The 132,706-nt window shown below is 42.1% G+C and overlaps 5 protein-coding genes and 3 long non-coding RNA genes across 21 annotated transcripts; 5 read left to right on the top strand and 3 right to left on the bottom strand.

Moving 5' to 3' along the window:
* Positions 1–10,664: 10,664 nt before the first annotated feature.
* LOC116781226 lies at positions 10,665–13,240 on the top strand. Its single transcript, XR_004354821.1, has 3 exons — positions 10,665–10,695; positions 11,037–11,151; positions 13,042–13,240. It is a non-coding gene; the product is annotated as an uncharacterized LOC116781226 (long non-coding RNA).
* Positions 13,241–26,871: 13,631 nt separating this feature from the next.
* LNPEP (leucyl and cystinyl aminopeptidase) lies at positions 26,872–82,393 on the top strand. Of its 2 annotated transcripts, XM_032674725.1 has the most exons (19): positions 26,872–26,991; positions 49,480–49,586; positions 51,986–52,826; positions 54,886–55,024; positions 57,644–57,775; positions 60,351–60,471; positions 61,126–61,280; positions 61,605–61,718; positions 63,756–63,887; positions 66,484–66,615; positions 68,903–69,063; positions 72,172–72,260; positions 74,535–74,715; positions 75,439–75,595; positions 77,017–77,201; positions 77,868–78,029; positions 78,856–78,996; positions 79,984–80,065; positions 81,068–82,393. In XM_032674725.1, the coding sequence occupies exons 3-19, from the start codon at positions 52,009–52,011 to the stop codon at positions 81,197–81,199; spliced, it is 3,033 nt and encodes a 1,010-aa protein (XP_032530616.1). In that variant the 5' UTR covers positions 26,872–26,991; positions 49,480–49,586; positions 51,986–52,008; the 3' UTR covers positions 81,200–82,393. The 2 variants fall into 2 exon arrangements, with proteins under 2 accessions (XP_032530616.1, XP_032530615.1); XM_032674724.1 differs by lacking the exon at positions 49,480–49,586 and having other exon boundaries at positions 26,886–26,991.
* A 1,949-nt stretch (positions 82,394–84,342) lies between these two features.
* LOC116780173 lies at positions 84,343–86,252 on the bottom strand. Its single transcript, XR_004354366.1, has 2 exons — positions 85,605–86,252; positions 84,343–85,180 (listed from the first exon to the last, which is right to left on the bottom strand). It is a non-coding gene; the product is annotated as an uncharacterized LOC116780173 (long non-coding RNA).
* A 1,709-nt stretch (positions 86,253–87,961) lies between these two features.
* LOC116780168 (acrosin-like) lies at positions 87,962–90,889 on the top strand. 2 transcript variants are annotated; one of them, XM_032674728.1, is made up of 6 exons: positions 88,052–88,260; positions 88,581–88,787; positions 89,126–89,385; positions 89,669–89,814; positions 90,270–90,583; positions 90,659–90,728. In XM_032674728.1, the coding sequence occupies exons 1-5, from the start codon at positions 88,190–88,192 to the stop codon at positions 90,543–90,545; spliced, it is 960 nt and encodes a 319-aa protein (XP_032530619.1). In that variant the 5' UTR covers positions 88,052–88,189; the 3' UTR covers positions 90,546–90,583; positions 90,659–90,728. The 2 variants fall into 2 exon arrangements, with proteins under 2 accessions (XP_032530618.1, XP_032530619.1); XM_032674727.1 differs by having other exon boundaries at positions 87,962–88,260; positions 90,270–90,889.
* A 140-nt stretch (positions 90,890–91,029) lies between these two features.
* Positions 91,030–118,451, bottom strand: LOC116780170. 12 transcript variants are annotated; one of them, XM_032674731.1, is made up of 8 exons: positions 118,303–118,451; positions 115,790–115,910; positions 114,956–115,264; positions 114,060–114,148; positions 111,399–111,479; positions 110,609–110,689; positions 109,054–109,157; positions 91,030–91,216 (listed from the first exon to the last, which is right to left on the bottom strand). In XM_032674731.1, the coding sequence occupies exons 1-8, from the start codon at positions 118,420–118,422 to the stop codon at positions 91,168–91,170; spliced, it is 954 nt and encodes a 317-aa protein (XP_032530622.1). In that variant the 5' UTR covers positions 118,423–118,451; the 3' UTR covers positions 91,030–91,167. The 12 variants fall into 12 exon arrangements, 10 of the variants coding, with proteins under 10 accessions (XP_032530622.1, XP_032530623.1, XP_032530621.1 ...); XM_032674732.1 differs by lacking the exon at positions 91,030–91,216 and adding an exon at positions 97,761–98,148; XM_032674730.1 differs by lacking the exon at positions 91,030–91,216 and adding an exon at positions 105,572–105,682.
* Positions 94,896–97,682, top strand: LOC116780169 (acrosin-like). Its single transcript, XM_032674729.1, has 5 exons — positions 94,896–95,192; positions 95,513–95,719; positions 96,059–96,318; positions 96,603–96,748; positions 97,204–97,682. The coding sequence occupies exons 1-5, from the start codon at positions 95,122–95,124 to the stop codon at positions 97,477–97,479; spliced, it is 960 nt and encodes a 319-aa protein (XP_032530620.1). The 5' UTR covers positions 94,896–95,121; the 3' UTR covers positions 97,480–97,682.
* On the top strand, positions 102,556–105,514 carry LOC116780167 (acrosin-like). Its single transcript, XM_032674726.1, has 5 exons — positions 102,556–102,725; positions 103,043–103,249; positions 103,586–103,845; positions 104,130–104,278; positions 104,741–105,514. Exons 1-5 carry the CDS (start codon positions 102,655–102,657, stop codon positions 105,014–105,016), a joined length of 963 nt encoding a protein of 320 aa, XP_032530617.1. The 5' UTR covers positions 102,556–102,654; the 3' UTR covers positions 105,017–105,514.
* Positions 118,452–120,596: 2,145 nt separating the features above from the next.
* Positions 120,597–122,715, bottom strand: LOC116780172. Its single transcript, XR_004354365.1, has 2 exons — positions 122,682–122,715; positions 120,597–121,606 (listed from the first exon to the last, which is right to left on the bottom strand). It is a non-coding gene; the product is annotated as an uncharacterized LOC116780172 (long non-coding RNA).
* Between the last annotated feature and the right edge of the window lie 9,991 nt (positions 122,716–132,706).

Genomic DNA, 132,706 nt, shown 5'->3' with positions numbered 1-132,706 from the left:
GACTTCCACGAATCAAAATTCAGACCCATCAATACAAGCAATAAAATTGGTTGTTCTTTTCCTTTTGAGATCATCTTTTTCATTCCTTCAATGCAAACCATTCCAACCTGTGATAGTGTTTTCCAGATCTATACTTTCACACAGAGCACCATTTCTCTGTTGCTTTATCAAGCCCATGAATGCAGAGACACGAGTGAGCGGGGGACCTCTTTTCATACAGGTCAAAAGTCTGCACAAGAATATCCCAGTTTCATTGGGAGCCATGGACATGTTTGTATCATGTTGTGCTGGTTTTGACTGGGGTGCAGTTAATTTCTTTATAGTAGCTGTTATGGGGCTATGATTTGGATTTATGCTGGAAACAGCACTGTTAATACAGGGATTATTAAGCAGTGCTTACACAGAGCCAAGGCCTCATCTTTTTCTCACAGTACCCCATCAATGAGTAGACTGGAGGTGCACAAGAACTTGGGAAAGGACACAGCCAGGACAGCTGACCCCAACTGACCAAAGGGATATTCCATACTGTAGCTGTCATGCTCAGCACATAAAATGGGGGGAAGAAGAAGGAAGTGGGGCACATTTGGGGGATGGCATTTGTCTTCTCGAGTCACCATTACTCACGATGGAGCCCTGCTTTCCAGGAGATGGCTGCACACCTGTCTGCCCGCGTGAAGTGGTGAATAAATTTCTTGCTTTGCTTTGCTTTGTTTGTGTGCACATCTTTTGCTTCACACTTTAAACTGTCTTTATCTCAAACCATGAGTTTTCTCACTTTTACCCTTGCAATTCTCCCCTCCATATCACTAGGGGGGGAGTGAGGAGTGGCTGCCTGGTGCTTAGTTGCCGGCTGGGGTTAAATCACAATACATAAACAGCAAGAGGTCCTAATATGCTTTTTGTACTGAAGGGTGGCCTGGAACTATAATTGAGATGTAACCCTTTTTTGAAGATGGGAAAAGCAATGTTATGCCGTGTTTGGAAAGTGGTGTGAAGATGTTGTGTTTTGCACTGTTACTTTTAATAATCTCATCTTTTTATATTCAGAGTAGTAAAGAGGAGAGTAGAGGAGTCCTTTATTAGCTTATCGTTGCAGGTCACCTGTGTGTTGCCCTGCTTAATTTTGGCAAATGCCTATGTAGTTTGCTGTTGGCATTGTTGAAGCCCAATGTGAGAGACATACCTGTAGTGTATTTTACACACCCACCCCCAGTCATGAATTATGCGGACAAAATGGAGTCAGTTATCTTAATGAGGTAATTATCCTTATGAAATAAAGATAGACTGGATTTTCACATAAAGTTTTTATCTGGTTTTATGGACCCTTTTAACCTTGCTCTTGGCTGTGCATTCTCTATAAGAAGCCTCATTCTCTCTTTTGAGTGCAAAGGAATTCCTTGAGTTTGGTCGCCATCATACAGCTTGCTCTAGGTAAGTGTGTCTGTATATTTAAGTGTGTTTCTGAGAACAGACCTCCTCCACTATGAACACATGGTTCAATTATAATTCCTTCCTGCAGCATTGTCATCAACCTGTGTGGAAAGGAAGATAGCATGCTCTCTTTACTGCCTTGAGCAAGCGGAAACATTTATATTTTTACATCCTTAGTGCTATTCTGCCATCTCTGCTCAGTATATTCATCCTGTCCAACTATGGGGTTTATTCAGAGCAACTTCTCAGCCTGAGCACGGAAAGGGTCCAGTTTCTTGACTGGCTAATACCAGGGACTCTCAGGGGGCTGCGAGACTCCCAGCAGTTGCTGTTTCAGAAATGGCGTGTTAGAGGCCCTTTGTACAAGAGCGAGCTTTTGCCCTGAAGCAAGATGAATTTATTTAAAACTTGAAGGATCTCGTTACCCAGAAGTCTAGCAGCTCCCTAATTCTTGTTCTGCCAGTCTTTCCACCAAGAATTTGACTCCAGCATGGGAGGGGCAGGAAGGTCCCAGAAGAACCCCAAACTCAGCCTAATTCTGTCCCTTGTAGCTTAGTGAGGAATCATGTTTGCTCTGCTGCACTGACAAGCAGTATGGGGTGACAGGTGAGAAAAAGGATGCCAATGCAGGACAGCTTCTCTAGTATTTCAGAATTTCTCTTAATATACCTACCATCAAATCTCAGCAGTATGGGAGGATAGCAATTATGGGCAAACCTGGGTAATACCTATGAATGAAAACAGAATAATCTGCAAAACAGACATGGCAGAGAAATAAATAATTCTATTGTCTGTCTAATCTCAGAGGTTGTTCCAATCTAAGTCTACAAGGACCACAACACTTCTGAATGTGCATAGGCTGCTTTCCAACCCCAGTCTGCTCATGCAGGGTGCATCTGCACCTGCAGCACTCCAGAGTAAAAACTCTGAGGCATTTCCACATGGGTGGAAACAGGCTTCATCTTTTCAGAGCGCTGACTGCATTTATGAGTTCTGGTTGGTTGTTTGGTTTCTGGCATATTTTTTTACTAAACTTAAGGATGGAGGGGCAGTAGTGAAAGTGAACTTTTTCTGTGAAATAAAAAATCCTAAGATTTTATGATCTGAATAGAACACCTGATTCTGCTTGGCTCTGCCTCTATCAAAGTAGAAATAATTTACAATTTGTTCCAACATAGGAAATGAGTAATAAAGATACTCTTATCATGCATATTATACATGCATATTATTGCGCACAAGTAATTCATTTGTGATAAGTAAGCACACTCCTAATCATATTAATTTAATTAAATAATGAAGTTAAGTAGCATCTACTCTGGAATTTATAAGACATTTGTTTCCTCTTATGCTTGTAGTTTCCATGTGTAATAAGTGTTGCAGTACATGCAGTGCATTTCAAGTTAAGATAAAGAGGAATAAGTAGCAAGTGACATAGAAAGCAAAGAACCTTCTGCATTAATAAACACTGAAGCAGTGCTGCCGTATCTAACTTTACAGTTGTCCTACGGGAAAACAAGTCCAAAATTTGGAAAATCACAAACAGCTAGCTCCCAGCTTTACTGAAAAGATTGAAAAAAAATTCTCCACTTCTTTTAACCCTTGCTCACATCAGGCTCAGGATACCTAATTACTTTTTCAATTTGATAATGAAGAAGAAATAGTACTTTACAGGAGTTAACTTGTGCACTCCTCAAGGAAAATACTATCAGAATAATTCATCTTCATAATTTATTAATGATCAATTTTCACTGGTCAGAGATTAGAAATCAGGATTTTCTCAAAATGAGCTTCTTGGCAGAGAATAAGAACAGAAACACAGAATGTTTTGCATGTTAAGAAACAATTAGCCTGCCTCAGTATATTGCAGGGAATTGAGGAGTACCTCAAAAACAGAGACTTCAGGAAATTAACACATCAACCCATACGCATTCTTCTGAAAAGCTGAAGCAGACACTGCAGCACAGTGAGTTCAGTCTCAGCAATTAAGCAAGTGATCACATATAGGTACTGTTTAAATACACTAGTAGCAACTACTGAGACAAGAGATGTGAGAAATTTCATCATCTTTTCAAATTGGTCTGTAGAGGATGAGGCCTTGCTCCATGCATGAAGCAAGAAAGGAAAATAATATTGAACATGGGCTTCCAACAAGCAATCCATCCAGCTGGTGCAGTAATTGAACCTGGTTTGTATGGAAACATGAAGCATAATTCCGTAATTAAAAACTGAATTATAAAAACTACAAGTAACTTATTGAATTAAGTTTCTGCATGCAACCTTGACTCTAGCATTTCCAAATCTACATTGCAAACACAGTACTCTATTATGTTGTTGGTTATGTTTTAACATTTCCCTCCTTCAAGCAGAAGAATAAATCAATGACTTTCAGAAGTCATGTTATACCTCATTTTCCTGAGGTTTCAGTTACCACAGAAAGAGGAACGGTTCTGCAGTCTGATTTTTTAGATTGGCCATATGTTTACATTACTTTTGGAAGATGGGCCTGCAGATTTTCCTTTTGTTTTCCTGCTCGTCGTGGATCTAAGGAAGAAGAATGCTGTTTCAGATAATCCAGATCAAGTATTGCTTCATGCCTCTGAGAGTCAGCAGCAGTCATTTACAATGTGTTTGTCTGTCCTATTGCATTTCTGTGAAGTAAACAGCTCCTACAACCCTTCTCTGTTCACAGGTTCCTTGATTCACAGCTTTCCTGTCACATTCTGAATATGCAGCAGGAACATAAACCATGTTTGTAGCTCCTGATCACATGGTGTTGACAAAAAGGACCTTGCATCTCAACACCTGCAGTCAAATTTTGTAGGTCATTTTTCTGCTTTAGCTTGTACAGAAGATGAGAATGGTCAGTAACCAAACAGTACTGAGGTGTTTCACAATAACCAAGCTCCTACAAGAAAAACATACACACAGTAGTTGCTGAGGCCTGAAATTCTGCAGGGCAACCAAGGCAGCTCTGATTCTTTAATAAATTACTCCTATGCCTTGAGTCAGTGTTCTCCTCTCAGGCCTTTCATTCCACTGGACTCAATACTAGGTTAATTGCTCCCATTTATCTAGTGTCTGCTGGTTTATGGGTGTCCAAACGTGGCTGTGTTACATAACGAGAGATTTTGCAATTGCCTTGCTGGTAATCTGGATGCATTTTAACATACTTGGAAACAATAAAAGGAGCTTTAAACAGAATCAGGTTGTTCAAATGCAGTCAAAGGCAGACTTGTCAGTTAAGATAATGTAACTCAAATAATATATCTCACCCAAATGCCAGAGGTCCTTTCTGCACACAGCTACTACAGCCTTTGCACTTGTATTGGGTCTGGCTGAGACGGAGTCTCTTTTCCCCACAGCAGGCCTCACAGAGCCATGCTCTGCATTCATAGCTTGAAAGGTGTTGACAACACACCAGTGTTATCCACTGATAGCACCAGTGCTATCTCTACAACATTCCACCTGCAAAGGCCAGCAGGCTGGGGGTGAGCAAAATCTTGGGAGGGGACGTGGCTGGGACAGCTGACCCAAACTCAGCAAAGGGTCAGACATTCCATACTATGTGATGTCTGTCCAGATACAAAAGCTAAGGGAAAGGAGGAGGAAGGGGAGGCATTAATCATTTATGGTGTTTGCCTTTTGGAGCATCTGCTGCGCCTACTGAAGCCCAGCTTCCCAGAAAGTGGCTGGGCATCACTTGCTGATGGGAAATAGAGAACAAAACCTTTTGGGTCTTTTTCCCCTTTGTTTGCACGCATGCCTTTGCTTCATTAAACTGCTTTTATCTCAACCTGTGAGGGTGTGTTTCCCATCTTATTTTCTGCCCCATCCTGATGAGGAGGACAGGGGCACAGAGGCTTGGGGGACACCTGGGGTCCAAAAAAGATCAACCCACCATATCACTGTCCCCTTGAAGCTCTCAGAATTCACCAGGTTTTTAAAGAATATTCACAGATTGAATCCTGAAGAGACTAGTGGCTGCTGATTATCCACTGACAACTTCATAACAGTCTATAGTGTTTACTGCACATGCATCCATCTTTGGCAAAGAAAACCTTCTTTGGTTTTTTGGGGAGTTTTTTTGGATGGTTGGTTGGTTGGGCTGGTTTCTTTTGTTTTTGGAGAAAAAAGTTGGTGATCCTCAGTATTTCCCTGTAAACTATTCACAGCAAATTCAAATGGATGATGTCTAGGTGTGTCAGCTGTGTCTGTGATCACTTTTAATAAGGAATGGTGAAAGGTAGTGACTGTTTGAGGATGTTGTATACTTTTTTCTCTGAATAAATATAAATGATACTTTGAAGGAATTCAGATCAGACTTTCTTCTTCAACAGCACAACATGAAAGACTGAGTCATTTGAATAGTTTAGGTTGGAAGGGACCTTTAAAGGCCATCTAGTCCAACTCACACCTGCAATGAGCAGGGACATCTTCAACTAGCTCAAATTTCTCAGAGCTCCATCCAACCTGATCACTTCTGAAATGGACCAAAAGAAAAAACCAGTATTTGCAAAAATTTTCCTGAGAATTGTGGGTTTTTAAATATCCTGATCCCTTATAAAATATTATGTAGTGAAACAGCAAGCAATGTGCACATGTCAGCAAACCTGCTCCAGCATGGGTTCCTCTCTCCACAGGTTCACAGAACCTGTCTGGAGCCAGCTTCACTGCAGACTTCCCACGGGGTCACAGCCTCCTTCAGAAATATCCATCTGCTCTGGTGTGGAGTCCTCCACAGACTGCAGGTGGGGATATCTGCTCCGCCATGGACCTCCATGGGCTGCAGGACAATAGCCTGTCTCACCACAGTCTTCACTACAGGTTGCAGGGGAATCTCTGCTCTTCCACCCAGTCCACAAAGGAAGTGAAAGATTTCTAAGTCACAGTGAAGAAAAGCCTCATCTGAGGCACTCACCAGGAAAGGAGGATATTTCTTAATTCTTGTCTATTCTGATCTCCCCAAGGAGTCAAATGCTGCAGAAATCTCAAAACACAAGTTGTCTTGGCTGTCATTTTTCATTGCTGGTTGGCAGGATTTGCATTCATGTTAAGCAAGCAAAGTCTCTTCCTTTTCTCTCAGTAACAGACAGTTCCTGAGAAAAGCCTGTGATTCAGGTTTGCTGTTGTGGAGTAGGTAAAGATGTAATGTGAATAGGAGCAGAGGATTGTGGTAATTCATGTTAGCTGACAGCCTGGCTCTAACTTACACTTTGTCTACCTGGGAAGATCCAATTTCAGGCAGTTTTTAGGCTGATCTTTTGCAGAATACACCTTTACAGAGTCCATCCTACTCGACCAGCAGATTTCAAGAACAGATATTCAAGTGCACATGTTGAAGTGCTTAGTCCAGGGTTTGCCGCTTGATACTGTCTCTAAAGAAAACTATAAATATATCCGTAAAGTATCATTCCAAACCCATCAGTGAAGCTCAGGTTCCTCCTTTTGCCCTAACCAAAAAGAATGTCTTGGTTGCATATCATTCACCCACTCAAACTGGAGTTGGTCATTAATCAGAGGAACTGCAGCAGGCCAAGATGTAGCAAGCGAGGGGAAAAAAGAACGAGTGAAGAGAGTGGTAGATCTGCTGTACTCTAACACCAGTGTGAACCAGCATGGTTAAAGGGAAGGCATGGTCTGCATTCACACTGCAACTTCCTTCTTGTCAACAGCACTTCTACTCACAGGTCGCTGGAAACTCGAGTATCTGGGCTTGTGAAGCTGCTTGGTGTCTGCCACAAAGGAGATTTTGAGAGGATTTTAGACAGGGGCTGGATTCTGTAACAGTACAGAATCCAGTTTTGTGGAATAGCTCTTGCCACTAAAATGAACAGGAAGGAATAAGATACATTTATCTTTCAGGACTGCAACTTGCAAAACCCTTTAACATGTTAACCCATTTGTTTATTACTCCTTCACTGATGAAATTACATTCCCTCATGAACTGCCACTTTGTCTTTTACACTGACACAATAAAACATGATTATTTGGGATACCAGAACCTAACATCCTTTGAGTTCCCGGCCCTGAGTCCAGATGGTTATTATCCAAAAGTTACTCAGGTCCGACCATGAACTTGCTTGACTGAAAGCATGGAATAGTAATTATGTCTTTAATTGACATTCATTTTCCAGTAATTATAATGGAGCCTGAATATTTGTTTCAATTGAATAAAAAACGCAAAGAAAATTCTGTCTCATTGTCATCTGATATATTCATCTGCTGCTTTCCCAAATTGGTATGTGGTGTCATGAAGGGAGGAATGATCCTTACATAGTTACAAAACTGACACAGCATATGTGTTGCTGCAATCAAAATACTCTAACTGCTGCCATTCTAAAAATAGAAGAATGGTGGGGAGAAGAGATTTTTTTTTTAATAGGAAGCATGAAATTTCCTTCTTATATTATTGTGAATCATAGTGAAAAGCCAAAACATTCCTTAAATATCAGAGGTAAAAGGTAGATTACTTATTTTGCAGTACAAGGTCCTACACCTGGGTCCCAGCAATCCCAGGCACACCTACAGGCTGGACAGAGAAGTGACTGAGAGCAGCCCTGTGAGAAGGACTTGGGGGGTGATGGCTGATGAAAAACTCAACATGACCCAGAGATGTGCACTGGCAGCCCAGAAAGTCAGTGGAATCCTGGGCTGCAACAAAAGGAGCGTGGCCAGCTGGTCGAGGGAGAGGATTCTACCCCTCCACTCAGCTCTTGTGAGACCCCACCTGGAGTACTGCAAACAGTTCTGGGTGTCCCCAACATGGAATTGTTGAAAGAAGGCAAGAGGAGGGCCACAAAGTTGATAAGAGGACTGGAGCACCTCCCCTACAAATACAGGTTTAGAAAGTTGAGGCTGTTCAGCCTGGAAAAGAGAAGGTTGCGTGGAGACTCATTGCAACCTTCCAGTATCTGGAGGGGCCTACAGGGAAGCCAGAGAGGGACCCTTTGTCAGGAACTGTAGTGATAGGACAAGGAGTAATGGGCACAAATTGAAAGAGAGGAAATTTAGGTTACATATTGAGGAAAAATTCTGTGCCGTGAGGGTGGTGAGATACTGGAACAGGTTACCCAAGAAGGTTGTGGATGCCCCAACCCTGGCAGTGTTCAAGGCCAGGTTGGATAAGGCCTTGAGGAGCCTGGTCTAGTGGGAGGTGTCCCTGCCCATAGCTGAGGGATGTTGAGACTAGAGGATCTTTAAGGTCCCTTCCAATACTTAACATTTTATAAATAGTAAATTAAGTAAGTAAATATACTCAGTGTAAAATTGTTGGTATAAAAAGTATTATTTTCAAAGGGTAATAATATTAATTGAAATAAAATTATAGAGAAAAGAAATAGACTTAACCCATACTTCCCTGCAGAAAATTTTTCTTCATAGAACTGGAAGTGATTGAGTAACATGCTTGCTTTTTTTAGCTGAGAACTGGAGTTTAGAATGAAACATGAGATATTATTATCAAATGCTTTTTAGCACTTAGCCTCTTTCCACTCATAAGGTTTTCCTCTTCTTCTTTTTGGTGTGCTGGAAAAATTTTCCACATTGTTTGGAGTACTTTACTGGAAAGAGACTGTATATACAGACATCTCACATGGCTCTCTAGGGCTGAACTGTGACCTGCTACCTCAGCCCTTGTACCTGTAAACTGCAGCTGCATCTCAGAATTTTTTCTACGATTTGTGGATTTTTCCTTCAAGGTAAAGTACACAGATTTAAATAATATTATTACTCTGCTGATTAAGACATTATGAATTATGTAATGAGTGCCTGGCAAAGCGATCACAAAAGGCAAAACAACTAGAAGATTATTTTCTTCTTCTCTCTCATATGTCAGTAAGAAATTAAAAAGAGAACAATTAATATCTTCTGCTCAGCTAGGCAAGGAAATGACTGGCCTTCTGTTAGAAGGTAAACAGAACTTTGGCAGAGTGGTTACAGCATGTAGAACTGACATTTTGGTAATTATTTAATAACATCATGTCCTCGGGGTTTGTCTTATTTTGTCCCATCTGCTGTTTGTCAGCTGTAATGTCAAACAAGGCCAATTCGATTGCAACATGTCTCTCTGATCTACAGTTCTTGTGCTTGCCGTGTAACATAGGAATGCAAATGCCTTCACTGACCTTTCTTATTCCCTGGTTCTGCCATCTGGTACATTTAAATAGTGCAGTACAGCAGTTCTGCTCCTTGGTGAGTGATGAAAACTCCTCAGGTGTTTCCCTCTTTTCACCACTCTGTTTACAGACCAGAATACTCTTCCTTGCCTCTGTGATCTAATGTACCAAGAAGCTTTAGCCAACCACAGTTGGCTGACAATTAGCTTGCTCAGGAAGGACAGATTGTCAAAAAGGCAGACTGATAAATAGCTGGTGAAATCATCTCTGTCTTGTATATTGGGTAGGTTTTCAGCTGCTTGGAAAAATGCAGTATGCATGTGGATTTGGCTGATAACTTGAACTGAAATAATTAGCTTCTAAAATGAAAACCACACTGTCTTTTGTATTATTTGAGTGTAAATTCATAGAGGAATTAAAATTGAGTAAAAACATGATCTTGCTATATATATGTGATATATTTACATTGCAGATTTAAAATTCTGAATATTTTCTTAAATTTTTATAAACCCCATATTATTCTCACGGAAAAATTCTACAAAATCATAGAAAGTCATCTTATTCCAAGCTATATTCTGAATGCAAACATCAACTTTTATAATACTTTATCTCTAAGTCAATATGAGAGAAAAATATCAAGTACATTAAAGTTCATTAAACAAAATCAAACAGTAAATATCATGTAAGACAAGGACTGATCTTGTGATTGTGACACACACATTTGACCCCTAACCATACCTTTTTTCAGACTGACTAAGGAGCAACAGGCCTCATGCCTGTGATGAATCTGCATGCTGTTAAGCTCCTGGCTCACATACAGAGGAGTGGGAAGTGCTTCAGAAATATATGTTCAGAGGTGGTTTCAAAACCCAAAAATACAAGGTAATTAAAGTGCAGGATAAGGTAGTGCAGCTAAAATGAAGACATCTATCTTGTCTGTACTATTGAGTAGCAGCCAGCTACTTCACTCTATAAATATTACCACCAGGATGGGCTGAATTTGAGCTCTCCCTGGACTGTAGCTGGGCTGCATGCCAGGTGCCTCTCCCTTTCAGCAGGGATGCCTCAAGAGGTTTGAAATTCCCTACCTGAGAGTAGAAGATCCTTCATTACCTAAGGTGGAGAGATCCCTACTTGCAACAGATCCTTGGTAAGTGATTGAAACGGTGCTGATAATATGTTAATGTTATTATTATAAGAATTTGAAATAATGCTAATAGTAATTAAATGTTACTAATCCACAAAACTATTCAATGTTATTATAAACATTGTATAGATAATTCCATTAGGCATGAATGACCGGCCAAGTCTAGCATTATGATTGGACCTAGCCATCCCTAGAATCCATAAGGAGTTTAGAGCAAGGTGGCCCCACTCTGAACCTCGTCACTTACTGAGGAGGTCTCCCTTACTCTCTGGTCTCTGTGTGAATCATTCTAACTCAATTTGCTTGTATTTTACTAAAAGCTTTTTGGTTTTGCTTCCTGATAGATGTTCCACTGTGGTACTGTATGCTTCCTGTTCCTTCAGCTCAACAGAGATAAAAATGCTGGAGACGACTAGTACCAACAAGCAGCCTGTGCCTTGAACTGCTCAGTAAATAGTGGTATATGTTCTCGCCTCATTTAGGCAATGTGCAGCTCTTACAGTATGCCATGAACCTTCAAAGGAAAAATATTAACACTTGCAAATGTAGGTTTTTAAAATTATGTCAAATCTCTAAAATCCTGTCAACATAATGATGACCTGGTTATCACAGATGTTATTCATCTCTCCCACTAAACTCTGAGGAAGCTGTGGGTGCTTCTCCTCAGAAGACCTCTGACAAGCAACTTAGTGTTATCCAAGGTACATCAGCCTTCTAAGATAGCCAGATATCTACTGAGGTAGCTAATAACCAGATTTAATACTGAGAAGTGCTTCTCAATGTGATTCTAGCTTTTCTTGTTTTGTCTTAAGTCAGGTTTCAATAAATAATATTTTTTTTCTTTTGGGCTTATTTTAATATCAGTTATTCATAATGTAGATAGCTGTCAGGAGGGAAGAACTACCTTTATCACAGAGGCAGGGAGAAATACAGTAGAAAATATGAGTGATTATTTGCTGCAACTACAGAAGAAACTTAAGTATTCAGTCCATACATGCTCGTAGGAAGTAAACTATGAACTAGATAAAAGGCAACTTAGTTTACATGGTGTCATGAGATTAAAATAACATAGAGTGATTCTTCTAATAGTAAGAAATAAATTGGAATTACAAAAATTTTGTGTAACAAGTCACTCAGTGGCTCTCTGGGTAAAGACATGCTTTTAATTGGAATAATGTTGTGAAGGAAATTAAGAACCAACTCAATTCTGAGGAACACTGTGAGGATACAGTCCAGTATTCTAATTATTGCTGAAAAGTGTTTATCTTCATCTTCACAGATTTGAATTAGCTTTTTCTCTGTTAGAAGTAATTTTTCTGGGAATACATTTTACTTTTTCTGGGGTGAGAAGATGTTTAGACAAACCAACAAGCAAACTAAAAGCACAGAATACTGCAATTATTAATTGCATTATAAATCATTAAATTTTTGTCTTTTGGTATTGGGCCATGACTGGATGATTAAGGGAAAGAAGATGATGTAAGGTTTGGATATTTACCTAATAAATCGTAACAGCTTAGCCCAATGTCTGTGTTAGTTTGGTTTTTACCTATATAGAATGATATGAGCCAGTGTCCTCCAAATGTATCACTGTAGGCAATACCATAGTATGTGCAGCCCTTCTTAATTTATACAGAAGGAGATTTAATCTTCTGATAATTGTGTTTGTGTTCTGGCTTTACTTTGGAAAACCTATGTAGTTCACAAAACAGCATGTTATCAATAATCACTGTCTCATGCAAGCTTTTTGGTAGCTGAAAAGGTGTATTTCTATTTGTTCCTTTGTTTCTTATATTTATTAAGCACTAGCAATTTAGAGACCACATACTGGGCCAAAGGATTTAATACCAAATGTAGTTCTTACACTACTTAATTCTTATTAATATAAAAGGGAATTTATTATTGAGAAAACTGTCTTAAAAAGAGTTATTTTTACAAATATTTAAAAGTCCAACAAAATCCAGCGGGTGCTTTATTCTACTATAGGATAACTTCCTCTGTTCCTTGATACAAAATTATCTCAAGAAAAATGCAGCCAAACAACATAAGCAGAACTTATCATCAAATAGAGCCATGATAGGCTGGAGCACTGATTTACGGAAAAACAAACTCACTACTCCTGTGACCTTATGAATTTTCACAAGTCACTGGTTAGGAAGATGCAAGCCTCTCCTCATGCATAGCCTTAGAGGTCGGGATAAGGAAAGCTCACAACTCACAAGTATGGTTACATATTTTGAACTCATTGTTTACCTTGCATAGTATATTTGATAGAAACTGTTCTTCTGGCGGAGGTGCTTGACTAAAGCTGACTCAGATCAGGTACTGATTGACATTTGGTTTTTCTAGACAAAGGTTACCTGTAAGCCTCTGGAGAAGCACGGATTGTGGCTGTAAACCAATGGGATTTTGTCGCACACCATCACCAGGAGCCTCAGACACCTGGAGAAGAATCTCAACAGCCTCAGACTGGCTGCTGAATCAAAGGTGAAAAGAGATTGTTTGATGTCTGATATATATTATCTAAATCACAGAATCACAGAATATGCTGAGCTGGAAGGCACCCACAAGGATAATCGAGTCCAACTCTTCACCCTGCACAGGACCATCCCCAAGAGTCACACCACGTGCCTGAGAGCATTGTCCAAACACTTCTTGAACTCTGTCAGGTTTGGTGCTGGGACCACTGCCCAGGAGAGCCTGTTTCAGTGCCCAGCCACCATCTGGATGAAGAATCTTTTTCTAATATCCAACCTAAACCTCCCCTGACACAACTTCAGTACATTCCCTCAGGTCCTGTCAATGAGAAAGGATGTAATTAAGTGTTTCTGTTCTCTGCTGGTGGTCATTATTTGGGTATGGTGTTCATTCAGAAAGAAAATCTCAGGGCAAATAGTCAAACCTGGTGCAGCTGGCAAGAGCAAATGTACACATGCAAACTGGAAAGAAATTTGGGAATTAGTCTCTGGTTCAATACTGGCAAGTATGTTTGGAAAGAGTGTCTGCCACAAAAAAACCCAAAGGGCTGCAAACATGTGAAGGTCTTGTCATGATATAAGGCTGTAAATATGGATCTGGAGATATACTTTGTTTACAGCTGAACAGGAGAAAACTTAGCAGATATTTTTTCCTATTTCCTTCTATTCCACTGTTCGAATTATTTTTGTATTTTATAGTTTTGGTAACAGAAAAAAAGGAACGTGATATTGCTAGAAGTTTTTGGGTGCAGGCTGAATTGACTCAGTTGGAAGGATGAAGGACATAGAAAACAGTTATAAGAGGTGCTTCCATAGAGAAGTTACTTACTACAGAGAAATAATCCAGTAGAAAACACATGATTATGGGTCAGAGGTTCTTAATTATACTTCTGGCTCTGTCAATTACCTGCTATATGACTTTGAGTCAAATGATTTCTTCATTTTTCTCTATCTAAACACTTCACCTCCTTCTGTTGAGATTTTACACGCAGTATTTAAGCTTTCTCTTGAAAGCCTTCTTTGCAATCGTGATCTAAAGTGGACTCTCCTCTCAGTACTAGTCCAAAAAATTATCTAGAATTAAAAATGTCTGAAACGTGGGAGAGGAGTGTACTGATTTTAACTCTTTTTCCTACATGGCAAATTCTTAATTAATTTTTTCCCCTAGCTGAAAGCACAGTGTGTTTCCTCACCTTGTTACTTTAGAATTTTCAAAACAGTTAAGGCACTAAATGATGAAGTAAATTCTGTACCATATCACACCCTGTTTTCCCCCACTCCCATATCCCCCAGATCAGTGAGCAATATGTAAAAGCACAAAAAGACAACAGGCTCATATAAGAATCTATAGCATAGCATTCTAGAGGGGTTTTATTGGTATGTTGCCTTAAAGGCATTTAGTCAACAAAATATCCTATACAAACCATTCAAGTAATTCAGCAGTTGCAATGCTTTGACTCCTACTTCTAAGATTGCTAGAAATTAATAAATTGAGTCTTTTGACAGAAAGAAACTAATTTATTCCTGTGAAAGCACACTCTTATGAAATATCCAACTGTCTCATACAATGGAAGGCTAAAACTGTGCAGCTAAGTTTGCAAAGTGTCTAAGGATTTTACAAGGCCTGGATGACCAACTCGAAACATCCTTTTGCCCAAGTCCTGAACACCACAACCCACTCTGGGGCTTTTGGGAGCTTAGACGTTGTATCTGATCACACTGTTATCTCTAGCTGGTTTTTACATCATGGTTCATCTTCCATATACATTTTGGCTAAATGCATTACTTCACTAAGGTCTTGTTTTAGCCACATCCAACACAGCAATAGTGTTCTTTAGATGTTTTGCAAGTTCATCTGCTTTTAGCTTACCTATAATTTCCAGCATTGTGTGGAGAGAAGTGAGAATCAGCTACCATTCAGTGGCTGCCTGTGATCACAATCACTCTTCTCTGTTGAAGTGCTCTGCCACTAGAAAGTAAAGGTAGGTAGCTACAGTAGAAGCTTACAGTTAGTTAGTATAGCCAGTACTCATTTGTATGCCCTGGAGAAAGCAAATTGATAACAAAGTGAGGAGCTGCTCCCTGGAAATACCTGATATCTTGTACTTCCTGTAAGGTTCAGGGTCCCCAGAAAGAGAAACACTACTGTATACTACAATATTTTCCTTTATGTTTAATGAGATGAAAATTTTACAACCAATCAAACCTCTTAATAGCCCTAATAGTCCTCTGTGAAAAGACTAGAAAATATATTACTCACTGCCTGTACAAATTGGCCTGTTGGGAGCTGCTCTTTTTGCTTGGCCATTGCTAATTTGGTCTGCCAATTCTGAACAAATACCATTGCCAAACAGTATTCATTCAGCATCATATAGCTTGCTATTGGCAATGGCCAGTCACTGCTGCTAGGTAATATTCATCCATTTTCTGTACTTGCTTTGTTCCAACATTCCGTGTTTTCCTCATGTTATGTAATTTTGCAGGAAATAGCTGCAAAGTGATATATTTGAAGATGATTAACTGAATTTTTAAAAGAAAATACTTTCACCGACAGTAGTACACCTGGCTACTCTGAAGTCTTAGAGAGAAGAGATCAAGCCAGAGATTAAATTACAATGATGTAATGAGCTACTGCTCATTATCCAAATAATTGGATTAATGATAAATGATTGTGTGCAGACATATAGTCTGACAAATAAAATTTATTACATAAATCTCCTTTGAAGGTAGGTTGTTACACTACAGTAACACTTCTGATTGAATTGCTTTACTACTGGTGTCATTTTCCCATCCACCTTCTGCCCAGTAAACTAATCAGGAATTTTTACTAAATGTGTAATGGCAGGACTGAAAGGAGAGAACTTGGAATGACAGCTTATCTGAGAACAACATTGGGGTTTATGTAAGGATGAATTTAGGAATTTACAAGCTACTTTCCGTCTGCTGGGAAAAAAACCAAACAACAAAAAACCCCAAACAAAAAACCAACCAAACAAAATCCCCAAACAAACAAACAAAAAAAACCCCACACACAAATAACCCCAAAACAAACAAACAGAAAACCCACCAACAAGACAAAGTTTTTTATTGTTCAGTTGCTAGCAGTCAGGACACTTATCTAGGGCTTGGTTACTCAGATTACAGTTCTAACTTTACCTGACCTAGAGGTGACAAACGCTCAGGCCTGCAGAATCACACCATCTGTCTCTCTAGTGACCTTAGCAACTCATCCTTTAGGGGAGAGATTTTGACCTTAAAACCATATTAGCCATAACATGTACTGTGTATAAGACTGTGAGATTAATAACTAGGACACAAAGACCTAAAATCAAGTCTTTGCTATCTTCAAGTTCACGCAAACATTTCAGGACTTATAATTGACCTTTACTATAGCTCAGTAACATCCTGGCAGATCAGATGATTGTTCAGATCTAGGATGACCTGCTTTTTCTGTGTCTTTTACAGGCACGTGCTAAGCCAGAGAACATGGCTGATGCAAGCTCTAAAATTCTCTGTCTCCAGCCATCCTGCTCTCCAATTTCTGTCCATAGTGACTGGACAGAAAGAAGAACAGAATAGGCAGCCTAATGTGGACACCACAAGCAATCAGTACTTCTTAGCACAGGCAGGGATTGTCTTCTTAAGGCTGAGTCAAACATCAAATGCAGACATACCCTAAGACACCTGCATTTTAGATGACTATTATAACTGCCAAGTAATTAATTGGATCGATCTCTCTTTAAATTCAACTAAGAATTCCTTATCTGACGTGAAAAATCTTTGCCAACTAAGATTTTATTGGCAACAACACATTTCTGAGGGAAAAATGCAGTTTGGCAAGTAATATTTTTCCGAAACTGTATAGTTTATTCTAAAAACTCTCAACTGGTTCTAGCAAGTGCCTGAGTTTTCCTCTAAGTTTTTGTTATTTATCACTCTCAGTATTTTCAAGCATAAATGTACAAGACATATGTCAGCGTACCTCCAATTTTCTGATAGCTGAAGCCTATACTTGTTCTGTAGCTTAAATACATTGTTCATATGACAAAATATACCAAATAACTGGATCTCAAAAGTAGTTAGGCAAGTAAGAATATTTCAACATTATCAGGCACATAACAGGTTAAGTTTGTTCTGAGCGTACTCTATTTCTGGCCTGTGAATCATCAGTTGGCATTTGAAGGGGGGATTTAAAAAAAACCTGAGGTGACATCATCTCATCTTCCTCCAGTAACCATGTGTTTGGGGTTTTTTTTATTTAATTTTTTAATCCAACTTTTTGCTAGTATCTTACCACAACTAAATGAATGGAAAAGCTCTTTTCCTTAGCTTGGCAACTGTTTTTCCATAAGATGGTGTTTTCTGGTGCTTGTAGGAACAGCAACTGAAGGAAAATTAAAGAAAGCTAAGTGTATTCAAATCTCAAACAAATACACATTTTAAAACACACATTTAAACCAACAAACGTTACACATAAAGAGTATGTATGTGAAACCATCTCATCATGCATAGAGAGTTTAGTCCTTCCTTCGTGCCTCAGAATTTTTCATCTTTCAACTTGATTTCTTTTTCACTTGGATATGCAAGCAGAGTTTGTAAGCCTCTTTCAGAGGAGAATCTGGATGTAAGAAAGCTCCTTTGCAGAAGACTGCAGCGCCTCCTGAGGAATTTAGCTCCAGGTTTAGGGCGGCTCAGGTGCCACATTAGTGCCATAGAGCTGACTGTCTTGGGGAGGCAGTATGCTCCCGCTGCTTCTCAGCCCCAGCCTCGCTTGTTTACGAACAGGTCAGATTTCTCTGCATGTGGGTGTGTCCAGAAGCCTTGGCCAAAGAAAGAGCCTGCGTGAGGCAATCCTATTATTAGACACCAGCATCCTTCAGGTACACACACACACACAATTTTTTATTAAATATGGAAGCAACACCTTGTCAGCTGCCTGTAGAGATGTTTCTTTTTTAGTAGCCTTCTCATATTAACGTGACTGGCTTTGTTTGTTGTTCATCTTCTCATTTGGCAGTGGTAAAGCATTGTCAACGCTTGAAACACTGATGTGTATCAGTACTAAGTGATCTGAGGCAGTTGTTGAATGTGCAGTTGACTACCCCTGACATTGTTACGTGGTGATTATATTGCATATTCCTGGTATTACATCCCCTCACAGCACACTGATGTTTCGAAGTGCACGCTCTGCATTCCAGCCAGACATCTTATCAAGCACCATTCTGTTCCAACACTGTGTGCATCTCATGGTATTCATTAAAGGTTTTGTAAGATTCCCTCCAGACATGAATAGTACTTTGAAAGTTTCATTTACAGCATAGTCTTATAAGCCTTTTTATAGCTCTGCACAGTTCTTTTCCTCCAGGACAGTAATGTTTGTCAATGCTCAGCCAAGGTAGCATTGGTGCTAAAGTTCTCAGAACAGTGAGCACAAACAGGCTGCACACACAACCTAAGTCGTGAATTTCTCAGAAACAGGACCTCAAGACTGAAATGTTATTCACAACCATCTACTTTATTTTCAGTAGATATGCACTTCCTAAGACTGTTGAAGTAACTATAACATTCCTTGCAGCATGCTATCTGGTCACTATTGTTGCTGATGCAGGGCTGAAGATGACTTGGGGTTAGTGTCAAAAGTTCAAAGTTATATGCTTCAGGTAAGCTGTTTTTCATATCCCATTCCATATCACATTCTTAGGAGCTTGGTCCAAGGTTTCTGAACAATCCTTTAAGTTTTCTGCATAGGTTTCCTGCACTAATGTGGTTAATGAGGTGGGTGGAGGGAGTAGGATAGAAAGAATGGCATTTTGATAGGGACTGGTAAGTGCAGACATGCTGAGGGTATTTTGGGAAGCAAGCTAGGATGTTGCAGAAACAGGCAATTGCGTAAACACATTTGCAGTTAGTTGTTCTGGAGAATGATATTTTTTTCTTTCTTTCTTCCTTGCCTTGCCTTGCCTTCCTTTCCTTTCTTTCCTTCTTTCTTCCTTTTGTCCTTCCTTTCTTCCTTTCGTCCTTTCTTTCCTTTCTTTCTCTCTTTTCCTTTTTCCTTCTGTCTTCTCATTCACTCTTTCTTTCTTTCTTTCTCAAAACTGAATTGCAAATGTACTCTTGCAGTGGAGTATCCTAATTAACCAAATCATGACATTAAAACTACTGTGAAATTCAGAGCTTTGTTTCTCTGTATAACTGGCAACTGTCATAGGTGCTGGAGAGAATTTATTGCTCTGTAATTGCAATGATTCTACACTTGGATAAAAACCACCAGTGTGAGAACTGAGCTTATTCTTCTAACTAGTGGGCAGGTACTGTGCATCTTTTCTGTGGTTTCTTTTCCAGGGAAGACAACAATTTTTCATTTTCCCATACCAGTCTATGAGGAAACTGGTCTTCAGTCTAGAAACTATGGAGTTAAATTCTTAGCTTACAATTCATTGTAAAACTACTGAAGTCCAATAAAGCTATGTCAGTCTACCTATTCCTATCAGCAGTGTGGCCCATTAACACTGTAGTGTATACAGAGTCTTGGGAATTGGGGACTACTTAAAAAGTTTCAAAAATTGATGTTTTTAAAATATTGCTTAAAGGAAAAAAAATACACAGGACTGGTTAACTCTGAGCCCTAGGTTATCTGATTCTTATATAAGTTATGCTCTATTTCTTCCTCTTTGAGCCCTGTGACTATCTTGTTTTCGCTCTATGACTCAGTCTTGAAGGAACTACTACAGTGAAAGGTGCCAAGACAATAAAGGAAGCAAAAGCAATTTCATAGGATCATAAGATCTTCATATAAATCCCCCCAGGAAAGCTGAACTACAAAATGACTCGTTTTCTAGTTTAAGGGCTTGTCAATACTTGAAAGCTATTCCAGATAAAATGTCATTATTCAGTACTATGCCTTATGTCCACAAACCTTTTTTTGTGCATTACTGGTGCTTTAATAATTGGTAATTATCCTCTGATGCCTTTGGAGCCAGAGGTGTGGGGATGATGAATTTCTAACCCATACCACATCTTGCTATCTGACAGCAGTACCTGCCTGGTAAACAATGTTGCATTTTAGCTATTTGGATTATCTGTCATTTCACATCTGTGTCACCTACTGGTTCAAAGTTAGCCTAACCAAGTGGCAACTCAATTTTAAACCAACGTTTTTGTAAGCCATCTAGAATTATCCTTCCCAACTGCCATCAGCTGCAAAGTTCACATAGATGTGCATATGTGATCGTGTATCTTAACCATGAATATTCACTGCACTGTTTTGTGACTCAGACTGCACTGACTTTCTCAAGAGAAACCTTGTAAATATACTGCTGCTCTAATAACAAGAATCACATGAAATCAGTGTTTTTTAATGTGGTTGTGGAACAAATGTATGAACAAAGACATTTCAAAGGACAGTATACAGACTATAAATTTAATACCAGCAACAATTCTATAACTAGTTTCTCACAGTATTGCATAACTAGTATCAAGTAGCAGCACACAAGCCTCATTAAGTTCAATCTACTGCTTAGAATGGATAACAGGAATAAAAAGGGACTAAAAGCATTGAGATTTAAGCATTAGCATTTGTATTTAGCATTAAAGTATTAGCATTTAAGCATTATTCCTTAGAACAGTGAATATTAGAAGGATTATATTAATCTCTGAAATTCTTTTCACTTGTTATTTAAAAATACAGTAATTATAGTGTTCAATTAGAAACAATGATACGTCTCTTCAACACAGTGTTATCAGGTTATTTGTTACCTGACTTTCTCAAAGATTTGTTTTCAAAGAAACACTGCCAACATGTGGATAGACTTGCAGTGAAATAAATACACCACCACAAAATTCACCATGGGTAAGTGGAAAGAACTCTAGTTTCTGCATATATACCTAAATTAGAGCTCAAAAACATTGGCAAGACTTCATGCTTTCTTGTTGCCTTGAGATGGAAGTTAGATTATCATGGTTTTAAGTATATCGCTGCTACGCACACCTTGTTTAGCACAAGGCATGTTCTCTGTCCTGTTACTCATGTTATCTGACTGAAGGCTACATTTTCATATCAAGTAAAAGCTCTACAGCCTTCTAAATTTAAGATCATGAAAGAGTGTCACTAAGGAACACTTTTGCGACAGAAGCATCATTCACACTGGTTTTTTCACTATTTTCGTCTCTAATCCTCTTTAGATGGGTGCAAGGGGTTTTGTTGCCATGAAAGCCTTGCACAACTAGAATCAAATCAGGGATGTCAACACTGAACACTTCTGAGAAGTATAAGTAATAATATGGATGTGTTCTGTATCAGCACCTTGACCATTCCACTATGCCTTATTCCTGTGCTTGATATGGCTTATGGAAGACCAAGAACACATCAACCAAATTAGTACCCCTATGGCAGGCACATGCACAGAACACAGCATATCAGCATCAAAGTTTCTTTGGATGATTCACCAGTCTCATGTTTCTCATATTCAATACTTCTATGATTCACATCTCTTAACTTTGTAATACTAGCACAGAAGTTATTAAATACATTAATAAAAATACATTGAATAAACAGTACTAGTTTTCACTATGTCTGATGAGTGGCCGATAATTTCAGTTCATAGTTCTTTAGCAGTTTTCCAGTTTGCAAAAGCAGAAAATAATACTATTCAGCTGCCTAATTGGGTGCTTCAGAGGTGAGCTGTGAGCATGGATGACTTCTTAAGTTCCACAGTGTTATTATGACTATAAAAAAAGGGCTACTTATGCATCATTTTTATAACTTATTTATTAAACACAGTAGTTGAAGTTCTTGAAATCCACGGTAGTTGTTGTTGCTTTACTGCTGTTGATGTCATTTAGGGTTGACTTCTGTGCTGATTTTGACTGGGGTAGAGTTAATTTTCTTCACAGTGTCTAGTATGGGGCTGTGTTTTGGATTTGTGCTGAACATAGGGTTGAAAATACAGAGATGTTTTTGTTACTGCTGAGCAGGGCTTACACAGCATCAAGGCCTTTTCTGCTTTCGTACTGCCACACTGGTGAGGAAGTTGGGGGTGCCTGGGAGATTCAGAGGAGCCACAGCTGGGACAGGTGACCCCAACTGACCAAAGGGATATTGCAGAACATATGACATCATGCTCAGTATATAAAGTGGGGGGAAGAAGGAGGAAAGTGGGAGGGGAAGTTTGGAGTGATGGTGTTTGTCTTCCCAAGTAACTGTTACACGTGATGGGGCCCTGCTCTCCTGGAGCTGGCTGAACACCTGCCTGCCCATGGGAGCAGTGAATTCATTCCTTGTTTTGCTTTGCATATCTGTGTGTGGCTTTTGCTTTCCCTATTAAACTGTCTTTATCTCAACTCACAAGTTTTCTGGCTTTTGCCCTTCCAATTCTCTCCCCAGTCCTGCAGGTGGGGGAGTGAGTGAGGAGCCACGTGGGGCTTGGCTGCTGGCTGGGGTTAAACCATGACACTTTAATAAGAAAAAAGTCCTGTCAACAGTGAGTGCTTTTGAAATGCTCAGTGTGTATTTATTTTGATCAGATGTCCTACTTTATAAAACTTCTGCCTTAGTGAATCAATTTGCTGCCATTTTTTCACAATATTCAAGAATAGTTATTTTCAATGCCATGAAGCTTCAATTAGTGGTGGATAAGAGGAAACTGAGAATGGAATCACTGGAAAAAGAAAGACAAATCTAGAGTTGGGATACAAACATACTAGAAATACTCCAAGGGAAAGAGAAAAATACACTGATTTAATCTTAGGACCTGAAAATTTTTACAGTAGCTTATTTACTTTTATGAATTAAACAAAATCATCAAAGCAAGAAAAGCATTTGTGGGCAAAGTGACTAGACTGTAATAAAATGTTCTAACCCTGGTATGACTCTCCCTTCTTAAAATAGCCTGGGTTTTTTTATCTGTAATGTAGCAGGGTAATCCATCCAAAGGTTCATGTGCCACAGATGTTTATTTCTACATGACTACTGAGAATGGGACTGCAGTTGGCATCATGTCAAATCCTTGTTCTAGGCCACAGAGAATAAAAAGTTTGCGGGATTCTATGAAAATACACAGTGCTCTTGAGGTTCCTGAAATAGACATGGAGAGAGGAAAGGAACAGTGTAAACTTAATTAAACTCTGTGAAAAATGGAAGGTAGATCTAGGAAGAATTGCAGAAAGGTATGTTGTAAGACGACATAAAGCACGAAGCAATGATGTTTCTGTGGAGCAGCTGCTTCTCCTACCAAGCATCTGCAAGGAGTTAAGATATGCAAAGACAACCACGTCTCATTTATCTTCACTGTTCACAAAATCATTTACTTCAATTGTTTAACTGGATACACCTGTAGAAATAGACACATAGTTAGATAAGGATATTTATTTTGTAAACACTGTGCTAAGGACTGCTTGGGATAATACTCTGAACAGACAGTAGTTATCAACAGCTGTAGTTCCTGCTGGCAAGGGATGAGAGTGTCAGATTTATGCAGAGTAGTGTGCACAGCAATAAAACAATTTTGGCTTTAAATACAAAACCTTAAATTAAGGAAGAAATTAACATACTAGAATTAACCACTTGAGTCAATGAGTAAAAAGAACTTCCCCGTTCCTTATCTCTCTGCTCAAGCTTTAAGGCACAAGCATTAGTTGGGACAATCTTTTCATCTTGGTTTAAGGTTGTCAGCCAAATGAGTCACCAGTCCCACACCTGATTCTGAGCTACCTCTAACATGTCCTAGCAAGACTGATGAAATAACTCCCTTGCCTTCAAATCCCTGGAGGCCCGGCAACTTCTCAACTACAAAGCTCTACATCTTACTGTTTGTAGTTGCTTCTTATGTGCAGATCAGGTTGAAAACAATTGACGACTTTCCACTGCGTCGAAGGCACCCAAGGGCTACTGACATTTGTACTGCTCGTGAAACCTTTGTTCGTTTCACCAGCAAAATAAACCAGAACAAAGAAGGTCTGTGTCATGTTTCCGGCTGTTTAGAAGCTGAAATATCTAAAGCATTCTTAGGGATAGCATGTCTTCAAAGATGAGAGGGAGGTGGGGTTGCTAGCAAACATGTTTTACCCCACGGAAAAGACCCAATTAAGATATTGCTGAAGCTACCAAACTAAGTTGCAATATAGGTCATTACAGATGCTTTAGGGACATACTTAGGGTTTTGAGCAATCAAAGAAATGTTTTATTCTACGTCTCAAAAAAAAAAAAAAGAAGACATTGCAATAGTTGACTTAAAATTTGGACAAAGGTACCAATTTGAAATTCTTCACTTTTATAAATCTCTCATATTATAAAATATAACTAAAACCGATATTTTAGAGGAAAAGGATCTGTAACTTTTAGACACTTTTTTAAAAATCATATTGTAGAAATTCTAGCTTTTTTTCCCAACATGAGCAAAGATGAAGCTTCAGAGCCGTTCAAACTTTTTTCTAAATGATGGTATACAAAACTACAGTGAAACCCTTATTCTTCTGCTATTGGACAGATGAAAATAGGTGCTACTGTGAAATAAGTTCTTTACCTATATGAATAATTCCCATTGCATTACCTTAAAACCTGATGTTAATATGAAAATGTGGATATGGAAATTGCTGCACACGTAACGGAGCACGATCTTATTTTAGCTTTTCTGCTTCAGAGATGTACCATACTAATTAAGGATTTTCAATTAGCAAAATTGAAGAACGGTGAAAAGAAGTGATGAGGATCTCAAAAACCACCATTCAGACTTCCCTGCAGCCTCTGCATAACACCTTGTAGGATCCCAGAACTGCAGAGTTAGACAAATAGTTATTAATGTTTCTTTAATTTATTTAAATACAGGCCAGATGGAGGCAGTGGTTAGAAAAGAAAGCTCTTGGAACATGTCATCCTATTAAAAGAAATGCTTTGCTGATTTAATAATTTGATATATGTTTTTCTTTTGCGGATGGGCTCTTGTGACATGTTAAGGGGTGTCTAAGAATACATAAATGGTTATTAAAACTCACATAGCTCTGTGCTCAGCATTAGGGCCAGTGTTAAACTCCAAGGACTTAGTGTTAAAAATGACTTAGTTTGTGCTACAGGGTTGTCCTTATAACTAAGTCTCTGAAACACACTCAGGTATGAAAAAGTGCACTTCTAGGTTTATGAAACAGTGAGAACAGGTACAGGGCTGCAATAGGGCCTGGGCTCTTGTGGACCTCTGGCCTTCGTCTCCTCTCTCACCCAAAGAACGATTAATCTTAAGATACTTATTGTTGCTTAAATAAATATGGGGCCATTAGCTTTTGTGTTCTTTGGGATCAATCAATTCCCGTTTTCTCCTTCCCCAAAAATCAGCGGTTAAAAATCTCTCGTATTAAAGAAGGAAAAAAAGCCGTTCAGTACATCATGTGACAGCAGAAGCATAACGGCTGGGGAGGAGGTAAGTCAGTAATGAGGCTATTTATCAAACAAATGTAATTTAAATATGTTCCTTTTCCATGCTAAGTATAGGTGGCCTGCCCACTTTGGTCAAAATTGGTAGAACGTTGTTCCAAAGCAATGGTATGTGACGCATCATGCCATGACTCCTTTGTCACCTCTCCCTACAATCAGTTCTCGATGTCAACTGGATTGCAGTGGCTTTATGTTCACAGTGTTCACTTTGATCTTACGGCTCTTTGTTGGTGTTTGCCCATATTCACAAGCTTTTGTCACTCCTCCTGACTCCTCTGGGAAGGTAGGGAGTGGCAGCAAGTGTTATTGTCACCTGTCAATACTTTATTATAGATATTAATACCTATTACAGTAAGTACAGTAGTACAAGGTGCTACATAGATATTAAATATTACTTAGTTTAAGATGACACAATACAACGTGCTTTACAGCAAACATGTGCACAACGTCCACAGAAGTAACAAGTGCCCTGGAAGCCAGGACATGGGCAGCTCTCTCTTGCCTCGAGCTGGAGAGATGCAGAGCCTTCAAAAGTTCGTAACTGCCATGACACCACTTCCTATGTGTACCAAGGGGAAAACCCATAAACACAATATTTATAGCATTTGTTAGTTCTTGAATGTGTTCTTGAAGATGTTTCTATTCCTCTACTTTTTCCACAGCAGCCTCTTCTGATGATGTTTCAGTACTTTCATTTCTCACAGTGACATGCACCACATACGGTTTTCTTTCACAGAAAAACCAAGTCCGGTCTTGTATATTTTGATCTCTTGCATTTGGTTCCTGGAAACACTCTATCCAACCTTTCTCTTTAGCCTCGTTTGATAGTATTTCACACGGTTCGTTGTGCCTTTTGGCTCTTGCGTCTGGCACAGAAGAACGGCACCCAACAATACGAGGATTTTTTATTATTATTATTATTTTATTTTTACAAAAATTAAATTGCGAGATGCAGGCAAAGCTGCCACGGCCTGCCGGGTGCCGCAGCGGCCGGGTCACCCCGGCTCTGCGAGGCAGCCCCGGCCATCCCGCGCTGGGCTCTCGCTCCCTCGCTGCCCGCAGCGCCCGCCACGGCATCGCCGGCGAGAAGCGAGCCCATGCGAGGAGGAGGAGGCGGCGCAGCGGGGCCCAGCCGGGGGCGAGGAGGAAGCGAGCGCTGAGGCCCCGGCGGGAGGTGGTCGGCAGCAGCTCCCTCTCCCGATAGAGCCGCCGAGCAGGGCGCGGGCCGCCGGCGGGGCGGTGCTGGCGGTGGGCAGGGACTGCGCCCGCCCTGGGAGCATGCGGCGGCTGGAGGAGGAGGAGGAGGAGGAGTGAAAAGCCGTGGCAGCGCCTCCGCGTCGTTGCCCGCCTCGCCAGGGCTGAGAGCGGACTCGGGGAGGAAGATGGAGCCCTTTCCCAGCGGTGAGTACCCGGGCGGCCGGCGGAGCCCCGAGCGGGGCCTCCCGGCTGGAGGCGCGTCCGGCGGGAGCCACTTGCCCGGAGCAGCGGGAGAGGCTTCTTAGTCGTGCTGCCCCCGCCGTCCGCGGCTTGAGAATTGCCTCAGGGCAGGTTTAGTTTTGGTTAATTAGGCATAGGTGCCTTTAGCGAGAGAGGTGAGAGGAGGCGCTCTCTCTCGGCGCTGTTGCGCTTCTCGGAGCCCGGCCGTGGTCTGACCGACACCAAGGAGCCGGGGCGACTTCTACGCCAAGGTGTGCGCTCGCTGTGTGTTGCACCGGTGAAAGAGCCATATAGGCGTCTGGAGTGCCAAAGCCGTCATGACTGATGGGAAGGAGGAGCCAGACTCGCTGTTCATGGCGTTTTCCTGATCGGGGCACTCTCGTCAGAGCGTTTCCTCCCACCGAGCGAAAGGAGAAATAAAATACAGAAGTGTCTGGGGTGTGCGAAATAATGTTTGAGGGTGCTCACGAAAGCCAGAAGGCTTTCAGAACTGCCCGTGCACTGACAGGAGTGCTTGAAATACCGACGTGGTTGCATATGCTCCGAGGTGAGCATACGGGAGCGTTTGTTGACATCGTGATACAGCAGTGTGCGTGCATCCTGCTTGAGACTAAAGTGGAGCCGTGTGAAGTCCGTGTTGCTACTACCTCGTCTAACAGCAACTCGTTCTACCCGTCCAGGACAGAGGAGGAAATGAAGCTCTCAGATCAAACTGAAACTAGAGTATGTTTGGTTAGATGCAAGACCATGGCCAAATATGGAATTAGTACTAGACACTGGGTAAAACAACAGCCTTCCTGTTGAAAACACAACACTTTTGTTACAGGTGGGATTTGGTCTGTTAAATAACTTGCACATTGAATAATCATCGCTAAAACACCGGGTAGAGTTTGCTGCATTATATTTTAACTCCTCAGAGGCCTGACAAGTCAGAGTATAAAAAGCCCCATGCAGTAAAAAGTAAATTTTCTGTGTCATGGCAAGTGAGTTGGAACTAGATGATCACTAAGATCCCTTCCTATCCAAACCATTTTATGATTTTATAAATTTATTATCACTACCTTGTGTTTCCCTTTTCTCAAATACACTAAAAATTCTCTGTAATTTGATGTTGCTGTTAAAAATCTAAAGATTATGAGCTTTGGGCATATTTTGGTGGCTTAACTAGCAAGACAGACCTTTTCCCTCCTTTTTTTCCCCCTCCTTTTGTTAAAATTACAGTTCGTAGAAGCAGTTGATGTTTTGGTTCTGTAGTTAATCCTGACCTTAGTAAGACGTCTTTCAACTTCAGCTTATTTCAATCACAGGGTAGTAATCTGCATTCCTGTATGTGTTTTAAAAAGACCTTGTATTTAATAGTAATGCAGTTTGGGGGAGAATTTTTTTTCTAAGTCATCTTGCTAAGTATGTTCTCTTTAGAAGAGACAGGCATCATGTTGCTTTAGAAGTCTATTTGGCATAATACTCTTACTGCATTATGCAAGAAAACATTAAAAAAATTCAGCTCCATGTGACTGGAAGAAATGGCCTTGTGGGCATAAGCATATAGCTTAAAGATACTGAGAAGCAGTGTTCATGGACAGAGCTTCCTAATTGTGTTCCCTAAGGTAAAAAGCCTGGAGGTGATGGTGAGACTGTTTGGAAGAAAATTTGGAGTTGAAGCTGGTCAATAAATTTCTTCGGAAAGCTGGCTCTGCTGGAATGGACACTACAGAGAATGTGCAAATATTAGAGCAGAGATGTTGTTCCTTGTGTTTGATGACCTTGAGATGTGTTTGGTGCTCAATAGCAGCTGCTAAAGTCTGAAGTGAAGAGGTCGCTTACATTGTTGGCTTTTTGAATTTTCGTTTTCATGGCTGGTAATCTAGAAGCTCTTGTGGACATCAAGTCTTTCAAATAAACTAAAAGGGTGTTTGTTTTGTCTTATACAGTAGTAATGAGTTCTGTTTGTGAGTCTGTATTTTGATTTCTCGTGAAAAGTACCGTGTAAATTCAGAGGAAAAGATGTCTATCTTACAGTATCTTACAATATTATGTCTGTAGGTCTCCTTAGTTCTGTAGGGCTTTTGCCCTTGTAAAACAGAGGGAACAGACTGGATCTTAAGATTTTCCAGAAGTGTTTCAGTTCAGTTCAGAACTATGATGCCCATTTGTAAAACTGGCAATAAGACAATTTCTTGTTTTACTTTATGGATGTAGAGCTGTATCAGAGTGGATATGTATCTTTAAATAGTCTTTTTAAGGCAACAGATGCTCTAAAGTGGGTATGGAAGATCACTGGTTTTCTACTTCAGTATTTGGTAGGGTTTTTTTTCTTTTCCTTAAATAAAAGAAAAACCATACCCATAATGCATTTTGAAAGTCAAAGAAACCCTTGTCCTTTCCTTGAAATGCTAGTGGGTGTGCTGAACCTTATATTGTTTTAGTAGTTTTTGCAGTGGAAGTCTTCAGATAACCTAATTAAAAATACTTAAGGTTTCTTTTTTGATTTCACCCCTGTACTGGTATTTTGGTCCTCTTTGGAGAGATCTCTGCTATGCCTTCCCTACTGCCTTGGAATTTAGTTGAAGATAACATGTGAGGTCTGTAGCTCTGGAATAACAGTCAATTGAAGATTTATTTTTAGGGCCTGGAATAGCTGAGTTAATCGTAGAATATCTTGAGTTGAAAGGGGCCTATAAGGATCATAGAGTCCAACTCCCTACTCCTCACAGGACTACCTAGAACTAAACCATATGACTAAGAATGTCATCTAGACTTCCTTTGATCTCTGGCAGCTTTGGTGCTGTAACCAATTCCCTGTTCTAGTGACCAACCACCCTCTCAATGAAGAACCCTCTCCTAATGTCCAGTTTGAACTTCCCCTGAAATGTTATGAATGCTATAAATTAGTAAATATTTTAGAAATGCTACTAGTAAGACTTTTTTTTTTTTTGAGAGGAATTCCTCTGTTTTACATGACCATCCTTAATTTGAGATCTTTTCTGAAAAATGAATAATCAAAGTTTAATTAGAAGTGCATGTAAGTCTTCCTTATTGTTGCACACTGTTTTTTCCCCTAAGTTGTATGATCTCAATTTCCTCTGAATTGGAAACTGCAAATTAATGACCAGTATTACTTTTGACTAGTCATTTGTTACTTCAACAGTTTCACTGTAATAAAAAGAAACAAGCAAAAAAACCAAAGCAAACAGAAAAATTAAATAAAGGGAGTATGTCATGTCTTTTGGGATGTCTCTATTTTGGACATTATTACAAATTATTTTGCAAGTCTTTTGCCTTTTTTTAGGTTGCATGTGTTTCTGAAAGATCATTTCCTTTTTAATGCATTAAACATGGAACCTATCCATTTGAGATGAAAGTAGAAGGTAGAAGTGAGCTATTACACGTTTCTCACTTAAGATAGGTGGTATGCATGAGCATACAACTGCAGAAGGGATAACTTATGATGATTTGCTGAAATACAAATAACATTCACATTCACTGACATCCCTGATTTATTTTTATCCTTTTTACACACAGCAAATGGAATCTTTGATATTGATTACATGACTAAACTAATGAACAAAATTAAAAAAAGTCTTTCCACATGGAAAGAAGTAGGAGTTTTTGTTTGGTTGTTTTTTTGTTTTGGTTTGGTTTTGGGTTTTTTTGAAAGTAGAAATAAATCAAGTTAGCCAGTTCCTGTCAATTCCAAAATGTTTTCTTTCTTTGTGTTAGTTTCGTTCAGTATGTGAATGTATTGGAGAGTGCAGCAGCATGTTCTGTGTGCATAGCCTAAGTCTGTTGGGTACAACAGGCAATACTATATACTCTTGTGTCGTGGAAAAGAAGGATTGCTGGGTTTTATTCAGTCCTAAACAACAGACTGAGTAATCTTTTTTTCGTAAGATGGTAGATAAAAAAATCTAAGAGGTCTACTCTCAATGTCTTTTTTTCCCCACCCATATTTTGCATATCCCATGAAATATTACTGACAGAAAAAAATGCTGATTTCATCTGTTCCTAAAGTTGAGTTTTATATTGTTCAAGTGCATGTTGCTGGACAGAATTTTCCACAAAGCCGTGTTATAGTGTCTGCACTTGTGTTCCTGTGCCAGCTAAGCTAAACAGAAACCTGTTTTCTCAATGTGTTGGGTATGTATTTGCTTTTACTGCATTTCTGTGAATTCCCTGTCTAACAATGGATGCTCAGAAGGGAATTCAGTAAATTAAAACTGTGTCTGAAGATCAGAGTATAGGTTCACCATGGATTGTTTGTTAGTATTTTTTTCCTAAGGAATTAATATTCTACTTGCATATTTGATGGACATTGATACAGTAATTACATAAGAATAAGAAATTGAATTTATCTTTGTTAATACATCCTCTGATTGCAGTAGTGATGAATTCAGAGAATTCAAGTTTTTCTTTTCCTCCTTTATTCAGTGATTTGAGTGAAAAGAATTCAGTGAATTTCCAGATCTGCAGAACAGTATTTTTTTTCATTAAAAACAAAAGTAAAGAATTCGTAGAAGAGCAAAAACATTAAAATGTCTTTATGAGTGAAAGCAATATTATTCCTTTTTCTGTGGTGCTTATACTTCTGTCCAACAATAACTTAAAATAACATCAAATTAACTTTTAAAATACACCAGGATTTTGTGTGATCTGGGTTTTAGTTGCCTGTAAATGTTTTAAGGAGTATATATGGACCTTCTAATAGTTATGTTTTGACTATTCATGATACTGCTTTAAATAGTGGAAGTATACTAACCTAAAATTCTACTAATCCCAAAAAGATTGTGTGCCTTCTTGTCAGAAAGAAAGGAGGAGGACAGATAGATACTCTTGAAGGAAATTTGGAGGAAGGAGGAGAGGGAACGGACAGATAGATACTCTTGAAGGAAATTTGGAGGAAGGAGGAGAGGGAACATCTGTGGAAGTCTCATCCAGTTGATCAAAGAGACAGGAATTTCAGGGTAATACAGTGTTTTGGGTTCTGCCCAGTTTGCATCCCTAGGGCACAGCCGATGCTTTATTACATCATAAGTGTTGTCTTGCAATAGATATTCAGAGAAGACCTCAGAGGCCAGTTCTTCTGATGGATTGTTCATGATGTGTAGTAGTTTACTGCACCAGTGGTCCTCTTTACTACGTCTGGTGAAGAGTGAAAAAGTGGAATCCTGATTCTGCTGAAATATCTGACGCTTTCGGTCATTTGTTTGTTCGTGTAGAAATAAGGTGGATTTTCATTTGGAGATTATTTCCTCCCCCCCTTCAGAGCTCCCACGGAGATGTTTGGAGTTGTCTGTTTCATTGCACTTTATTAAGCATAGCTGAGTGCAGAGAACTTTTGTTCAGTTGTAGACACTCTGACGTTGAAGGAATAGATTCTGTAAACACTGGAGTTCACGTGTAACAATTCTTCATGCTGTTGGCTTTTATGGATAACCAGTTGTGCTCAAAACTAAGAATGTGCCTGATTCACCTACTGCTTTAGGGCCTAATACTGCTTTTATTTAAGGCTTTCTTTTTGTATAAAAGCTGATAATTTTTTCTGCAGTAACAATGAATTGTTAACACATCAATCGAACCACTTGTAACTCTGTTTCATGCATGAAAGCTAAGCTTCTGGAAACAGCAGATTGTATCAATGGGAGTCCAAAATCTTCTGTATACTTTAGAGGCCTCCTTACTTCTGAGCTGTAAACCATTATAAGAGAACAAGGAAATGAGGCTGTGAATACAGCATGTATAAACTGTTAGTTTTGTTGTCAAAATTTGTGCCTTTTATCATTGATGGAGATATTAATGAGGCCTTGGTATCTCTTTTGGCACAAGTGAATATTCATAAGCGTGAATCATAGAATGGTTTTTGTTGCAAGGGACCATCTAAAAAGTGTCTGATATCTGAGCTGACCGCTCCCCCATGGTGGTGGTTGTAATTAAGATAATTTCCAAGCTAATATATAATACCTGGTTAGAGCTTTGAAGTAATTTAGATCTCAGTATTTCTGGAGCTACCATGCAGACATGCTGCCACTTCTATCTCTATCAATATCCTTTGTCTCATTATATTGTGAGACTGACAAAAGTTTAGGTAGATGTCTTGTTGCTCTCTTAAGAGGGTATAAAATTTACAGCGTTGCAAGTCACAGGCAATAACCTTTAGACATTGTTGCTTCTGTGAGATGAAACACCAGTTATGGAGCAAGACTGTTTAGGACAAGAAGGTATGATTCTATGAATTTATTGCTTAAAAAGAAAAAAAAAGACCAAGCAAGCATCAAGTTGTATGCAGTCTGTCAGGTTTCATATCTGACAATCTGTTAGATGTTTCACAAAGCTCTCAAAAAAATTTTCATTAGAACGACTGATGACACCAGCAGAGAAACGTTTTGTATTTTCAGCTGTGATCAACCTGGTATTTATCAGCTATGAAACTGATGGATGGATGTTTTGAAGAGGATAGTCAGCAGTTCTGAATATGGGAGTTGAGTAGTTCAAGAAATTCAAGAGACAACTTCCTGCGTGTCTCCATGGCTCAAGGCCTTTTCATTAGACCCCTGTGGTTAAACATTTTATATGATTTTAATTGCAAAACATACCCTTGGTAAGATTGAAAACAGGAAACTAAAAACCCATGTTCTGTAATTAAATGTCAAAGGCTTCTTTCCTAGCCTGTATTTTGTTCAACCAATGGCTGAGGATTGAACATTGGCTTCATGTTGTTGGGACTTGTGGAAGGTTTTCTTTCTCAGTAGTGCTGAAAGAGTAAAGTGTCATTTAAAACAACCTCCTCTTCCCATCTCTCCACTTCCCCTGCCTTGCACAAGATTGAAATTTGGAATTATATGGATGGTAAGGTGTGAATGGACATGGTATATCTCTGTTGGATATGTAAACCCAGATTAAGCTTGAATTGGTTAGCCTTAAATTCTCCATTTATCTCCACTGACCTTCTTCAGCCTGAGATCCTGCCAAAAAAATGCAATTGGACTTCACTTAAAAATCAGGAAGAGGCTTTCAGAAAACCTTTTAGAAGCACCCAAGACCAATAAACAATTACTTACTTGAGATTACACTCTTAGCTTATGTTTCTTGTGGCAGCTTCAGATAGAAGAGGGTCTTAAAATACATAATCACATATTGGTTTTATTTCCATGATACAGTTAATTGGCAGAATTTTGCTCCAATGTATGTGCAGAAGCTTGTCTTGCAGTATCTGATCTGATATTCATTTAAAAAACCCACACAAACAAACAGCAAAACTAGACTTCCCAGTATAGGTTGAAGGAGCGAGTGACCTTGTAAGGCTTGGAATGCAAATTCCCTTCCTTATTTTGGAGTGGAAAGGAACATTTATGCTCCTTTACAGTACAGTAAAACCTGTTAATTCTCAAGTTATCTTTTTTTGTGAAAAAGGGCTTTTTTTTTTTTTTCCAAACCAGCATCTATGTAGTATGTTTTTTGTCCATACCATGTGACTTAATTGTGGAAACCATGATATGTGCTTAACTAAACAGATTCTTGTAAACTTCTACCAGTTAGATTACAATTTGTCTTAGCTTTATTTGTCTCTTGAAATCAAACCCTTACAAAGTGGCGTTTGTCACTAGGATGTACTTCTAGTCTGCAGCAGACTTCACGTACTGCCTGCCTTTTGATAAGAGCTTGTAGTAAAATTGTACAGTCATCATATCTGTTTGCATGTAGATGTTGACTACAAAAAACAACAAGACCCTGTTTTCTTTTATTGGAGACAATGTGTACCTTTTTTTTTTTTTTTTTTTTGTACGTAAGCAATATTAGAAGGACTAGAAAATGTTGGTTTAGGCTCATTATCCACAGGAAGCATAAGTGACTTTCATGTTTCTGTTTCTTTTTAAATGATTGCATTCAGTGTAGAAAAGTATATAAGCATATATGTCTGGGTTTCATCTATTAAAAATGTGCATATGTAATCTTGCAGCATCATGGGAATTAAGGACATGATGTTAGCCTATCTATTGCTTCTGCTCTATCTCTAAAAAGCAGGTAAGTCACATGGATGATTTAGATTTTATTAGCAATACTTCATAATACCTAATATTCCTTGGTTATTTTTTTCTATTCAATTATATCTTTTTTTCCTCTGAATTCAATAGTTTTAGAGAGAAAGTGGTGACATCTATCTTCTAGCAGGCTAACTTCGGGTTTTTTTAGAAATGTTTTTCTTCTGTGAAAGTTCTAGAAGTGAGATTTAACACGTTTAAAATAACTACAAGGATGAAAGTTTTTATTTCGAAATTCAAATATTTGTGCCTTCCTGTAAGTGGCTATATATTGCCCTTATGCACTGACTATTTAAGTAAGTAAAAATTCTGCTTAAACTTTCTTCTTGTGGGTAAAACCTGACAGGCAGCTAAGCTCCATGCAGCCACTTGCTTACCCTGACCCAGCAGGATGAGAGAGGGAATCAGAAAGATAAAAGCTGGAAAACTCGTGGGCTGAGATAAAGACAGTTTAATAGGGAAAGCAAAAGCTGTGTACACTCAAGCAAAGCAAAGCCCCAGCTCAAGGTCATAGGTGAAACCATGGTGAAACGAGAGCAGAGTGGTTTCCAGTAGGACTTACTGATTTCTCTGAAATTCCACGGGCTAGTTGTGTCCTTATTTGTTGTTGGAGTGAAGGTTATAATTGTATGTTTTCTTATTGTAGAGAGATGCTGATTTGAAATTACATGAATGACATTGTGCACTCTTCCTGTTTTAGTAATAGCAAATAATTTTTGTGTATGGAATTAGATTATTTTCCTGCTCTGAAGGAATTTAAAATGCATGGAACTGTTAGGGAGACAGTAGAGAAGAAGGAAACCTTTAGTCAGAATCTTAGCATAACTAATATGTTTGTAGATATAGGCTTTGTTTGCTGAACAAGCTTGTTGGAAAAGACAAGATAAGCTTTCCTCCATTGCCTCCAGACACAAGAGTTTTTTATGAATGAGTTGGAGAAAGCCCAAAATATAGCAGTGCAGGAAGTAATTCACATTATAGAAGGAAGAACTAAACTGATATGACAAGGAATAATCATCACAAACAAATAAGTACCTTTTTTTAGAGCATGCTGAAAAGAAACCAGGCTCACCAGTGATGAGCGATGGGATGGTGTGCCAAAACTCGAAGAAACGAGCACTAATGGGATCCCTCCATCTGGTTCATGAGTTGTTGGCTACAGTGTACCACACCTGAAATGTTTCTACACCAATGTCCTCAGCGTGAGGAACAAACAAGAGGAGCTCAAAGCTTTGGCCCAGTCCCAAAGCTTTGGCATCACTGAGATAAATGAAACCTGATGGGATGAGTCCTGTGACTGGAGTGCCCTGTTGGATGGTTCCAGGCTCTTCAGGAGGGACAGGCAGAGCAGAAGAGGCAGAAGGGTGGCACTGTGTGTAATAGAAGGGTTAGGATGTATGGAGCTCACAGTTGGCAATGGCACAGTTGAGAGCCTCTGGGTAAGAATCAAGGGGCAAACAAATGATGCAAATGTCATTGTGGGAGTCTGCCACAGACCTCCCAACCAGGACAATGATGCTGATGAATTACTCTTTGAGGGACTAAGGGACACTTCCAGGTCAACTGCCCCTGTCCTCATGGGCGACTTCAGCTTGCCAGAAGTTAACTGGGAGCACCACACAGCTGGTACAGTCTGGGCCAGAAGATTCCTAAAACAGAGTAGGGAGTGAGATGCTGGAAAGCAGTGCCATGGAAAGGGACCTGGGGGTCCTGGTCAATGGCAAGTTGAATCTCCTTCAGCAGTGCCCTGGCAGTCAGGAGGGCCAACCCTGTCCTGGGGGCATCAGGCAAAGCATCACCAGCCAGTTGAGGGAGGGGATTGTCCCTCTTTGCTCTGACCTGGGGCCGCCTCACCTGGAATATTGTGTGCGGTTTGGGGCACTGCAATATAAGAAAGATATGAAGCTGTTAGAGAGTGTCCAAAGGAGGGCAGTGAAGATGGTGAAGGGCCTTGAGGGGAAGCCGTGTGAGGAGCAGCTGAGGGCACTTGGTGTGTTCAGCTGGAGAAGAGGAGACTGAGGGGAGAGCTCATTGCAGTTACAACTTCCTTGTGAGGGGAAGAGGAGGGGCAGGCACTGATCTCTTCTCTGTGGTGACCAGTGACAGAATCTGAGGGGATGGCATGAAGCTGAATCAGGGGAGATTTAGGTTGGATATTAAAAAAAGGTTCTTCCCCCAGAGTGTGGTTGGACACTGAACAGGCTCCCCAGGGAAGTGGTCACAGCACCAAGCCTGACAGAGTTCAAGAAGTGTTTGGATAATGTTCTCAGGCACATGGTGTGACTCTTGGGAATGGTCTTGTGCAGGGCTAAGAGTTGGACTTGATTCTCATGGGTCCCTCCCAACTCAGCATATTCTGTGATTTCTATGATTTTAAAATAAAAAGTCAGCCTTTTAAAAAATTACTGCTTTCTTGAATTGTGTAATTTTTAATGTATGATGTGCCTGTTGACACTTATCCACAGGAAGAAATAGTGTAAGGCAATACTGAAGTGTTGATACAGTTACTGAAATTACATCTTCAACAACATGCAATTGTGCAGCAAGAGTTTTGAAAATATGAAGGTTTTTACTTGTTTTACTCTTTACTTATGTTTTACTTACATAGTGTTCCACTAAGAAAGTACAGCATCTTTCAAAAATCAGATTTCATAAGTAAATTTTCAGTTTCTTTTTTTTTTTCCCCAGAAATGTGTGCACTCAGAGATTTGAGTGTCTTGAATTTAAGGAGTTATGCTTGTCTTCTGTAGGATCCATGCAAGCAGCTTAACTGCATAGAGTTTTTCTTTAAGTGTCAGGGTCAGAAATCACTTCAGATGAGTAATTTGCTTTCATGCAGACTCTGAATAAATATAACTTCTTGCTTGACGTTCACCTTTACACTTCCTTTCCTCTGGGGGAGGGAGGACAGAACCAAAAATATTACTGCTTGCCTGACCCATGAAAGCATGAGGTTTTAGTTAGGATTTTGGATAGTTTTCCCAATATACTCTGGGGCTTTACATGTGATCATCAAGAGCCTGTGCCAATACTCTTCTGCTCTTTCTGCAGGTGAATTTCTATGTCCCAGAGAGCATGAAAACAGCAACAGGGAATATTTACTCACTGTGCTGTAAATCAGTTGTCTGTGGGCAAAATTTAAGAAAACTGATATAACTTCTGTTGGGTGGTATTTTAGAAGAACAGCAAAGCTATTTTTTAAATCAATATTCGTTAGTGAAGTACTTTTTTCCACTTTAAAGTTTTTTTTTATCGCTTCATCAAAAATTTCAAGGCATTTATTTTCAAGCTATGACAAGACTAGTCATACAGTGATAGGGAGGGGAGAGCTGGCAGTTAGAGGAAGGGGCTCTGAGCCCCTCGTGGCCTCTGCCCCCCCCCCCCCCCCCCCAGCCCCAGCTGGGGGCTACAGAGACTTGGAACAGTGTTAAGCTGGACTATGTGTCTGTAGCTGTAAGCTGGGGGATGTTTTCCATCGTGAGTGAGCAGAGACAGAGCAGAAGCAGCAGCAGTGTCCAGAGGTTATGGCTAAAAGCCAACTGATAAGACCTGAACCAGAGGAGCAGGAGAAACAGCATGCAGCCAAGGAAGACTCAGAGTTGCTGAAGCCGAGGTAGAGACCGGCAGCAGAGAACAGAACTAAGTTCTACAGAGAGAAAGCTTGGGGGTAAGAACTGTAAAACTCCCCTAAACCTTGTTGGAGATCCCTCCAAAAATGGAGGGGGGTGGACTCTTACTGATTAGAAGTCCTCAATGAGTAAAGGAGCTAAGAAGCTCGGTCGTCCTGAGAGCTCAGCCAGGACGGAGTGTGGGAGGTTGGCCTTGAGGGCCCTCCCTTGCTGCAAGCTGCAAAGAAGCTCGCAGCCATCTTTGAGGCAGGGCACAGAGGCCCTGCAAGGAGCTTGAATCTCCTGGAGATACCAGACCGTCACGAAGACCCCCCTGTGCTTCGTGATATGACGTGGTGAAACGACCTTTGTCTGGGGTGACGAAGTCCACGAAAGACCCCTCGGTTGGTTGACGACGGGGCTGCGAGGGAGAGTTTGGATACCTCTCTTGTGTGTGCTGGCAGAGATCCAGCAACAGCTGCATGCATGAGAGAACCTGCTGCCTTAGAGACATTGCTGCTTCTGAGAGTTGAAAGGATCTCTTCCTTCTTCCCTCCTGGACTTTTATTTGGAGGGGAGAAGAGATCTGATCCATTGTAAATACTTATGTCATAGTAGAGATAGCTAAGGTTGTGTATAATGTATTGTAGTATCTATTTGTATAGTCACTGTAATATATTCCCTTTCGCCCACTTTGAGTCTGGTTGTGTTTTGTCTGGAAAAAACCCATCTCACATTAGGTTGAGATGTGGGAGGGGGAATGGAGGTAGAGAATTGGATTTTGGGCTATCTCAAACCATGACAGGGGAGGAAATAGAAGTAAGGTGAATTCTATATGTTTGCTTGGAAACCAAAGTAAGGAAAGAACTAGTTAAGAATCTGTGACCATTCCAGGCTCCAAAATAAGAAACTACATTAATTCTTGTGTTAACTGCTCTTGGAAATAGGAGTACAGTCCTACAGTGTATTGGTGGTTATAGTGCTCAGAGGAGAAATAGGAAGAGCTTGCCTACATTTTTAATCATTTTGTCTTCTGGGTAGCAGCAGCAGGATGTCCAAGAGCTGTTATTCTGAAAGGAACAAAGAGGAGAATGGAAAACAGAACAGTGTCTGCATTATCTTGAACACAGGTGTCTGGAAAGGAATGGTGGGATGTGGTGAGAGGATGATGTATCTTTCCATTAGAGAAAGCAGTGAGTGAGGAGAGGGATTAGTCACAATGATGTTCACTGTGTGGTGCTCTACCAGTTTGAACAGCAGGGAATACAGTATGCCATGAGCAAATAAATTGAGAAAGTCTGCAAATTGAGCAATGTATTTGATTAGGACAGAGTTATAAAATTTGTACCTAATATTAAAAATCCCCACAGTAAGCAATTAATTTATAGAATCATTTAGGTTGGAAAAGACCTTTAAGATCATCAAGTCTAACCATTAACCCAACACGGCCAAATCCACCACTAAAACATGTCCCTAAGTACCACATCCACATGTCCTTTAAATACCTGCAAGGATGATGATGACTCCACTGCTTACTGGGCAGCTGTTCCAATGCTTGATAACCCTTTTGGTGAAGAAATTTTTTCTAATATCCAATGTAAATCAGCCTTGATGCAACTTGAGGCCGTTTCCTCTTATACTGTCACTTATTACTTGGGAGAAGAGACCAACCCCACCTCACTACAACCTCCTTTCAGGTAGTTTTAGAGAAACTAAGTAAATTGGACAATTTCTTCCTTTCTTAGTTGGGGTTTGGGTTTGTGTTTTGATGTTGTTTTCTTTTTTTTTTTCCCCCCTCCAGAATGTATAATTGAAATTTGATATAAAAATGGGAATTCTTTATCTTGTTTGTAGGTGAACTGTCATACAATTAAATAACTCAGTATTTTGGCTCTAAATTTGTTATTTCAAGTCCCTTAAATTTAGACTAATTTACTGGTTGATAGAGCAAATGAAAAAGAAATATCCCAAAACAGATTTAACCAAGTAAGAATTTAATTTCTGGAAAGAAAACATTAAATCTATATACTGCTTTGAGTTCCTTCATCATGAGCATACAACGATGGTTCTGTGAGTTGATGAGGTCATAATTTGAACAAAAGATACTCTTTGTTTTTATTCCTGTTAAGAGGAATTGCTTAATGATCATCAATTTTTTTTTCCAGAAAAATTTTCATGACTGTAACTCAATATGTAATTTACACTTGTTCAGATGTTTTGACCCTAAGCCTACACAGTAACTCAGACTCTCTGAGAGGTAGATATGGGCATGCAATGACAAAGTTGGCTGTCAAGCCTCTGAATTGTGGCTTTTGTTTTTCAGCAGCAAACAAATTTCAGACTTCTGTCTGCTTGTTTCTTTTTTCTTTTGAATAACCCGCTCTATACCCATATGTGATGTATTTGAACTGATATATACAGAAATCTTTATGAACAAGCCTTGGGTATTTTCATTCAAGTTTTAAATTGAACAGCAACAAAAACTGAGAAATGGAAAAGCCAGTAACAAATAGTTTTCTGAGTATTTTTGGTGGTTTGCCTTAATTGGAATTCACATACTGTGAAGGTGAAAAATGGCTCTATGGGATGGGGAAGGAGGATCAACAAACAAAAGACAAAAAAATTACTGTTTTGGAAGAAATTTTGAGGGCAGTCAAAATGTCTGCATAGAGGAATGTGCAAATGAGATGCTGTTTTCACTTGGGCTGCTGAGATTCAAAATAATTCATCTCAGAAGAGATCATTGCTGAACTATCAAGTAACACCCTTATCTCTTTTTTAAACCTCTGTTTTACAAAAGAGGAGAGAGGTCTTTAAGAGACCTGGTAGCATAAACAAGCTGTTGTTAATCATAGCCTTTTTATTTTATTTTTCTATTGTCTGCACCAGCAGTTTCAGAAATCAGACTGTGGACACCTCTGTAAAGATAAATTTGTGGTAACTTCATGGCCTGTTTAACCACTAGAAGCCTTTTTTGTTCAGTTTGAGCCTTTTGCTCAAACCTTTAAGCGCTACTTCTGACTCACAGCTGTCACTGAAGGGATCTACTCTCACTGCAGCCCAACCTACAGGCCATATTAAACCTTTAGGCCAAGAGTTGCCTTGGAGTAATATGTATTTTTAAGTGCAGTTATAAGAAGAGGAAAAATGTTTAGAGGAATGATCTCATTCCCAAATAGATCAGAGAGTTTTGTAAACCAAGTGAAATAACTTCTTTTAAACCTGTCAGAATTTTTTTCTGAAGTTTTATACTCTTGGGCACAGATTTATGAATGCTGCTTGGTCACCACTATCTTCTATCCAGAAGAGCTTATTAGCAAGCAATGAATGAAGATTATGTTCTCTCAAAAATAGATACCTCTCAGGTGGACTCATCCATACAGCACTTCTCTTAACTGTTTATAAGCACAAGTCTGATTGACTGTTCTTAGTATCATTTTCTGCTAAATGTGTAAAATGTCTGCCTTTTTTCTTGGCCCAATTTCTATCTTCTTTTTCTTTTTTTTTTTTTTTTTTTTTTTTTTTTTTTTAAGTAAAGCAATCTGCAGAACCATTATGTACTGGTTTTGACCACCATAGTGTACATCCAGGAAAGTTAAGGCACTAGACCACAGCAGTCAACAGTTGATAAAAATGGCAAATCTAATCCTTAAAGAATGGCTGTTATGTAGAACCTGCAGTTCTGGGAATAATTGCGTGCTGAGCATGGAATATTGCTAGCAGATAAACTACAGAAGAGTGTATTTTGCGTTACTGACATTATGGGATATTTGATTTCCACTGCACCTTTTTTTTGTTGGATGCTGAAGACTTTTTCCTTGAGGTAGTGAGTAATCAGTTAAATAAATAGAAGGTATTGCTAAGACAAGGTAAAGGGGTTGTGGGACTTGGTTTCAAATTCATATAACTTCATTCTTTTGAGAATAGAATTACATGTGAAATGTCTAGATCGTCCGTCAATTCTTTTGGTTGTCTGTGACAGTAAGAACTGGACTGCATAGCTCCAATCAGTACTGTATTTCTGGTGTTTAATTCCCTGATTCAGCAGAGTTGGAAAGGAATTCTGCTTCACAAGTAACTTTGGAGGTGGTCTCCTTTCAAGTGTGGAAAGGTAATGAAGCTTCTATGTACTCAGGTGAAGTTCAGGTGGATTGAGAGGCTCCATCCCATTCTTTTGGACTGGCCGTAAACAGGCTATTAAGATGACAAGTACTTTTGCATATGAGTAGGTCTGTTTACCTGTTTGCTCTAGCTAACTTTGAATGCAGACTTCATATTTATATTCAGTGCTCAGAAAGGTTGGCTTTCCTTTCACAGCTGCTGATGCTGCATCAACAGGTAATTAAAATTTGAAGGTTAACTACTGGTATAGTTACTTATAGCCAGTTGATTCAAATGTCTCTTGTATAGTTTTGTTCAGATCATGAGGTGAAAATAATTTGCCTAAGCAAGCAATCAATCATAAGCCTTATTACAGAACTGAGGTTATTTCTGGTTTGATCAGCAACTTTTGAAATTGCAGTAACACAGAAAACAGCTCTGAGTCTGCATCCAAACATTCATAAAGAGCTTAAAGAAGGCTTTTGATAGCAGGAGCTCTGTCACTCTTAAGCACTTGTAGACTGAGCAGTTACTGGCATAATCAACCAGGGATCAGTCAGTACCAATTATTTATATTCTTTGAGAATTTTGTGGGGGAAAAATTCACATGTCACCTAGTAGAGAGATAGTCATCTCTGTGTTCAAATCCTGTGCCAAAGATCTCATGATACAGCATATAAATAGAGCATAATAGATAGATATGGATTTGAATTATGCCTAAATAAAAAGGGAAGTGAGACCAAGAAAATCAAAAGAACCCATTGCCTCAGTATTCATATCTTTTGGGGATTTTAGTCTTAAAATGCTTATTTATTTATCTTCCACTAAACTATTGATATAGAATATCAATATATATGATATAAAATATGTTCTGAGTTGTCACTTCTGGTTTTTTATCTTCTTTTGTCTTATTTCACTTGCTGAAGTGGTTAAGTAGGGTGGGATGTAGTGGCAGGTGAGTTGCTTCCCTCTCTGCTGCGTTTTTGAAACTCTGTTCTATCTTATGAGATTATACAATTCATAAATGGCATCAGCTAAACTTTGCAGCCTTATTTTATCTTTAGGTTTAGAAAAATATTAAGTTTATATATAAGAAAATGTTAACAATTAATGTTTTAGGTGTGCATTTTCAAAGGCTACTAGTTTAGATCTTTAGTTGTCAATTAAGCCTCTTCTTTGCAAGTCAAGGCTGTTTTGTTACTCATCTGTTGGGAAAAAATATTGCATAGCAAGTTGTACTTATCTATACTACTTGGGCACTCTTATTTCCATTGACTTAAAGTCTATTTTTTTTTATTTAAAAAATACTGATTTACATTAGTAAAAATTATAGCTAGTGTTGTTTGGAACTATGACTTTAATTGCAGCCTCTAGTGAGGAACCTTTTGGATTTCTAGTGTAGTATTTAGAATCAAAATTTTCTTCAAAATGCCTCTGTATGCCAGTTTCAGCAGCTGTGACAATGAATCTGTGTTTTGGCACTCCCTTTTGGTCTGCCTGCCTCTCTTCTTTCCTCTCAGCCAAGGCAGAAACAATAACCATGACAATAGTTTTGGCTGAGAATAAGGTCAAGATTTGGAGCAAGTCTCAAGCAATGAATCCAGCATGGGGTGCACAAATAAGAGTGAATGTTCTCTTCTGTATTCTATAATAATGTTAATATTTGACAATGTGGAATTGTGGAGATGGGTCTGTTTCGTGTTAAGCAGAACTGGTAAACTACCATTAGTAGGAGCAGAAGCGGAGTATATAGTTCTAATTTTTACAATCTATTAAATTATGTTTTTACTAAGTAACTCAGCATAAATGGATTTATTACTTTGATTAATTAAATGTGGAATTTATGCCAAATTGAAAAAAACCCAAGCTTAGAAAAAGGTGATAAAAACCCATATGCTATGTTTCTTTTCCATAGTAACACTTCTGAAGTTTTAGTCAGGACGGTTCAGAGAGATTTTGAGTATTAAACATTTTTCTCTCTTTACCTTCCTTTTATTTGAGGTTGAAGATACAGATTTGGGGACAGACAGTTCAGGAGAAAAAGTGTAACCCCTTAATAGTCTTTCCAAATCCTTAGTGCCTCAGATGTCCTTACACACATTTCAGATGACTCTTTAATGTGAAAAGTTAGTTTTGTTTCTACAATCAGGTCAAGCTTACCTCTCCTCCCTATAAGGGATATTTTTTTTCTGGTGATAGCTTTAGTGGCTTGTACATCTAAAATGTTGACTTATTTTAAATTTATATAGAAACTAGTATCTGTTTATCTATTGATTTAATCTTAACAAACCCATAACATTTCTGAAAACTTGCTGAATTTTCCTTACACTGTTTTCCAGTAGCTTGTTTTCTTCCTTCTTTCATTCAAACTGTACAATGCAAGTACATCTGGTTTTAATTGACTCTCATATTTCATCTCATTCTGATCACTAGCTTGGGAGGACTGATGACATGATGTATGTGTGAGAAATTTCGCTGTGTAAACCTAAGTAGATGTATTTTTGGTTTCCTCTCTCATAAATGTAGATGAATAAGTGATCTGTTCATCTTTTCTCTAAAAGAACAGATTCTGTAGCAGGTACACCTTCTGTAAAATTTCTGGTGGCATATCTGCACGTCAGCTGCACAGATTCTCTTAAAGACAATGCAAGTATAGCAGAAAAATTTTGTACCTTTGTCCTGGCTATAATAGGTTCTTTTCAATTTATGGAGTGCTTCCAAATTTTGGGATTTTTTTCAGATACAGTGAGAAACTTTTATTTCACTAAGCAAAATATAAATTTTAATGAAAGCATTCTTTTGATATCTAATTTTCAACCTTTGTTTTTTCTTCTTTTTTTCTGGAAACATGGTTATACTGAATATAGTGCTTTTGATATGAGGCAGTGCAGCGACTTCACATGTGTCATTATTTCTGCAAAATTCCTTCATGGGCTTTTCCATGTGACATAATGTTAGTTGCTGACAAGGATTAAGTAACTTAAAGAGCAGTAGGATTTGACAGTTTTGTATCCATGGCTATGTATCAGTGACCTGCTTTGGCCTTCACTATCACATTCCTTTCCCTTACTACTAGTCCCAAAGACCAATAAAAGAGAGAAGATCAAGTTCCATGTGCTCTAACCAGTCTTACTATGTTTATGGGTGACACATACATAAAAGCATACAACTCTCTGCTTGAATTGTGCTTACCTGCCACACACAATGTATTTGCAAGTGCTCGTAAGTGCTTCAAATCATTCCCTGGAGTCTTGGAAACAAAGAGTTTTATGCTGATTGCTAAACCTTAACAGTGTAAAAGTAATTTTCCAATTCTTAAGGAACAGTGGAGTCTTTGCTCTTTTGGCTTTAGACTGTGTGGCACAGTATTTGTGCCCAATGGCATTGTTTCCCCAAACTCACTCTACCATCCTGGAAGCAAGCTCATTCATATATTAGGAATCACATATTCTGATCTTACTATCTGTGCCAAAATCTTGCAAGTGTTTCACGGCTACTTTTGTGTGAGGCAGCATTTAGACCAGCACACAAAGATACATTTTATCTTTAAAGGGAAGAAATCCACCTCAAAGTTGCCTTTTGCCCTGTTGGATGGCCTCAGCAGAAGCAACTAGACTTTAATAGGAGCATATCTATAGAATTTGCTGTTTTGTCAGCAGCTGCTTCCGCTAAATTAAAAAGGCCAATGCTTTCAAATTTGCTCATAAAAGTTAGGTATATAAAACAGTATTACGGCTCTTAATAGCTAATGGCATTGTTAAACATCTGTAGCTATTCCTGAGATCACTGGACAGAATTATTCTTTGACATGATATCACTGAGGTGCTTGGTAGCAAAACAGGTACTTGATTCACAGTGTTTCTGTGTTCTTTCCTGATCTGTCAGGCACAGTTGTCTGATTTGGGGCTGGAGTAACTCTGTACCTTCTCTCCCATTGTCTGTATACAACTGAAGTAGTTTACATTCGGTGGGAATCAGTTTTTACTCCGGGTAGTCAGCACACTTTATGCTTTATACACAGCGCAGTTGGTCTGGACTTGGGTTTTCCTACATCTGCTGGTGTGTGCTACCTAATAGTTGTTTGGCTCCAAGGTTACTCCAGGGTAATAGAAGGTTTCCTATTATCTGCAGCAGGAGTTTGGTTGCTACAAAGTGCTAGGTGTCACTGTAATTCTTTTAATATTTTTTCAGTTAAAATATTCTGTGATATTTACTCACTATTTAAAGATGATGTTGTGCTGAACTTCAGAAAGTGGCAACAATCTGTCTGAATCTAATAGGATTTGTTTGTTTGTTTTTTATTTTAACCTCTTAATTAAAATAGAGAAAGTTGGAAAAAATACCTTTGAGTATTTTCTGCTTCTGTTTTAAAAAGGAATGAACTTGAGGAATGGGTCACTTAGATTCATATAAGAATTTTGACTGTTGAGATTTCCATTCTGATGTATAATGCCCAGACACAAATCCTGATAGACAAGTTTATTTATTTTGCTTTGCAAGAGAAAAGTACATACTTCTAGAATTAAAAAGAGCTATCAATAGCATTAGAGGAAGATATTGTCTCAGAAAATAAAGGAATAATAATTTTTTGTATTTTAGAGAGTATTTGTAATGAATTCCCAAGCCAAAACATCTTAAGATACTTTGTTGTTGCACTTACTAAAATTGAGTAGGTGGTGTTGCCTGAGGCTTTTACAGTTCAGGGAAAAGCTTACATTTTCCTCATTAATGAAAACTGAGCTCTTCAGACAAAGTAAATACTTGGAGGAAATGCCAGACTGTTTTACTGCAACACCTGATTGTTCCTGCGTGATCATGTTTCATACTGAAATTGAGTATTGTAGTAAAGTTGCTTTCTGAGTTAAAAGACTAATTTGTGAAGGGGTGTAGGAGTGAAAAACGTATGTGTTCTATGAACAAGCTGTGTGACTTGGTCTGATTAATCACTCACCTTTGTGTCCTTGAGTCATACCACCGTTTACCAACTAGATATGACTACGGGGATCATGTTTTCAAAGGGTGCAGTACATACAGAGAGGTTGTTGTACTGTTGGCTTGGTGCAAACTGCATCTGAAGTTCGTGACTAAGCACTGTCCTCTTCACAGAAAACAACAGACCCAGCTTGTTATGATCCCCTGAACATTCTTGTAATGAGGAGATATGTTGAGACAGGTTTATGGGCATCTCTGCTGTAGGAGGCAGCTCTGAAGAAACTTTTTCAGAACAATCCTTTTGGAGAAAATGTCTGCCTTCCTTCAGCTTTTCAGTATGAGGAGGATTGGTTTTCTGGATTTGTCTATCACATAGCATTTAACCTCACATCTCTTCTCAGGATTGTTTCTAAGCTGTGACTATTCAGATTGTTCTCTGCTAGATGTGACAGTAGGTATGTACTGGGGAAGACGTTGAAAATCTCTAAGTTTTGGATTAAAAATTTTTATAAGAATTGTGTAAAATCACTTTTATTTGGGTGCGTTTAAGCTTTTAGCTGCTGTAGCTAAAAGCTTAAGCTTTAGTCTTTAAACATTTAGCATAATTTCATTAGTGCTATTTAGGGAGCAACAAGATTCAACTCCATGACTCTTTTTTTTTTGATTAGAGAAAAAACTCTCACACTAAGGAAAGATTTAGGTTCAAATTGCCATGCCTGATGACAGATAGTTTTTGTAGTGCATTTTAGCAGCTTGGATCGGTACTTCTGTAATTGTGGACTAGTGTGACCACAAATGTCTCTAGTGCACCTGCAACCTCTGGCATGTCAGTGGTTGTTCATTGGAACCATATAGCTTCTTTATGGGTTATGCTTCCTAATCTTGCAGTTGTACAAATTTTTCCTATGTTATATTTGGAATCTGAATTAATCTGCTTGAATATCTGGATTAATGTGCTTTTATTATGTTTTACAGTGAGAATGTTTGCCTCTTGGCCATACATGGTATGAGAGATGACAGTGAAATGTGATGCTTGCAGTCATGCTCCTCAGGCTGCTGCTTACTCCTTGTGAGTTGTTTCAGTTTAAAAATACTAGGTTTTCCCTTTTCTGTGGGCAGCCCATGGGTTAAAACCGATACATCTTAGAAGTTCAGTTCGCTCACACTGTCATGTTATCAATTCCAGTGAACCAAACAGGAAGTTTACAGTTACCAAACTGTAAAAGTTTTAAACAAATTTGCCATGGTTCATCCTCAGAAAATGTATTCTATGAATAAAGAAAATTATAAAAATATATCTGTGGTTCTGTGAATGCATATGTCAGCATAAATACCTTTTGGTACCTTGTCAATGTTCTTTTCAGTGGAAAGCAGTAATCTGGTGATGCTCTTCATCTGCAATAAGGTTTTGATCTTACGGATTTTGGTTACTTCCAATTTTTGCAAATACTTCCATAGAAATTGGCTAAAACTGTTGTTTCCTAGAAATTAATGTCTCTTAGGTATTAAACCTGTGAATTGTCTTGAAACTAACTTCTAGTTTAACTTTTCTATCTTAGTTTCGCTTTGATATTTTCTTTGTATAATTCTTTTTGACTAAAAGAGTTGTTAGTGCCTGCATGCAACTTTGCAAATATTAAGGTAGTTGTCTTTAGAAGAAACTTATTAGAGAGTAAGCTCTTCAAAAAGCAAACTGTTCTATGAGCAGCAGAGCTGATGAAACCTACTTTCTGCTAGATTTACGCGCTTTATCTTTCTCCTCCTTCCCTCTGCAGTGCCTCCCCTGTCTTCTACCTCTTTTGCTGGCCATGCAGCAGCACATGCCATGGCTGGGTTTGGAGCTGTGTACTGATTGACTGCTACCTTTTGGAGTGGTTAAGATGTGAGTTTTAATACCTGCCTTTTCTACATCACGGATATAGATTTGGGTGTTGTCCACCAGCAGCTGGTTGTTTTGGGGTGGGGTGGCATTGGGGCTTGAAATTTGGTCTCGATTCTGTTTTCAAATTGAAGCTAGTCAGCAGGTTTCAAAATCAACCAGCTGAGGGAAGTAATCAAATACCTCTGCTAGAAGTAGCATAATGAATTCCTGATGGACTGTTCCTGGGTGGAGGAATTGTAAAAGAGCTTCTGTCTCACAGTACTTTTGTCTTTCCACCTTTTCCTCCCCTAGTTTTTCTGTGTGTTTTCATTTGTAACTTAACTTAGCTTTCTGTCCTCTATATTCTGTGGCCTCCAGTCTGACATAGGAGTGCACGTGCTCCAGTGTAGGGCTGGAGCCATAGTGCTGGGCCACTGAACTGCAGCTGCAGCCTGAAGGCTGGCACATGAGCGCTGTAGTGGGAAATGCCACAGGGACAGGAAATTTCAGAAGCACTTTTGCCTAGAGCTTTGAGCAGATAGCCTTCTGAAGTCACTTCCAGCCTCAGGTATCTTGTGACCCTACTATTCCTAGTTAGAGCAGCATGTTTCCAGTGGGACAGAGGGTAAGCAGGTAGATCCAAATTCCAGCAACTCCCTGCTCTTATGCATCTCCATGTCTCTTGTTCAGATTGGCTAGTGCACCTTTCTCTTACTGAATTTTGTGGGTTAAGATTTTTTATTTTCTTTTTTTTTTCTTATTTTAGGGCCTTTTCAGTGTTAAAGCTACTGACACTATAGTCTTCTGAGTTTGTGGCCTGAAACAGGAAGTCTTGATACATGTTAGAGTAAATGTTGAGGACTCTAGCACATATGGTTTGAAAGTATTCTTGCCATCTTTTCTTTAAGATGCTTTATTTTCACCTTTGAGAATTTCAGCCATATGAAAATCTGACTCTAATAAAATACAAAATAAAATAAATAATGTATTATAGGAACACTCATATTCTAAAATATATATAGATTGGCAAAATGTATGTTCTTATCAAAAATTAATAAAAGTCAACCCACTTTTCAGTATGTTTAGATCTAAAGAAAAATTCAGCTTTCTCATTCTGAAAACACAGAATATGGAAGATAGGGGTGCAATGGGATAGTTGTTCACTTGGCAGTAGATCTACATGTCTGAAAGATTAGTTTAATTTCTGAAGCCTTGCAGTTGAACAAAAGTTTTGTCTAGTCCCTTAGATAGAACTGTGACAGGAGAATAATTCAAATTAATTTCAAGCCTCTAAAAAGTTGATAGTGTGATTTCTTGAGCTTTTGGGAAAGAAATCACCGTATAGATAGCTTTTCCATTTGAATTGTTTTGCTTTCTAGTCAACTCCGCAGTGTCATAAGAAAAGCCAATCAGCATCTTTTCTGTGTTGTTTATGGTGATTTGGATTAAATACAATATGAAAACAAAGTTCCTTGCTGCTAGGTTAGCTACTTTTGGATGTCCATGTCCCATTCCCTATACAAAATTTCAACAGTGTTTTTATTTTTTTCCACTTTCCACTGAGCAGGTTAGCTGAAAGACAAACTTTTACATAAACAGTTGCAGGTATGATCAGAATTTTCATTAAAATATAACTACATGCAGAATATGAGAGTATCTGATGCTTTTAGAATTTGGTATGAATTTCAATTCCTCACTTATGTTCAGTGATACATTATCTATTAAGGACAAATTTTATGGAGGCCAGCAGTTTGATTGGCACTGATTTGCCTTCTTAGTTGCATGGACAGTTTAAAGCACTGTACAAGCTAGATCTTATATGAAGATCAATTTGAACTGTAATTTTTATACTGCTATTTTTATGTGAGAAATACATTTTTATAATTTTGGGGATGTGTGTGAAAAATGAAGTTTAAAAATGTCAAATGGATATTTTATTTGTGTGGCTGCCAACACACTGGCGGATTTTCTCCTCTGCTAAAGAACTTAGTAACTAGTATATTTGGAAGCACCTCTAAGACTATATTGGCTGCTGTGCTTTACCCTGCAACATAGAAAATAACCTAGCTCAGATAATTGAGTCAAATACAAAAATAGGTTACTGGGGCAGAGGAAATGCAGCCAAGACAGTAACATCAGTGAACTGTGCAGTGGTTTAGCTGATCTCCAGTTATGGTGCAAAACATTTACGATCATGCACAAGGGAAGCATCCTTTTGAAGATACTGAAAGCAAAATTACAGTAGGCAGAAAGGCACAGAAATATTTCCTGGAAACAAACCTAGGAGAGAAAATTGAAGAGATCTTGGTGGCATGTGCTGTAAAAGTGTTTCCCATTCTGTAATTCGGTAAAGTATCCTTGAGGTATTATGCTCAAACCTTTTGTATGTGATGTAATATATATGGTTATTTCTTTTTCAGATCGAATTCAGTTACCCAGGAATATGATTGAAAACAGTATGTTTGAAGAGGAGCCCGATGTGGTTGACTTGGCAAAAGAGCCTTGTTTACATCCCCTGGAGCCTGATGAAGTGGAATATGAACCGAGGAGCTCCCGTCTCTTGGTGCGTGGCCTTGGAGAGCATGAAATGGACGATGACGAAGAGGATTATGGGTCATCAGCAAAACTACTGGGGATGTCCTTCATGAACAGAAGCTCAGATCTGCAGAATAACATGTCTGCATATAGACAAAATCCAAATGGATCGTGCTCAGTGCCCTCTGTGAGGACCATGGTGGTTTGCACAGTTGTTTTTGTGATTGCAGTTTCGTTAGTAATAGTGATTTATCTTCTTCCCAAATGTACCTTTACCAAAGAAGGCTGCCATAGGAAAAATCACACAATGGAACTAATATACCCTTTGGCAACCAATGGAAAAGTATTTCCATGGGCAAAAATTAGACTTCCTACTGATGTTGTACCACTGCATTATGATCTTGTCTTGCAGCCAAACCTAACTACTTTGAAATTTGCAGGCTCTGTAAGAATAGTGGTCAGCATCCTCCGGGTCACTCAGAAGATTGTACTTCACAGCTCAGGACTTAATATCACCAAGGCAACCATTACTTCATCACAAGGGCATCAAGAAAAGCCAGTTGAATTCCTGGAATATCCATTGCATGATCAGATTGCAGTCATGACTCCAGAGGCTCTCCTTGTAGGACAGAATTATACTATCAACATAGAATATTCATCTAATTTGTCGGACACCTACTATGGCTTTTACAAAATTTCTTACAAGGATGAGAATTCTAAGCAAAGGTATGCCCACAAATGCAGCTTCTCTCTTCTGTCCCTTTTAGGCTGTGCTTTGGTAACAAAAAGGGTTGGGGTTTTTGTCGGACGTTTTCTACAACTTATTCCTATTGAGAAATATCAATCTTTATAATCTACCTGAAAAATGTCTTTTATGGGTGAGTTCATTAAGTCAGGGCAGCCTCTCCTACAGTGGAACGTAGTACAGTATAGGGGTTGTAGGTAGTTGTAGTGTGGTTTTTGGTTTGTTTAATGTTTAGTTTTTCTCTTTTGAAATATCCTTCCCACATCTCTCAAGTCCTTGAGTCTCAAGACACGGACAAGGGGAACAAAGTCCCATCATTACAGGAGGAGATCAGGTTCAAGACTGTTGGAGGAACCAGGACACTCAAGTCCATGGGCCTCAGTGAGATGCATTTCACAGTGTTAGGGGAACTGGCAGATGTTGTTGCCAAGCCACTCTCAATCATATTTGAAAAGTCATGGCAGTCAGGCAAAGTCCAGGGAAACATCACGTTCATTGGCCTCTTCCTGAAACTGTGGGGGTTTTTCTAGCCTGATGTAGTTGAAATTTTCTTTTCTTCTTGTATTTACTGTAGTAGAAAGAGAATGTGTGATCACAGAGGAAACATATGACCTGTAAGGTCGTTCTTGGGTTTCTGTCCCCCTTCGGTCCAATGCTACCTACTTGTGTTCAGGAAGAGGATGTAGCATGTTTTAACCTGTATGCTTTTCAGTAAATCCGTTTCAGATAACTCTTTGCTGATGTCATCACTGCCGTTGCCTTGCCTGCCTCTTCTATTTGCAGAGGCATTGTCTCTGTGTGCCTAACATCTGTGCTTTTACAAGTGCAGACTATTCTGACAACCTCTGTTGTTACTGTATTTTCTGTATAAAAGTCAAGCAAGCAGTCAAGCTGATTTTGCTGGAAAATGTATTTTCTTCTAGTTTAGTCTTACTTTATTTTGAAGATTTTTTTTATACTGTCACAAAAATATAAAAGAAATATAAAATGGCAAAATAGCTCACTGTTGCCAGAAGCAAAATAAAAAATTAATAAGTTGGGCGGTATTTATATTTTTTTGCGGAATGGTTCTTTATTGTTTGTTTTTCTTCTGTGAAATCATGGGGTAAAACTCCACCAACTTGTCAGGAGGAAGAGAAGAGTGAGAAGTTGAAAACAGGCATGGAGTTTAGTCTTATGAATTGTCAGCAGTTTGCCTTCTCAGAAAAGTTGTACGTCTAAAAATGTTGGAGTCATGGTGCGGAACAAATAAACCCCAAAAAAACTTGTGGGTAACTTGGCAGTAGGGTAACAAAACAAAAAGGGGGAAAACTCCACTGTTTAGCTCCAGCAAATACACAACTTCGATTAGTAAGCTTCTTGTTGAACTCCTGTTGTTCTCTTGCAGGAGCAGAAGTCAGAGATGCTCACTATCAAAAGCCGTAGTTTCTGCAGCTAGTTAGTATAAAAATACTACATTAGTAATGTACACTGCTGAGAAGTCTGTGATATGACTGACTTTTGGATGGGAGACAAGACACTGCATGAACTTAGACAGAATCCATCTCCTAGCCAGCACAGGGAGCAGGCATACATTTGGTTGAGCTGTGGGAACATCTGCAGGAAATGGCATGGCAACTAGATGAAAAACCTTCCTTGTAGTCCTATCTGATGCTGAGATTTCAAAACTCTTGTTTAGTGGGCACGCCCTCTAACTTCATTTTTCAATCTCCTTTTTGTTCCTCCTTTCTGGAAACTGGCTGGCTTATATTTTGGTGATTGTTCTGTAATTTTGTTATTCCAAATGTATTTTCCTTTGTTCAGAAAGCAAAAATCAACCAAGCAAGATTACTCCTCAAATAAATACAGTATTGAGTTTTAAAAAAACTGTTAATGAAATGTTTATTCTGGCTGGACCAACCTTGTAATTTACAATTCAAAATGCTACTTCCACAACAAGCTCTCAGAAGGTTCAGGAGAGAAATGACTATTTTATCTTAAATAAACTACGTTTGTCCTTTCCATATTTCTTATTTTGCTCTTCTCTACTCTTCCCATTAGGTGGTTTGCAGCAACTCAGTTTGAGCCTCTGGCAGCAAGGTCTGCTTTTCCATGCTTTGATGAACCTGCATTTAAAGCTACTTTTTTAGTCAAGATCAAAAGAGATGAGAAACTTTCCACTCTGTCAAATATGCCAAAGGTACATGCTTTTGTAGAGGAATTCTAGTAGAGCTGCTGCTTAGGTAATCTGTTTAACTGCTTTTGATTGTGTTTTTATTGCATTAATGTCCAGAGGATTGACTAATAACGCCAAGGTCATGGGTTCAGTCTCCTGTATGGGCCATTTACTTAGGAGCTGGGACTCGGTGATCCTTGTGGGTCCTTTCCAACTCAGAACATTCTGTGATTCTGAGACATGAGTGGATAAGCTATAAAGTGTGTGACTGAGAAACAGATGTTTTATTCCAATCTCAAAAGCTTGAACTTTCTAGAGAAAACAACTGTTCAATGCAGTGCATGGTGTAGGATGTTGCTGTCGGACAGTTAAATGGTTGAGAGATTCCTGTTGAAATTAAATGAGTGATTATTTTGCAGGAGTTTTGGTGGTGGTGACATTGGTCTCAACTGCCTCAAGTTTTCTGTCCTTGCTTACTATCTTTACCGGTAGTTTGTGTAACTAGCACCAACTCTGTGAAAGATATGCCTAAACAAGGGGAAGTGAGGTGTGAATACAGAGTCAACTCCAGATTGAGGGATCTGAAATTCCTTCAGTTAGATCTTTTCAGGCAAAATCTTGTAAGAGCATATCTGAATTTTATGATGATGTTTTATGGCATTAAGCCTTTGGACAAGCCTTTATAGAAGCCTAATTTATTCAAACAGACCAGCAAGACTAACACTTTCTAGTCTGTGTGAACTAGGTCCTCTCCCATCAAAACATTACCACAATTTATCACCCAAAAGAAACTCAATGCTGACATTGATCTAACCATAATGAAAAAAATTACACCCCTGTTGTTGATGGGACATGCATGTGTACTGTGCAGCTTGTGCTCCAGAAAGTTGTCTAAGGCTCGGGTGCTGATGCAGCTACCTTGTTTTTGAAAACCCAGCTAATGGTTGCAACCTTGTGGAATATCTTTTCACAGTGTACAAATGTTTATGTTCCTGGATTTGTGTTGATACTTTAGAATTACTTGAACAGAGTTGCAGCACTTAAGTTTACATCCAGACCTAAGAGCGCTTTGTTTGCTGTTCTTTTCTTCACCGAGATCCTGGTGGACCACTCTTGTATTTTATGTAAAACAAGGAAGGGTGCTCGCTCATTCTCTTCTGCTAGGAGCTGGACAAGTGCCTAAGGCGTCTCTCAACAGCTTGCATAGTCCTTCATGTGCAGAAAGTAAATGATGGTTTACCATTGCTGCATGTTTGTAGCAGACATTCTGAGATAATTGTCCATACCTATATGAGCAAGAGATCTCAGAAGCAGGCCCTGTCAGCTAGCATGTACATCACTAACAAGGCAACGTGTAGTGGCTGACACATTAAGGCTAGAAATAAACTGTGTGGTTTGGGCTTGTGGTGTTACCTTTTGTGGGTTTGGTTGGTTGGTTTTGTTTCTTTTTTTTTAAAATGAGGATTACTGATTTTTTTGAACCAGTTTGCAGCAGATTTTCTTAAACAGTGTGTTACCTCCTTATGATGCCAAAGCTGCAATAAAGGCAGAATTTATGAATTTATTAGAGGAATTCAAAGATGACATTCTATTCATATGCAATGGTCAGATTAGGTGATTATATTGATTGTATATTCAGACTTGAAAATCTATTCCTGTTTAAGGCTGACAGTTAAATTTTCAGTAGCAGTTAGATATTAAATCATTGTTTGGTTTCAAGTGATCTTGTCTAAAACTAAGGTTATTGTTACCGGTTTTTTTTACGTTTGTGGTTTCTGAAAACTAAAATCATTTATGAAGTCTCAGAATTTATGAACTGCCATCTCTCTCTCCACGCCTCTACTATTCTGCACTACAGTGGCTTCAAACATATTGCTTTATTTGTTTTCTATTTTATGTTTGTGAAGGAATATATAGAAAAGTACTTTAAGGCATATAGCGTGCTTTTCTATGACTAATATTAAAGAAAACCTGCGTACCAAAAGTAATTTGAGATACACTATGGTATCTTACTTCAGAAGACTGACCACTCAGTTACTTTTGACTGTGTGTGTTTAAACTGGGCATGATTTTGCTTTCAACTAACTGGAATCATAGATTTTTCCACAGTTTTTTTAAATGCAATTTCTTTCAATTTTTAGGAGTGAATGTGAGGGGTATTTTGCTCTGTTTTAAAATAATGAATGATTCTAGTTACCTAGTTTTGAAGAGACTTCTAAGAAGAGACAAATATGTAACTCATGCAATACCAGTATTTTTAGTAGGCTATTCTGAACTATGTGTCTGATCTAGCCTAGAACTCTCTTGAATTAATGCTAGTCTTTATGTTGACTTTGGATTATACTGGGACTTTTAAGTGTGAATTAAATTAGATGGATTGTTTCTCCAACAATGTAGTTGTTTGGTAATACTACATAATAAAGCTTGACAAATAATTTTTGGGTAGACTTAAATGTTTATTTTCTTCTTAAGTTTCTTACACTGTTGTAAGTATCATCTGTCCCACTGAAATATAACCAAAATATGAAGATATTTGCGTAAATTTGCCTGTAAATTGTTCCTAGCATGAATTATTTAACATTGATTCCTTGTATGTCTTAGTGTTATTTTGCCTGCATTAATAATATTTAATTTCACCTGCAGAAATCCACTACTCCTGTGACAAATGGAATTGTTCAAGATGAGTTTTTTGTGAGTTTGAAGATGAGCACCTATCTAGTAGCTTTTGTTGTTGCAGACTTGAAAAACATCAGTAAGGAAACTAATGGGAGTCTGGTATGTGTTTGTTTCACTTTTTCTGAGTCACCTGCCCAACCAGCCTACCAAAACAAAACAGAAAGATTCCCAAACCAACAAGCAAACTCTGTTTCTTTTAAATTTACATTTTGTTCTTGGTTTTATTTTACTCATTATAGGTAGGGAACAAAAGCCATATATTGTAAGTTGAACTGAGTTCAGGGCTTATATCAGGCTGTGAATATTTTTACAGCAAGGGGCTCAGCATCAGATCTCGTTAACGGGGGAAATTTACAAAATGTAAAATTCCTAAGAGCTTTTAGAGCTGGAAACTTTAAACTCTTTGTTTCACTGCTTCATCTGTGAGCAGTAATGTCATGCAAGCCAAGAATTGTTCTTAGAATGTAAAGAAACGTTATAGTTTACAGGAACACCTACACTTGGTTTAAAACAGTGTCACAAGTATTTTCTGTACCAGCAAAGATAACCTACCTTAAGAAACCCATGCCCTGCAGTAAAGCAAATTTAGGCTGAATTTAAATCTGCATTTAGTTACTTAAATGCAATTACTTCATCGTGAAGGTTTTGATTTTCCAAAGGTTAAAAAAAATCAAACAGTTGGTCCTGTTTGATCTTTGTGCTTTGCAAGGATGTGACCTGTTTCTACGTGTGCAATTAGAGTAACTAAAGAAAAAACATGGTAATATTAGGAGTTGCTTCTTCATCTTGTTTTAGAAAGTGCAGAAGTTTCATGACAGCAATAACTTTCATGACTCTCTAGCAGGAACTTTCCCTTTGTGGTGAAATGTCATTATGTACCTAGAAAGAGCCAGAGGGAATAGTGCTAGTAGCACTGCAGAAGAAGAAGCCCTCACTTTAATCCTATATACACAAGTAAAGATGCTAGACAATAGGCTTTGATTCTCATTTAGACAAATATTTCTGTATACAGCTGAATGGAACAGACTGTTTAACTTTTCTTCCCCCCTTGTGGCTACCATTCAGGTCTGTATTTGAAGTGTGTTCTTGTAAAACCATATAACCAGTTCTTTGAGGCAAAAAACTTTTTAGCTTATTAAAAATACTTATTACGCTCTAAAAAAAAATTATTTACTTACTTATTTACTATTATTTTTATTTATTAATATTTTTAACTTCTTAAGAGTGCTTGCCAGCTTGAAGGGAGAATAAAAATGATCATACCAGAGTCTAGCTAGTGGGTTTTTCTGTTGCCAGCAGTGTCTAGTAGGCCGAGGAATTCAGTAAAAAGGAAGCATATAATGACATTTCCCATGAAATACAGACTCAAAATGCTTCTAGCAATTTGTCACTGGGAGATTCAAAGCATTTGAGCTAAGCAGTTCACATGGAGTAAGTTTATTATCATGAATGCTCTAAGACAGCTTGGAGTTGAAGTAAAGTTGCTTTTCTCAACTCCACAAGATCCTGGGGCGCTTTTATACTTTGGTTTTGAACTTAATATGTGCAGCTAATAATACTTTTGTACTCCAGGAACACTAGGCTAGATTCTTACTTGTGTATGCTTCATTCAAACTCAAAAATCAAAAGGTCACCTTATCCATCTATTTGAAATGTCATTTGTTTACTAATTTGTAGCAAAGTGAGAGGGCCTTTTTTTTTTACATGAAACTGGAAAATTGATCTCCACATATTTTTGCTTTTGTTAATGAGAGGGTGTCCTAAACCTCAGCCTGCCTCTAACCTAATCAAAGTTGTTTTCTTGATACAGACAATTCAACATGAATAGAGGGAGACTATAATCTCTCAGTTTTTATGAATGCTTCTTGCATCGTGTCTGATATGGCCCTACCTTAGATAGGGAAATGGAGCTTTATGCCAGTTATTATTTCTTGAGAGAATTTCTGGCAGATTGCACCAGTGTTATCATAATGATAGTGATACTGAAAAGTAGCAGAGACAAACCTCTTAACCCCAGTCTGTAGGTGTTAAAAAGGTCATTTTTTATTCAGCATGCTGGTTGTTCAGAGAATAGCTCCTCTAACTGAACATGCCAAATAACAGACAGATAGGGCTTTTGTTACCCATACTGTTTACATAGCCATTAGATACTCTCACTTACCTAATAAATATTCATTAGCTTGCTTTACGTAGTCACACCCTTGTTGGAAGTCCTTTTTTGGTCCTTCTGCATCTTCTTTTGACATCTTGACCTCAGTTCTTGAGCAGTAGTGTTTCACCACCAAAAACTGTAACGTTTGTTCTTTATCTTATTTGGGTATACAGAGTTTAGTTTACATCCTGTTTGTTTGAGTTACATCCTTTGTCTGATTCTCTAGGACTTTTCTAGGATTATATTATTCCTTATTTGGACATTCTGGGATACTGTGAGAGTAAATTGAGTGTGAATTGTTCTTGCATACACATTGGTCAGTTAGACACTGTGCCTGTATTTTGGCTAGTTAATAAGCTCTATCAAGAAAAATTAGCTTTTTATTGACAGCTTGTGTTTGTAATTTATGAGTGTACTGCCAAAACTGTGTCCTGCCTGTTTCGGGAACTCCTTCCAGCTTCTCCTTCAGTTCCAAATCTTCTGTAGCTATATGTTTCAAAATATTTTCTCTGTTTGGACTAGGTATCTGTCTATGCCGTACCGCAGCATCTGAACCAAGTTGGATATGCCCTAGACACAGCAGTGAAACTTCTGGAATTTTATCAGAAGTACTTTTTAATGAAATACCCTCTTGAAAAATTAGGTAAGTTCTTCTGAACTTTTTTTCAACATAAGAAGAAACCCTAACCTGAAAAATGCGTGGGAATTTTCATTAAAAAAACCCCCAAAAGTATTACCACTATGAAATAATTAAAATAATTTTAAAAAATCATTAGGTGTTTGACTGAGTGCAAGTATTAAGCGAGTCCCAGGTTGGAAAGTTTTTGTGAGCTTTTTGGAACCGGATTGCTTAAACTTGTACATAAACAGCATCAAATAAATAATTCTGTGTGAATTTAACTTGGTAGTGAGATAATTCTCAGTCTGTGAACCATGTTCTAAAGTGCAAGATCTGCAGCCTGACTTCTCTGCATGCATTAGTTTGACTGGTAAGATAGCGAAATATAGTCTTCTAAGACACTACTTTCAGTAGGGGCCACCCCATTTCCTTGTTACTTTTGTTCATGCAGGATCCATAGGGAATGTCTCTGGAGTGCTTTAAGTTTCTTATGTCAGAGTACTACTAGAGAAACAGGATTATTAATCTCAGGCTTTTTGCTTGAGTAGTGAGTGTATGTTCACACCACAGGATTTAAATAATGAGGTTTTTATTGATTATGTAATATACCAGGTAGGCTTGAAGGACAGGATTGCTTTAACAAGCAATTTTCAAAAGCTTCTTTCGAATCCTTTCCAGATCTGGTAGCAATTCCTGATTTTCAGTCCGGCGCGATGGAAAACTGGGGCTTGATCACCTTCCGAGAAACAACACTCTTGTTTGACAATAATACTTCTTCAGCAAGGGACAAGAAGTTAATAACTGCAGTGATAGCGCATGAGCTTGCCCATCAGGTACTAGGAAGGTTACTGTTTTCTCCTTTTTTGTTTGTTTTTTTTTTTTTTTAAGTGCAATCCTGTCCTTAAATTCACCCCTCCCCTGACTGTGACTGGGTTGTGCACTGCATCTGTTCAGAAAACCTGCAGCTGAATTTTCTACAGCACGACAGGCAGAGTGCAGCCACCGTGACGTACCTGGGGAGTTGTGCCTGCAGAAACATTACCGTGGTTTTGACTGAACTTGATCTTACCATAAGATAAGGCAGAGGATGGATGGAGCGTTAGTGTACTCCTTGATTTTAATTCTAAGAAAATAATGATGGTTGTGGTCTTTCATAGTGGTTTGGCAATCTAGTAACTATGGAATGGTGGAATGATCTCTGGCTGAATGAGGGATTTGCCACTTTCATGGAATACTTTGCCATGGAGGAGATTTTTCCAGAATTACATTCAGTAAGTACTTTCTGTAACTATACTTTACCTTCGCTATTATCTGTTTTTAATGCTTCCTATAAAACATTGATACTTACATTCACTGTGGGCACCATTGGGATCATGCTACGTCTTTGCTTTGGCACTCTCATTATGGTGAAAGTGGCTTTGAGAAGGATACATTGTTTTTGTGATTATTTAATATTTTTGCTTTATTTTGGTAGTAGTCTACGTTGGAGTCTACTGCTTAGTGTAGGTTAAAGCATTCTGCACAAAATAGCAGGTGTTAAAAAGTGTAGGTGTCTGTATATCACATTATAACTTAACGTTTTTAATAAACAAGTCCAAACATGTTGTTGACCGAGTCTATCTGCCTCTACTTTTCCTGATAGACTTAGGAGTCTTTAGGTTACTAAATATGACTGGAGTAACTCCTACCTTTCCATCGTTTTTGTACTTGCTTTTGTCTGAATCAGTTTGGGTTTCACAAGTCAGTGGAACTGGTAGTAAAGTATCAAATGGTCCCCCACAGAAAATTCTGATATCGTTGACTTACACTTAATAGTACAGCACACTGCTCCCATAGGCACTTCTGTTACCTACATGGCTGAAGGGTAGAATATTTTTTATATAATAGGATAGTGATTATTTAAAAACTCATTCAGGTACTAAGTGACCTAGATTTTCAGACTCTGGAAAATATGATGGATTCAAACTTGACCTTTCTTCTCCAAGGAAGTAATAACAACTATTGTTATAAACTGTTCCTGTCGCTGAAAATCACAGAGAAATAAAGATTAGTGGAACTAAATGGAGGGGGTAGTGGAGAGACTAATTTTGCATTTTGACTAAAGGTATCTCCTAGGAGAGGACATACCTGAGCCCTGAAATCAACTTCTGGATGTGTTTGTGTGATTTGCATTAGTCATGGGATTAAACACCTGATGTGTACTGACTGTTTCCTGCTTGATGGATTGTGTCCTTCTCAGCATTCAGAATAAGTGTGATTTTTGATTTCTTAAATCACTCTGTTAGTATTAAGAAACTTGGGTTGCTAATACAGTTCAGTAGAACTCTTTCTCAGCACTGGGTGTTTCTGAAGTTTTTCATTTGGCCTGGCTTGGTTGTTCAGTTTGATTGTCACTAAAAGTATGCTTATATAGGTATTCTACTTGTTGGGTGCATATGTGCTGAGGGACACAAAACTAGCATCCCATTTCAACAAGGACCCATCTAACACCTGCATACTTCATTCTGAAAGGTGCCTGACAAGGTGCCTTCACCAATATCTCATTGCACCACTTGATGGTGCCAAAATGTGTTTTGGTAAGGAAAAAAAAAATCACCCAGAACTTCTCCATTTAAGAATAACTTTCAAGTTTTCAACTTTAATTTTTATTGTGTTTCACACAGGTTTTAAATTTTTTAACTTTTTTTTAATTTTATTTTTTGTAACTCTCTACTGCATAGAAAATTGTTTGCTCGTCTTGGAATGAAATGGACTAATGACAACTAATATGGGTACAGTCAGCTTGTTTACAATGTTTGGGATTTTCTTGTTCTGGTGCCAATGTAAAAATAAAATTCAATTATCTTCATTCTAGAAGAAAGAAGTAAGAGACCTTGGTAATCACTAGATAAGGTGCTGTTTACGTTCTCACAGACATCACTGTAGTGAGTAATTTCCCTAGACTTCATGCTGAAAGCATACTAAAGTCATGCTTTTGTATTCCCTGTGTCCTGTAAATGAACTGAAAACACTGGTGAGCCAAATCTGAAATGTGACACACGCTTATTTAGAAGGTGTAGTTTTTTTGTCTAGTGCCAGTGATGCATTTATCTGAGACAGGAGCTTAAGGGTCTGGATAATGATGCAAACTCAAAGGTGAGATTCCACTCTTAAAATATGGCAGGGAAAGAGTAGATTGTATAAATGCTACCCCTGGTAATTCTGTTGCTGCATAGGGCAATGGAAGAGCAACGCAGAGACAACTTTTACTTTCCTGCTTGCCATGTGAGCTCCTGCTTCCTAAACACTTATAAGTGTTTCTCTTCTAGGATGAAGATTTCCTTAATTTAATTTTCAAGGCTATGATGAAGGATTCCTTGAATTCTTCACATCCAGTCTCTTCTGCTGTTCAGTCTTCAGAGCAAATAGAAGAAATGTTTGATGCACTTTCTTATATCAAGGTAACTGTAAAAATATTTGGAAACATTTGAAAAATTACGTATTAGCTGTTGAAAACATGAATGTGGAATCATGAGCAAGCAGGCATGTATTGGCAAATGCTTGGGGGTTATTTACACCTGATCCTGCAAACAATGCAAGATTCTCAGTGATGTTTCTTACCATCTACGTAGCTTTCAGTTAGGAAAATATTATGTGTGTGTATTTGTGTTCTTACTTAACATCTTGGTGAATGCTTCAGCACAAAGTATAATACTCATGAAGATGTAAGTGTCTTTATCTGCTGGGTGAAGTGACATATCCAGTTAGACATTTATTCTTTTTCCGATAGCAGACTGTAACAAATGCTTAAGAAAAGAGTAATGACAAAACATTTGTTGAAGTAATCACTCCTTCTTATACTCTCCCTGCTTTAAAAAAGTCCCAGTATTTTAGAGACTTCCTGGAGTGGAGGCTTGTCTCTGAAATGTAAAATTATTTTACTGCATGTCCTAGTTGTCTGACTGTTGAATATTTCTAATGTCTAGTGAGGGTTGTGTGTGAGGCTTATGTTATTAAAACTTCACAGTGCCTCACGTAAAAATGCATAAGAGAAGAAATACCTGTACTTGCAAAATTTTTATTCACACTGTCTCAGGTTTTAGATTCTGCATCCCATGATTTTGGTAGTGCTGGAGGAAAGTCTTCTGTATGTTTTGGATTAGCTGACATTTTTTCCATCACTGTATTATACTGTGATTTAATTAGAAACCATGGGGACAGCTATTGTTTACTAGAAAATAATCAAATACTGACTCTTCCTCTGCCTGGTGGAATGCAGTTCCCATGACAGTCTTGGTTTGTCTCCTCTGATTTCTTTTGGCAAGTCTCAACTGATCAACACAAGTTGTCTGGCATCCTTGAGTAATCTGAGATGCCAAATAGACCTGCAATAGTGATGTGCTTCCATTTATTTTGGACTCTTTTTAATGAACTACAAGAACAGAGATGTGTGATTTTCAGTTTACCTGGTGGCCCAATTGGAACTTCTCTATGTAATTTGAATGGAAATGTTCCCCAAGTGATTGGGTTGGAGTTTCAGTCAATTAGTATGCCGTTATATTTGGAGAATTGTTTTATTTATTGCTGCTAATAAGTACGTGCACATTCTGAATAGAATTGTACCAATCTACAGCTTTGAGTTTAAGAGCTAACCGAAAGAGGTTTTGCCCTTGCTTTGTCAGAAATGGTGTTTTCATCGCTGCTTTCTGTGTTTCAGAGTATTTCATTGCATAGCTTCTCATTCATGCATGCAGTCTTCATATTCCACTGCTTTTGGCCCTGTAGCTTGGCTCTTGGCAATTTGAGTGAGAAGACACCTGCAATTTAGTCCCTAATCAGCTAAGGGTGGTCTGTTACTGAATTGTACAACTTAATTTGTTTTACTGTCCTGCCAACAGACACAGATTGGTAGGTGACCTCTCCACTGTACTGTCTAGAATAGGATTTATTGCAGGGTATTATTTTTAGCTTGGTTGTTTTGCAGACTGTCAGTAAATCTAGCACCCATGGGTGGGACAAAATCCACCTGCAACAGCAGAGTGTTTGGAAGGATATGACAGTAAGAGAAACAAAGTGGCAGAGCTGTAGTTGAAGTATGGATGCATGAAGAAGAGGAAATTATGACCATATTATTAAAAAGTACAGTAGGGGCTGTTCCTGCAGTTTGATGCTAATGAATAACCAGGCAGCCTTCAGTTTCCGGTAAGATGTTACTCAAATTCCAAAATTTGATTTTGGAATGCGTGAGAACAATACGTGATCTCTGTAAAATCATCTTCTTTTTTTCTTGTCCCTTTCTTGGAAAGAGTGAGATTCCACTCTGAAAATATCAAGTGCACCTTTAATGTATGTCTCTCATCTGCACTCAGTTGTACAGTACGCAGGTCCTCAGGAGATTTACTTATTAGTGACTGTGAAGCATTCATGGCCATTTTGATATTAAAACTACTCAGTTACTACTTCTTTTTTTTTTTTTTTTTTTTACAAAACATGGCTGTATTTAAACACTGTCAAAATGCACTTTTCCTTCTCTAGTCAATTCCAGCCTACCAAGCGTATCTCATTTTTTTCCTGTACTTTCAGGTGTTTGGTATAACTGCAGATCATATGATTGTTAAACACTGTCTCACAAGTGCTGTTCTTACCACATAAATGAATATTGGTAATGAAAAAGGGCAGTTAGAAGAGACTTATTAGTAAGAAGACAATGTTTTTCAGATGATGTTAAATAGAAAAAATGTCAGATTCTGCTAGCCTGTTGTATAACTGTAATTTGAGCCTTTAAAACATTTTTTTTTCAAAGCAGCTGGGACAAATTTTCAAGCTGTATTAGTCTTTTGGTAACTGTGTTTGGAGTTTATGAAATATTAGAAGAATAACAAAATAGAAAAGAATAGCAACTGAGTTTAAGGTAATTATTCAAATGATATTGTTTGGAATAAAATCTCCAACTTCTGAGTTATTCTTCTACTGTGAAATAGCTACAATATGCATATGCTTTCGATGGTTCTATAACTTTACTTTGCCAATTCATTTTCCTTTTTTTTCTCCCTGCAGGGGGCTTCACTTATTTTGATGCTGAAGCATTATCTCACAAAGGATGTTTTCCGAGCTGGCATTGAGGTATACTTGCATAATCACAACTATGGAACTGCTCGTAGTGATGACTTGTGGGACAGCATGAATGAGGTACCCATCTTTGACACACTGTTCTTTCTTTTTTTTTAAATTTCTTTAAGAGTGTCATTAATTTTTATTTATTTCCTTGTTTATGAAGAAATAGGGTAATAGGCTGCAGGTGAATACTCTGAAGTTTTGCTCATCCTATTCCAAAGTTCTGTCATATAGATATGGAGATTCCTGTAGCTTCTAGGACTACACTGAGTATCATCCCAAAAAAGCATTTTGAGTGGCTGTGCACTACCGTGCATATCCACATGTGTGGACCCATCAATATGGACTTATCTTCTCTAGAGTTACATTGGTAGTGTGTTAAGACCAGAATGAAAGTAATCAAATGCAGGACAAAATTTGCTTTCATGGAATAGCTGAACCCAACCTCCGCAAAGGTCTCGGGTTACTCTCTGCTAGTATAACTTCATTTCAGTGATAGCTTCAATTTCGGCAAGTGGTGCTGGAATTGTAGGAAAACAGATTGTAGGGGACAATTTAGTTCAGCAGCTCTCAACTTATAAGGCAGGCACAAGGCTGCATCTGATTTTAAAGTGAGTGTGTAGGGCTTGGGCAGAAGAAAGGCAAAGGCCGTGGGAGTCAGGGAGGGCGGGGAAGGAGGGTCAGCAGCAGGAGTGAGAGGGCAAAGGAGGATCCAGGGATCAGCTTGGATAATAGAAAAACAAGTCTATGATATTCAGCAAATTGACTGGCTCTTTTCCCCTTTTGCTCACATTAATTATGCCTAGGCTGAATGCGCTTGAAAATTCAAACCATAGAAGTGTCATTTTCTTTGAACATAAATTTTTGCATTAATTTTTCGCACGGCAAAATGCACATTCACTTCTTAAGTCTTAACCTTCTGTATGGAAATGGAACAGAAGCAATCCTGTCAACCATAGTTGGAGTGAAGATGAGAAAACTTGCCTGCTCACTAGAAGAAAAATCTGTAATATGGCAGGGAAACTTTTGTATGCCTTGCCTGGAAGGAAAAAAAATGAAATCCGTTTCTTGTGTTGCTTTCATTGGAGTTAGAAGCTGCTGTTCAAAGAAGAGGTGTCAGTAAAATAAATTATTGTCAATAAATTCTTACTACTATGAACTATCAACCTATAATTTCTAATAATTGCTTTAATTTCAGGGGATCGAGAAGGATTCTGTATGAGAATAGAATTGTTTCAGTGGAGCAAATTTCAGATTTATTCATGTCTCTGTACAGATTAGACACAAACCTTTCTGCCAGTCTTTAGGTAATGGACAGTGGGTAACATTAATGTAACATTGTAGCAATAATTAAAGCTTGTGATAATAAGATAGAGAAAGAAGATTTAGCCAAGAGTGGTTTTGGGGGAGTATGTAGAAAGTAAAAAACAACCAGGTAGTCCTCAAATTCTATAAATTTGAAGCTTTTGATAGAAAGTTGCTTCCTTGGATTTGAAATTTCTATTTAAAGTTTATAGCCATTCTTTACATAAATAATACAGTGTTTTCCCATGAGGGTGAACTCTACATGTTATTCCTGGCTTGAACAGAGAACAGTGTGCAGTAAGATGCTGATGAGGTAAACTAGAAAAAGACACAGTAGAGGTTGTAAAAGGTAAATGTAACTTGAATAATGATATATTAATTTTCCGTGTTCCTGATAGCTCAGCCTAAACCACATTTTTGCATGTTAGGGGACGTATTATCTTTTTCTGGGTGTATGATGATCTCTGCTAATAAAGAGATATGTAGACATTATAAAGTACGTGTCCTTAGTGGGGATGTTGTAGTACAAACAGCTCCTGGGAGATCAGAAGAGGTTGAAGGTTAAGCTATTCAAAGGCTGGTAAGTGGGAGGGGGAAAAAAAAAAAAGAGTTATAAAGTGTATGTAGTTTTTGTGGTACAAATGCCATCACTTTATTTCAGATTCTAGTATTCATTTCATAATTAAAAGAAGATTTTTCGACCTGAAATACTCACATAATGTCATCATACCAATAAGGAACAAGGAAGAGTAAGGGGGAGCTTGGGAGCTTACTGTAATTTTCTATTTTGTGACACTCTCTCTCCACTCTTATTACATACCAGTTCAACCTACTTGATGTTTCCAATCTGTCTTTCCACTGTGTGGCTGGGATCCCCTCAATTTAAAATAAAAACCGCTTGCTTCCCTAAATTGTTGCTCATGAAATTTACAAGATCATTGTCAAATTGATTGTTTACAGATGCAAAAATCACACTACAACTTAATTGGTAAGTTAAGAAGGAAGTAAAGTGTTCTCCATTTGCTATTTTCTTGTTATGTTATGGTTGTTTTTACAGATTACCAATGGAACGCTGGATGTGAAAAAAATGATGAAGACTTGGATTCTGCATAAAGGATTTCCTTTAGTCACAGTTGTCCGAAAGGGAAAGACTGTTTCTGTACAACAAGAGAAATTCTTGTATCGCGTGGAACCGGAAAATTGGACATCAGATGCAAGGTTATTACCTTCTTAATACCTTTTATCCATTAAAAGCAACTGCAGATATCCGTCTTAGATCTTGTACATCTGTCTCACTTGTGTTCAGGGCTTTTAGTGTTTTCTTTGAAGGCAGGTAGTAACAGAGAATTTGGCACAGAAATTCACACATCTTAATACCTGCCTGAAGGTCGATGTCTGTGTCCACCCAAGCAACTGTAAGTGTCTGTGACATCCTTTGTAATCTGAGTTTCCTTTCCAGAAGCTTTTAAGCTTGATATAATGAGTTGGCTTTTAATACCAAAAGGCAGATCTCATTGGTAAAGGTTTCTTCTAATTTAAGAAAGTTTTGAGTGAATAACAAGAATGTGAAGAAAGGCAGGTTGCAGAAGTTTACAGAAGTACAGATGCATATGTCCTACTTTAGACCCTCTGCTTCTTCCTACCAAAATTCAGTGTACATCTTGGGCTTTGTTAGAAGATAGAGAGCTAGAACCAAAGCCATCTTGGCTTCAGAATTTTAAGATGGCAATACCACATGACAACAAATGACTGAATATATAACAGAGGCAATATCCATTTTACCAAACCTAAAAGGAAGTACATATGCAAATACTGAAGAAGCAAAGATGTGGCAGTTGCTAATTTTAAAATTTAGTTTGCTATGAATACAACTTACATTATGAACCTCAACAGTGTTTTAGTATTTTACAAACTAAATATGTAAATGTGAATTCTCTGAGGATTTTGCTCGTTTATACAGCTGTTTGAAGTTTTAACAGGAGCTGAGTCCTTTACATCATCTTGCAGAAAACTAGGCCTGTGAGGAAATTTATCTCTTGAAAAGTAGGAAGTTAAAGGGCTCTACTTTATTTTGTGATGTGAAGGAAGAAAAGCAATGTGTGGTTGAAATGTAATGGGAGAAGGGAAGGATTGTTAGGCTTGGTAATTCTTCTTTTCTGGTTGATCTCAATTTGGGTCATGCATGAAAAGGTTTTGAAGAAGAGCATTCTATGTGAGTCATACACAGAAGGGGTCCCTGTCAAAATTAGATTAATATGTGCAACTTTTTTCATCCCACTCAAAGTGTTTTCTCTAAAGAGCCGAGTTGTTATCATCTTTTTGATCCTCCTTAGCATTTATTCTTCCAGCTTGCAGTTCAGAGAAAGCCTTTGTGGTATGCAATTAATTATAGTTTATATTACCATGGTGTGGAATTTGAGTCTGGTACTTCAACTTTTTTTTTTAATTAAAATTTGTAAAATTTCAGGAAAACAGAACATTGGACTGAGGTGAAAATAATACTAAATGCTTTTCTGATACAGCCAGAGATTTCCTGTCCATATGATTTTGGACAAGCTACTTTAGCATGCTGGAACTGAGAAAGAAGTACAAGGGAATGTACTGTCCATCAGGGGTCCTTATTGGGACCAGTGTGATTTGAAATCTTCATCAGTGATGTACACAGTGGGATCGAGTGCACCCTCAGCAGATTTGCAGATGGCACCAAGCTGAGTGGTGCAGTTGACATGCCTGAGAGAAGGGTTGCCATGCAGAGGGGCTGGACAAGCTCGAGAAGTGGGTCAATGAGGTGTCATAGAATCCTATAATCTCCTGGGTTGGAAGGGACCCACAAAGATCATCAAAGCCCAGCTCCTGGCCCTGCGCAGTACAACTTCAAGAATCTTACACCATGTGCCTGAGAGTGTTGTCCAAACACTTCTAGAACTCTGCCATGACCGCTCCCTGGGAGCCCATTCCAGTGCCCAACAACACTCTGAGTGGAGAACCTCTTTCTAATATCCAGCCTAAACATCCTCTGGCACAACTTCAGGCCATTCCCTCAGGTCCTGTCACTGGTCACCAGAGAGAAGAGATGCCTGCCCCTCCTCTTCCCCTCACAAGGAAGTTGTAGATAGACCGCAGTGAGGTTTTCCCTCAGTGTCCTCTTCTCCAGGCTGAAGAACTGAAGTGACTGTAGCCACTCATTGAGTGGCTTCCCTGCTCTCCAGCATCTTGTTCTCCAGTCTGTACGTACACACAGAGTTACCTTACCCCAGGTGCAGAATCTGGCACTTGTTGTTAAACTTCATACAGTTGGTGCCTGCCCAGCCCTCCAGTTTGTCAAGGTCTGTCTGCAGGACCTCCCTGCCTTTGAAGGAGTCAACAACTACTCCCAATTTAGCATCACTGGCAAACTTACTTAGTAGGTTAGCAAGACTAGGTACACAGTTGCTGCATCTGGGTTGGGGCAACGCCCAGTATCAGTACAGGCTGGGGGGATGAAGAGCAACCTTGCAGAGAGGATGGGCTCTACCAAGTTGTACAAGCCAGTTGTATTCTGGGCTGCATCCAAAAGGAGCGTGGCCAGCAGGGCAAGGGAGGAGATTCTGTCCCTCTGTTCTCATGAGACCCCACTGGAACTCTGGGGTCCTCAGCAAAGGAATGATTTGTTGGACCTGTTGAAATGAGTCCAGACGAGGCCACAAAAATTATCAGATGCATGGAACACCTGTTCTTTGAGGACAGACAGAGAGTTTGGGCTGTTCAGCCTGGAAAACAGAAGGCTACAGGGAGATCTCAATGCATTCTTTCAGTACTTAAAGGAAAGATGGGGTCAGACTTTTTAGCAGGGCCTGTAGCAACAGGACAGGGGTTAATGGTTTAAACTAAGAGAGGGTAGTTTAGACCAGAATATAAGGAAGAATATTTTACAATAGGAGTGGTGAAACACTGGTGCAATTGATGCCCTCTCCCTGGAAACATTCAGGGCCAGGCTGGATGAGGCTCTGAGCAACCTGATCCAGTTGCAGGTGTCCCTGCTCATTGCAGGGGAGCTGAACTAGATGACCACAAAAGATTGCTTCCAGCCCAAGGTATTCTATGAAATTTATCCACTTCTCGGCATGGTGGGAATAAAAAAATAATTGCTGTGCATGCTGTGCATTTTTTCTTTTACCATATTCTGATTATATGAGTGAGATTTATACTTCATTATTTTACACAGCATAGAGTGGTTCTAGTATTATATATAAAAATGCTTAAATTAAAAAAAAAACAAGAAAACAGGCCCTTCTAGACAGATAATATGTATATAATATGTCAGTAAATGTTTGTTTTCCTTTGCAGTTATCTGTGGCATATTCCTCTCACTTACATAACTAGTAAATGCAACTTTACCCATTGTACTAATGCATATTTACTGGATCAAAAATCGGGTAAGTGACTTAAAGCTTTGGTAGCGAGTTCCTTAAGTGTTGTAGATTTATGTTTTTTCTGGGCACACCCTTGCATAAGGTGTGAAGGTGAATACATACAGAGTACAAAATAATTACAAAGATCTGGAGGTAGGCACTGCTGCTGTTGTCATCATTAGAGTTGGTTCCCAATAGCATTATATGTACAAATAAATGACAACAACTGAAACAGAAACACAGGTTTGAAATTTGTAAAAGCCTGTACTCTTTTCATCACAGTGCATACAGAAAATCCCTGAAACTTTACATCCTTTAGAGAGCAAGTAATGTGAGAGTAGCTCTAGCAGTTTGATGAAATTTAAGGAAATAAAGTTCCACTGAAATACTACTTATTTTATTTAATTGTGTAAGAAAATGTATCTGGAACAGATGAGGATTTTGAGAATGCTGGTGTTGAATTTGAAACCTTTAGATCTTTTCACATACGCTCTCTGGTTTTGGTGCAGTGATTAGTTTGAATCCTAAACTGCTAGTCTATGGGACTATTTTTATTCAGCCCTGTTTTTTTCCTTACCAAATGAACAGTTACTATGCATTTTTTATGTAGTGCTAAAATCACCTTGGCTGAGGACCTCAGCACAAGAAGGAGATAGATCTGTTGGACCAAGTCCGGAGAAGGGCCCCAAAGTTGATCAGAGGGCTGGAGCACTTTCATGTGAGGAAAGGCTGAGAGTGTTGGGGTTGTTCAGGCTGGAGAGGAGAAGGCTTTGTGACCTAAAGGGGGCCTACAAGAAGGATGGGGAAATATTTACGTTGTAGTGACAGAACAAGGGGAAATGGCTTTGAACTGAAAGAGAGTATATTTAGGTTAGATATAAGGAAAAAAATTCTTTACTCTGAGGGTGGTGAGACAGTGGCACAGGTTGTCCAGGGAAGTTGTGGATGCCCCATCCCTGAAAGTGTTCAAGACCAGCTCTGAGCAACCTTGTCTAGTGAAAGGTGTCCCTGCCTGTGTCAGGGGGGTTGGAACTAGATCTTTAAGGTCTCTTTCAACCCAAACAATTCTGTAATTCTGTGATTCCTTTCCACTGACATGCATAGGTTTTTGCATTTGATTGAGGCTGGTCTGACTCATCACCTTACATATGCTGATGTATTTTCTTCTCTCCCCACCATTCCCCCCTGCGCCATTAAAGTTACTAGGCAGTGCATTTACCTGGGAGTTATATTTAATTCATAAACCTATTTCACACCTCTAATTTTTGAAATAAAACTACACAAATTTTAAATCAAGTTCTTAGAGTTGATCTTGACATTTTCGCTGTTTACTGATTTTTACAAACTGCCACTCCTCTAAAATTACATTAGAAATACTAAAAATAAGGTAAGTAATTTTGCTTTATGTCATTCTGACATTGGTTTTACAAAGTCTTCAAGCTATTCTTATTCTTTTTCGTTTGAGATGGAGTTTTTAGAAAAAAAAAATTACTAATTATCAAAATGGAAAAACGAAGCTCTTTAATTGAATGTGTTCTTGATCTTATTAGAACTAGTAAGTAAGTAGCCTGATTTCATCATTTTTGTTTCACTTTAAATGACCCTATTGCTAGTCTCATGTTCATCTTATGAATTCCTCATTCACTGTAGAAAGTTGGATGTGGAGGATATGAGAGTAGGAGAGATGTACAAAAGAGTTTGGAGTAGAATATTTACTAAATTTCAAAGGCCTTGTAGGTCCTGTGCAGATTGATGGTTTTGTTAGTCATTATGGAATCAACTGAAAGGAAGAACTTTTTCCCAAAGCCTCTCTTTTTGTGTCCAGTTGACTTAGAAACTAGAGTGTGATCTTTCATCTGCTTAAGGCCATCTCCATTTCTATACTTCTTTGTATGATACATGTAACTGCTCTTTGTGTGTGTGTATATATATATCTATCTATGTATATATATGAAAGCGGGTAAGAGAGATGGGGCTGTTTGAAAGAAGGACTGGACAGGAGAAAAATTAAGTAATTTTTCTGCACTAAGTAATTACCTGCATGGATGCAACGTGGGGCAGGCTGTGATACTGTTCATTCAATTACATGTAGGAAGAAGGAGGAAGAAATACAATCTGGAATTTCTGAGCCTTCTTGTGAAACCTCTGTATGGGCTGTTCCTTCTTCATAGTAGGGGGAAATAGTGGGTGTAAAAGAATTTTTTGTCTCTCTGGATCTAGTCTGTTTCATAGACTTAGATTTGAACAAACAATTGTTAAATATTTGTTTCTGCTGCTAACTGATTTTCTGTCCTATAGCTGTCATTGAACTTCCAGAGGAGGTGGAATGGATAAAATTCAATGTGGACATGAATGGTTATTACATGGTACACTATGCTGAAGACTGGAAAACACTCATTGATCTGTTGAAACAAAACCACACTGCTCTGAGTCCTAAAGACAGAGCCAACTTGATCAACAATATCTTCAGCCTTGCAGGGTAAGATTTTCATACTGGAAAACATATTTAATATATGTTTAAAGGTTTTTTAAGTCAAAGAAGATCATATTTAGTTTCTAGAGATAACTGCTGTGGAAAAGTTTTAATTCAGTCTTTGCTAGCTTTGTTGGAGCTGTTCACCATTCACTACTATTTTTTTCAAGTTCTTTCACTGATGCTTTCATACTGGTGCTAGATGTTATCTGCCTGTTTTTTATAGCATGATCTATTTATTTGCATCACACAGAGCCACACGATAGCTTCTGTTTCCGGAAGACACTCTTTTCCTTAGTGACTGATAATCAGCCTAGCAGACTGTTTTCCTGTACTCAGTCAGTGAATGCTCCACTTTAGAAAAGTAAGCTATTTTCCTCTCAAATTTTTCCTGGATCCCTCTCATGTCTTCCACCACCACTGTCAGAGCAGGTGAGACTGAGCATTCTGGATGATCTCTTTGGAAGCTGCTACCTGTATCTGATATTATGATAAACATTTTTAGACATCGTGTCCATACTTGAAGGCATGTTAGTGGCTGTTGCTCCTTTTCTGCAATCTTTCTGAAGTTAAAATATGAAAATCTCTACATGTAAATTGTTTGTTATGTCACTCCCTCTATTCACTCATCTCTCTGTTAATGTAATAGAAAGCGTCACTTCTGATCTTGTTTCAGGGAGTGATTTTGTTTTATAATCCATTAAAATGTTTCTATTCCTTGACCCACAGTCTAGGAAGAGAGTCTCTGGAAACAGCCTTTGAGCTGATTGATTACCTTAACAAAGAGAACAGCACTGCACCACTCACTCAGGCTTTGTTTCAGCTGAGTCACATATACAACCTTCTAGACAAAAAGGGTGAACAACATCTGGCAGCACGAGTCATGGTATGCCTTAGCTTTTTGTAAATTGTAATTTGAAATAATTAGCTGTGATGTAGTGTAATATAGTTACATTATCTTTTTAAGTGTTGACTGTTGAATGTATCCGGTAATTTCACTAAGTTGGATAGGGATTCTGAAGAGTTGCCAGGCTTGCCTGCTTTTGTTAATGATCTCTTACTGAAATGGTACATTTCTTGGACCAGCTTCCTGCCCTCTCCTTCCCCCATTTCCACACCATACCCACATGCCCCGAAATGTTTTGTAGGAAGTTTAGTGCAGTAGGAACACAGTGGTGTCTGGGCTTATCTTACAGTGCCTATAAAGGTCAATGTAGTACAAATATGTAATTCAGCAGAGTCCATGACATTTTTCTTGTGCAGTAAAGTTATCCCCAAAAATTAGAGTGGTTGGAGATCATAGGTCTAATTGCTTTGTGTAGAGGCAGGAAAAAAACTCAGAACTATTTTCTGTAAAAACAGGAACACATGAATGGTTGTCATTGTCCCATTCCAGTTGTATGCTAGATTAATACAATGTAGTGCTACAGACTTAGCAATGAAATGAATACTGCAGTCTCAATTCTTGATGAGAATATGTTTTTCATTTCTCTGTTTACCATCTTATTATGAAGCTTCTTGTCTATATTCATCTACTGGTTGAAAATGCTCCTTGCTGCTTTACATTGTAAAACATCAGTAAAGGGATATAGTCTGTAAGCGAAATTATTAAGTTATTAGATAAAATAGCAGATGTTTTTTCTTTATGGTAGGTATGGATAATTAGCGAGTACCTAAGGAAAAACAAGAAATAAAAAGCACTGTTATAACAATTTTCCTTATTTAGAATTATTTCAGAGTTTTTACACATCTGCTAGGATAAACAGCCCAAGCTATGGTTTACAATGCAGTGTCTGTGCAGTCATATGTAAGTTCAAAACTTCTCAGCTGAGATGTGATAGCTGGTCAGATGCCTAGCTGTGGTTTTGGCAAGTTGCAGAACTACAAAACTGAAGGGTGCTCAGCCTGTAGATAGATAAAAGTTGTTTCTTTGTGCTAACCTAAAATATTATTAACTATCACTTGGTGAAGTTAAAAGCGGTTAAATATACAGAAGTTGTAGTTAGTTGAGATGGTAAGCTGATTACAAGCAAGTCTGAACCATGGCTTGAAGAGTAGTCTTCAGTTTCCATGTGCAATTTAAGATGTAGACCTGGCCCATCTTTCAGATCTATGTAGTATCAGATACTTATTTCTACAGATAAGGAATAGCATTTTTAAATTGGAATAAATAGATGAAAAGTGTCATGTTTAGCTTTCACAGTTCTAAATCTTAACTTTTTTTTTTCTTTTTTTTAGACTAATTTTGTATATAGAAAATAATTTTTGGAGGAATTGGCTATTGCTGGTAATTTTTTCCTCTTTTAGCATAGGATAGAGCACTTACTTGGAGATAAAATTGATCAGCAGCATTGGACAGATGATGGGACCTTGTCTGAACGAGAGCTCCGGTCGACACTCCTGGCTTTTGCCTGCACCCATGATATAAGAAACTGCAGAACAACGGCCATGGAGATGTTTGAGAGCTGGATGAAGTCTAATGGAACAGTAAGGTACTGCAAAAACTGAGCTTCCAGTTCTTCTATCTGTCTGTTTTCCTGTGACATTGCCGCTGTTGTTTTGGGGGGAAAACAGCACAACAAACAGAACAACCAAAAAGAAAAAAAAAACCACCACACCACCGACTGAGCATTGATAAAGCACTTCATTCTGTCTTTTAATGTTCCATATGTAAAAGTAATTGCTGTTTTAAGATGACAGGGAGACTGTGCTAGACTGTGTCTCCAGTCTCATTAAGTGTGACTGCAAAACCAGCCACAAATCGCTTCCATCTGCATTTCCTAAGCTGCATGCTGAATGGAGGAGGATTACTTAGTAGTAATGTCAAAGCACACCTTTTTGCCTTGCAGAATTCATTCTGTTCTGGATTCATTGTGCATTTTGAGCCATAGAAAATTACTCTATTTTTTGTGCAATTGACCATGTTTTCATGTGACTAGTATGATTTGCTTTTTCCTAGTGACTTAAAATATTAGACCAGCATGAATTCAGTCCAGCAAACTTTAACAATTGCTAAGGAATTAAATTTCTCTAAAGAGAACTAGCTCTTTCAAGTTAATCCTTTAGTTTTGTGACTTTTTTTCCTTCTTTCTCAGATGAGCATTTTTATGTCCCCTTTTTCTGTTTGTTTGTTTTGTTGCTTTTGTTTTTCCCTGTAGTCTGCCTAGTGATGTTATGAAAACCATATATACAGTTGGAGCCAAAACTAGTGATGGCTGGGAATTCCTCCTAAACATGTACTCCTCTTCAGTTTCTGAAGCAGAGAAAAGTAAAATGATTGAAGCCTTGGCCAGCACAGAGGATGTCAGAAAGCTGATCTGGTATGAAGGAGACAAAAAGTTGTATGCTGTGTAAATTAAAAGCATTAAAAATCTTCTTTGAAAGTGCATTGTTTTTTCTGTATTGTTGAAAAAATTTCTGATTGCTAAAGAAAATCCATCCACATGTTTTGCACACGCTTCCATTCACGTGAAGAATTAATATTTTTCACTTAAAAATAATTTATGTAAAAAAGCAGCACAAAAGACCAAACTCTGAGTATGCATTAAGAGAAAAAAATTTAACTCAAAGACTTTGCACTACCAATAACACAGAATTTCAGATTTTATGGTACAACTAAAAAATTGCAGATTGTTCTATAGAGCCTAAAAAGATTGCTATATTTTTATGACCAAAATAATAACTGGTTGGGGTATTTTTTTTCGTTTGACATCTTTTACTCTTTTTTTCTTTCTTTGGATGAAATTTTGACTTTATGTTGTGCTCCAACACCCCTCTATAGAGCAAATCTCAGTACTGCACCAAGAGCACCAAGTTGTCCTAGTTTATTCTTCAGCTTTCCTCTTTTAACTTTTCAACATATTAGTTTTCTTTAACAAGTTGTTAAAATTTATTTCATCTTTCTCAACAACAATGAAAATTCAGATACTTAGTTTAGAGCCAGAGTCACTCTGATTTCTGGAATTTAAAGCTAAGTAAGTACAGTTTTTATGAAATGTAGCACTGCTGTGTTCCAGATGCCAGAAGGTGCTTGTTTGATGTATTATATAGTCCTTTTCCATCTAATTGAGGACTATCAGAAAAACCATTTGAAAATATTAATAGATTTTTTTTTTCCTCTCTCTTTTCGTATGCTTTGTCTCTTAGGCTAATGCAGAACAGTCTGGAAGGAGAAGTCATCAGGTCACAGGAGCTTTCACATATCATAGTAACTATTAGCCAGAGTTTGCCTGGATATTTGCTGACCTGGGACTTTGTCAAAGAGAACTGGGAAACGCTTACACAAAAGTAAGGCTTGTGATGCAGTTGAAACTTCAGATTCACAGTGGCAAAAGTACCTGTTTGTTTCTTTCCAGCATAAGACCATAAATAGTTGCATTCGTATAAAAAGATTTGTATTAAAATTGTAAATCATCTTTTAAAATCTCAGTTTACAAATAAAACTTGCCACATAAGTTTCAAGTCTCACCAGTTGTTGGTGGGACTTGAGCTTCCTAGAACCTCATAGTAATTCTAAACGATCTTGATTTTAATTTCTCTTGAAAGATTACTATCTCTAAGATGATTGCTCTAGTTGCAGGATGTTTGTGTGGATCAAATGTGTTTAAAAGCAGACTCATGGAATTAATTCAGCATTTGTTTTTTATGCCCTTTACAGCAGTCCCAAAACCAAATAACCAAAAATCCCACTTGCTTCAGAAATATATGTTCTTCCTAACTGGCCTTGAAGGGCACCCAGCAGGAGAGCTGGCTCCCAAGTCTTCAAAAAGCTGACAGTAGGGGACACCTCTGTTCCTAAATCTCAGCTTTGATTTGAAACAATTATACATTGCTAAAAAAGCTTCCACTCAAAATTTCTGCTCTATCAAGCTCTTCAGTTATGCAGTTATGAAGTTACTGTGCTTGAAACAAAACCTGGTTACCAGTTGAATTACTGTAGAGCTTTGGAACACTTACCACAAATAGAGATCTTGGTATTCATAGTGTTATGTCCTCAGTTCTTTGCTGTCTGACCTGTGATAAAAGTTTGACAACTTTCCATGGCCTTTGCTCTGAAGTCCCATTTTCAGAGGGAACAGGGAACTCGAAGCTTGGATTTCTAAGACCATGTATTTCTTTTGAAAAATAAGATATGTAAAATTGAATTTGTGCTTCTAATTATTTCCCACTACTAAACAAAAAAGGAGAAATAGAAATAGTTGAAAAGAATGTGTACATATACTGAAACTGCATCTTAAAGTGTCTCCTAGTTAAAAATATTTGTTTGCCTTTCAGGTTTCACCTAGGCTCATATACCATCCAGAATATCATTAGTTGGTCAACTTCTCAGTTTGCAACAAAGCCGCATCTGCTTGAGGTTGGTGGCTTAATCTACCAGAAAAGGTTATTTACTAGTGCCAGTACTGTTTTCATTTAGTTGAGGGATGAGGAAAATGCATGTTTACCTGTTATTTATATCCTTGAGGCCCTTCTGGAAGGATATACACATCTATTGCTTTCCCTATTTCACACATGGCAAATATATGCATAAACATGTGAGAGGTTATATACTGAGACTGTGACAGAGTTGAGTTGTAGAGTTGAACCCAGTTATTGGTTTATACTGTTTTGTTTTCCTGTTCACTGGAACACACTGTCTCCCAGAATAGTGATTTGATCTATATACAATTTTGGTCTAGATTTTGTAAACAAGGTTTGCTTTCTGCATCTCTGGAATGTGGTACCGTGCCGTAAAAATTTCTTTGTGCTATTTTTAATGTCAGCAATACCAAGGAGCTATTGCAGAAGTTGAGTATTGGCTAAGAACTGGTTAATAGCTGTTAGAAAGATTCTGTTGTCTTCCCTAACAAGACCTTGAATTTAATATGTCAAGAATGGTTTAAAGTTTAGACTAATGTTTTTGTTCAGATAATTTGGTAGAGATAGTTTTTTGTGGTTTGATCTATAGTATTTTGAGTGTTAGCATAGACAACTATAATGATGAGTGGGTGTGGGGACCATTCCAGAATGCTGAAGAGGGTTGCTTGCAACAACTAGTTCCTTTGTCACAGAACAGGACTCCTTTTCAGAACTCTTAAGTACTGACTGTTTGCTTTGTGAGGAATTGGATAAGTAAATGTCTGTTTATTGCTGAAATAATTTATTGAAACCGAACGAGTTATTGCCGCTGTATCCTTGAGAAATGCTTTCCTTACATTTTGGGAGCTCCTTTGAGAGTTTTACTTACTGCATAGGTGCAAATGATTCTCAAAAATGGATTTCCTGCAACATATATGTAACCTCTGCTTCTGAACATATTTGTGTGGCCAGTATTGATTTTAATTAAAATTTTTTTTTTTTTTTTACTCTTACTCTGCAGGTGAAGTCATTTTTTGAGTCAAAATCAGAGGAGAGTTCTCAACTGCGCTGTGTAAAAGAAGCAATTGAGACAATTCAGCTCAATATCCAGTGGATGGAGAGGAACTTAGCAAAGCTGCAAGAACTGCTGTAGTGCACATAATACTATGGTGTGTCAGCCATCTAGGAGCTCTGTGAACAGTTACTGTGTTTCCTTTGCAAAAGCCAGGGTGAAATCAGGCATCGCTGCAACATTGCACTATTAAGAAGTCTAGATAGCTCAGGGCATGTCTCAGATAAATTTTTATTTTCCTTGAAGCGTTTTTGAGCAATATGTAAGTATTTACCCTGAAATGGTTTTCATCTATAGACCAAACGTCTGCACAAGTGATTAAATATAATTTTATATGTGAAACTCACACCCTTTCCTTTGGAGTTATGTTGTAGTTTCTTAGCAATGGGTCAGTGTTGACAGTCAGGTCAGAAAGAAAGAGTTACCATGAACTATTACTTCTTTGCAGACTCTCATTGAGCAGTAGATTTTTGTTTAATGCAAAACTGTATGTGGTTTCCACATTTGTAGATATAGAAGCTATTGTGAAAAAAAATCGTATTTCAGGTACATAAGTAGAAGTGAATCTTAAAAACTATACAGCTGAGGCAAAATAAATGCAATTCCGATTTGATTTAAGTTTGGGCTTTTTTATTTTCATGGTGTTTTTTAGGAATTACACATGCGAAAATAAATCTTGTGCTAATAGTATACACTATTAGTGTATGAAGTGGCTGGATAGTAGTATGGAGAAGAAGAAACAGATAGCAAAACCAAGTGTTTCAGAGATGGGATTCCCAGAAGCAGTGGTGTGACCTTGAAACTTTTCCTCTGAATTTATCAGATAGTTTTGAGAATCTCATAATGAATCACTGAACTTTAACTGATTTTGCTGTATTGGTCTCTGACTACCTGCACAAAATTGTGTTTTTCCAGGTTGGTTCATCTCTTAGACTGACTACTGATTTATGCCCTTTTGACTGCTGATTTTTAATTTCACCCCTTGTTGCAGAGGGTTTGCAGTTAATAGATGTGTCAGTGACTTCATTTATGTAAACTTCTGGTTTTTCATTGCCTGATAACTTGCAGATCACAGTATAATCCGTGAACATTGCTCATTCTTTATGACATAAACTTTAGGAAAGCTTCTAAATTAGATATTAATTTTTTGTTTTTCTACTGTTGTGAAAAATTCTGTGAGACGAATCCTCAAAGTCTATTACAGAATGGAAAATAAAACTCTATTGTGCTACACTAGAAAGGCAAAATACCTGCAGTGCAGTCTTTCAAAAGTAGCAAAAAACCCCATTTTTTAAGTATGGCATATGTATACAACACATGCAAGAGTAAACGTACCTTTTATCTGGAGATCTGTTCTACTCATTTCACTACCAGTGTGTCTTCTGTGGACTCATGCAAGCAGATTTAGAACTGTTGTTAAATTATGGAATGAGAATTGCAATCAAGTATATTCTTGGGAGTTTTCGTACTGTTATGTGCTATTGCTTTAATCCCTCCTTTATTTTAAGTCTTTGAAATCTTTACAGAAATATTGTTTCCATCTTTGCGTATTTTATGCGTATATATCTGTGTATATATGTATATATGTGTATGTGTATATATATGTGTGTGTGTGTGTGTATATATATACATTTCCACTTTTCTGTCCCTTCTGTCTCCTCCATATGCATTTTACTTAATCCCTGGGCACAGTATTGAGTCTTATAAAATTTAAAATCAAAACTGTGGAAGAGGATCCCATCTTCCTCCTGATTTCTGCTGTGGAATTTAAAAAATTTACTATTCTATTCAAATACTTTAGTGATAATTATGAAGAAATAGTATGGAGCTGAGTTCTAGACAGCAAACTATACCAAGAAAATCTGGAAGGTTGGGGAGGTTGTTTTAATTTTACTGTTAGTTGCATATGCATACTTTGGTGTGTCAGTTGTAGAGGTTTTAAAATTATTTTTCTGTCATGGAGTCTCCAACCCAATATTAAAAAATTGTACTAGAGTCCTCTTTCCATAAGAAATGCTTAAAGGTAATTCTCCCTTTTTGAGTATGTTGGGAATTGATGAAGACTGAAATGGCTAAGAGCTGGTGCCTGGTGGACAGCCTTTGCTGGCAAGGCTCATGTTGGACATGGGCTTAGGGCAGGGTGAGAGTGTGGAAAAGAGTGGCAGTGCAAGACAAAGAGCAGAACCAAGGGGTTAGGAGGGCTGTGAAAGCTGAGGTAAGGTAATGGCTGCCACTTCTACCTGAGAGCCAGAGAGAGCTGGGTGTCCCATTAGCTGGGTTCTTGTTAGGACTAGGGGGAGGGTTAAGCTTAGCCATAGGTGCAGGACAAAAAGCAAAGCCCCAGTGTTTATGGGGCTGTGAAGGAACAACCAAGGGGCCATGAGGACATTCAAAAGCTTTTGGTCTAGGCCATGGAAATGAGAGCCATAGCTGGCTCCCTGTTGGAGCTGGGGTCCAATAAAGGTTAATACAAGGGTGAGAATTAGACATAGGTACAAGAGAGAGCCCCGCAGTATTTGTGGGGGTGCAAAGGAGCTGCAAAAGAAAGGTGAGGGGTACCAAAGCTTTCAGACTTGGCCACTTTTTGTAGGGAGCCATTGCTGGCAGAGTTTGGGGTGGACTGTGCGTCGCATAGGGTTGTGACTGTGGTGTTGGTGACCATTACAATGTGCGAGAGCAAACACTGAGACCCACTGCGAGTTTGACTGTGAAGGGTCTGCCAATGAAAGGTGAGGAGTGCCAACACCTCTCACTCCTGGCTACTTTTGTTGGGAGCCCTGGGTGGCTGGAGTGTACTTTGTAGCTGGACCCTGGGTGAGACTGAGGTGGTGGGTGAGGGTTAGGCAGTAGAGCAACTGCAGAGCCCCAGTGTTATTGGGGCTTTTAATGAGCTGGCAAGGGAAGGTGAGGGCTGCCAAAAGCTTTCAGTCCTGGCTGTTTCTGTGTGAGAGCCATAGCTGGTGAGTCAGTTTTGAAGCTGACCTCTGGCTACGTTTGTCATGATGTGGAACAGGATTAACTGCTAGAGCAATCACAGAGCCCTGGTATTGGTGGGGCTGCAAATGAGCTATCAAGGGAAGCTGAGAATGGCCAAAGATTTCATTCTCTGCTGCTGCTTGAGCCTGTCCTACCCAACTCTACACCAAGCCCATGTCCAAAACAGAACCTTGCCAGCAATGACTCCCAAATAAAAGTCCCCAGGAATTAAAGCATTTGGCAGCCTCTTCAAATCATCTCAAATATTGGGGCTTTATTATTTGTCCCCTCAGATGAGACTTCTGAGCACCTAGTCCAGTTGCATCTTGAAAACATCCAGTGATGTCAACTGCACTACATCCCCAGGGTGATTGTTCAGGTGAACAACTGTTCTCACTGTAAAAAAACAAATTATTTTTATATCAAGATGAAATCTCTCCTGGTGCAAGTTGTACCCATTACTTCTTGTCTTCTGCTTGTGGATCATTGTGAACAGAGAACCTCTTTCGTCCTTGTAGTTGCCCTTTGAGTGCTGAAATTCTGTGATGAGATGAGGCCCCCCTGAATCTTCTTTGGGAAGATAAGACCTAACCCATTCAGTCTTTCCTCTTCAGACAAGTTTTCTAGGACTGTCTCCAGTCTGTCTGCATTTTTCTTGAACTGTGGGGACCAGAACTGGACACAGTACCTCAATAGTAAATAATGCTGTTACCAATTTGAGAAAATACAAAAGTTACTTTGCACTTGTAACCTTCCTTAGAGTCATAATCATCTCTGAGTGTCACATGTTGTCTGCCACTCCTTCCTTTTCACACTCTTAAACAGTGCCACTTTATCTCAGATGAACAACCAGCTGCATAGACCATCTTGCAGAAGACCCCCCATAGTGCCCACGTAGCTCCAAGATGATTAATGAATGCTGTGGCTTGACTTACAGTGGTGGTCCTGCCTTACAGTGGTGGTCCTGCTCTCTCAGGGTAGAGTCCTCCTGTTTCTCTTTCCAATGCTTCCAGCTGTGGGGCTGGTGATGCCAATGGCTTTGTCTCTCCAATGGCATCTGCATGCCTGTATACAGGATCTGGTGGTCTGCAAAAAAGTGGCATTTATTTCACTCGTGATATGGTGGAGATGGTTGATGCAGAAGGCACGGTTAAATCAGTGCATCCATCCCAGGAGGAAACACCAACTTCTCTTAATTTTATTTTCACTGAATCCCTGAATGCTACAGACGATTTCCAAGCCCATTTTACTCAAGCTTTGCAACAACAGAGCAACAACAAGTGCTTCTAACAAGCGTCCTGAAATTATGGAACCTCTTCTCAAATTTAAGCTTTGGCTGGATAACTCAGACTTCCTCATGAAGCAGCAGCAGAAAGTAATTATTTTTTAAATCTTTTTATGGCACAGTGCAAGAAGAAAAGGTCAAATCAGTCCCATGATAATGAACTCAAGAACAAAAAAAGAAAATCACAGCCCCCCCCGTCAGCAGCCATCACGTCACTCTTCTGACCTCTCCAAGCCAGGAGCAGCCTCTGTGAGAAATCAAGCCATGAATTATCCAGCCCCATGGCTAAAACTCACACCAGGGCCTCCATGGGGGCTTTTTTCTTTGGTTTAGAAACTGTAATATTAAAAAATTGTGAAAGTAACTGAGCTTATTTACGTAGTAGCACAGCACAGTTTGCTGCACATGCTGTGATGCTGAGCTAGGGATCTTGTGGGGATTTTGTGCAATGGACAAATGAACTGGGGCGGTGACCCTTCTAACAGGATCTCAGCAAAGACTCGCCTTCCAACTCTTCCTTCTCGTAGTGAATATTGGCATCATTGCTCATTCTTCCCTGATCAGTCGCTGCCTCTTCAGTGTGCCTCTGTACAGCAATGAGAAGGTAAAACCTGGGGCTGGGTGTGTACAGCTCCCCCGTGTCCTCCCAGCCATCATCCACCTCTGCCTCCAGGCGAGTCCATAAGCATCACACCTCTACGTGCCTCCTCCTCCAGGCACGGTTCTAAAAACATGGACATGCCATAGTAGTTTTTCTCATACCCAAATAAAAAAGCCCATACCATCATATAACATATGCAGTGGGAATCTGGAAGTGTTTATTACAAGGGGAGAGGCTGAAAGTTTCAGACCAAAAATAAACCTCCTTTTTTGTTCCTGCGTTAAGGATATAAAAAAAAAAAAAAAAAACCACAAAACCAAACACAAAAAAACCAACCAAACGAAAAGCCAAAAAAAAAAAAAAAAAAAAAAAAAAAACCAGCAAAAAATCAAACCTAAAACCAATGCTTTTGGCCACAGCAATTTCCAGTCTCCCAATGTGACATGTGCAGGACTCACTAGATTGCACTTGACCACAAGGATATGGCCATCAACAACAAAGGCCCTCAAGAACCTGCAAGGGGGAAGTTGCTTCTTCAGCCCAACAGAGCACAGGCTTCCCTTGGTGAAAGCACACTTTTCATGGAAAACTTAATTTTTCTCTGCAGAAATCAAAGGCTGAGAGCTAATGCCCACTTTGCCAGAAATACCACTGCCAGCGCTGCGTGAAGAACACTGGTGCCTTAAAAGCTAAAGGAGAACTAGAGGAGTAAACTGAAGTAAGTATTTTTCCTTCTCTTAATCCCTTAGTAACCAAGGATGGGGAAGAGGATTACCAGAGTTACTAAGTTCAAAAAATAAAATCAGCCATGTCTCACAAGTCCAACATCAGCTTGAAGAAGGGCAGTCTAGAGCATAAGGCATGCTACGGAAGGATGGACAGGCTGTGGCGCAGGCTGTAGTGAGCCATAACCATGTCCTTCTGGGACAATACCTGCTGATCCAAAGGCAGCCTCAGTACCAAAGGCCTGCCCACGCTCCTCCTCTGCATGCACACAAGTGCTGATGTGGACTTAGTTGTTGTTGTTGAAATAAAGTTGCCTATTTTCACCATTAACCATGTTGGCAGTCCCACTCAGTCTCCTGTGCCCTCATGGCCAGGCCTCCCTGGGCCAACACCTGCAAAGTGAGGCTGCACAGGCAGGCAAAGGGAAAGGGCACAAAAGGGAGCGAAGGGAAAGGGTCCCTCCAAAGGGCTGGAACCATACCTGCTCAGAGAGGAGGCCAAGGGTGCAGTGGAAGAAGGGAACACAGGTTCTAGGGCCTTACAGGTCTTGGGGCCAGCAGCTGGAAATGCACAGTGTCTTAGGCTGCTGACCGGTGGGATGCCTCTGTGTGTGTGTATGTGTGTACAGCACACCAGGGAACTGGAAACTGGACTCGGGATGTCTGGGCAGGAACCTTCCAGCTCCTTGGTCTTCCTTTAGCTTCATCAAAGGAAAGCTCAGAGAACTCTCCTTGGTCATCAAGGAGAGCAGCTTATTGGCTGTAATTGAAATGACAGTCCAACAGCCAGGGCCTGCTGTACCTGGGGAAAAAGGGGGAAGCTGTTCAGCAGTCAAATGGAAGCAACTAAATAAGCAGGCTTAACCGTGAAGGGGCTCCAGTTTCTTTCCCTTAAAGGAAAAGAATTTTTAATTAGGGTTGTTCATAGTTAGGTTGTAAACACCACCTCAAAAAGCTTCAGCCCAGAGACTGTTATATTTGCTAGTTGATTTTCTTATCTCAAGCAGGGAAACAGTGTCACAAAGTGGTTTTAAAAACCTCAGTGTGGGGCTTTTTGTTGTTGTTGTTGTTGCCACAAATTCTGGACCAGTTTTTGATGACAAGTAAAAGCTTTTATTGTTGGCAGAGTACAGGCACAGCTTGCCCCGTGGCAGCCTGGAACTGCTCAAGGCCAGGTTGGATGGGACTCTGAGCAACCTGATCTGGTGGAAGGTGTCCCTGCGCATGGCTGGGGCTTGGAACTAAAGAACCTTTAAGATCCTTTCCAAGCCAGACCGTTCTGTGGCTCTATGACTCTACGTTACCCTTCTCCCCTGTGTCCAGAGGCCACCACCATGCCCAGATCATGGAACCAGCCCCTCTGTGACATCAGCCCCAGGTTGAGGGCACCGCCGGCAACTCCAGTGCTGCAGACACTTTGTTGGCAGCTGCGCTGGAGGAGACAGGCCCTCACTCCTTGCAGCTGACTTGTGTCGCTGGCAGTGATGATTTTGCTGCGCCTGCTCATCCTGCTGGCCCTGTGTGGGGCCGCAGACAGCACATCGAACACGTGCGGGTAAGCGGCCCCAGGCTCTGGGAGGGAGCCTGGGCAAGTCTTAGGGGCTCCCCGGAGGGTGCCTGCTTGTCCCCTGTGGCTACACCAGAGCTTCCCAAACCCCATGTGGGAGTCTCAGCCCCTTGCCCGCACTCAGATTGCTGGCACAACTCATCTACAGGGCTGAAGCAGACATAGGGGCAGACAGACACATGCCCCCACGGGGTCCCCTGGCCCTACTCACTGTGCAGCCAGTGCCCTGTGGGGAGGGAAGCAGGCTGCCCTTCAGCCTGAGCAGCCTCAATCACTCAAGCAGGACAGTAATGACCTTCTGCTTACAGACAGGTCTGCGGGCTCCGGCCTGCGCCCTACAGCACGATGCGCGTCGTGGGTGGCGTAAATGTCCGGCCAGGAAAAGGAGCCTGGGCCGGTATAGTCAGCGTCCAGAGTCTTCGGACAGACACATTGTTTAGTCATAACTGTGGAGGGACCATCATCAGACCACAGTGGGTCCTCTCAGCTGCCCACTGCTTCATCAACCGCACAAAGTAAGGAGGACCAGGGAACTGGGATATCCCCAACACCCCAGCCGGTGCTCTGTGCCCAACACCACATGCTACTCCCATCCCATTTCCTTGCAGCATGCCCAGTGACTGGGCACTGCGAGCCCAGCTGAGAGACTGCTCAGGGAGGAGGCTGGGCTCGTGTCCCTGCTTCCTAGCAGCCTCCAGCTTGGCATTTCTGGAGCCTAAGCCATGCTAGTGCGGTCACCCCCCCTGTAACTTTGCTTTCCTCTCTGCCTTGGAAAGCAGAAGGCAGGGAACTGGTGGGCTGCCACAGCACATGGTTCTGCTCCCTCTCAGCCCTCTCTCTATCTGCCTTCCAGTCCCCTCAGCGAGTGGGGTATGGTGGCCGGGATCACATCAACTGCTGAGTCGGGGCCTCATGTACAAATACGCCGGATTAAGCAGGTGAAGATGCACGAGCTCTACGATGGCGCCCTGCGTCATGACATCGCCCTGGTGGAATTGACGAAGCCCTTTGAGTGCACCCCCTCCATTCAGCTCGCTTGTCTGCCTGGTCCCACAGTGAAAGTGTCACCTCTGAACTGCTATGTTGCTGGCTGGGGTGACACTGAGGCTAAAAGTAAGTTCCCAAAAAGGACCTGTGCCCTGAGGGCAAGCTTGGCACACTGGGGAGAGATGGGTGGGGCTTCCTGACAGCAGAGGCCAAAACCAGGGTTGGGCTGTGGGATGTATGCCTCTGGAGAGATGGGATGAGCCTACTTCCCGAAGCCAGACAGCAGTGACACAGCACTCCAATGCCTCTCCAGAGACAGAGCCAAGCCCCAGGGAAGGGCTTCACCCCCAGACAGGCCAGGGGAATGGACAAGGAGCTGCTGGGAGCTCATTCCTTTCTGTGTTCACAGCTGTTGCACAAGCAAGACCCTTGAAGGAGGCCAAGGTGCACCTCATCGACACCCAGCTCTGCAACAGCAGTGACTGGTATGGAGGGATAGTCGAAGCCGACAACGTGTGTGCTGGGCATGCAAAGGGTGGCATGAACACCTGCCAGGTAGGAGCGTGCTACCAGCCCCCCTGTCAGCACTGCCCAAACACAGTTCCGCATGTCCTTTGCCTGGCCAGCTGCCCTCCCAGCCCCAAGGCCCCACCACTACTGGGGCTTCCCTCCCCTTCTCCTTCCAAGGGCCCTTGCCCAGTTCCCCCCTTGTCCCACCTGCCTGGCACTCTTCCCAGAGAGCCTGCCTAGTGCTCTTGGTAGTGCAGAGGTCCAGATGCCAACCCTGGAACATCCGCTCTCCGCACTTCCAGGATCACTGAGCACAGAGGACAGAGAGCCCTACCTTACAGACCTGCTCCCAGCCATGGTTCTGGAGGCTTCAGCACCTGAGCAGAACCATTCCCTGCCAGGAATCCAGCTCTGCCAGGGGCTGGGAGAGCAAAGGAGCCAGCCCTATGTGCTGACAGGGGTCACCCAACACTCCCTTAATCCTCTCTGCTTTGCTGCAGGGTGACAGCGGGGGGCCTCTCATCTGCAAAGATAGCAAAGCTGACATCTTCTGGGAAGTTGGTCTGACCAGCTGGGCAGTAGGTTGTGCCAGACCCAAAAAGCCTTCAGTTTTTGTCTCCACTCAGTACTACTACAACTGGATCATGAAACACATTGGTCAGAGCTTAGCTACTCCAGCACCAGTGAAATCCTGTCCATTTCCACGTAAGAAGTTGCTGCAATTCTTTAATCTGCTGCAGGAGCTCTTGAAGTTCCTAAAGGCAGAAACGGCTTGAGCAGCAGGATGGACAGGCTGTGGCACAGGCTGTAGTGAGCCATAACCATGTCCTTCTGGGACAATGCCTGCTGATCCAAAGGCAGCCTCAGTACCAAAGGCCTGCTCTGTCCTGCCCACGCTCCTCCTCCGCTTGCCCACAAATGCTGATGTTGACTTAGTTGTTGTTGTTGAAATAAAGTTGCCTATTTTCACCATTAACCATGTTGGCAGTCCCACTCAGTCTCCTGTGCCCTCAAGGCCAGGCCTCCCTGGGCCGACACCTGCAAAATGAGGCTGCACAGGCAGGCAAAGGGAAAGGGCACAAAAGGGAGCAAAGGGAAAGGGTCCCTCCAAAGGGCTGGAACCATGCCTGCTCAGAGAGGAGGCCAAGGGTGCAGTGGAAGAAGGGAACACAGGTTCTAGGGCCTTACAGGTCTTGGGGCCAGCAGCTGGAAATGCACAGTGTCTTAGGCTGCTGACCGGTGGGATGCCTCTGTGTGTGTGTATGTGTGTACAGCACACCAGGGAACTGGAAACTGGACTCGGGATGTCTGGGCAGGAACCTTCCAGCTCCTTGGTCTTCCTTTAACTTCATCAAAGGAAAGCTCAGAGAACTCTCCTTGGTCATCAAGGAGAGCAGCTTATTGGCTGTAATTGAAATGACAGTCCAACAGCCAGGGCCTGCTGTACCTGGGGAAAAAGAGGGAAGCTGTTCAGCAGTCAAATGGAAGCAACTAAATAAGCAGGCTTAACCGTGAAGGGGCTCCAGTTTCTTTCCCTTAAAGGAAAAGAATGTTTAGGGTTGTTCATAGTTAGGTTGTAAACACCACCTCAAAAAGCTTCAGCCCAGAGACTGTTACATTTGCTAGTTGTCTAGGTTAGCAAGACAAAAATGTTTCCTCCGGATGGCAGGTTAAGAAAAAAACCCTAACTCCTCTGACTTTGTAATGACTTTGTAATTAAGAGGCTTCAGGTAAAAAGGTTTGAAAAAGGACAGTAACAGCTTTTTATTAACATACATATATATATAACAAAACAAAACATGGAACAATATCGTAACCAAAACTTTCAAAGCCAAGCCCTACTTCCCCTCTCCGTGTAACCAGAAACCACCCCAAGCAGGGGCTGCTCGCACTTTTCAGTAGGCGAGGGGTACGGTGGCTCACTGGCAGGCAGCAGGAAGGCATTAGTAGGCTCTGGCGAGTCGGCGATCGCCGTGGCTCTCCCGTGACAGTCAGGGGCCATCCACGGGCTGTTCCCGGCGGCTCCGCAGTCGCTCACGGCCACGTGAGTGATGGCAGCCGGGGGGCAAACAATTTAGGGGGCTTCCCGCCGGTCCCGGGGCTACGGGCACGGTCCTCAGCAGCAGCTCCGTGCTCCCCAGCTCAGGAAACAGCCGTCCGCAGCGGCGGGCCGTGGGGCCAGGCAGCCGTCGCACGGAGATGCTCGGATATGTGGCACCGGCGCAGGGCGCGGGCGGGGGCAGGTACCTCGCTCCGAAACGGGCGGCGGCGGGGGCTCTACCAGGGCTTATCCCAGTGGTGCGAGCAATGGCCGGCAAGGACCTGGGGCCAACCCCGATGGGGGTGCCAGGCAGGGAAAGCTCCTTCTCGGGGGTTAAGCGGGAGAAAAAAGAGGTGGCTGCCAGGTCCATGGGTGACGAGCAGGAAGACATACAAAGAAAAGGCCCAGGTGTGCAGCGCCGGCCGGTTTTAAAAAAGCCCTTCCCTCTCCCGTGCCCTTCTCCGTGCGACTCCACTCCTCCCCGCCTTGGCCACCCTGGGAAAAAAACGGGGGGGAGTGCCCTTTCATTGTTGGGGAGTGCTACCCGTTAATGGGTAGTCGGAAAAAATTCCGACAACTCTTTGCAAAACTAAAACAATTAGTTGATTTTCTTGTCTCAAGCAAGGCAGATGAAAACAGTGTCAGAAAGTGGTTTTAAAAACCCAGTGCGTGGCTTTTTGTTGTTGTTGCCACAAATTCTGGACCAGTTTCCGATGACGAGTAAAAGCTTTTATCGTTGGCAGAGTACTGGCACAGCTTGCCCAGAGAGGCTGTGCATGCCCCATCCCTGGAACTGTTCAAGGCCAGGGATGGCCACCTGATCTGGTGGAAGGTGTCCCTGCGCATGGCTGGGGCTTGGAACTAAAGGACCTTTAAGGTCCTTCCCAAGCCACACCGTTCTGTGGCTCTGACTCAGGGATGCAAGGAGGGCCATCAATAAAACCTCTGTGCTGGACTTCCGGAGGGCAGATTTTGGCCTATTCAGAAGACTTAGTTCAGAGTATACCTTGGGGAAAAAACCCTTGAAAACAAAGGGGTCCAGGAGGGATGGACATTCTTCAAGAAGGAAGTCTTGAAAGCACAGGAGCAGGCTGTCCCAGTATGCCAAAAGGCAAGCCGGCCGGGAAGATGACCAGCCTGGCTAAACAGGGAGATTTGAAGGAAATTAGGGTAAAAAAGAGAGCTTACCAATTATGGAAAAAAGGGCTGGCTACTCATGAAGAGTTTAGGAATGTAATTAGGTCATGGAGAAAGAAAATTATAAAGACAAAGGCACAATTTGAACTCAATCTTGCCACTTCTGTTAAGGATAACAAGAAGTCTTTCTACAGATACATCAGTAGCAAAAGGAGGGACAAGGAAAACCTCCATGCTTTATTGGACATGGGGAGAACATAGTTATCGAAGATGAGGAAAAGGCTGAAGTATTTAACACCTTCTTTACCTCAGTTTTCAACAGTAAGACAGGTTGCCTTGAGGACAACTGGCTTCTGGAGCTTGTAGAAAGAGATAAGAAGCTGAATAGCCCTCCTGTAATCCAGGAGGAAACAGTTAGCAACCCGCTGAGCCACTTGGACCCCCACAGGTGTATGGGATCAGATGGGATCTGCCCAAGGATGATGAGGGAGCTGGCAGAAGAGCTCACCAAGCTGCTCACCATCATCTACCAACAGTCCTGGCTCACTGCGGAGGTCCCAGATGATTGGAAGTTGGTGAATGTCACACCAATCCACAAAAAGGGCTGCAAGGAAGACCTAGGAAACTACAGGCCCGTTGGCCTGACCTCAGTGCCTGGCAAGGTTATGGAGCAGATCATCCTCAGTGTAATCACACAGCACCTACAGGATGGACAAGGGATCAGCCCCAGCCAGCATGGGTTTAGGAGGGGCAGGTCCTGTCTGACCAACCTGATCTCCTTTTATGATCAGGTGACCCACCTGGTGGATGAGGGGAAGGCTGTGGATGTGTCTATCCGGACTTCAGCAAGGCCTTTGACACTGTGTTCCACAGCACACTCCTGGAAAAGCTGGCAGCCCAAGGCTTGGACAGGGGCACTCTGTGCTGGGTTAGGAACTGGCTGGAGGGCCGGGCCCAGAGAGTGCTGGTGAACGGGGCTGCATCCTGTTGGGTTCCAGTCACTTGTGGTGTCCCCCAGGGATGAGTGTTGGGCCCAGTCCTGTTTAATATCTTTATTGATGGTCTGGATGAGGGGATTGAGTGTACCAATAGCATATTTGCAGATGACACCAAGCTGGGAGGGAAGTGTTGATCTGCTGGAAGGCAGGAGGGCTCTGCAGAGGGACCTGGACAGGCTGGAGAGATGGTCTGATTCCAATGGGATGAGGTTCAACAAGGCCAAGTGCCGGGTCCTGCACTTTGGCCACAACAACCCCCTGCAGTGCTACAGGCTGGGACAGAGTGGCTGGAGAGCAGCCAGGCAGAAAGGGACCTGGGAGTCTGGATTGACAGGAAGCTGAACATGAGCCAGAGTGTGCCCAGGTGGCCAAGAAGGCCAATGGATCCTGGCCTGGATCAGGAACAGTGTGGCCAACAGGTCCAAGGAAGGGATTCTTCCCCTGTACTCAGTGCTGGTGAGGCCACACCTGGAGTGCTGTGTCCACTTCTGGGCCCCTCAGTTCAGAAAGGACATTGAGGGGCTGGAGCAGGTGCAGAGAAGAGCAACAAGGCTGGTGAAGGGACTTGAACACAAATCCAATGAGGAGAGGCTGAGGGAGCTGGGGTTGTTCAGCCTGGAGAAGAGGAAGCTCAGGGGAGACCTCATCACTCTCTACAACTCCCTGACAGGAGGTTGTAGCCAGGTGGGGGTTGGTCTCTTCTCCCGGGCAACCAGCAGTAGGACAAGAGGGCATGGTCTCAAGCTCTGCCAAAGGCAGTTTAGGTTAGATATTAGGAAGAAATTCTTTACAGAGAGGGTAATCAGGCATTGGAATGGACTGCCTAGGAAAGTGGTGGATTCTCTGTCCCTGGAGAGTTTTCAGATGAGGCTGGATGTGGCACTTAGTGCCATGATCTGGTAACCACGGCAGTGTGGGAACAGGGGTCAAACTTGATGATTTCAGAGGTCTTTTCCATCCTCAGCTGCTTCTATGATTCTATGACTCTACATTATCCCTCTTCCCCTGCGTCCAGAGGCCACCACCATGCCCAGATCATGGAACCAGCCCCTCTGTGACATCAGCCCCAGGTTGAGGGCACCGCCGGCAACTCCAGTGCTGCAGGCACCTTGTTGGCAGCTGTGCTGGAGGAGACAGGCCCTCACTCCTTGCAGCTGACTTGTGTCGCTGGCAGTGATGATTTTGCTGCGCCTGCTCATCCTGCTGGCCCTGTGTGGGGCCGCAGACAGCACATCGAACACGTGCGGGTAAGTGGCCCCAGGCTCTGGGAGGGAGCCTGGGCAAGTCTTAGGGGCTCCCCGGAGGGTGCCTGCTTGTCCCCTGTGGCTACACCAGAGCTTCCCAAACCCCATGTGGGAGTCTCAGCCCCTTGCCCGCACTCAGATTGCTGGTACAACTCATCTACAGGGCTGAAGCAGACACAGGGGCAGACAGACACATGCCCCCACGGGGTCCCCTGGCCCTACTCACCGTGCAGCCAGTGCCCTGTGGGGAGGGAAGCAGGCTGCCCTTCAGCCTGAGCAGCCTCAATCACTCAAGCAGGACAGTAATGACCTTCTGCTTACAGACAGGTCTGCGGGCTCCGGCCTGTGCCCTATAGCACGACGCGCATCGTGGGTGGCGTAAATGTTCCACCAGGAAAAGGAGCCTGGGCCGGGATAGTCAGCGTCCAGAGTCTTCGGACAGCAAAATTTTTTAGGCATAACTGTGGAGGGACCATCATCAGACCACAGTGGGTCCTCTCAGCTGCCCACTGCTTCATCAACCGCACAAAGTAAGGAGGACCAGGGAACTGGGATATCCCCAACCCCCCAGCCGGTGCTCTGTGCCCAACACCACATGCTACTCCCATCCCATTTCCTTGCAGCATGCCCAGTGACTGGACACTGCGAGCCCAGCTGAGAGACTGCTCAGGGAGGAGGCTGGGCTCGTGTCCCTGCTTCCTAGCAGCCTCCAGCTTGGCATTTCTGGAGCCTAAGCCATGCTAGTGCGGTCACCCCCCCTGTAACTTTTGCTTTCCTCTCTGCCTTGGAAAGCAGAAGGCAGGGAACCGGTGGGCTGCCACAGCACATGGTTCTGCTCCCTCTCAGCCCTCTCTCTATCTGCCTTCCAGTCCCCTCAGCAAGTGGGGCGTGCTGGCTGGGCTCACAACAACTGCTGACTCGGGGCCTGAGGTACAAATACGCCGGATTAAGCAGGTGAAGATGCACGAGCTCTACGATGGCCTTATGCGTCATGACATCGCCCTGGTGGAATTGACGAAGCCCTTTGAGTGCACCCCCTCCATTCAGCTCGCTTGTCTACCTGGTCCCACAGTGAAAGTGTCACCTCTGAACTGCTATGTTGCTGGCTGGGGTGCCACTGAGGCTAAAAGTAAGTTTCCCAAAAAGGACCTGTGCCCTGAGGGCAAGCTTGGCACACTGGGGAGAGATGGGTGGGGCTTCCTGACAGCAGAGGCCAAAACCAGGGTTGGGCTGTGGGATGTATGCCTCTGGAGAGATGGGATGAGCCTACTTCCCGAAGCCAGACAGCAGCGACACAGCACTCCAGTGCCTCTCCAGAAACAGAGCCAAGCCCCAGGGAAGGGCTTCACCCCCAGACAGGCCAGGGGAATGGACAAGGAGCTGCTGGGAGCTCATTCCTTTCTGTGTTCACAGCTGTTGCACAAGCAAGACCCTTGAAGGAGGCCAAGGTGCACCTCATCGACACCCAGCTCTGCAACAGCAGCGACTGGTATGGAGGGAGGATCCAAGACGACAACGTGTGTGCTGGGCACGAAAAGGGTGGCATGAACACCTGCCAGGTAGGAGCGTGCTACCAGCCCCCCTGTCAGCACTGCCCAAACACAGTTCCGCATGTCCTTTGCCTGGCCAGCTGCCCTCCCAGCCCCAAGGCCCCACCACTACTGGGGCTTCCCTCCCCTTCCCCTTCCAAGGGCCCTTGCCCAGTTCCCCCCTTGTCCCACCTGCCTGGCACTCTTCCCAGAGAGCCTGCCTAGTGCTCTTGGTAGTGCAGAGGTCCAGATGCCAACCCTGGAACATCCGCTCTCCACATTTCCAGGATCACTGAGCACAGAGGACAGAGAGCCCTACCTTACAGACCTGCTCCCAGCCATGGTTCTGGAAGCCTCAGCACCTGAGCAGAGCCTTTCCCTGCCAGGAATCCAGCTCTGCCAGGGGCTGGGAGAGCAAAGGAGCCAGCCCTATGTGCTGACAGGGGTCACCCAACACTCCCTTAATCCTCTCTGCTTTGCTGCAGGGTGACAGCGGGGGGCCTCTCATCTGCAAAGATAGCAAAGCTGACATCTTCTGGGAAGTTGGTCTGACCAGCTGGGCAATAGGTTGTGCCAGACCCAAAAAGCCTTCAGTTTTTGTCTCCACTCAGTACTACTACAACTGGATCATGAAACACATTGGCCAGAGCTTAGCTACTCCAGCACCAGTGAAATCCTGTCCATTTCCACGTAAGAAGCTACTGCAATTCTTTGATCTGCTACAGGAGCTCTTGAAGTTCCTAGAGGTAAAACCGGCTTGAGCAGCAGGATGGACAGGCTGTGGCACAGACTATAGTGAGCCATAACCATGTCCTTTTGGGACAATGCCTGCTGATCCAAAGGCAGCCTCAGTACCAAAGGCCTGCTCTGTCCTGCCCACGCTCCTCCTCCGCTTGCCCACAAATGCTGATGTTGACTTAGTTGTTGTTGTTGAAATAAAGTTGCCTATTTTCACCATTAACCATGTTGGCAGTCCCACTCAGTCTCCTGTGCCCTCAAGGCCAGGCCTCCCTGGGCCAACACCTGCAAAATGAGGCTGCACAGGCAGGCAAAGGGAAAGGGCACAAAAGGGAGCAAAGGGAAAGGGTCCCTCCAAAGGGCTGGAACCGTGCCTGCTCAGAGAGGAGGCCAAGGGTGCAGTGGAAGAAGGGAACACAGGTTCTAGGGCCTTACAGGTCTTGGGGCCAGCAGCTGGAAATGCACAGTGTCTTAGGCTGCTGACCGGTGGGATGCCTCTGTGTGTGTATGTGTGTACAGCACACCAGGGAACTGGAAACTGGACTCGGGATGTCTGGGCAGGAACCTTCCAGCTCCTTGGTCTTCCTTTAACTTCATCAAAGGAAAGCTCAGAGAACTCTCCTTGGTCATCAAGGAGAGCAGCTTATTGGCTGTAACTGAAATGACAGTCCAACAGCCAGGGCCTGCTGTACCTGGGGAAAAAGAGGGAAGCTGTTCAGCAGTCAAATGGAAGCAACTAAATAAGCAGGCTTAATCGTGAAGGGGCTCCAGTTTCTTTCCCTTAAAGGAAAAGAATGTTTAGAGTTGTTCATAGTTAGGTTGTAAACACCACCTCAAAAAGCTTCAGCCCAGAGACTGTTACATTTGCTAGTTGTCTAGGTTAGCAAGACAAAAATGTTTCCTCCTAGGTTAAGAAAAAAACCCTAACTCCTCTGACTTTGTAATGACTTTGTAATTAAGAGGCTTCAGGTAAAAAGGTTTGAAAAAGGACAGTAACAGCTTTTTATTAACATACATATATATATATAACAAATCAAAACATGGAACAATACCGTAACCAAAACTTTCAAAGCCCTACTTCCCCTCTCCGTGTAACCAGAAACCACCCCAAGCAGGGGCTGCTCGCACTTTTCAGTAGGCGAGGGGTACGGTGGCTCACTGGCAGGCAGCAGGAAGGCATTAGTAGTGATACAGGGGGTTAAGGCCCGAAAGAGTTAACTAAGAAATTTGGGCCTGAAAACAAGTTACCAACAACTAAAACGATCTGCACCCGTTCTCTTCTACTTACTGGACCAAAAGCTTAAGAGAACAGTACAAGAACATGTGATAGGCCTAGAGGCAATAAATTAGAAATACAGCAGGATCAGGTAGACATTTGAATAGGAGAAATAGGCCTGGAGCCAGGGCCTTTTTCCGAGCTTCAGTGAGCGAGTCAGGAACAATGGAAAGGAAGAAAGGTCAAGCTGAGGAAGATGAGTTAAAGCCCCCTGCCCCATGGAGGAAGATAGGAACTACCCCTCGAAATGGGGTGCCAAGAGAAGCACCGCCCCAAGCTCCGCCTATTCTCTGCCTATTTTTAATATGTATTGATAGATGTTGTAATCGTTTGAATATGCATTTAATCACACCGAAAAATTGTATAAAAGTGCTGATTTTCTGAAGAGCCGGTGAGCAAGTTTGTCCAGCGTGAGCTGGCTTGCTCCCAACGTTGAATAAACAAATACCTTGCTGCTTAAAGATAAAAAAAGTCTCTGAGCAGTTTCTTGGACCGACTTTTCGGATTCATTAGTCTCTGGCGAGTCGGCGATCGCCGTGGCTCTCCCGTGACAGTCAGGGGCCATCCACGGGCTGTTCCCGGTGGCTCCGCAGTCGCTCACGGCCACGTGAGTGATGGCAGCCGGGGGGCAAACAATTTAGGGGGCTTCCCGCCGGTCCCGGGGCTACGGGCACGGTCCTCAGCAGCAGCTCCGTGCTCCCCAGCTCAGGAAACAGCCGTCCGCAGCGGCGGGCCGTGGGGCCAGGCGGCCGTCGCACGGAGATGCTCGGATATGTGGCACCGGCGCAGGGCGCGGGCGGGGGCAGGTACCTCGCTCCGAAACGGGCGGCGGCGGGGGCTCTACCAGGGCTTATCCCAGTGGTGCGAGCAATGGCCGGCAAGGACCTGGGGCCAACCCCGATAGGGGTGCCAGGCAGGGAAAGCTCCTTCTCGGGGGTTAAGCGGGAGAAAAAAGAGGTGGCTGCCAGGTCCGTGGGTGACGAGCAGGAAGACATACAAAGAAAAGGCCCAGGTGTGCAGCGCCGGCCGGTTTTAAAAAAGCCCTTCCCTCTCCCGTGCCCTTCTCCGTGCGACTCCACTCCTCCCCGCCTTGGCCACCCTGGGAAAAAAACGGGGCGGGGGGGGGAGTGCCCTTTCATTGTTGGGGAGTGCTACCCGTTAATGGGTAGTCGGAAAAAATTCCGACAGCTCTTTGCAAAACTAAAACAATTAGTTGATTTTCTTGTCTCAAGCAAGGCAGATGAAAACAGTGTCAGAAAGTGGTTTTAAAAACCCAGTGCGTGGCTTTTTGTTGTTGTTGCCACAAATTCTGGACCAGTTTCCGATGACGAGTAAAAGCTTTTATCGTTGGCAGAGTACTGGCACAGCTTGCCCAGAGAGGCTGTGCATGCCCCATCCCTGGAACTGTTCAAGGCCAGGGATGGCCACCTGATCTGGTGGAAGGTGTCCCTGCGCATGGCTGGGGCTTGGAACTAAAGGACCTTTAAGGTCCTTCCCAAGCCACACCGTTCTGTGGCTCTGACTCAGGGATGCAAGGAGGGCCATCAATAAAACCTCTGTGCTGGACTTCCGGAGGGCAGATTTTGGCCTATTCAGAAGACTTAGTTCAGAGTATACCTTGGGGAAAAAACCCTTGAAAACAAAGGGGTCCAGGAGGGATGGACATTCTTCAAGAAGGAAGTCTTGAAAGCACAGGAGCAGGCTGTCCCAGTATGCCAAAAGGCAAGCCGGCCGGGAAGATGACCAGCCTGGCTAAACAGGGAGATTTGAAGGAAATTAGGGTAAAAAAGAGAGCTTACCAATTATGGAAAAAAGGGCTGGCTACTCATGAAGAGTTTAGGAATGTAATTAGGTCATGGAGAAAGAAAATTATAAAGACAAAGGCACAATTTGAACTCAATCTTGCCACTTCTGTTAAGGATAACAAGAAGTCTTTCTACAGATACATCAGTAGCAAAAGGAGGGACAAGGAAAACCTCCATGCTTTATTGGACATGGGGAGAACATAGTTATCGAAGATGAGGAAAAGGCTGAAGTATTTAACACCTTCTTTACCTCAGTTTTCAACAGTAAGACAGGTTGCCTTGAGGACAACTGGCTTCTGGAGCTTGTAGAAAGAGATAAGAAGCTGAATAGCCCTCCTGTAATCCAGGAGGAAACAGTTAGCAACCCGCTGAGCCACTTGGACCCCCACAGGTGTATGGGATCAGATGGGATCTGCCCAAGGATGATGAGGGAGCTGGCAGAAGAGCTCACCAAGCTGCTCACCATCATCTACCAACAGTCCTGGCTCACTGCGGAGGTCCCAGATGATTGGAAGTTGGTGAATGTCACACCAATCCACAAAAAGGGCTGCAAGGAAGACCTAGGAAACTACAGGCCCGTTGGCCTGACCTCAGTGCCTGGCAAGGTTATGGAGCAGATCATCCTCAGTGTAATCACACAGCACCTACAGGATGGACAAGGGATCAGCCCCAGCCAGCATGGGTTTAGGAGGGGCAGGTCCTGTCTGACCAATTCAGTGCCCTTTTATGATCAGGTGACCCGCCTGATGGATGAGGGGAAGGCTGTGGATGTGTCTATCCGGACTTCAGCAAGGCCTTTGACACTGTGTTCCACAGCACACTCCTGGAAAAGCTGGCAGCCCAAGGCTTGGACAGGGGCACTCTGTGCTGGGTTAGGAACTGGCTGGAGGGCCGGGCCCAGAGAGTGCTGGTGAACGGGGCTGCATCCTGTTGGGTTCCAGTCACTTGTGGTGTCCCGCAGGGATCAGTGTTGGGCCCAGTCCTGTTTAATATCTTTACTGATGGTCTGGATGAGGGGATTGAGTGTACCAATAGCATATTTGCAGATGACAACAAGCTGGGAGGGAAGTGTTGATCTGCTGGAAGGCAGGAGGGCTCTGCAGAGGGACCTGGACAGGCTGGAGAGATAGTCTGATTCCAATGGGATGAGGTTCAACAAGGCCAAGTGCCGGGTCCTGCACTTTGGCCACAACAACCCCCTGCAGTGCTACAGGCTGGGACAGAGTGGCTGGAGAGCAGCCAGGCAGAAAGGGACCTGGGAGTCTGGATTGACAGGAAGCTGAACATGAGCCAGCAGTGTGCCCAGGTGGCCAAGAAGGCCAATGGATCCTGGCCTGGATCAGGAACAGTGTGGCCAACAGGTCCAAGGAAGGGATTCTTCCCCTGTACTCAGTGCTGGTGAGGCCACACCTGGAGTGCTGTGTCCAGCTCTGGGCCCCTCAGTTCAGAAAGGACATTGAGGGGCTGGAGCAGGTGCAGAGAAGAGCAACAAGGCTGATGAAGGGATTTGAACACAAATCCTATGAGGAGAGGCTGAGGGAGCTGGGGCTGTTCAGCCTGGAGAAGAGGAAGCTCAGGGGAGACCTCCTCACTCTCTACAACTCCCTGACAGGAGGTTGTAGCCAGGTGGGGGTTGGTCTCTTCTCCTGGGCAACCAGCAGTAGGACAAGAGGGCATGGTCTCAAGCTCTGCCAAAGGCAGTTTAGGTTAGATATTAGGAAGAAATTCTTTACAGAGAGGGTAATCAGGCATTGGAATGGGTTGCCTAGGAAAGTGGTGGATTCTCTGTCCCTGGAGAGTTTTCAGATGAGGCTGGATGTGGCACTTAGTGCCATGATCTGGTAACCACGGCAGTGTGGGAACAGGGGTCAAACTTGATGATTTCAGAGGTCTTGCCCAACCAAAGCTGCTTCTATGATTCTATGACTCTACGTTACCCTTCTCCCCTGCGTCCAGAGGCCACCACCATGCCCAGATCATGGAACCAGCCCCTCTGTGACATCAGCCCCAGGTTGAGGGCACCGCCGGCAACTCCAGTGCTGCAGGCACCTTGTTGGCAGCTGTGCTGGAGGAGACAGGCCCTCACTCCTTGCAGCTGACTTGTGTCGCTGGCAGTGATGATTTTGCTGCGCCTGCTCATCCTGCTGGCCCTGTGTGGGGCCGCAGACAGCACATCGAACACGTGCGGGTAAGTGGCCCCAGGCTCTGGGAGGGAGCCTGGGCAAGTCTTAGGGGCTACCCGGAGGGTGCCTGCTTGTCCCCTGTGGCTACACCAGAGCTTCCCAAACCCCATGTGGAGCCTCAGCCCCTTGCCCGCACTCAGATTGCTGGCACAACTCATCTACAGGGCTGAAGCAGACACAGGGGCAGACAGACACGCCCCCACAGAGTCCCCTGGCCCTACTCACCGTGCAGCCAGTGCCCTGTGGGGAGGGAAGCAGGCTGCCCTTCAGCCTGAGCAGCCTCAATCACTCAAGCAGGACAGTAATGACCTTCTGCTTACAGACAGGTCTGCGGGCTCCGGCCTGCGCCCTACAGCACGACGCGCGTCGTGGGTGGTGTAAATGTCCCACCAGGAACCGGGGCCTGGGCCGGGATAGTCAGCATCCAGAGTGCTCGGAAAGAAAAATACACTATTCATAACTGTGGAGGGACCATCATCAGACCACAGTGGGTCCTCTCAGCTGCCCACTGCTTCATCAACCGCACAAAGTAAGGAGGACCAGGGAACTGGGATATCCCGAACCCCCCAGCCGGTGCTCTGTGCCCAACACCACATGCTACTCCCATCCCATTTCCTTGCAGCATGCCCAGTGCCTGGGCACTGCGAGCCCAGCTGAGAGACTGCTCAGGGAGGAGGCTGGGCTCGTGTCCCTGCTTCCTAGCAGCCTCCAGCTTGGCATTTCTGGAGCCTAAGCCATGCTAGTGCGGTCACCCCCCTGTAACTTTGCTTTCCTCTCTGCCTTGGAAAGCAGAAGGCAGGGAACCGGTGGGCTGCACAGCACATGGCTCTGTTCCCTCTCAGCCCTCTCTCTGTCTGCCTTCCAGTCCCCTCAGCGAGTGGGTGGTGGTGGCCGGGATCACATCAACTGCTGAGTCGGGTCCTCATGTACAAATACGCCGGATTAAGCAGGTGAAGATGCACGAGCTCTACGATGGCCGTCTGCTTAATGACATCGCCCTGGTGGAACTGGAGCAGCCCTTTGAGTGCACCCCCTCCATTCAGCTCGCTTGTCTACCTGGTCCCACGGTGTCAGTGTCGCCTCTGAACTGCTACATTGCTGGGTGGGGTCGCACTGAGGGAAGAAGTAAGTTTCCCAAAAGGACCTGTGCCCTGAGGGCAAGCTTGGCACACTGGGGAGAGATGGGTGGGGCTTCCTGACAGCAGAGGCCAAAAACCAGGGTTGGGCTGTGGGATGTATGCCTCTGGAGAGATGGGATGAGCCTACTTCCCGAAGCCAGACAGCAGCGACACAGCACTCCAATGCCTCTCCAGAGACAGAGCCAAGCCCCAGGGAAGGGCTTCACCCCCAGACAGGCCAGGGGAATGGACAAGGAGATGCTGGGAGCTCATTCCTTTCTCTGCTCACTGCTGTAGCTTCAAAAGGACCCCGTCTGAAGGAGGCCAAGGTGCTCCTCATCGACACCCAGCTCTGCAACAGCAGTGACTGGTATGGAGGGCTCCTCCTACCCGGAAACATGTGTGCTGGGTACGAAAAGGGTGGCACAAGCACCTGCAAGGTAGGAGCGTGCTATCAGTCATTCAGCCCCCCTGTCAGCACTGCCCAAACACAGTTCCGCATGTGCTTTCCTGGCCATCTGCACTCCCAGCCCCGAGGCCCTACCACTACTGGGGCTTCCCTCCTCTTCTCCTTCCAAGGGCCCTTGTCCAGTTCCCCCCTTGTCCCAGTTGCCTGGCACTCTTCCCAGAGAGCCTGCCTAGTGCTCTTGGTAGTGCAGAGGTCCAGATGCCAACCCTGGAACATCCGCTCTCCGCACTTCCAGGATCACTGAGCACAGAGGACAGAGAGCCCTACCTTACAGACCTGCTCCCAGCCATGGTTCTGGAGGCTTCAGCACCTGAGCAGAACCATTCCCTGCCAAGAATCCAGCTCTGCCAGGGGCTGGGAGAGCAAAGGAGCCAGCCCTATGTGCTGACAGGGGTCACCCAACACTCCCTTAATCCTCTCTGCTTTGCTGCAGGGTGACAGCGGGGGGCCTCTCATCTGCAAAGATGGCAAAGCTGACATGTTCTGGGACCTTGGCCTGACCAGCTGGGCAATAGGTTGTGCCAGACCCAAAAAGCCTTCAGTTTTTGTCTCCACTCAATACTTCCGCAACTGGATCACGAAACACATTGGCCAGAGCTCAGCTACTCCAGCACCAGTGCAATCCTGTCCATTCTTATGTAAGAAGCTGCTGCAATTCTTTAATCTGCTGCAGGAGCTCTTGAAGTTCCCAAAGGCAGAAACGGCTTGAGCAGCAGGATGGACAGGCTGTGGCACAGGCTGTAGTGAGCCATAACCATGTCCTTCTGGGACAATGCCTGCTGATCCAAAGGCAGCCTCAGTACCAAAGGCCTGCTCTGTCCTGCCCACGCTCCTCCTCCGCTTGCCCACAAATGCTGATGTTGACTTAGTTGTTGTTGTTGAAATAAAGTTGCCTATTTTCACCATTAACCATGTTGGCAGTCCCACTCAGTCTCCTGTGCCCTCAAGGCCAGGCCTCCCTGGGCCGACACCTGCAAAGTGAGGCTGCACAGGCAGGCAAAGGGAAAGGGCACAAAAGGGAGCAAAGGGAAAGGGTCCCTCCAAAGGGCTGGAACCGTGCCTGCTCAGAGAGGCCAAGGGTGCAGTGGAAGAAGGGAACACAGGTTCTAGGGCCTTACAGGTCTTGGGGCCAGCAGCTGGAAATGCACAGTGTCTTAGGCTGCTGACCGGTGGGATGCCTCTGTGTGTGTATGTGTGTACAGCACACCAGGGAACTGGAAACTGGACTTGGGATGTCTGGGCAGGAACCTTCCAGCTCCTTGGTCTTCCTTTAACTTCATCAAAGGAAAGCTCAGAGAACTCTCCATGGTCAACAAGGAGAGCAGCTTATTGGCTGTAACTGAAATGACAGTCCAACAGCCAGGGCCTGCTGTACCTGGGGAAAAAGGGGGAAGCTGTTCAGCAGTCAAATGTTGCCAACGTTGAATACTTATGTGTGTGTGTGTATGTACAGTGCACCAGGGAATAGAAAACTGGACTCTCTCATCACTGCAAGTCTTCAAGGCCGGGTTGGATGGGGCTTTGTGCTACCTGCTCTAGAGGAGAATGTCTCTGTCCATGGCAGATGGGGTTGGAATTAGATGATATTCTGACTATGACCTCATGGCTTTTTCCTAGATCATATCACACATGGTGGGTGGCAAGGGTATCCAGCCAGGGTCCTCATGTGGGACTGTCAGTGTCTGGGATCTCTGGGATCCAGGCACAGGGCATATCTGCCCTATATATATGTCCACTGTCAGTCCACAGTGGGTCCTCACAGCTGCCCACTGCTTCATCAATGCCATGTAAGAAGAGTTAGAGAATGAGGATATCCCCACAGCACCAGCAGCTGCCCTGTCCCCAGTACCGCATGCAACTCCCATCCCATTTCCTTGCATCTTGCCCAGCGCCTGAGAGACTGCTCAGGAGAAGACTGGGCTCATGCCACTGATTCCTTACTGTTGCTACCAGGCATCTTCTCCTGCAAGTCTGCCATGACTGGGAGAGAGGGTGGTTAGGCAAGCCCCACACCAGGCAGCACCACAAAGGGACAAGAGACCTCCCCACAGGCTGGTATGCCACCACAGAAAAAGCTGGGTGGCCAGACACTGAACAATTTAAGTTGTATTACTTTAAATTTAAATTGTATTAAATAGTATTAAAATGTATTAGTTTAAAATCTAATTGTATTTCATTGTGTAAACTTTATATCTGTTTAAATTTGAATTGCATTAAGTTGTATATGAGCTATATTAATCTGAATTTTATTAAACTGAATTAAATTTTAACATGTCAGCAACAAAAAGAAGTCTGTATTTTCTGCTCTGAAGCTATTCTACATGCAAATTCTATAAAATCCTGCTGGCTTGATTTTTGCTCGAGCATTCCTGAACTCAGTGATCACTCCATTCTCAGTTGGGAAGAATTTAGCCTCACATTGCCTTCTGTCCAGCTCTGTGCATTCACTACAGATATTGGCACCATCTACAGTGGAAAAGTGGTGTCTAACACCTTAAGCCTGCAACAACTGTAAGTGCAAGAATGACAGTACTAGAGAAACATGAGAAAGAAAAAAAAGAGTGCAGATGTTGCCCTGTCGTTAAGAATGTAAATCTTGTACTGTCCTCTGGGCCCTAAGGATGATTTTTGTCCCCATTTGATGGTAATTTTTTTTTGAACTAACTGCAGAAAGCTGGGCAGTAAGGAGTTAATGCATTGCAAGCAGGCAACTTAGAACAGGATGTGCCTGGAAAGGGGGTTTGTACTAAGGTAAGGCAGCACCTTTCTGGGGGCAAATTTCCTGTTCTGGTCTATGGTGACTACACAACTCTAAGGACAGCTCAAGTGCAGAAGTAGGGTCAAGGAGTGAGCAAGACCAATAGAGGGGAATCAAGACCACCAAAAGACTCTCAAGGCCCTCCAGCCCATTTCCAGAAAGGTCCAGAAGACTGTATTGCACATGCTCACTTACTTGCATGAACAGTGAGAAACTTAATCCCAGGATGAGGAAAATTTATCTATAAAAAGGTACCCCCACAGAGCCTGGGTGGTGCACTCCCTGGACCCTGGACACCCTGTCGGTTGGATCAGTGCTGGACTCAGGAATGGTGATAGTCTTTCCTCTTGCCCAGAAGAACAGACAGGGCTATGGGGACAGAGTGGAGCTGCCCTATCTGTCATAATGTCCAAGAGGGTGTCTCTTATGAGATACATACACGTTAATACAATGGCCACGAATTCTACGTGGTCTGGATCCTGCTTTGGGACAAGAAGAAACCAGAAACTGCGCAGAAGACTGATAGAGTCTGTCAGGTTTTCTCTGCAGGAACAGAAGTATCTGGAGTGTGTCATCACACTCCCTGAAGAATCACCAGAGGGCAGCAGCCAAGCAGAAGGAGCTCTTGGCCTCCTGGATGGAAACAGCTGCCATCGCCCTGCAGGGTCCCCTCCGTCTTCTCCACAGTGGACACTCTCCCCAGCTGAGCAGGGGGCTGCAGGGACTGAGGCCGTGGTTGGCCTCCTACCCAAGGTCTGGGCACAACTCTTCAAAAAAAAGGAGCATCTCCTTGACCCTGTGCTGCCCTGGCTGCGCCAGAAGCTGGAGGCAATATTTGGGTCCCGATGGTGGCTGGCAGTGAGAGCAGAGAAGAGCATCTTGTACACCCCATTTGGCCCCCAAGCCCTGCCAGCAGCCCTGCAGGCTCTGACATGAAGGACCAACCCAGTGCAACAGAAGCTGCCCTCTGTGCCCTCCGAATCATCCACCCATCTTTGTCCATCCCTACAGAGCAGGTGCAGCCCCAGGAGGAGCAGGGGGAGGCAGTGGTGGGAAGTTCCTCTTCCCACAAGAGCAGCTGCAATCCTGCTACTCCTTGTCAGGGCTGGGAACACTCACCTAGAGGGCCCCAACACCCCTGAAAGAGGAGGGCACCCAGCGTCCAAGAACCCTCTCCAGCACTGCAAGCAGCCACTCCACTGGCAGCACTAACAGGGCTGCAGCGAGTCTTTAGACAAGAAAAAGGAAATAAATTATTCCCCTCACACAGTCTCTGGGTGCTGCTTTTTCCCTCTTCTGTTGCCTTTCCCCTTCCCCTCGGTCAGCACCTGCCTGCTAGGGAGGTACAGCTGTGGAGGAACACATTCAGCACCAGTAGCTCCGTGTGCAGCTGCAGTGGGAGCTGAAGGCTGAGCTCTGGGTGGGAGCCTGAGGCAAGAGGCCAGGAACTGTCAACCCTTTGCTTAACAAAGGGCACAGGGACCTGTGACCCAGCCAGGTGACCAGACACTGAGACACAGCAGGAGCCAATGACCCCCAGACTTACGTGTGCTTAGACTGTGAGGGTATAAAAGCCCAGGGGTTGCTTTGTTCGGGGTTCCTCATCAGAGACTCCAGCTCAGGCTGTTACTTTGTTATTTAGTTACTGTACCAAGATTAAATTATTTTAAGGATTAGGACATCTGAGACTCTGCTATGGGAAACCTGGGGTTGGGTTGGTAAGGAAACCTGGCCTGAATGTGTCAGTGTGGGATGTGTAGCTGCAAAGGGTCTTTGGTCCTAGCTCAGGCTGTGAAAGTGTGACTGCCGAAGTGGCCCTTGGATGGACAGGGAAATTTCCCTAACAGCAGTATCCAGGGTTAGATCCAGGTGAGTCTGGGCTGTGAAGGGCCTTGCAGGTCTCCTGGAGCAGTCAGCTGGGCAGCAGCCTGACAGGGAGAATAGCAGGGAGGAGCACATTTCCCAGCTGGAGGGTTCCTGGGCCTTACCTCCATTTGGAAATGTTGGCCAGCCCACGGATCAGATTCCTGATCCTCCCCAGAACCCTCTTCTGCACAGCTGTGCTTTCAGATTGGGTCAAGTCCAGCAGCACCTGGGAAGAGAGAAGCTGCAGGTGAGCCCTGGGAGCAGACACTCGCTCCAGCAGCAGCAGCTCAACTCCAATCCTGGGCAAGACTTGGACCATCCCCCAAGGCTTCCTCTCACCTTGAGCAAAGTCTTGGAGGGCTCCTGTCCCTGGAGTCCCTCAAAGGCCTGGGACAAAGGCTCTGGGCCAACTCTTTGGCCAGGCAGGTGCCATCCTCTGCAGCCACTGTGCTCCAGAAGAGCTTGGTGCCAGCCTCTGCCTCCTCAGGGGAGGTGGATACCCTCCACACAGCGTGCTCTGCCTGCGTAGCACTGGGCTGGGGACCACTCACCCAGGAGTGGGCAAACCCTCCCACGCAGGGTGAGGAACAGCACTGTGATCCCCACTCTTCGCACAGGCCAGACCTCAAAGCTGTCCTGCAGTAATTTGTCAACTCTGGAGGCAGGAGAGCTGAGCACCGTCGCCTCCAGCATAGTGTCCATGGTTCTGAGAGTCTGCAAGGAGGATGCAGAGTGGAAGCAGTAATTCTGCTATCCCTTCCACCCCGAGGGACAGATATGAACTCCCAGTGCCAGGGCAGGATGCCCTTACTGCCTGGGAGAGAGCCAGGGGCAGTCAGTCTGTTGGCTATATATAAATCTACATATATCAAGTTCAGTTTAAAAAATTTAATTCATTGTAGATTGCTACAACTGTACTGTCTATATGTAAATATACAAATATCAATATACCTATCTAAATATTCATATACCTACAACTATATACATCTGTAAATATAACTATATACAGGTATCCCAGGTAGCCCATTTTCACATGCTCTCCCTTGCTAGCTTCTTCCCACGCAGAGCAGCCCTTCTGGAAAGGTACAGCAGATGGACATCTAAGAAGCAAAAGGAATACTGAGTCATTACTGGTCCCTGTGTGTGTATGCCTCCCTTGGCAGCACACCTAGCAATTGTACTTCTATCAGAGATTATAAAATACAGCCTGAAAGAAAGGCTCTCACTTGCGAATTTCAGGCCTGCTGTTTAAAGAACAGGAATTCTTCCGAGTTTTCCAAACTTTCAGGTTTTGAAGTACCCCAATAAAAGCTGCAGCACTAGCACTGCAAATGGCACCCAGGAGAACTCTGAACAGAGACATTCACCTCTCACAAGCAGAACTCCAGCCTTATTCTTTCTCTGTACTGACAAAGAGACCTCAGTCCTCTCTTAAATGGTTGAAACCAATGGGCATTGTGAGCTACTAACTAGCACTGTTATCTGGGATCTAGAAACTACCCTTTGAAATAAGCAACAGTGCCTCCAACTCTACCATCAGCTCTTGGATCGACTATTCTGCTCTCCCCTTTCTGTAAAAGTCAGGCTCAGAGTAGCTGTCTCAGTCATCTCTAAAAACACGCAGACTCTCTTTTTACCAGGGCCCTCTGGCTCGGGGGAATTGTTCCCACAGCTCACGTTGCCAGCTGAAGTCCTCTCTTCTACCATGACACTCACAGCTTCACTTCCTGAAGGCTCACACTGACCCATGATATTCTCCTTAAAAGAGAAACAAATAGAAAAAAAATATAAACCCAGAAATCACTCCATATTTTCTTGTAATCTCTTTAGGGACACGATAATAACTGTTCTTCTCCCCTCCAAAAAGACACGTAACACAAGGTGAACACTGCTCAGGTGGTTTACATTATACATAGAGGGTTTACACTGCAGGTGAGAATTACAGTTTTGTACACAGGGAGGACCAGGCACAGGTAGAACAAAGGACAATCACAACTTGCAGGATATCACAAAGTATAAACTACGGAAAATGCTGTATTCCAACCAAATATTCACAAATTGCATTTTCCACAGAAAACAGAAAGTTAGTAACTCAATCTAACCATTTCCCTGAACTTTCAACAAAAGTCTGTGCCTTCAGTGGCAATCTTCAAAATACTCCATTATTTAAGTTCAAAGACAGTATCCTATAACCTAAAAAGCTTGCACTTCATCACCATGAATGCACCTGCACTATGTATTTTTCCCATGAAACTGTGTACCAAAACCCGGCCAACACAGGCTAACATCTCATTCTCAATAACATGGGGTACCTTTTCATTCCCTGCTCTTTTTCAGTCTTGCTTTACAAAGCAAACACTTCACTGTCTATTAAAAGCTTAGTTCAAGAAGCCTTTTCTTCTCAGGCACACAACAATACTCACAAGCACTCAGTGCAGACCCCAGTACTGCTATCAAATAGAGTTACCTCCAAAAAGGCAGCCATTTCCGGATTGGATGATAACATCTCCTCCAGCAGCTGACATGCAATATCTAGTCTGACTTCTCCCTGTGACAGAAAATGACAGAGGAAATCTACTTGCCTTCACTTCTTCAAGAACTACAGTGTTCCTGCTGTATATAAAAGCATCACAAACCACAAGATTTTTAAGAGAGGAAAAGGTTCTTACACTGCAAACATACATATGGACAACACAACTGCAGGAACACAGTTCCCTGCCAATAATATCTTCTTCTTCTTCAAGTAGTTGTCCACATACACATCCTCCCAAGAGGTGATTTCCAAAAATACCTTTGCCACCACAGAGTAGGTCTGAATGCTACTAAAACATTTCATTGCCATTAGAAGCTGACAGGACACAGTCGGTAATCCAAGGGTCCTTTTTTTTAGTAGAATTCATATAAATCAAACAACATTCTAAGCAGAAACAAGACGAGTTTTTCAAAAGCAGCAAATTCTACTTTAGTGAAAAGTCCCATTTTAACAACCAGTATATGTACTGCTGTTTCTTCTGGAGATGCCTCAGAGTTGAAGGATTCTGGAAGGGTAATTTCTTCTGATAAAGATGAGTCATATCATGATGTTGAACAGAAACTCATGTATATGTGAAATAGAATCTTACTTCAGAAGAGATCTAATGTGAAGGATTAGTGCCTCATTATCCTCAGACTTTCTAGCTGAGGTAATGATTCATAAAAAACTTCTTCAACAGATGAATTAATTAGAGAATAGGAAGCCACAGAATCACCTATTATAAGGAAAGCCATAGCAGATCAAATGCTGGTGAAAGACTTGGTCTCTCAGCAGCATGAACATCAGAAGTCCCCAAAGGGAATAGCAGAAAGAGATGAGACTCTTCCTGCTGGGTATGAAGTCAAGTCCTAGTGTGGATTCAAGGAGATGTGCCAGCCTGAAGATAGCCACAAACTGAGGAGGATGGGGGAAAGGTAGGGAAAGGTAAAAGCTGGAATTTGAGAAATTTAGGTTAAGCAAAGCCTTTTCATTAAAGGCAAGCCACCTTTATAATTTCATGATTTATGTTTAACCACAGTTCCTTTCATTTCACATTTTTTTCAGTTGGTTGTTTTTTGTTTGAGTTTTTTTTAGTATGAAGAAGGTGTTTCACTTTTGCTGCACTGCTTGTCTGTTGTCTTAAGTAGCCAGGATTTTAAGCAAGATTCAGGTTACCAAGTCAACAGCCAGGGATGAGCTTATCCCTGATAGAAAAAAATCAACCAACCGACTCACACTGCAACTTCTTCTGCCTCTTCTTAGGGGACCTCAGTCTGAAGCTGTTATAACACAGATCATCTTCTTGGGTGCATTACAGGACCTCGTACACCAATAGGAGAAAGTGCCTCCACCAAGATACAACTGACATCTTTTTAGTTTATCTAGAGAAGATGTGACAGACAAGGATCAGAGGGAAGCAGAAATGAAACAATGAACTGTGATAAAAGATTGCAGAGTCAGGACTCAGAAGACTCAATAGTTTGCTGGTTCCTGGAGCTCATGAGGAAAAATAATCTCATTTAACAAGACTGGTGAAACAGAAGGTGAGCATTTCACTTATAAGACCAGCACAGTGTACACAGGAAGTTAAATGTCACCACACCTTTTCAAGGACTGCAAGGACTAAACCAAAAACTTTGAAATGATTTGCTGTCTCAAACATTGATCTCAGCTGTCTGAGAGACAAGTTTTTTGATTGTGACTTCCCATCACTCAGACTGATCCTAAAGTCCTGGATGAAAAAGTAGCTCATGGTGAAAACGAGAGGACAAAGATGCGCTGTGTGAAAAAGAAATATTAGAGTATCAATGGCCTTACTGGACACTGGCTGTTTCTATCCTTACATGTTATTGTGGCCATAACCCAGTCCTCTTGGATATGCTTGTATCTAAAAAAAAATCATGAACACAAGACAAAGGTTGATATTTGCAAGACAGGAAATTGGATGATCACGCTTGGGTAAGGGATCAAGCCTTTTTTTAACACAGGTAAGTATAAATTGCTTTGTTTGTCCTCTGTGAGAGAAAAAACTCCAAAGGATATATAGTATGCTGCAGTAGAAAAGGAAGCCTACTTCCAATCCTTTGCCATTTGATAAGCCAGGCCCTCCAAATAAAATGTTGTTTCCACTAGAATCATATAAATCATTTATAGTAAGTACTGTAGTTCTCTTGAATAAGACATCTCTGAGGTGGAGCCAATTCCAAAGATTACCATAGTTTTTCTCAGTCTGTAATTGAAACTCAGAGCTCCCAGTCTTTTCAGAATATTAAAGACTCTCTTTTTGTCCAGGCAAAGAAATTCTTCAAGGACAAACACAGACTAGTTAACTAAGACAAATTCTGGTGGAGTCAAGACAAAAAACTTCTGAAGAAAAAAACACTCCACTGATGAGGACACACACTATGCTGCTGCCCTGAAACCTCACTTGAATGACAAAATTACTCTTTCCCTCTTCAGTGCTTCTTTTAATAGATATTTGTAAACCCCAATATTTTCACCTTCTCAAGGAGATCCACATTTGAATTTAGCTCCTTCATTACAGAAGGCTATAAGCCTACACTTCATTCATACAGTCTTCTCCACTTTCCCTGGATGTCAGGATGCTCCACTCACCTGGAAATCACTGCCACTGGTGTTGGTCAAAGCTGCAGAACCAGCAGTGCCAGTCACAGGATTGGGGACTGAACAATTCTGCAGTGTGGCTGCAAGAATTCAAACATAGTCATCAGGCTTACAGAAGCTGTGTTTGGTACGCAGATTGTTTGGTATACTTCCTCTGATTGAACATTTCAGGAATCGCACAGAGGACTAAATTCCAGAAATGTATTCTTACCTCCCAAGTGATCTGAAGACTGGTTTCTTCATCTTAAAAAACTTGTATTCTAATTGATGTGTACAGATATTAAAAATATGGATTGGAAATTTTATATACAAACACATAGAAACTTCATAATCACAGCCCTTTGTATCTTCCCAAAGATTTTCAAAAGAAATAACTTGTCTATTTAGCTCTCACCTATCCATTCAGTCCTCTTGAAAAACTGTCTAGCTTGCAATTCCTTTGCAGGAAACAGCTGATAGAAAGCTTACTTCCAGGTCTTTTCCTCTTTGCACAAAACTGACAGGACGCTACAGCTGACCCTGCACACTGTCAGTGTGAGAGCTTGCTACAATTAAGCATCCCTACAGCTGGGCAAGGAGCAGTATGTCTCATCTGGCAGGGCTGGGCCAGATCCACAGGGAGCAGGACAGGGTATTCTGAGTGCAGCACACACAGAGACTATACTGTAGCCTACAGGCAGACTGGGGCACACATGAACCATGTTTGCTGTGCTTACTGGCAGCAGATACGCCTTCCTGAAGAACAGTGCTTGTCCTATACTGGGTGAACTGAGCTGAGCAGCCACCAGCAAGGACAGGTAACCTTCCCCCATCAGGGGAGTGCCAATTTTCAAATCCCATGCCACCCTCAAACCCATCGTAGTCCCACATGGACCACTGCATCTCACCAGTCTTGTTGGCCTTGCCAAGGGTCGAGGGTGACTGCAGCAGGTCCCTGTTCACTGCTGTGCCCAACTGCTGCTGGAAGTGGCTGGGTGGGTGGCTGGGTGCCTCCACACCAGCTGCCAGCTTCTCTGTGCGGGCCCTCATCAGGCTCTTGAGGTTTACAAGGATTTTGTGGTGGTCATTGTAACGGTCAGGGCACGGCCCAGCAGAGCTGCAGCCATCGTCACCTGCCAGGGCTGGCCCAGGCCTGGACCTCACCACCTTCCTCCCACGCAGAGCGGCCCTTCTGGAAAGGTACAGCAGATGGACATCTAAGAAGCAAAAGGAATACTGAGTCATTACTGGTCCCTGTGTGTGTATGCCTCCCTTGGCAGCACACCTAGCAATGGTACTTCTATCAGAGATTATAAAATACAGCCTGAAAGAAAGGCTCTCACTTGCGAATTTCAGGCCTGCTGTTTAAAGAACGGGAATTCTTCCGAGTTTTCCAAACTTTCAGGTTTTGAAGTACCCCAATAAAAGCTGCAGCACTAGCACTGCAAATGGCACCCAGGAGAACTCTGAACAGAGACATTCACCTCTCACAAGCAGAACTCCAGCCTTGTTCTTTCTCTGTACTGACAAAGAGACCTCGGTCCTCTCTTAAATGGTTGAAACCAATGGGCATTGTGAGCTACTAACTAGCACTGTTATCTGGGATCTAGAAACTACCCTTTGAAATAAGCAACAGCACCTCCAACTCTACCATCGACTATTCTGCTCTCCCCTTTCTGTAAAAGTCAGGCTCAGAGTAGCTGTCTCAGTCATCTCTGAAAACACGCAGACTCTCTTTTTACCAGGGCCCTCTGGCTCGGGGGAATTGTTCCCACAGCTCACGTTGCCAGCTGAAGTCCTCTCTTCTACCGTGACACTCACAGCTTCACTTCCTGAAGGCTCACACTGACCCATGATATTCTCCTTAAAAGAGAAACGAATAGAAAAAAAAATATAAACCCAGAGATCACTCCATATTTTCTTGTAATCTCTTTAGGGACACGATAATAACTGTTCTTCTCCCCTCCAAAAAGACACGTAACACAAGGTGAACACTGCTCAGGTGCTTTACATGGTAAGTGTTTTAAATTCAGAAGGTTGCCAAATTGAAACTCAGGCTCTTACAAAGTGTCCTATTAATCAAAACATGAAATCAGAAAACTAGAATACACCAAGTGAGAGTACATCTCCTCACAGTCTGAATTGTGCCCTTGCTTACTACACTTTCTATAAGAAACAAGACAGGAAAAATCCAGGTGCCCTCTTAGTTACCAACACATGTTATTGTTAACAAGAGATCTCGCTCAAACCACTGCAAAGGGCTGTGTGGTGCAAAACTGTACACATGAGCCACATATATCTGGCTGGGAACCTCAGCTCACCCCATTCATTTGCTAAGTTATTAAATTCTAATGTGTTGCTTGCTTTTTGGAGCCGTCTGCTACCACTCCGTATATATTTTACAGGCAACCATTTACTGAATGGGTATGTTTCCATGATCATGACACAAATCTGTAGGGTCAAAAAAATCCCAGAAAGCCAGACAACATAGTTAGGTTTTTATTCCACTGAGGAAATTAAGGGCCAAAGTTAAGTACCTAGAATTTACCTTTAGCCATAAAGATATTCTCATTATGACCTGTTCAAGAATATCTCTTCTGTGAACAGCCTATCCAACAGTATCCTAAAGATGAGTGATTGTGCATGGCCTGCAATGTTTCATTCTATTAAGGAAACGAAAGCTTTTGAAAACTGGTAGGTGTGAGTTTACAGAAGATGAAAGAGCATCAAACTGGGTAATAAGACATGGGTAATTCCAAAAAATCGCACTTCTCACCTTAAGTCTGACCTTACTCAACCTTAGATACTTCAAAAGGTAATGCCTGTGCATATTAATAGAAATATAGAAACATTATTTGGCAAAGCTGTATTGTAATACACAAACAGACCTGTGCCAATACAGGAACAGAACTCTCCAGGAAAGTCTGAGAAGATGTAAGAGTTAGAGAAAGGACATTTCTAATAAAAAGAGGGACTCTTTCAAACAAAAGGCCTAATAGTCCCTGAATTGCTCTTAAACACAGAATAAGCTCCAAGTCTTTAACCACTTCACATCCAGGACCAACATCATCCTTCTCAGTAATTACGCAAGTCATGAGGCCTTAAAACCAAAACACCTGCTCCCCAACAACTCCATGGCTCACACACTTAATCCTTCTGTTCCTAACAAGGAAGTCTGGACCCCAACTGCCAAAGGCCTTCAACAATGGAAAAGATACACTTCTCAAAGTGCAGTTCAAAAGCTGTCAAAACTGCCAAAGTTCAAAGTGCAAGCAAGACAATACACTGAGTAGGCATTAAGGAAGGAATCCTGCCACCTCTTTATGCACTAGGAAAAGGAGGTGCTCTTCCCTACACAGCACCGAGCAGAAGAGTCCAGTCCAGGCTGGAGCTTTGCAGGGGTTTGACTGGAATATACAGCTCCTTCTGGAGAGACACCCAAGAGGAACATGACTAATCTTTGGAACATGGAGACCAATAGTAGGAAGTTTGCATCAGCTAGATCTCCAAGCTAGAAAGTTTATTGAAGGCAACAAGATACTGAGAGAACAATCAAACTGTAGCTTCAGCACAAATACCAACATGGCATTTTGAGCACCTACACGCAAGGTAGATCTTGCGCAGCAGCAACAGATGCTGAGAACCTCTTGCTTTTCCTTTGTGTTGAAAACCAAAAGGAGAGCCCGCATTTGGTGCCACAAGAGAGTGACCTCTCGCATGCCCCTCACTGCACGTGAGACTTACACTTTTGTACACAGGGAGGACCAGGCACAGGTAGAGCAAAGGACAATCACAACCTGCAGCATACCATAAACAACTGAAGATGCTTTATACCAACCAAATGTTCATAAATTGTATTTTCTACAGAAAACAGAAAATTAGTAACTCAATCTAACCATCTCCCTGAATTTTCAACAAAAAGCCTTTCCCTGAATTTTCAACCAAAATCCTTGGCAAAAATACTCTCTGATTTAAGATCAAAGACAGTATGTTATAACCCAAAAAGCTTATACTTCATCACCATGAATGCACCAGCACTATGTATTTTTCCTCTGAAAATAAGCAGCCAAACTTGGCCAACAAAGGTTAACACGTCTCATGCTCACTAACATGGGATACTTTTGATTCCCTCTTCTTTTTAAAATATTGATTAAGCAAGCAAACCCCTAATTAAAGGTGCCTTTACTTCTCAGGCGTGTGACAACACCGAAAGCCCCCCCGTGCAGACCCCCAGCCATCGCTGTACCGAAGTCACCTCCAAAAACGCAGCCAGTTCAGGGTGGGACGAAGCAAGCATCTCCTCGAGGGCCTGAAACACAGCCTCGAGATCCGCTGGGTCGGGGCTGGCGGCGGGCGGCGGGGGCGGCTCCTCCATCGCCCGCCGTCGCCGACAGTCGCGACACACGGGGGCGCGCGCGGCCGCACAACGCCCGAACGGCAACGGCCGAGGCGCGAGGGCAGCGCCGGCCCCGCCCCGCGGCGCGCGGCAAGAGGGGGGCGCTGCGCTCCGCCCGCCGGCCTTCGGTGTGTGGTGGTCCCGGCCCTCAGGGCGCTTTGCCCGCCGGCCCTCAGTGTGTGATGGTCCCGTCCTTCAGGGCGCTCTGCCCGCCGGCCTTCAGTTGATACCGCCGGCCCTCAGTGCGTGGTGGTGCCGTCCCTCAGGGCGCTCCGCCCGCCGTCCCTTAGCGCCCGGTGCCGCCGCCCTTCAGCGCGCTTCTCCCGCCGTTCCTCCGTCGGTGCCGCCGTCCCTTGGCGCTGACTGCCACCGTCCCTCAGACCCATGCAATCTCCATGACTTTACTTTGACCCGTGGGTTTTGTAATCCCACTTTCTCCCTGAGGCTGTCTGTAAACTGGGAATATCGTTACTGGGAATATCTCGTGTCAGACGGTGTTGCCAAGGCAAAGGTTATGAAGCAGCAGCCTGCCATGACGCTAAATAAGGATGTGGCACGGCCTATAATGCGTGCTGGTGCACAGCGTTATCACCACAAGATAACGCAGTCTGAGTTATCCCTTCCCTTTTCTTCTCTTAGAATTGAGGAATAATTCAGGCTAGAAGGCAGATCAGGAGATCTTCTGCTTTCTGCTCAAAGCAGAGACATTCATCTGCACAGACCACGTTGCCCAGGACTTTAGGCAGTTGAGGTTTGAAATCCTCCAAGACAGCACAACCTCTCGGGGCCCTCACTCTTGTCCTTGTGGGGAAAAAGCTTTTCCTTACCTCCAACCCAAGCCTCTCTAGTTTCAGCTGATGCCACTTTATCATCTCCTGCCAGGCAGCTCCATGAGGAGCCTGGCCTCTGCCTCTCAATCCCATCCCTATAGCCTCAAGGTGCTTTCAGATGTCCTACAGCTGTCTCAGCTCCAGACTGAACCAGGCCTGGACCCACAGCCTCACCTCGCAGCTTAGTGCTCCAGCCCCACTGTCTTGGTGGCCTCCCTTGAACTTGTTCTGTTTTCCCAACATCTGTCCTGACTTGTGGGTCAGGACCTGGATGTGGGTCCCTGGATAGAAGACCTATTTGTGGTCTGACAAGTGCTGAGCTGGAAGGGATAATCTCTGCTCTCATTCTGGCTTTTCATCCTTGCTGAATTTAATGGGATCTTTTTTTAACTCATTCCTCTCCTCTATTCTGGTCCCTGAAGATGGCAGCCTGCTCTTGCACATATTGACTGACCTCTCCTCCTCTTCCCCAGTTTAGCAAACCTCACATGGCTCTCCTTCGCTTTGCCTGTTGCCCACTAGGTAAACAGAAGACATCCCAGGACAGGCTCCTATTGTACCCCACATGTCGCCAGACATTTCCTTCATTGTTTTGCTGTCAGAACCTCGTGCTTGGCATAAGCATTTGTCCTGTACCTTTGAAAGTAATGCATTTTCCCTTCCTGAAGGAGGGAAGGTTTAAATAAAAAGCCATAAGGTTTAAATAACTGGATTTGCGCTTGGATTTTCAGTTTATGGTTGGACTTGATCTTAAGGGTCTTTTCCAACCAAAATGATTCTGTGATTCTATATTGTCATATCCTGGAGTGAGGAATATCAACTGCTTCATTCAGTGTGATTCAAGTAGGTCTTGCCTTTGTGCCATGTTATAAAGCACATATACGTAAGTCCATTGTCTGTCTAGTTAATGCAACCACAATTCTGCACATTATTTTAGGATGTGTTTGACAGAAAACATCTCAATGCTTGCTCCATTGATTTTTCTGCTGTTGGCTGCAGCTTCTGTTGCTCTCTTAGTATCAAAAAGTCCTTGTAGATGGGCATTTGATTTAACTGACTTTCTTGTATTTCCTTGTGATGAATATTCACAATGGGAAACACTGGGCCTGATATCTGTTGTTTAGACATTCATATATTAGAAAAGGGCATGCTGAGAGAGCTTCTGTTGCATGTAAAATTGCATGTGATGCAGAAAATTAGGAGTCATTTACTAATTAACAACAAGTAAAGTAATATTTCATTAAGCATAGCTAGAACAGCACCAGAGAAGAGAAGAGAACCAAGGTACATTTATTTATTTGGATTTTTTATTCTGTAATATTCTGTATCACTTTTATATATGAGAGAAGGATAGTACCAGCAAGTAATAGGGAAAAATATCCCTTTTCACTTCTTATTACGGATGAACTAGTTGTCAGGAGTTTTCTCAGGGAACATCCTACAGACATTCTTCCATGCTTCATGTTGGATTACAGTTTGCTGCTAGGCAATAGGGAAAACTAATCCAGAGATCCTAGACAGAGCTTATGGATATTTTCTCCCCAACATTTTTTACTTGCTTTCCCTTCCCTAAGCTACTAAAAAAATAACAAGATGTGGTTTAAATTAGGTCTTCTGTCAGTTTCTGACAAAATACATATATACTGAGGATATGAGAGCCTGGAGGACAGATTATATATCTCCTGCTAGTCTGATGGGGCATGTGGTGAGTGGTATCTCGATCTGTTTGTGTTAACCACTTCCAACATGTTGCTTGCCAGCAGCAGCAAGTCCATTTGTGTTAAGGAACAGATGCTACAAGGCTCAAAGGGGAACTGCAATGTTTTGTTAGCATGACCAGTGACTCTGCTTTATTTTATCAGAAACTCTGATTATTTGCAGTCATCAGAGGTCAGATGCAAAATTTATATCCTTCTATTTTGGCTGTTGCAATGCAAATGACCGTGAAAGTGGCAGGATCGCTAAAAAAAAAAGGTCTGCCTGCGTTTGGACAATCAGCACCTAATTCACATAACCATTTGCAGTTATTTTCATCTTGGACAATACCTCTGTACATGTGGGGGGGTGTGCACAGAAACTCCAAAAAGCATTTTCCTCTAGGTATCTTGGAGCAAGGAGTTTGTTCGCATTCCTCGTACATTCCTACAGAGCCATGGAATCCAAAGCACATTTAAGCCTTTTTTGATTCCAACAATCCATTTTAAATACAGAACTTGCTAAATCATTGCACCCTCTTTGTCACATGCTACTGATTTTACTGCTACCACTGCTGCTTTCTCAAGTGACCAATCTCGCTTCACAGGCTGGGGTGTCGAAAATCAATTTCAGCACCTCTAACAGGGAATTAATTTGTCATGACTTCAGTTAGCAGTCTTAGTTGTATATGGCATTGATTCCCTTCACCAGATCAAAGGTGTGGGGCCTTAGAATGCTCTTATGAAGGAAAAAGAGAAAGTGGTAAAGAATATTTTCTTTGTGATACACTGCAGCTGTCTCTTTTACATTTAAGTTTGCCTGTATGCAAGGGCAACTCTTTTGGAGCCTGTTAAAGCACATGAAAATGCTGTTGCTGCACTAGGCTTTTACCTGCTCATTTTGAACTGTCTGATTTAAAATTGCACACGTAATGTCATGTTTTAACTTAAATGGTAAGAGGAAGTATTTTACTTCTAATTTATTTTTCAGTGGAATAAAAAATGTTGCTGATCAACCAAGACAGTTTCAGGAGCACAAAAAAGATTTGCAAAAGGAACCTTAGGTCCGCTAGACCAAATCTATTAGAAAAGTATCTGACTAAGTAAACAAAATTAAATCATTTTGAGTTGTGTTACATCAGTCATTAGTGACAGGTTCTCCCCATGAAGAGTTCAGTCGACTCCATTTATTTCAGTGGTGTCAGATTAATGAATTTTGAGGAAGGTGTGAATAAGAACCAGTGAGTTGGGAAAGCAAAACAGATAAAGTATTTAAATAATGCAGCCCTCTACCATCTGTTAAATTTTCCTGTTGGAGTATCTACATATTAGCACAAGTGTTCATTTGCCCCAAGTCTAATCACAGCTTTACTACTTTCCTGAAATACTGCTTATTTCTTTCATGATAACATGCAATGTTATTGTATGATTTTTATACTTTTTCCTTTTAGACCTAGCCATTGGATCTCTGTCTTGATTACATATACAACTCTAATGTTGTGTGTATATATATATCTCTAATGTCTGTCTGTCCGTCTGCCTGTCCATCTATCTGCCTACCTACCCACCTACTCACCTACCTATCTACCCAACTGTCCGTGTTTTTGAGAAGAGCTTTTGTAGTAATCACTCCCCTTTACACTAATTTTCAGATATAAAAGCAAGCATACATTTACTGAGAAACACCTCCCTAGCACTAATTTTTACTGCCCACCTGGCCCAGTTGAATCATGAACTGAAAGAATTCCTGTAGGGTAAAGAGGGAGAAGATTGAAGCAGAGCAAGAGACTTGTTTCGTTGTGGTGTTCACTTTATCAGGAAAGGTAACTTTCGTATTTGTTATTGTTTTCCTAATTCTATACTTCTAAGGAAAGTAGGGGGGAAAGAATGTGGAAGAAATACAGCTAAAGTCCCATCATTCTAATGTAGAAATGAGTATAGAAAGGTTTGGCCAAAGGCCTCTGTGAAGGGAGCCAGGCTGTATATGTGACTCTCATGAATGTCAGCTGAACATGTATTCCTTCAGGTCATTATTTTTCTAGTGTTTGACCTGGTCTCCTCTATCAAAAGGACTCTATTGCTCCCACACTGTACATCTTTTAACTACTTTTCCTGAGAATCCTGGATTTGGTCAAGAATCTTTCAGATTATTTCCCTAACAGATCCTAAGGAACTTGGTGAAAGCTCAGCCCTTTGGCAGATGCTTCAGGAACTGAAGGCATTTTCTGCTGAAATCCTGGTGACTCCTCATCTAATTTTTTGACTCTTAAGCCTGAGCACTCAGCCCTCCAGACCTGCTAAGCTTTGTTGAGTATTTTATTGAGCTAAGCAGAGCCTAGTGTGAGAGAACAGGGGGTAATGGTTTTAAGCCGAAGGAGGATCAATTTAGATTAGACATAAGGAAGATGTTTTTTACAATGAGGGTAGTAAGACTGCCACAGGTGGCCCAGAGAGCTGGTGGCTGCCCCATCCCAGGAAACAGTCAAAGTCAGGCTGAATGAGCCTCTGAGCAACCTGATCTGGTTGATGATGTTCCTGCTCATTGCAGGGGGGTTGAACTAGATGACTTTTAAAGGTCCTTTCCAACTGCAACAATTCCAGGATTCTGGGATTGTTTATCCAGCCACCGCCAAGAGCTATAAGTGTCACATTCTAGACTCAACAGCTCCTCTTCCCAAAGGAAAACAGTCTCACACAGTAACACTGAGAATTTCTGTGCCAAGCAGATAGAGAAATAGCAATTTATATAGCTTTGGCGTCTTTCTCATTACTTGTTCCACCTATTTTACATTTCATTTACAAATGACTTCTAATGCTTGCAAATAAGCTGAAGCAATGGAAAGCCTTGATATCTATGGCTAGACCCACACACCTTCATGGACAGTATGAAAACCTCATTTAAGTGTGAGGAGTCTGTTGAGTATTGACAAGGAAAAGACATGCAATTCACTGACAACTGTACGGTCAAAAGCATTAAAACTTAACAGGTTGAGGTGGAACTCTTTCAGTGCTTTTTTTCAAGGACCTTGGTGGTGAGGGATAATCTCATACTCACCTTTACCTTCTCACATCAACTTTTCCAGAAGCATGTTTCCTCCAGGACTTCATGCCAGAAACAACTGTGGCTTCATAAGAGTGTTGAAATGCTTAGCGAGACAAAAGCAAAAATCAAACTGAGTGTGGATCAGCAGATCCATAAACATAAATCCTGCTTAAAATAAGGAATCAAAACTTGTCTAAAAAATCACATGGATGTCCACAGAAATGTGACGATGAACTGCTATTTAAACCGGAGACACAGTTAGGGCCTTGATGACTGGCATGAAACAGCAGTGATGAATCAAAGACATGAGTGACAAGAAAAGGTGGAAAGTGGAGCTGCAGTAGCCCCAAAGGGGTGTGTGGAGGTGTGAAGGGAATGCAGGGTCAGATGTTCCACTGAGGTATCACTGGGTGGTGGAGAAGGATGACATCACTGAGTGGTGGATTGTGATATCACATCCCTCACTGCTAATATTTGGGCACCAGCAGAGCCAGTCTAGCTCAAGCCTGGACTTCAGCTGAGCGTGCCTGCACATGGGAGCAACTCCTGGTCCTCAGCTCTCCCCCCGCTGCTACAGCAACTAGATATGGCCACAGGGACGAACTGGAGCTGCCCCATCTGTCACAACACTCGGAATGATGTGGCTTCTGCTCTGCCTTGCCATGACCAATTCTGCCTGAGCTGCATCCTGCGGTGGGCAAAAACAAATCCAGGGTGCCCACTCTGCAGCAGACCTATAGAGACTGTCAGGTTTTCTGAGCGGAGTGAACGGGACTATCTACAGTTTGCCATCACAGCTCCAGAAGAGACAAGAGAGAACAATAGCCAGGCAGGGAGTGCTCCTTTCCACCTGGCTGAAAACAGCTCTGATGACCCCATTGTGTCCCCTCTGTCTTCTCCAGAGGGGACATTGTCCCCATCTGAGCAGAGGTCTGCAGGGCCAGAGTTCATGGGTGGCCTTCTGCCTGAGGTCTGGGCAGAACTTTTCCGAAGGCAACAGCAACTGCTGGACCCTGTGCTGCCCTGGTTGCGCCGGAGGCTGGCAGCAGTCTATCAGGACCAGTGGTGGCGAGCAGAGGCTGCAGAGGGCTCCATCCTGCATGGCCTCTGTGTCTGTGGTCCAGATGCAGAAGTCTTGGTCGAGGTGCTGGAACCTCTCCTCAACGGGCACACAACATCGCTTGTCCATGGCATCATTGATGTAATTTCAGGCCAGTGCAGTGAGGAGGCCCAGAGGCTACTGTGCTTCTATCATGCCAGCATCACCTCCAGCAACTCCAGCTGCACTGGCTCCCAGGAGGTGATTCTGGCCAGTGGCCCCACAGGCTCTGACGTGGAGGAGGAAGCTGGTACATCAGAGACCAGCCTTCAAGGGAGTCCCAGCTGCCCCCCTTCTATGTCCATATTCTCAGAGCAGGACCAGCCCCAGGAGGAGCCAGGGCAGGTGGTGGTGGTGCCAGGTCCATCTAGTCAGGGCTTCAGCCCCTCTGCTCCTGGCCAGGGCAGGAAACATTCACCTAGAAAGCGCCGGCGTGGCCGAAAGAGGAGAGCCTCCAGACTCCAGAATTCTTCCCAGCCCACCAAGAGGCCACCCCGGCAGCGGCACTAACGGGGCTCCAGGAACTCCTTAGCCAAGAAAAAAGAAATAAATTGCTATTTCCCTGGCAAAGTCTCTGAGTGTTGCTTTCTCCCCCTTCTGGTGCTTTTCCCTGACCTCCATGCCCCACCATCAGCCACGGGCCCCCAGGGCCATTCCAGCAGCGCCTTCTCACTCAGGAAATCCTACTGCAGCTGTGGTGATGGAAGACCTTCTGAACAAGCATCAAGGTGATGTTTCCTGCGGCATTGTGAGTGAAAGACTGATCAGGCATTCATCACGAGAAAGGAAAAAAAATCCAATTGTGCCCAACACAATTTCTGCCTAAGGCATTAGTGAAAAACATACAGTTTGATAATGTACAGTCAGAGGAGAGATGCCACCTGAAGGTGCAACCAACTGGAGTTCATTTAATCAGTGGGAGGAAAAAGACCTATGCATTAATGTAGAAAGGAGTATTATAAAAAAAGGGCAGTAAGAAAGGAAAAGGTGCATCAAACTGGGGAGAGGAGAAAGCGATAATACCAGAAACACTGCTTGTATGGGCACTAATAATACATATTGATCTTGCAGGTGTGTTTCAAAAAACTGAATAAACAATGAAATTGAAATGAACCAACCAACCAAAAAACGCCCAAACCCAGCAAAAAATATATGAGTTGTTTTTAAAACTTTGGAAACTGTTTTCAGACACATTAAGTTTGTATTTTGGGTGATCCTTTTGTTGGAGAGTGGGAAGAAATTACTGAAAGCAGTTGAAGGAGGAAGAAGTAATAACATTTAGCACATTGCTTTTTGTTTCTTATGTTTCTTCACAATGCCTACCACAGATCATTCAGGCCACAGAGAAGGCTGGCCGGTGTGACAAAGTGAGAAGTTTGCAGCTTTGCCACCTCCCTGCAGCAAGCAGCAAGCACTGTGACTGAACAGGCAGTCACTGTTCTGCCGTGTGCTCCTGGCACGGAGCCTGTGCTGACCTCTCTGACCAAGTAAGTGTTGTGCACTCCATAGTCATCCTGTGAGATACATCTGAGCATCTCACGAGAGCCTGGATGTCAAGAACGTGCTCCCAGGAGGAGGGAGGGGTGCTCAGCTGGCCAACCAGCACACCTTCATCAAGGAAAAATCCAACTTGAACAACCTGGTGGCCTTCTACAGTGGAATGACTACACCAGTGGACAAGGGAAAGGCTACAAATGTCATCTCTCTGGAGTTCTGTCAAAGGCCTTTGACACTGTCACCCACAGCTTCCTTTGCTCTAAATGGGAGAAAGACAGATTTGATGGGTGGACTTTTCAGTGGATAAGGAATTGGTTGTACACACACATCCAGAGGGTAGTGGTCAATGTCTTAGTTTCACAACGGACATTGGTGACAAGTGATGTCCCTCAGGGGTCCCTACTGGGACCAGTGCTATTTAATAAATTCATCAAGGACTTAGTGGGATTGAGCGCACCCTCAGCAAGTTTGCAGGTGACAACAAGCTGAGCAGTTGATCCGTCTGAGGAACGGGATGCTGTTCTGAGGGACCTGGACAAGCTCAAGAAGGGGCCCATGGGAACCTCATCGGGTTCAACAAAGCTGTGATTGCAGTCCAGAAAGCCAACTATGTCCTGGGCTGCATCCCCTGTAGTGTGGGCAACAGGATGATGGGGGTGACTCTGCCCCTCTGCTTCGCTCTGGTGAGACCCCATTTGGGACACTGCACCCAGCTCTGGGGCCCCAAGCACAGGAAGGACATTGACATGTTGGAGCAAGTCCAGAGGAGGCCACTGAGATGATCAGAAGGCTAGAGCACCTCTGCTGTGAGGATCAGCTGAGACAATTGCTCTTGTTCCGTCTGGAGAAGAGAAGCCTCTGGTAGACCTTAGAGTTCCTTCTAGTTCCTAAAGGGGCTACAAGAGAGCTGGAGAGGGACTTCTAACAAGGGCATGTAATGATGGAATAAGGGAAACTGAGAGAGGGCAGGTTCAGATTAGATATTAGGAAGAAATTCTTTACTGTAAGGGTGGTGAGACACTGGCACAGGTTGCCCAAAGAAGCTGTGGCTGTCCCTTTCCTGGGAGTGTTCAAGACCAGGTTGGACAGGGCTTGGAGCAACCTAGGCTAGTGGAAGATGTCCCTTTCCATGGCAGAAGGGTTGGAACGAAAAGGTCTTTAACATCCCTTCAATCCCAAACCATTCTATTATTCAAAGCATTCTATGACTCTATGATTCCAGGTAAACCAAGTAGCTTTCCTCATATTGGTGACCTGTGGTGTTTATTGCATGTTTCACCCTTCAGGCCAGAAGTTCTTCAAGAGACGTAAAAATGAAGATCCCCTTTAAAAATCTCACAGGATATTATAAAGCTCCATGTTTTTAACTATTTGCTTTACTAGAATAGTGAAACACTAGTGTTGTGCATGACAACATAATACCTTATCAGGATCACCTATTGTGGAAGACCAGGCACAAGCACATTTTGTCTCAAATGTTCTGACTCTTGGAACAGGAAAATTGTGATTGGAAGAGAGGGTTCTGAGGAGGTGGGCAGTGCTGTGCCGAGCCAACTTCCTTTTCTCCCTTGAGAATTATACTCAGTGTGCCTGCATCAACTCACATACCCTACTCACTTCTTGGAGGGCTCGAAAGGGCTGACTGCAAAAGTCCAAACAGTATGGCACGAACAGCTTGAAAAATCTCTTTTGTATAAGGTGTGCACCAGCTAAACTATGAAAGGAAGTGGATAAGTCTCCCTGGCTCTTTTTCTCACGCTGTCAAACTCAGATGAGCATAGGAGTTCACGGACATGTGGTCTGGTGCTTTATTCAGCCTGACGAGAATTTATAATGAACATCATGCCCCCTTTTGAGTTGTTGTGACAGCGGGGACTTGGAAAACAGCACAGGAGTGAAATTATATATCAATATATTTAGATTATATTGATGAATAATTGCATTCAATATGCAGTGTAGTTGCCTATATTTGAAAGCCTGTCATTTTCCCTGTTTACTGCATGGCTAACAACCAGCAGGTTGTAGGGCTTACAGAATAAAAAACCACACCTCAGCCTTGCTGCAAACGAAGTCTCAGGAAATAAATTCATATAGCTTCTTCCTCACAAGTTCACCACAAAACAAGGTGGGACGTGGGCCTCCAAAGTTTAGGATTGTTAAAAAAAAGTGGGCAAAGCCAAGCAACAAACCAGCTGCACACACGTCAGCCTGCTGCTGCAATGCTCTGGTACGTCCAAGAAGCCTTTCAGGCCTGTGACACACCTCTGACAGCTTCCCTGGGCACATCTGTGAGCCACAGAGAACTGCCTAGTATTGATGTAGAGAAAGAATGAAAAGAAACTTCCAAGGGCTTGTGGGACAACTTGGAAGGTGGTGCTAGGAGGAAATCAGTGGATCAAAATGGGAGAGTCCCTTCAGAACTGGGAGCTGTGAGGCAGAGACCAAACAGCTCAGGTGGTGGGCAGGCTCCAGGAAGGCAGGCTTAGGAAACCAGCAAAATCCCAACCATTCCAAAGTTTGAAAGCATCCTTCCCTCACCGCTCACTCTGAAAGCAGTTTTTTTCTCCCACATAAAAAGAGAGGGCTGAGGACTGATGGCAGCTTGTCTCACAGGAAGAGCTGAGAGGCTTTTGCCCCTGCTGCTGTGCTACAGGTGGACTGAGCACCATTGCTGAACACAGAGACACCCAGAGGGACCAAAAGCAATTCCATTGGTGCCCCTGAAACTCCAAGGTCAAAAATCTCTATATGAAAAGGGAACTGTGTGGCGACGAGTAACAAATTAACATTTACTGACTTTATGAATTCAGTAGAGAAAATGCGGTTACTCATCACGTGACCATTGTCAGCTAATTAAATGCAATTAAATTATTTTTTAAATGTATCACTTAATATGCCCAGATAGTCATTTACTTCAAAAGAAAAGCAGGCTGCTGCAAAAACATACCACTGATAAGACCTCATTTAAGCAAAGCTTCCACAGTTTTCTGTCTGTAAACCATGATTAATTCATACAACTAACACTTTTTTTTTAAAAAAAAGCCCTGACTTTACACAGCAGTTTGCTTGAGTCCTGTGATATTTCCACTATCAAATCAAAGCTGGCTTTCTGCTCTTTAACAATTACACTCTATTTTTTCAACAAAACAAGAAAATCAGGTTTTTCACATCTTACAAAGTCTTCTAAGGTGTTGGTTTAAGTGCACTGTGGTTTTTTTGTGGTTTTTTTTTTTTAATTCTAGGTTTATATCCAAAATTAGTCATTGCTGCTAACCATTCTGTATGTGCAAAATGCTTTCTGAGCAAACTCTATTAATTGTGCCTAATTACTGCAGGTAACCAATCTTACTCTCTGCATGTGGCCCCTATTCAGCACAAAGTCCAAGCTCTGAAGTTCTACTTGAATTGCCACGTTTTGCCGCAGCCACTGAGACTCCAGAATATGGAATGATTTGGGCTGGAAGGGACCTTAAATTAGCTCATCTAGCTCCAATACCTCTGCCTGGGCAGGGACACCTTCCACTAGACCAGGTTGCTCAAATCCCCATCTAAATAAAAGCTACTTACAGCAGTCACCAACTCCAGGGTCTTCCCCAAAATATTTGGGAACTATCCAAATATAAGTATATAACTATACAGTACTCAGGAAAGCTAAAGGTAGAGGCTGTAACTAGAAGGTATTTTTAATTATAATTATTTTTTTTAACCATCACTGCCCTCAAAGTGGGTCTGGCTGACCGGGAAACATGCTTAAACAGTAGGTGTGAGCGACTGGCTTCCCCTGGAAAAATGAGAGTGCAAACATGCTTTAATTTGATGGGAGTTTTTTTCCTGAACATAATAGGTTTGCAAGCTCGGTGATTAAAAGCAGGAGAAGTAAAAAAAAAAATAAAGCATGAGAAACTTGGTACAAAAGAAGTAACTGACACTTTGGTGAGTATTCAGATAAAAAAGCCAAATGTAAATAAACTGCTTTGGGCCAAGTTAATATTTTCCCTGACTTAAAATGGCATTCTGTTTCTCTCTGATTCATTATTCCTGAAAGAAATAAACAGCATTTAATTGTCACTGTAACAATTCTATATACCCTTTCTTATTGTCTACTGGTATATTTTGTACATTTTCAATTTTAGAACACTCTTCAGCAATGCTGAAGGAAACAAAGATCCATACTGTTTCTTCCTCCATTCAGGACACCAACCTTCACATTCTCTGCGGTGCTTGTACAGTATTGGCACATCTACTTGAGTAGGGAAACCTCTCTATGAAGAAACATGGGGTGTAACATACCATTAATCTTTTATTCCACTGTTTGTGGCCCGAGAGCAAGAGCAAGGAGTCTTTGAATCCTTAATCTTCAGAAAATCTGGGAGCCAACTGCACATTTTGTCCTCTTTGGTGAAAATATCTCCATCTCCTTTATTTGTACAAAACATTGGTCATGATATTTGTAAATAACGTTAGTATGTTACTAAATCTTATAAGATCTTGAAAAACAGAACTTAATAACACACCTAGACTGCATCCTCTGCAGAAAGACAGCTGTGATAAGCTGGAACAGAGAATTATCTTTATCACAGTGTTTTATTTTTAAAGACTTGTCTCCCCTACTTTACATAGGGGAAAAAAATTTCAAGGAAACCTAGTTACTGTAAAAAAGCTTATGGGTATGGGAGAATCATAAGATGTTCAGTATTTAACAATTTATGAACCACCCTGTTTCCATGGCTGTCTCAGAAAGGAACTTTACAGCATCAAGAGTTTACAGTATTTTAATTTGAATCTTTCTCCTGTAGAAATCCTCATACATTTTTATCAACCATTTTCAAGAGAACAGCTGAAGTGCCCTAGAAAAAAAGTTCTTCTTTTAAATTAGCTGCTTTATAGGATGAATATCTAAAAATGTTTCTGTGACATCTGTAACAGCCTCATAACAAGCTGCCTTTGAAAAAAACTACTGGAAGCTTTATGAAGGAATGACAACCAAAGTTAAGAACAACTCTAGAGCCTCCAGCTCACTCATGGTGGGAATGAGTCCTGACGCCGGTCCATAGGTTTGGTTGCCTCCATTACCACATGTAGAAAGATCTATTTTCAGCAAGTCTTTGTGTCTGTAATTGAGATCAATCTGCTTCTTAAACTGCAGCAGTTCTTCCTGGATTGGAAAAAGGCAACACAATCTTTCCCGGCCCTCTTCCTTATGCAAATGCTCCAGCTCCTCCTGGCGTTGCCTGTGCTGCTCTGCCTCACTCAGTTTTAGGTTCAATACCTGGGGAGAAAAAGACTCGAGAGAAACAAAACACTTAAATAACATAGTACCTTTCCACAACAACGCAGCAGGTGCTTAGGGCAGCATCAGAAAATACAACCTCACTCCAGGGGTGCCATGTAAATGCAAATAAATCAATCGGTCCTTCCTGTTCCAGCCCAGTAGTCACTGTCTTTTATGAAAAGCAAGTCTTTAAAGTCTCAGACCTTTGGTCTGTGTAAGTGTTCTTCCTTCAACTTCTCTTGCTGTCCCTAAATGTCTTTTGAGCTATAATACACATAAAACCAGAAGACCTGTACGCACAAAACAAAACATGACCAAACACCCAGCAAGTTACTTTTAAAATAAGCTAAAAAACCTGTAACTGTCACAAACAGAGTATTTTTCCAACCAGTGAAACCTCAACAATAGCCAGAGATTCACCCTGAAAGACAAACTATAATAGGACAATTAATATAAGAAAAACAGCCAGTGAGTTTCCAACTCTTGGAATTCCTGATGCTGCTTTACTTGCCTTAGTTCATCAAAGTGCCTCAGTTGTTCGCTTCCCTGGGCATATGCTGCCCTCACCACCCACTGTGCCTGCTCCTGCTGTTGCCTTAGCCTCTCCTGGAGATTGCAGAGGGGCCAGAAGAACCACAATGTGGTAATTGCCAGAATTTGGATAGAAAAAAAATACAAACTAAATTGCCCAAAGTAGACAATTCAGTGAATTTTGAGGAATTCAGAAAACTTGGGCTGAAGCCTGGAGAGAATTTCTGCACAAGAGAGTTGGAAAGATTTTCAGCTGAGTCGGTGGTTGTGATCTCCCACTGCTGCATTTACCTCTCC

This window comes from Chiroxiphia lanceolata, chromosome Z (genome assembly GCF_009829145.1).
Source record: "Chiroxiphia lanceolata isolate bChiLan1 chromosome Z, bChiLan1.pri, whole genome shotgun sequence".
Lineage (NCBI taxonomy): Eukaryota > Metazoa > Chordata > Aves > Passeriformes > Pipridae > Chiroxiphia > Chiroxiphia lanceolata.
The sequence above is the reverse complement of the archived record's forward strand: the minus strand, read 5'-3'. Positions and strand labels throughout refer to the sequence as shown.

Excerpts from the sequence above, each read along its gene's own strand:
- LOC116780169 (XM_032674729.1), top strand. The coding sequence starts at position 95,122 with ATGATTTTGCTGCGCCTGCTCATCCTGCTGGCCCTGTGTGGGGCCGCA. Across the intron at positions 95,720-96,058 it reads TGCTTCATCAACCGCACAAA|TCCCCTCAGCAAGTGGGGCG; the intron begins GTAAGGAGGACC and ends TCTGCCTTCCAG. Across the intron at positions 96,749-97,203 it reads GTGGCATGAACACCTGCCAG|GGTGACAGCGGGGGGCCTCT; the intron begins GTAGGAGCGTGC and ends GCTTTGCTGCAG.
- LOC116780170 (XM_032674731.1), bottom strand. The coding sequence starts at position 118,422 with ATGGAGGAGCCGCCCCCGCCGCCCGCCGCCAGCCCCGACCCAGCGGAT. Across the intron at positions 115,911-118,302 it reads AACTGGCTGCGTTTTTGGAG|GAGAATATCATGGGTCAGTG; the intron begins GTGACTTCGGTA and ends TTCTCTTTTAAG. Across the intron at positions 111,480-114,059 it reads CCAGTGGCAGTGATTTCCAG|GGAGAAGTCAGACTAGATAT; the intron begins GTGAGTGGAGCA and ends TTTCTGTCACAG.
- LNPEP (XM_032674724.1), top strand. Across the intron at positions 55,025-57,643 it reads CTCTGTCAAATATGCCAAAG|AAATCCACTACTCCTGTGAC; the intron begins GTACATGCTTTT and ends TTTCACCTGCAG. Across the intron at positions 61,281-61,604 it reads CGCATGAGCTTGCCCATCAG|TGGTTTGGCAATCTAGTAAC; the intron begins GTACTAGGAAGG and ends GGTCTTTCATAG.
- LOC116780167 (XM_032674726.1), top strand. The coding sequence starts at position 102,655 with ATGATTTTGCTGCGCCTGCTCATCCTGCTGGCCCTGTGTGGGGCCGCA. Across the intron at positions 102,726-103,042 it reads AGCACATCGAACACGTGCGG|ACAGGTCTGCGGGCTCCGGC; the intron begins GTAAGTGGCCCC and ends TTCTGCTTACAG. Across the intron at positions 103,846-104,129 it reads GGGTCGCACTGAGGGAAGAA|CTGTAGCTTCAAAAGGACCC; the intron begins GTAAGTTTCCCA and ends CTCTGCTCACTG.
- LOC116780168 (XM_032674727.1), top strand. The coding sequence starts at position 88,190 with ATGATTTTGCTGCGCCTGCTCATCCTGCTGGCCCTGTGTGGGGCCGCA. Across the intron at positions 88,261-88,580 it reads AGCACATCGAACACGTGCGG|ACAGGTCTGCGGGCTCCGGC; the intron begins GTAAGCGGCCCC and ends TTCTGCTTACAG. Across the intron at positions 89,386-89,668 it reads GGGTGACACTGAGGCTAAAA|CTGTTGCACAAGCAAGACCC; the intron begins GTAAGTTCCCAA and ends CTGTGTTCACAG.